The sequence below is a fragment of the Manacus candei genome, unplaced genomic scaffold, assembly GCF_025592945.1.
Source record: "Manacus candei isolate 608988 ecotype Guabito, Panama unplaced genomic scaffold, ASM2559294v1 h1tg000014l, whole genome shotgun sequence".
Classification (NCBI taxonomy): domain Eukaryota; kingdom Metazoa; phylum Chordata; class Aves; order Passeriformes; family Pipridae; genus Manacus; species Manacus candei.
This window is the reverse complement of record NW_026138062.1, coordinates 48,924,890-49,069,068: the sequence shown is the minus strand read 5'-3', so window position 1 is coordinate 49,069,068 and position 144,179 is coordinate 48,924,890. Positions and strand designations below refer to the sequence as shown.

The 144,179-nt window shown below is 36.6% G+C and overlaps 1 long non-coding RNA gene across 1 annotated transcript; it reads right to left on the bottom strand.

Moving 5' to 3' along the window:
- Positions 1 to 28,768: 28,768 nt before the first annotated feature.
- Positions 28,769 to 106,038, bottom strand: LOC127467485 (uncharacterized). Its single transcript, XR_007903149.1, has 4 exons — positions 106,002 to 106,038; positions 39,717 to 39,796; positions 38,462 to 38,513; positions 28,769 to 28,858 (listed from the first exon to the last, which is right to left on the bottom strand). It is a non-coding gene; the product is annotated as an uncharacterized LOC127467485 (long non-coding RNA).
- Positions 106,039 to 144,179: the final 38,141 nt, after the last annotated feature.

Here is a 144,179-nt window from a genome sequence, read left to right as displayed (position 1 = left end):
TCTCCTCTTGAGCTGATGGGAGAAAGACTTCACCTTCCTGCTCACTCTGCCTGTGCAAACTGCCATGTGACCTGCTGCACCTGCTGTGACTGATGTACTCCAGTACAGGAATTGCCCTCTACAGCCTGATCTAAAATTCACTCTGGATTTACTTCAGTCACTGCTGTTGCCACTGCTGCTGCTGCTGCCACCTCACTGACTAACAAACCATTCAGAGTGAATAAATGACACATTCATCAGGACCTTATCTGGAGTGCTTTGAATTCTTCCGTGAGAGAAAAGAAATTTCTGGAAAATTTGGAGTCCTGTCAGAAGAGAGGAGGAAGGACTCAAAATGTCAATGCCTGGCTGAGAGATTTGGATGAAAAAGCACCATAAAACAACAAAAAACCTCCCAAAAACCAGCCTCAAAAAACACTTTCCACAAGTGTGGAATTTCAATTACAAATCATACCATTTCTTCTCAACCTCCTGAATGTTTTCACTCCAAACAAACCTATTCGGTTCCAAATTATATAATTGAAGTGTCTTGCAGGAGCCATGGTTCAGGCAGTTCACATACCTAATTTCATTTTTGGGATTAATTCCTTGACATAATGCATCACAGTTCTCAGTTTTGGTAAGAGGAGGTAATGCATCAAATATGAGCTGAACATCTATCACATTTTAGGGGAGATGAAGTCCTGGAGATCTTCTTTGCTGTTTTTTGTGGTTTCACCCCAGATGGCAACCAAACCCCATGTACCCACTCGCTTCCTCCCTCACCAGGAAGATCAGGGAGAGAATCAGAAGGGTAAGAGCCAGAAAACTCGTGGGTTGAGACAAAGACAGTTTAATAGGGAAAGCAAAAGCTGCATATGCAAGCAAAGAAAATAAAAAATTAATTCACTGCCTTCCCAGGCAGGCGTTCAGCTATCTCCAAGAGAGTAGGGCTAACATGTAGCAGTTACTTGCCATCACTCCGAACATCCTCCCTTTCCTCCTTCTTTCCTCCACTTTATATACTGAGCATTATGTCACATGGTCTGGAATATCCCCTTGGTCAGCTTGGGTCACCTGTCCCAGCTGTGTCTCCTCCCAGTGTCCCATGCACCCTCAACTTCCTTGCCAGCGTGGTAATACAAAAAGCAGAAGAGACCTTGGCTCTCTGTAAGCACTGCTCAGCAATAACATCTCTCTATTATCAACTCTGTGTTCAGCACAAATCCAAAACACAGGTCCATATCAGCTGCTGTGAAGTTAACTAACCCAACAAAAACCAGCACACTGTTTAATAGAAAGAGACCAAAAGTCACAGCAACTAAAGTTTCTATGACAGATAGAGCTGGATTCATTTAACCTAATTTGAGAGATCTGTAGCGTAGATGGCCACATTTGAACTAGTCATCTAAACTCTATTTATAGCCAAAGGGACAGAAACAAGTACTTTTAGAGTGAGATTTATTTCATTATAGACATCTATAACCGGTCAGGTGATTTCTCTATTTTTTATTGATTGTAAGGAAAAGCAAGGGTGGACTAAGTGGCTACAATAAATTACTATATCCCTAATGGTAGGGATATAATTAGGTGAAGTAATTCTCATTCATTGGGATAACATTCACAGGGAAATACTCTTTTCCTTTTCAAAATTGTTCTCTCTGGGAGTAATTTTGTAAAGAAAAAGCAGAAACTTTCTCTGCAAATAACATTTTTTTTCAGTAAGAAGTGCATCTCATCATAGATCAACTTTTCTATCAGAAAGAGCTTTAACAAAATTTCCAGCCAGCCTTGTTTCCTTAGTTTTAGACAACTACAAGTAAAAACATGAGGAGTTTTTTTCTCTAACTGCCAAGTGTACAGACATATACTTGGGTATGAGAGTCATGTTGTGTTCTTTCCAGATTGTACCTTAATATTGCAAGATAAATGGGATTCTATTTATTTTGTAATTTTACCAGATGACCTTTAATAATATTACATAATGGGTCAAATATTCTTACTGTAGGACTGAATTATCTAGTCTGTGTCAATGGTTTGGCAGTTCTTCTTTCATCTGTTTAGCCCTAAACCATAGAAAAGGCTCTTTCATACAGGTAACCACCTCCACATGGTTATTCTTAATATTTCCCTAATTTCTGGGACAACAGGTACTTGACAGGTCATTAAGAGATTCTGTGGTTTGTCTGAAGAAGACTAAGTGTTTGAAGGCCAATTTGAGGATAAGTCTAGCAATATTTATTTTTCTAGTTCTATTCTGTATTTGAAGGATGACCCTGGTTTTTTATAAGAAAAGTGTTTCCTCTACCATAATACTAAGCAAAATTTCCCTAGATTTAGTTCAATTTTTTCTCAGAAATAATCAATTTCTAAATTCTCCTTATTGAAAGGTCTCTTAAACCTTCCTGTTATTCAAATTCAAATGAAAGGAGATCCAAAGAGATGGTCATTACCATTTAAGAGAAGAGGCCTATATCCTATACATTTTTTTTACTTCTTACATCTACATGTGTCTATACAGTTTAAGAACCCCAGCCCCTTTTCAGGGATAACGATTCTCTTTTGCACTGGGGCAAATACATTTCAGTATTGTTCCTTTCCCTAAGATTTTAGAGTTCTAGTATGTGATGAAAAGCAGTAGAAGGTAAAATGTTCTTAGGAGTTGGAGTGACAACCTGTGAGTCCGCTGAACTTTTGGTATCAGAAGTAGTCCGTGTTTAAAAGAATTACAAATTCATATAGTCACGTTTATACTGATCTGATTTACAATCCTCAAACCAGAGATCTCATGACACCCCACCCCCTCTACCTCTGTAGTGCTTTCTTCCAAACATTGATTTTGCATTAAAGCACTAAGCAAATCCTGAAAGAATCACTAAACAAATCTGACGTTAGTCTTTTCTTTATTAATATATAAATCAATAAGCATAAAGGAACACATTCAATAAGAACAGGAAAAGCCGTCATAAAGTAGATATCTTAATTACAACCTCAATTAAAATTAATCTTCAGCTCTGGATGACCTCTTGCATATAAATCACTAGATAAATTCTATCTTTCTGTAACTCAGAAAGAGCTCAAGCTCTTAAAATTACCAGTAATGAGACTGGTATTTTCAATAATCTCTCTGACATACCACCTAGAAGGGAAGGCCACAGAACTGGAAGGGACATCCCAGCCATTAAGTTCAGCATCCCGATATTGCAGTAAACAGTCTATACAAGCCTTTCATTAAACTATTAAGATGTGTCATAAGATTAGCTAGGCTTTGCCCAGATCAGAAAGGCTCTAACTTCTCTGTTTCATGTCAGACTATGTCTATGTATTTTTGTTTCAGACCAGTATTGAAACCTTGATCCTAAATAATTTTGCTTTCCTTTGCTCTTATTCCTCTGATATGTTAAAATGATTTTCCCAACCTGAAATCAGTCGATACAGCTGTTATCAAATATCTATGTCATTCTTCTATTATTTTTATCACCACAGAGACTTGTAAGAACCTCTCCACAGGGTCTGTTTTCTTTCCATGATGTTTGTTAGCATCCTTATATCATTTTTTCAGTCACACATAAGGCTAGTCTACGCAAACATTGCACTCTTATATTCTTTCTTTTACTAATCTTTACTAGGAGATTTCTTTGGACATGTTGATCTAGTTGTTGCAAGAAACATTTTTTATAGAATACTCAAAGTGAATAAATGAAGAGACTAAGGTGCCAACAGATATTGTAGCACAGTATTAACCCTGCAGGTTTAGAACACCACACAAACAGCTGTGAAGGCATCTCCCTCTTTCCAGAGCTCAAAAATACTTTGTGCACCTGCAGACTTCTGCATTAAAAGTAGTATAGTTTTGATTTGTGCCCTTAGACTTTATTTCAACTTCTGTAATGAACGGTATGCATGTGTATAGGAGATAAGTTAAGCTTCAGAATACAAATTTGTATTATTTATGCATTTATATGCAGGAGTACCTCAGAACCCCAGTGTTTTAGGAACCATATAAACTAAGAAAAATAAAAAGAAAAAAAAAAGAAAAGGCACTCAGATAGAAATGTTTCTGTATATCTAAGTATGGCAATTACAAGGAAACGGTAAGGGAAATTCAAGCAGTAGGACAGTCTATGGGCTCTCTTAATTTGTTTTTAAACTGATTTTAAGTTTGATGTAGACATTATTCTAAAAATAATATTGAAGGAGCGTAATAAAAATGATTTCATGAGCACAATGAGACACACTCCCCAGGGAAGCGGTCACAGCACCAAGCCTGCAGGAATTCGAGAAGAAATTGGACAATGATCTCAGGCACATGGTGTGGTTCCTGGGGTTGTCCTCTGCAGTAATAAGAGTTAGACTCAATGATCCTTGTTGGTCCCTTCCAACTCAGGATATTCTATGATTCTATGATACAGGGGAAAGAACACAAGCATTTTCGAGGAACCAGAGTCACTTTTCCCCAGATTTGCAGATCCAAGGACTGGAACTGCAAATGCAACTGTACACATTGTACTCCACTATCATTTATTATGATTATGTCTAAATCTTACACAGAGTGTTGCCTGTATTATTATGTGGTCTTCTGAACAGATCTACTTTTTACCTTGCTACTTGACTTTTCTCATTATTCTTGTAATTAAAATCTCTTTTGATTTCATTTAGCACTTTACCATCTGCACATAAGGAAATACCTTGGAACTGGCCTGCCTGTGACTTCACACTGTCCACTAATTAAACCTTGTTTTAATCAGAAATTCTTAATTACCCTTAATTTTCTGACTAGAAGGTGGTTTTATCTGCACTCATTTCCCCAGTGACTTCTTAAAGGATGGATGTACAAATGAAAAGTGACTGTACAAATGAGATTGCACAGTTCCATATTTATTCCTTCACAATGATTCCCAATCAGATTTACACTATGTGCAAGAACATTCATTATTTTTTAGCTGTTACTTTGGCAGATTTTTATCTGGAATCCACAATTCAAGCTGTGTCTTTTGACTGTGCATCTTCAGTACAGAAATGCAGGAAGCAAGAAAAACAAAACAAAACAAAAACAAAACCAGAACAAAAACGAAAAGAGTCTTCAAAAGAGATTGTGATGAAAAAAAAAAAAAGCTTTGTTCCAGTTTTTGTGTTAACGCGAAAGTTTTAAACAAAAATATTCTGGATTTGAACAGAAACCCACTGAGACTGAAAAATCTAAAACAAAAGGCTGAAAGTGACAGCAAAAAATGGTGTCATAAAAAATTTTTTTATGACATTTATCAGTTATCATATTTCTCACAAGTACCTCCATTTACTTACAAGATTTAGAGTCTAATCCACTGAAGAGAGAGTAACTTTATATTGTATTAAGTATGCTCTTTGACAGATGATTTGATCAGGGCAGAATATTACTGAAGCAATTACAGACAAAGGAAAATTATGAAAGGAATAGTACATTGAGTATGTTCTTGGCTGAGAGGAAACTTTGCATACTTGGGCTGTCTTCTCAACTCTGTGATGTTGAATAAATAATTTCCATTCTATTCCCATCCTTTTTCCTTCTTTCTGCTGTGCCTTCATCTTGTATTTTGGGTTGTGAGCTCTTTCATGTGAGTAGTTTCATAGAATCATCATGAAACCATGAAGTGGTTTGGGTTGGAAGAGACCTTAAAGATCACCTGGTCCCCACCCCCTGCCATAGGCAGAGACACCTTCAACCACACCAGGCTGCTCAAAGCCCAATCCAACCTGACCAAGGATGGGGCATCCACAACTTCTCTGGACAACTTGTGTCAGCGCCTCACCACCTTCACAGCAAAAAATTTTTTCTTTATATCTAATTCAAATCTACCATCTTTCAGTTTCTTTTACCTTGTGTAAACAATTCATAATGAGACACAATTCATTATTCAAGTTTTTAGTAACTGGTGAATGGTAAACATTATTTTCTGCTTTTATTTCTTTCTAAAACTGCATTTTAAAGGGCTGTAAAGAAAAATAATTGCTAAGAATGTCTAAACCACTCTGAAATTTATTATATTGTCCATCTATACTCTTCTGGCTCATTTGTCCATGTAAGAACTCTCGATATATGTAAAAGTTTCTTGCCACTTTTGCCAGCACACTACACGATCACTGTATATGCAAATGATATCCCAAATTTTTCAGTAGCCTCTGTTTTCTTAAGTGATGTGTTACAGTACTCTTGATGAGAGTATCAGACATAATGTCCTTAAAAGGCATTATTCAATCTTCCCACCTCTTCTTTGTAATGGAGCCCTGTCTGATGCCAGTGGATGAGAGAAGTGCATTCCCCTCTCCTGACCTTTATTTCATGCTGATACACTGGTTCTTATATTCCAACTAATTCTTGTTTTCATTCCAGCTACCAGTGGGAAAATACTGAAATTCACCCTCTCTACATTATATACAACATGATATAAAAGGCACAGTAAATACCAGCAATTTGATTGCTGTGGCTCAACTTCCCTCTTTCAGTCCCAAAGGTCCTGCATTTGAAACTCTAGTGGTGGTAATATAAAATCTTCAAGTAATAAATTTGAAAATCTTCAAATAATTAATTCGATCAAGTAAGACTCAAGGATAGGAAAAAGACAATGTTCTTGAGATTTCTGACTTGGATTCAGTCTCTTGCCACGTCCAAAATGTCATTTGTGAGACTCTGAGACTCACAGAGAAGGGGTCAGGACAGACTGTTTTCTGGTTAAATAAGTAATCATTTAATATCTCAGGTTGGAAGGGACCTGAAAGACCATCTGGTCCAAACTTTCATAGTAAAAGGAGTAAATATGACATCATCTATCACTCTTTCCCACCACACCTTGAAATCCTCCAGTTATGGGAACTTCATCACATCCTTGTCGATGTTATTCCAGTAAATGACTGTTTTTACTGAAAAGATGTCCTTCTTATGTGGTGGTGAACCTTTCACTCGTGCATCTTGTACTTATTGCCTGTTGTCTTCTCCATGTGGTTCTTTGTGGAAAGATTCCGTCCTCTCTGTAGCTGCACTTTTCATACTGGAATACTGTCATAAGGTCCCCCTGAACCTTCTCTTCTCCAGAGAGAAAGGACCTATCTCCTTCAGTTTTTCATCATAGGCATTCATCCTGTATCTTCTCTGTACCAGGCAGTCTGGGACTAAATATATCCCTAATTACTAAGTGCTTGAAAACTACTCTAGAAAGTATGAGACGAAAGAGTTCATTTGAACTCTGGTCCTAACTGCTCTATCTGGCAAGACACTTGTACCATGCAGCAGCCTTGTACTTCAATTATATTGATGTACATTTTATACCTTCACCTTAATCTTCCTCCATTCTGGTGTACTCTTCGGGGTTGTCAGTTATTGACTATGGGCTAGCAGTTGGAGGTCAGGAGCCTTGTTATGTGGAGCATGAGCTTTAAGAGCTGCCTCGAGTGGTATTCTGAGCAGTCAGGGAAGAGGAAAGTGTTCAAGGATTACTCATTTCATTATCACATTGCTGTAGGTGGGGCAGTAAAATATGTGCATTGATACAGCCTTGTATCTGTACATTTAATGGGTCACAGCTAGAAAAAAAAAAAAGAAAGAAAAGAAAAAAAAAAAGAAAGTAAGTTCAAAACCAGTGGGAATTATACAGATGCCAGAAAAATTCTTCCCTCATGCTGTTCATGGAGAGGAGGAGATATGAAATGCATGTAACACAGATTATAGCATATGTCAGTGGCAGAATTAACACTGAACTGTATGCCATAAATATATGGATCATTGGCAGCACACTCAAAGAACACTAGTGGCTTTACTGATGTCATTGTTCTCCTCCTCCTATTTCCCCAATGTCTAAACCCAGGAATATCTCATTAAAACAAGTCTTTTCAGGGAACACCAGGGAGTTTGGGACTACAAAAAATTGATAGTAAAACAAGAACTGCCAACTGAAACCATCAAGATCATTATCAGGAAAAGGCTTCAAATGCTGCACATATAACAGGGATGATTCGGAGTGCTAATGAGCATCCAGATAGGACAGACATTTTCTCACCCCCTGAGGAAGGGTCAAAACTAATCTGACAAACTCTGTGCCTGAACATTGGAGGAAGAATAGCATGAAAAGGTCCACAGGTGTCAGGGAAAGAAAATCTTTAAAAATATGCTTAGAATGGAGAACTCATATACAGGCAGGTTTGGGGCAAGAATACATACACACACATGCACATATATGTGTTTGTATGCATGTATATATATATATATTTACATATAAAAATGCATTATAAATTTTTGCAGACTGTTTTGTGTAATACATGTGAAAAAAGACCAAACTCAATAATCCAATATTTTAAGGGGATTGTATTAAAAGATCAAGAATAAAAAAATACTTTCCCTACTGCTGCTGACAGCCTACTCTTACTAACTTCCACTTCCATATTTTCAATACTTGCCAATTTAATTAACACACCATGAGAATCATCTGTCCAAGTATGGCTGTTCACTGTATTCATGCCATTTTAGTAGTCACAACTATTAGACCTCAATCTTGCTTGCAGGATCTTCCAATTCTCTGACTGCAGTGACTTTCCTGTGGCAGGATTTGACGTATGATAGACCTAGAACTTCTGCCAGGGACATGTACCACTACTCTAATATACTGACAGTGGACCACAACCTTCTAAGGATCAAAATCAAAAATTATTATTAACACACTTGGCATTTCCAAGGTTTTTTATATTTTGATACAGATTAGAATCATGCTTGTGACTTAAAATACATATTATGCCCAAAATTTGTGGCAGGCTAAAATTATTTGTTACAATGAGCAAGGCAAACAAAATAAAACACAGGTGAAAACAAAAAAAAAGCACCCTAAGAAAAAAAAAGAAAGAAAGAAAACCAAACAAGATTTAAGAACCAAATTCAGTGAACATGTTCTTGAATACATTTATTTATTATTCACCCAGTTCTCATACCAACAGGGAAAAATAGCTTCTTCCACTACAAAATGTAGCATATAAACTAGGAGTTCTCCTAGTACTTGAAGAACAGATTTTATTTCAGAGGATAAAGGAGTTATATTAGAATATTAGCTATAGTTGAGACAACTTTTCTCAAACACGACTATAGATCATAGAATCACAGAATGTTTTGGGCTGGAAGGGACCATAAAGACCATGTGGTTCCAACCCCATTGTTGTGAGCAGGTACAAGTTCCCCTAGACTAGGTTGCTCCAAGTCCCATCCAGCCTGACCTTGGACACTTTCAGGGATGGGGCATCCACAGCTTCTCCGGGCAACACCACTCTCACAATATAGAATTTCTTCCTAATGTATAATCTAAATCTGCCCCCTGTCAATTTAACTTCAGTTTAAATAAAATATTAACTTGTAAATAGTATATTTTTCTCTTAGCCAGTATCTTCCCAACTGATAATAGACACAAATCTGCATGTCAAAACTACCTTATCTTTGCTTTATCTAAAGAGCACTGTGTAAACCCCAGAAAAATATCCCTAAAAATGTTTGCTTTTACCCTCCCTTTCATAGTCTATTATCATCATCTATAAAGAATAAGTTCTACTCATGTAATTCATTGTAAGATAGTCATTCCATTTTCAGGAGAATATATGATATTTGTGAAAAATTTCTACTATATGTTCTTGTCTTGTTATATATAATGTATATAGAATAATCTATTATATGTATATTAAAGTAGTTTGGAAACAAGACTTTTTATACTGCTCTAATATTTTTGGCAATTATAACTCAGATGCTTTTTACACTTGCCTTACTGAGATGTAAAACCTCCTAAAACAGATATAATTACCAGTATTTCTTTGCTCTTTTGTTAAGTCAAAATTATTCTTATTGTACAATAGAAATCAATTCATGCTTTTATAACAACAAATGTCGAGTTGAAATCAGAGAATGTTTTTCCAAGGAGTGAGTTTTCTCAGAAGGGTCACTTTAATCTTTTTGAGTTTGTGTCTCAAAGTAGACAGCAAAAATGCATTTTCTTTTATAGTGAAATCACAGACTGAAATGAGTTCCCCAGGTTGTTTATGGCAGTCAACGTTTAGGTACCACAAATAACAAGGGGACTGGCTTATTTGCACAACATGGGTATGGAAAACTTAATGACAGAGTAATGTTTTCCATTTTATGACTTGAAAACTGCACTGCAACAGCTGCAGCTGCCAGCCAGAGATCTTGCGCAATCCCCTCTTAAGTGTCCATGTATTATTTGTGCATGTCATGCTCCATAAGACATTTTATCTGATGTTGTTGATGCACCAAATGTTGTGTACCACAGATCGGTTTTGTATCTTCGTGTGTCTCCTGCTCTTTTTATTAGTACATCTTAACACACACGGAACTTTATGAGTCTTTATCATGCAACTGCTTGATTTTTACTAAACTTGTCTTCCCATACTGAAGTTTTGATATATGTTTCTCTCCTGGCGTTAAGGTCACTGTTTTTTCTGCCTTAGGGTATTGCTGATAATGTTTTTTCAAGCAAGTCTGACCTCTTTATTTTGGCAGCTTCATTTTTGCATTTAAGAACATTAAAACACTGAAAAAGTACTCTTGCCAGTGAGAGGAAATCAGAATATAGTCTTCTAAATGCTACAAAAGATTGAAAGTGCTTAATAGATAGAGATGAAGCAACCCTCCATGTCATCTCCAAGAGTGCACTTCACTGGCACCAGACTTCTCTCAACCCACAGAACTAACGGTGTTCAATAAACATGTGCCATTATGCCTTGAGATCCAGAAGCTCTGAGCTACTAAGTAGTTGCACAAGAGCTCTGTCCAAGTGCTAAAAACTGAAGCTTTCCACAGTATCATCAGTGGCTTCAGACCCATAAGACTGTCTTTCTCTCCCATACAGTGGCTTATAGGGCTTTAGTCAACACTGATTTGCAAGGTGGATGCCATGTAGAACTAAAAAGACTGGTAGCAAGCTATAAAATTCCTATCCTAAAAACCCAGAACACTTCCTTACAGTTTTTAGGAGCAGAGGAAGCGAGGAATAATTGGGCATCTTAGTGGATGATGCTGACAGCACCCGCCGAAAGAGGAAAGGATGCTCTGAATTTGGATGTCACTCGGGAGTGAATCAGTCCCAGTATCAAGTGATAGGCAAACTGGAGTGGTGTGAATGTGCCACAGCAATGCGAAGTTTTTTACCTGGTGAGTGTTTCACCAGGAGACACATGGTTATGCTGTGACAAAAAGGCTAGGATTCCTTAATCTCTCCTGTTTCTCCTTCCTCCTTATCCCTCATGTCCTTTCACCTCAAAAGTCCTTTTCAGTTTTTCTTTTCTCCCTCCCTGAAGGAAAAACACATAGGAAGGCCAAGGGTGTAATTGAGAAAAAAATCTGAACGTTGACAAGTGTTCTAGATATAACGCATTTGCTTTCCAGTCAGACTTTCAATTTTTTTTTTTTTTAAAGAAAAAGGTTGGAAGCAACACCATTCACCCAGAAAGAGTGGTGAGGAATAAAAAATAAAACCAAAATATCTACTTGAGCTGACTTTCGATATGTGAAAAACAGCACATACTCCTGTCCATTGGATAACAAGTACCACACATGAAAGCAGACACCTCTTAGAACCATTCCTCACAACATACTGTTATGATGTCAAAGCAGACATCCAACTCATAGGACACACCAAACCTTCCTCAGCTCCTTCCTAAAGACAGGAGAGCCACTAGAAGCAAAAAGAAGCATTTATCCAGGACTGCATGAATACAGCTCAGAGCAAAATGTCTTCAAAGAACAAAGCAGTCCAAGCAAATTTCATAAAATGAAGAAACTACCAGCCTGCTCCAAACTGCTTGAAGTCAATACAAATTTCTGTGGTGACTTGAAAATCTGAGGACAAAGCCCTCAACATATAGTTTCTGCTGAACATATTTGAAGATTTATGAGCTCTGTAAGGAAGACAAGGATGAAAAGGATCTCTTAGGTCATCAAGAGTAGTCACACATTATTTCTGATATCTCATTTCATGCTCCTTTTCATTACTGTATCTGTCTCTACCTGTGAATGTCAGAACAAAGGTGCAATAGCCCAACATCTCTTTGATGAAGAGGCACAAGAGATAATAGAATTGATTTCTTTAAAACCTGAAGTTAAATATTTAACCTACAGTGAAATTGAAAATGAGATGCTTATGATCACTTCTGTGAGCCTCATTGTGTTTATATTATGTCCCTAGCGACATCTGAGAAACCTGGAAAAAGAAGACATTTGTACCGCATTTGCTGTTTGAAACTTAGTAAATAATTACACAACTCAGGGTGCAAAAAACAGGAGACAGAAAACATCAATCTCTCTTAGATATGTCAGATAGATATGTGCTGCACAGTTAAACTACATGAAAAGCAAGGGAACATGTTTCCAAAATGAACTGATTTGACTCTGAACTTAGAAAAGAGAATAAGACTGCTGAGTAAGAAGAAATTATTTTTACTGAGTTGAAGCTCTTGAGCAAAGGTTAGGAGCACATAACTAATATTTTCAGCTTGGTGTCTTCTCATTAAAAAAAAAAATCAAAACAGTGGCTATTTTATATTATTTGACGTATTTATTATTGAAGACATCTAATCCCCATTCTAAGAACAAATGCATCATTTAACACTCAATTCAAAAAGAATGTGTTTTGTGTGGAGTTGGGGTTTTTTCTTGAACTGTCCTTTTTCTCCAGTAGGTTTCCTTTTTCTATAACCCTCATCTGTTCTTTGGATATATATTACTGTCCTGAAAGAAGGTAAATGAAAGATTCTTGATGGGTCATTTATAGAATCACAATTTTCTTCTCTTTGTTGTCTTATGCGAAACTTCATTTTCTCTGTTTTCATTGAAAATTCTTGGAAGGATATTTTGTTTGTTTGCCAGCTTTAAGATGCAGATATCTGGTGCTTAAAATTAATACTCTGACGGTGACTTACAAGACTGTATCATGTCACTGAAGCAATGAAGTTCTGATAGATTTTCAGTGCATAACTATTAATGCAAAATTTGTTTATTACCAATATATTTATTTTATCCAGGCATTTTGGCAAATGTTCTTGTAACATTTTGGGGAGTCACCAGATGGCACTAAAACATTGCAAGGTGCCAGAAATCATTACATTTCTTGCCAACAAATGCATTATTTTGCAATAATATAATTTTCTCTGAATTTCAGCTGCGACTTGGATAACATCTCCTTTAAATTCCACTGAACTAGAGGCACTGGCAAATGCTCATTGAACCAGAGAGCACCAGGACGAACTTAAATGCATAGGTCCATCATCCAAACCCATTACATCACCAAGAATATTATTATCATCATTTTAACCTTCCAATTAACGTGTCTTTTCTGAGTCTGTCAAAGACAATTTTACTCACCCTGTTTACTACATGAGTACAGATACAACCTGTTCCAATGAAAACTCTAGTCCTTTCCTGGGTAACACCAGTTTTGAATCTCTTTCCTTCTCATTTCCACTGTGCAAAAAAAAATTGAATAGTTAGATACGGTTATCATATTTAATATTAAGTTGTATTATGCTTTAAATATATACTTCTCAGTAATTGATGAAAATTTTTCTTTCCCAGTTTCCTGTATTCAATAGTGGCCAAAATCCCATACATAAAGATGGATATAGCAAAAATTGAAACATTTTAAATTCTATCTAGATATATTGGAATATTCCAGAAATCTTTAGCAAAACATTAAATATTAAATTTATCTAATGTAACTTGGTATATCTGTCTTATCCTGTAATTTGTTTACTGTTTTGTAAACCCTTTCACTGGTATATCATTTTAAATTTTTTCCCATCTAGATTCTTATCCTCCCCTCCTTATGTTAAGAAAATCGAACATTTACATCATTTTCTTATTGTCTGAATTGTTGCAGTTGTCATAGTCTTTTTATAATCAGTGACTGCAAGCTTGACAAATGTGTTTTACAAATGTTGAAAGAATCTGTTAATTTTTCAAATGAAAATGCTCATGTTGAGGAACTATATCGTGTATATAGGCTGGTAAAGTCACTGAAAGGACAAATTACAGAATAGATTAAGTTGAAAGGGACCTTAAAGATCATCTAGTTCCTATCTCCTGCCATGGGCAGGGACATCATCTGCTAGACCAGGTTGCTCGAAATCCCATCCAGTCTGACCTTGGATATTTCCAGGGATGGGGCATCCACAATTTCTCTGGACAACCTGTTTTAGATCCTCACCACCTTCACAGTAAAGGATTTCTTCCAAATACTCAACCTAAAACTCCCTTCTTTTGGTTTAAAGTCATTCCCCCTTGTCCTATCACTACATTTCCTTGTAAAAAGACCCTTTCCAGATCTCGTCTTACTACAAATGCAGTAGTAAAATTTAGAAAAAAATCTAAAAGCCTAAAAATCTTTACTAAATTACAGATCCAACCAAATTACCATGATGTTTGGAAGAAGGTGTGTTTTATTCACCTACTCACTTTTTTAAAATACAGACACTTAAAAATGTGAAGAGCTTTCATAGAAATGTTGACAAAATAAAAGGTGTACTTCCTTGTAAGCTATAGGCAGACTAGATCAGATTTGCTGGGCATGCTGAAGTTTCTCAGCAAAGTAACACTCATTTTGATAAAATATTTGCTTTGCCTTCTTCCCTTCTGAACATGGAAAGGACAGAGCAGATAGTAGAACATGCACAGTAATTTTACTGAGGTCTCTGTTTGAGAGCCTACAGTAGGGAGAAGAGAGTTTTTTGAGTTAAATTTTTTTCACTGAAATGCCACTGATACGAGGATTTTTCAAAAGACAAGGAGAAAAGTCAGAATAACATTGCTGCAATCGCTCTTTTTGACTCTGTGTGAGTCAAGGTACTCAAAAGGTTCAAGAGACATACTTGAAATAATGGCCCAGGGATAGTAACGTTGCCCCTGAAACACCTAACTGTAGCCAGTGATGTGTAGCTACCCATAGAGAAATTTCATCTCATGATTCATGCCAGCGCGGATCCTGCCCTGGAGCTCACAGCTGCACTTGCTCAGAAACTGCCTCATAAAGCCAAAGTGTCCCAGAGCCATTCCCTGATCCCCATTCTCATCTCAGGGTGAATGCAAGGCCATGAGCTGGCCACACTGATATCCATCCATCATATTCTGAGTTTCTGCATTACCTTATGAGCAAAGTAAGGAGGCAACATATTTTTCTCTGGAGAAAATCCACTGAGTGATAGATGAAGCTTCACAAATACACGCTCCAGAAAGCATCCAATCATTTAAAGAACTCCCACGACCAACCAGAGTAACCTTGAAATATTTTAGAATATTTGATAAATCTCTTTCCCATCTTAAGCTTATTTCTTTTCATGAAAAATCATTACTAAAAACTTTGTTTAAAGTTGGGCAAGTGCTTTGCAGACCTTCCATCACATACTTCAAATTCTTTTTAGCTTGGATTTCTCCAGAGCAGAGACCACTTCTGAAGGGATGTCACCTCCAGAGATGTTTTTACAGTGTGGAAAAATACCTCCCAGACAAAACCCACTCTGGGGTCCCCTGTTTTATCTTCCCATTTCTATTTCAGGCGGAATTGCTGATTGCTGTTTCGTTCCTACAGATGCAACTTTAACAGTCTAAATATGGCATCACTGAAGCAGTTCATAAACATTAATTAATGTATCCTCATTACATTCCTCAGAGGAGAGTGATGATAGAGCAGTGAAGGTGTCTTGATATGGATCCAGAGGTGTGAGTTCATACCTCTCTCTGGATTTGTTCCAAACATCACTCCCAGTCAGCTCGGCTACAAATGAGTACCACAGCAGTGGCGCTGAGGAAATCAAAGGCATCTAGATGGGATATTAGCTACATCACTCCCCCATGGAAGGTTGGCAACAGAAGCTGTTGTCCTTGTCCAGACTTGCACGGTTAGCCCTTGTGATGGTGGTTTGTTCCCACTATGTATAGAGGTGCTGCTATCCCCCCTCTGATGGAACAACTGGGGCAGAGAGAGTGGGAATTTCAAAGGCATTTGAAGCTCTAAATCCTTGTAAACTCAGAGAGCTTTAGTCACATGAACATTTCGACTATTCGGGTCTAAGGGACTTGTATCAGTTCTGCAGCAGAACAGAAAATTGATCCTAACAGAAAATTTCCTAACAGAAAATTGATCATAAGTCCAGACAACTGGGATATTTGTTTTCTCTTATGCAAATCTTTGATGGTAAAAGTAATAATTACTCAAGAGATTCATCCCACTGTCTTGGAAATGCATATGCATGGTCACACAACCAGGAATAAAGTTTGTTTAGTCATATGAGATGAAAGATGATAAATACTGCTTTGCATTCACTACCTGTCATATTCATTATTCATACTAACAGATCCAGAATTGTTTTCATCATGGGACAAAGCAATCACTGCCTTGCAGAGCTTGTATGAAACTTTCCATTCAAAAAACTCACAAGGTTTTTATAAACAGTAATTAATTAAATAATTTGAAATTATAATATGTCTTTACAGATAGGAAACTGAGGTACAGAACTCACTGTACCTCTCAGAGCATCACTTAACTGATGTCTACATGGAAATAAAAAGCAGTATTACTAATTTCTTGTCCTGTCCCCTAATCACCAAATTCATTTCCTCCTAATTAATAATTTTGATTGTTTTTATTTTACTGAACTATAAAGAAATAAAAATTTGTTTAGATTGCCCCAAGGTGAGCAAAGATAAAAAGGCAAAGCAGGTACATGGCCTCCTGTGTTTCATCTCAGCCATTCATTGCATTGTATAAACGAAACAATGAAAATTTTGAAAATTAAATGCTCCATCATTATCTAAATAGGCAGGTGTAACTGTCAAAGAGATAAATAACAGGTTTTTGCAGCATCATTTAAAAACCAAACTACAATAAAAAGTAACATTTTTTTATCATATTTTTTTTTTTGGACTCTGTTAGGTGCACCGAAAACAGTGAAACAATAAATACATCAAAATATGGAGGTAAACAGAATCATAAAACATCCAATGCAACAACTGAAACACCCACAAATACATAAATATTTATGAACTAAGAGGTACTTCTGAAACACCCAGAAGGTTTGATTGGATTGAACAGTCCAATCAAAGCATTGTGTGTTCACATGATTGAGGAAACAGGAACTATAGGACACAGAAAAGAAACAGTGTATGTACAATGGGTTTCAACTCGCATTATTTTTTTAGTTTTTAAACTTCCCTGTGCAAAAAAATATGATTTTCAGTATGGGATGAAAGTGGCACTATAAGTTTCCAAATACAGAGTACTCTAAAATAAATCATCCAAATTTAGTTTTAACTCACAAAAAAGAGCCATCCATGGCATTCATTAGACATCCATAGCTTTGTACATCTGAATGGAGATCCTCAATCTTTTCTCTCTTCCAGATAGTTTTATAGGTACTCCAAAGATATGGAACTGAGAAATCTTGTCCTTTTGGTATATATAACAGCAACTGTAGTAGTTATATAATCAGAGTCCTATGGGATTGACATAAAAGCTGAACAGAATACCATAGGCATTTCCAACATTTTCTGAATATTTGCAATTTTTCCTAACTTAAAGATCATAAGGGTCATTAAATCAGACTATCTTTTTGGATCTTGTATGCATTATACATACAAGACATGTATTCTGTTGGCCAGCAATAGGACACAAGGAAATGGAATAAAGCTTCAACAGGAGAGATTCAGAGAGAACATTAGGGTAAAGTTCTACACTAAGAGGGTGGTCACTCACTGACACAGGCTCTCCAGGGACACGGTAACAGCACCAAGCCTGCCAGAGTTCAAGGACCACCTGGACAACATCACATGATTTAGTTTTATCTAGTCCTGTGAGGAGCGAGGAGTTAGGCTTGATGATCCTTATGGGTTCCTTACGACTGGAGATATTCCTTGATTTTATGATATATTTCTTGTAAAGACCCTAGAAAATTGTATTGTCTAAAGCACATTTTTCAGAAAGTTACCTAGCCTTATTCAAAGCTACTAAAGGTTGAAGAATTCAATAATTTCCCTTGTAGGTTAACATCATCAAACTAAAATTAGTCATCTCTTTCAATGTCTCTTCAGAAATAGGAACAATGCTGTTGAGGGCTGAATAAGGAACTGAACAAAGCAGAATAAAACAGTGAAAAATAGATATGACTCCTGTAATTCTGCACTTTTGACTTAGATTTCCTGAAGTCTACTGCTTAGTGATAAAAGTAATGCTCTTTCTTAAGAACTAAACCCTTTTTACTAAGAATATGAGCCCAGATATTTTGGTGCAAACCTGTATCTTCAGAGCTGAAGCATATTTTACATGTAATAAATATGATAATAAACCCACAAAAAGCTATCTGGGCTACACAGGTTGAGATTTACTGATATTTCATTCTCCTCAAAATCACTGTGACCTGGCATTGTGATTCCAGATTTCTAAATCCTATATCTATCTATGCAACTGAGCTGCTTTTTAGGTATCTTATTCCACACAAGAATCTCAAAGGAAGAATGCCTCCAAAAATTAACTGTAACCAATGCACATCATGGCATTGTGAAAATATCTAATGCTTTCCTGCAAATGTCGAATGTATTTAGAGTTGCACGCAGAATTTTCATTCAGAATTCATTTCCATAGTATGAATTTGAAGTACAGTAGGACATTTTCCTGTGTAAGATGGCAACTTTATTTTTATGAATGTTAATTCCGTTTCTAGATAAAACACACAACAGATAATTGATCTTATTATTTTTTGCCTGAATGGACAAATTATTTGATGCATAACAGCAAAATTTGTGGATCAGTTTTCTCTGGTATTCAACCAGTTCTTTCATGTGAGATTTCAATATAAATATAGGGACAGAGTCTGCAATACTTATTTGTGCAATATAGTCTTTGCCAAATTGGTATTGGCATTTGTCTTTCTATGATGTCTCAGTGACCTTACCTGTACACTCATTAAAATACAGGTACAATTTGGGCATCATTTCAATTAAATCAAAGGAAGGAACCCATTGTTGCTATAGCTCTCCAGTAAATAGAGAATGTCATGGATGAAAGTTTGCAGACTCTCGTACTTTTTATAGATTTCAGAATTTGGATGAAAATTATAAATCAAACTGAACTATCTCATTCAATTAACCCTTCTACGGGCCTCATTGTCTCAGCAGGTTAGTTCCTAGCCTTTATTCTCTCCATACACTGCAGGATGCTTCACCTTGGGTCATTTTGTTTTGAAGGGTTCTAGTTACTATATCACCATGGGTTTAGTTAAACACTATCTTTAGCCCCTTAGATCACTTGCAGCAGCAGGAGGCCTTCATGCTCCCCAGCGTGGCTGAATACCATATTTTTAACCTTTCAACAAGCACTTCAAGGAGACTTCCAAAGGCAAACAAACTAGTGTGGACTAGGTGAGAACACTAACACACATGTCTGTTGTAATAAACATGTGCTTCCATGGGACCAATCCTTCCCGGAACTGAGCACCTGAAAATAAATGTTAGGATATTCAGTCAGGTCATAGCATATCTCTGTACACAAGTGAAAAACCAAACTGCTGACACATGTGACTCCCATTATAATTATCCCTTTGAGTATTGTCCAAGAGACCCATCGTGTCTGTCAGCTTCTGTGAACTTCACTAAATAAAGGACTGCAGAAGTAGGCTGGATTCAGGACCTGCTGAAGGTAGGATTTAGTGTTAGATGAATTACATGGCCAAATGCTGCTGGTGTCTTTCTACGGTGTGTAACTATTAAGAACAAAATAACTTGTCTCTTTTGCTCCAAGTGTGTAGATCAGCAGAGGTTTTGTTGACCTGACCTTGGCTGACACAGTGGCAGGCACTAAATTCCATGAACAGCCTGTGAACAAAGGACAGAGGGAAGAGCTTCCATCCCACACTTCTGCATTGCACAGCATGTTGACCTGGGCTGCAGGTCTGCACACTAGGAACTGCTCGTGAGCTGTAATTCCCAAAAAAGAGTATCAGTGGAGAAAAATCTCTGGAAGTAAAATGTACAATAGAGTAGAGTATAATAGAATAAGAATAGGAATATGAATACAAGTAAGAATTAGAATCAGAATTAGAATTAGAATAGAATAGAATAGAATAGAATAGAATAGAATAGAATAGAATAGAATAGAATAGAATAGAATAGAATAGAAAGTTTTAAATATCAAGGTCCTACACTGACCTATACATATCTTCACAAAAAAGCTGGCCCACATCTTTCTGGAAGAGTATATACTTCATAGTCTTTTCTTTTTCCTAGAAAAAAAATCTGCCAGAACATCATCTTCTCTTTCAGATATAAGAAATAAATCTATCAAACCACTGAATCTGTCTGCCTTATCATAGCTTCTGTCTTACATGTTTACATCTCTGATCACCTCCTCTGAACAGTAACCCTTCTGTGTGAAGTTCAGGATACTTGGTTTGAGAGGGTGGGGTTACAGGAAAAAAAAAGGACAATATTCTTTGTATTTGTTACTGCTGCCTTTTTTTTTTTTTTAAATTGTTCAATGACAGAAATGACATCCATCCAAATATCAAATCAAAGGTCTGGGGATACAAATTGTTTGAGAGTGAAATCCTTGAGGGAGGGAGAAAAAAGGGTCCATGGAGATTTGTCTGATTTTATAAACACTGACTCTTCTAAGTCAGTATCATCTCAGCCATGGAATTTAAAATGGAAGTGCTGCTTCATGGTTGTATATACAGCTTAAATGTCACCTTTTATTCATCATGCTTATTTTATATCTAAACTAATACTACATCTTCTACACAAAGGGGAAAAAGCATTTATGAAAAGAACATTTGAGGCTACATGTTGACAGATTACATGGGGAATGCACAAAGATTCTTTGCCAGAGTACATACTTGATCTTACTAGAATCTTATAGCAATGAAACACTTTTATTATGGGAACTCCTTAAATATCCTTTATCCAGAGAAAAAGGTTAAATAATATTGTGCTGAAGCTATGATGAATGTGCAGTTACTTCAGGATTAATGCAGCTTTTAAAACAATTTACAGTTCAAGAAACTATTAGCACACACTGATTATATTAATAACTAAACAAGACAGTAATAACCTACAGAGTACAAAGCAAAACAAAACCTTTGAAGAAAAAAAACCAGGTTTTGTGTTTTAATAAAAATTTCTTTGATGTTTTAAAGCAATGATTTCTAGACTGTTGAACTTTTGCAAATCTCAATAGTTTATACAGTCATGTTTGGGACCTTCTTGGTTTCCTAAGTCATCCATATGCCAACAATATTATAATGCAGTGACGTTCTTCATACCAGCTTGTTTCTCTGCTGGACTGTAGAAGATCTCAAACAGTATGTTTTGGTCCATGTTAAACTTAGGAGTAGTTGTCTGTTGACCTCAAAAATAAATAAAAAAACCCTTGTTCTAGATGATGGCATAAAATTACAGTTTCAAAATCTTATGCACTCTTTTCTTAGTAGGTATATTCTGTTGAGCATTTGAAGATAAGGGAACTTACAGTAGGGTCTATATCACCTAAATATGAGATTGGTGCAGCGTAGCCAACTAGATGTGAATCAGTCAGCTCGTTTCCTCTGCATTCAGAGAAACAAAACATGCACAAATGAAATGTCACTTCAGTGCCAATTTTAGGACAGATAAAAAGTGTGTTAGAGATCCTGCATGGACTATATTGGTGATCTATGACAACTTACTCAGTTGTAGAGATATGTTTTCCAACCCAATCTAAAGAAATTTTTCTAAGCCTTCTACCATAAATCTAGACAACCAGTCTGCTGTCCTGTTATTTATATCTGTGTATGACACATAAATATCTTTTACAGTATAGCAAGGAAGACAGTTCAGCCAGCATCCACCTCTATCCACTATTATATTATAATTTCATTGAACACCTTACTCAAAATATTCAAATTAGTCATTTTAGATAAAAGTAAATACAGGGGGAAATTCTGTGGAACTGGTGAGATTCTATTAAAATATTGCATAATAGGAAACTTTTCTGTTCTGTTTCTGTACTTACACAAAAATAAGTAATATTTCATATTTAATTAAATAAGTCACTGATCACTTTTGTGCACGAGCTGGAATTCCTTTGTCATATTTTTCAGTTATAAACTGGTTTATACCAGTCATTCTGTAACAGTCAGCACTCAGAAGTCAGGAAAAAAATCAAACCTACGGCTGAACAAACAGCCAAAATGTGCAATGATTCAAGGCCCAGGTTGTTAATGCTGCGGTAGATTTAGGTCCTATTACATAGATGATTAATTGGCTAACGAGCAAGGAACAGAGTGGGAGTGAATAAATGGTTTTCTCCATAGTTCACAATCCTATCTGAGCAAGGCTGTTGTGGATGCACTGATTAATCTTGGACATCTCACATCAAGTGCCACACATCCGAGGGCCTCTTCTTCTGCCCACTAATTTCATTTCCCCTTACAGGAAGTTGGGTCAAGGCCAACAAAACTCTGAAGTGCTCCACAGCTCAGATGTTTTTATGATAAAGTCTTTCCTTGCCAAGGTATTTAGTTCATAATTATATTGACACATTCATGCTACACATTTATTAGGATTTTATTCCCCTCAAGAAGAGAATCTCTTCTCTAAGAAGTAATTTATTACTGTAGTAGTTTATCACAGAGATATGCTTAAGATTTCTGTTAAGAGTGCATATTTTATATGGCAGTTCCATGCAGAAACTCACTAACGAGAATCGAGGAGAAAGCAAGGAGATTTTGCTCAGCTACACATGAGAAAAATAAGTGGATTAATAGAAAAGAATTTCGACTGCTGGATTTCAATCCATTCTTTGTAGCTTAATGGAAAGGTTTAATGAGGAACCAAAGAATGGGTGAAAGCTGCATCCTATCTAATATTTCATTTTGCCTGATTTGTAGTTCCAAGTGTAGCTTCGAGTTAATGGTTAATAGTTAATGGTTATCAGAGGGTGCCAATGTTTAGCAGCTTACATAGCCACATTACAAATATGGTGTTCTTCAGCAACAAAGTTCCTCAGAGTCTGATGGCAATCACAGGCTCTACTTTCTTCTTAAGGTCCCTACCACAAGGGTTCTCTCTATATGTGGCCCACTCTCTGTACCTCTGTGGATTTTTTTTTTCAAAATTTTATGCGATAATTTTACAACCTTGCAAGCTTAACCAATATGCTGTAGTAAGGACTTCCACAGCTTGATTCCAAACTGTTCAAAGAGCTACCTGCTTTTGTGAATTTTAAACCTGCCACTCGCTACCTCCTTTGATGATCCAAGTTCTTAAAATGGAACAGAAAATAAGCAGTCATTTCTCTGATAACTCACCTTGCTTTTGTAGACCTCTGTCATACTCTTTCAAAGAACCCTTTCCCAGGCTTAAAAGCCCAAGTGTACTTGGCCATCCGTCATATAGAATTTGCTTCACTTTGCTAAAATGAGAAGGAAGATCTTTCTTAAAACCTCTTTTCAGCTTTATCATTTATTCTTTTTGAAAATGAGGTGGAGGAAAGGGGGAATAACTTTATGCGGTGTTAACATACACAAATGCATCATGGATTTACCTCTCTCCTTGACATTATCTTGACCCACAAGCCTTACATCATATATTGTCTTCCCTGTCCAGCTGAGGCGGGGAGGGGTAGAGCACCTTTGGTGGGTACCTGGAGTCCAGACAGGGTCAACTCACCACAGTACCACACAACTACTCTTGCAACTCTTAACACTTGGCCCTGGATAATTTAGTACTGTCAACAACCTTTTTCATCTCATTCTTCACATTTTTCAAATCCTTCACAAATTTCTTCAGCAGCAGGGTCCTACACAGCTTCTTTTGGTCATGCAAACACCTGATCTCTCTTTTTTGTCCTTTTAAATCTTTCTTTACTTGTTTAAGAGCCTTTTCTGTCTGCCTGGTGTCTCTGAACACCTCCAGTAAGGGACATTGCTGACAAAACTTCTAGAAATCCACATAAACATCAGACAGCTACTGCCATACATGAAGCCTATAGTAGAATTTAATAGGTGTGCAGGACTTCAAAAGATGCATATTCGAGAGGATGCTAAGCTCATGCTACTGCACATATGGGTTAAGAAATCATATCACACTGTGCTCCAAGAACACTTAGTGTTTATTAGCAACTTGCAATTTTATTTATTTTGAGGAAGACAAAACGCCTATTTCAATGAAGTCATTCCTAGTACAGGTCCTGATCCTGAACAGATACTGACAAGAAAGTCTTTGTTTACTTTCTAGAGCATTCTTAAACTAGAACATTCGTAAAATACAACAATTATATAAAATCCATTTGCAAAAGAGTTTACTAGAGCTTATCTTACATGAAATCAATCCCTGCTCTGATTATGCCCAGTAGGATTGGCAGAGTAACGTGGTTCCAAGGGTAAAAGATGAGGTTCCTAGTCCCAGGAATTGAAAGCAGGAATGAAAAAGGGAAAACTCACTTATGAGTGGAAGGAAAACATACTTATGAGATCTTCACCTCTTCACCTACCTCAGTAATGACTTTTGCAGTAAAGTGGTGACTCACATTAGCTAGGACAAGTCCTCATCACACCACCCTGGTCTGTGCATATGAACGTAGGGCTACCTGGCTCCTCATCACTGCCAGCTGGGAAGGAAGGAGGCACTGGCCTCATGGCATCTCATCAGGACATCCACGTGGCTGTCAAGTTCCTTCATTTCATTACAAGGCTGTGATTACATTACAAGGACAAGATAAAACACAGCGTGTAGTTCTGAGCATCGACCCTACTCCCTTGTGGACTGCTAAAAAATGAAATAGGTATGTTTCAGGAACATGGAAAAGTCATGGTTCCGCAATATCTTTTTCTATGACAGTCTAGAATGATAATTCTGATCAATAAATTTTGTTTCAATTCTCATACTTACAAATCCCATTGCTTCCAGAAATGCAGAAAGTACAAAACAGCAATCAGGAAACTTAACTGCAATAAACATCCAATAAATACAGTACAAGCACCCCTTCCTAGTGTATTAGTTTTACTGTAACAGAAAAAAAGATGCAGCATTATCTGAGGCTAGATTTAGAATACTGGAGCAAAAAAAACCAATTTTATCTAGTTCTGTGTTGACCATTACTGTGAACTCTTGACTACAGTCATTCTTTCTTATCCAGATGATCTACATGTGTTCTCCTCTTTCACAGAAAGAAGATCATGAGAAAAGAGAACACTCGATGTCGAGTACAAAATTAGGGGAATTCTTCTGATCTCTTTCAATGTTCTCCCACCATCCAAAGAAACAGATAGGATAACTAACATATATGTATCCTTTTGGGGTTTTGGGTTGGTTTCTTTTATATTTTGTTTGAGTTTTTTTATATATTATTCTCCTTCTGTAATGCAAGAGTGAAATATATTCTCTGGGCTTCTTTTTCTGTTTTATTGTAAAGAGAAATTGTTCATGGTTCAAACTGGGGTGCAGATAAGTTTGGATAAGGATTTCAACCTCAGAGAAGTGAACTAGAAATTAAAATGAATTAGAGGTAAGTTAACATATGTTTTTCTCATGCTTTGGTTTAAAATGGTGACAAAATTTCTTCAGATCTCTTTAGAGGTGTAACTTTGCCATTCAAGTCTGGTTTCAGCACACTGTAACTGGATTATGAAATCACTCCTGGTTGATGCAGATTTATAAAGGGGATCTATTCCAGATTGATGGGGCTTGATTGACTTTTTGAAGGCTCATGAATATGGATTAGCCCTAAGCACTCTGGAATCTTTGGAGTTAGGTGGATTTTTTGTCCACCACATTAAACAAATAGTGAAGAGTGTTCATATGAGAAGGTAGGTACTGAACAGAGATTTGATGGCAATCTCATGGGAAAAGGGCAGAATCTAAAGAGGAAGGAACAGGACAGAAGACCATTTAGAGAGTAAATGTTAACTGGGGAGAAATTTTAGAAGGAGAAGACATTATGAGATGAACAGAAGGTCTACAATACTCTTGTTACCAGAAAAACTTGGAGTTACGCCCAGGAATTCTGAATCGTTCCCACTTTTTCCTAAAAAAAAAAAAAAAGAAGCCCTATAGAAGAAGACAATATGTGATCAGGAAATTTAAACTGTATCAGAACATATACATGCACACTTATAATATATATTTATGGATTTTTTTTTACATTTCAGCTTTACTGAGAGGAAATGAGGAAAGAAAAGGAAAACATCAGAAATTAATGACTTACAGAAGTTTCTGTTCTGTGAGGTTAGTACAAGAATAAGGGGACATTTGATGACAATATCATGAAGAAATATCTCTTCAACATGGTCCTAGACTGCAGAAACTTTTTCTACATGGCATTACTGAGACCAAGGTTTTAGCACATCCCAAAGGAAACAGTATATTTCAATTAATTTTGAAAGTATACTCAAACACTTCCAGAATGCATAAGAAATAAGTAAGTATTCCTCAAGAAACCCCTCCAGATTTTCAGTCTTTTTCTGTAACGTATGTCATATGTACTTCTTGTAGTTTTTTCACCTTTCTTTCCTTCTTCTTCTTGATGCTGGCCACTACTAATGGGAAATAATTTACTTTCTTATAAATCATAGAATCATAGAATCAGCTGGGTTGGAAGGGACCTCCGAGATCATCAAGTCCAACCCTTGATCCACTACCGTTGCGGTTGCTAGACCATGGCACTAAGTGCCACATCCAGTCTCATCTTAAAAATCTCCAGGGACAGAGAATCCACTACTTCCCTGGGCAACCCATTCCAATGTCTGATTACCCTCTCTGTAAAGAAATTCTTTCTAATATCTAACCTAAACCTCCCCTGGCACAACTTGAGACCATGATAGAATAATTAATAATTAAACAAGTTCATTTTCTATATGACCAACTGGAACAACTGGAAAATTGTACTGCAATTGGTGCAGTGAGTCAAATCTCAAAACTCCCCTTTTAGAGGTACTGCTCTTCTTTATTTTTTTTTAATTGATATTTTGACTTATAAAAAACTATGAAAAATCTTAACGAGAAAATATTAAAAACCAAAATAACTTTGATTCTCATTACAAATTTTACCTTATTTTTAATCTATGAAAGACATAAAAAATTATTTTTTTTCTGTAATGTCACTGCATGTTTCTCATAATTAGATATGGCATATCACATCAACTCGGATAATAATTGTTGCTCTAAATGGTAATTAGTTTTGAAATTCATATTTTAGTGGATAAATTGGTGATCCTGCCATTTCTAATTGGTTTTAGTATTCAATGGTTCCTTATGCTGAGCATAATAAAACACATACCACAAGAAAATAACATTTTTATGTAGTAAGAATGAAACCTTTTGACTTATTTGTCACAACTAATTTATTTAAAATAAATTTTTAGCAAAATTATCTGTTAGTGCTGATAAAACAACAATTTCTATTTACAAAATTTCTCTATCGTCCAGTTCAGTTTCAGTCATCAAGTTACAGTATCAATATCCTGAAATATTTTCTGCTATCACAAAAACAGTATTGAAATAAGTTTTGATTGGGAACTTTTAATTAATTATAGAATTAATAAAAGTCCACATTCTCAATAAAATTGTATAATATATACATAAGTCTAGTATAATTTTGTTGATTTTCTTTCCAACACTTTTTCTTCTCTAAGCAATTTATTTGCTTTATGTGAACTGATAGTTACCAGAATACAAATTGCAGTATCTCAGTTAAAAAAACTAGTAGGACTATATGGATTTATTTGTGAAGATTTTATTGTAACTGTTGCTGCAATCCTCAGCTTAAAACATTTTTGTGCCAATGAGGCAAATCATGTCAAAGGACAGATAACCAAATAATCCTTTTTCATAAATCTTCCAACTGTAACTTTGAATATTGACTATTAATAGAGAAATTGGAGGAGAAAAAATGAAACCTGAAAAACATCAGAGATACGGAATTATCAGAGCAAAAGGGATAATCATGGTAGATACCATGCTCACTAATTTAAATGAACTAATTTTTGTGTCAGAGCACCTAACAAAGGAATAGATATATGGTGGAGAAAATGTGTCAGTAATGTTTTGCACAGAGTAATAATACAGACATATTTTATGAGAATAAATGTTAGTGGTTAATTATATGGGAATTTGGGAAAGGAAATCCCTGAAATTAGTACCAATTTTTGCTGTCTCAACTACTCTTATTTTCCCAAAAGAGACAATGTAAAAAGTTCAAGCTTTCTGTTATTTCTTTGCCTTTTGTCAGATCTTATTATGCATGGCTTTGAAATTAAAATAAAACTTATAAAGTTATATTATCAAGAGGTTTATTGATGTAATAGCATCTACTACAAACTATAAGAAGAAGACTGAACTTAGCAGACCACAACTTATTAATTATAGGATGTTAGCTAATTCATGTCTGTCAGATTAGACTGCACAATTTTTTTTCTTGTTTCAATGGTGTCATCGTGGCCTATAAAAAAGTATCATTCTTCCCACTTCAGTAAGGTACAATCCACTTATAAGGATATTGAAAAGACATTTGATGTCATATGCTAGCAATTAATTCTCTCATCTCCCACCACCCTAAATAAACAGAACAGAAATTCTCTCACACCAGTATTCAATAATAAAAATGCTTAGATGTATATATCATCACATCAGAGATTCATTCATTTATTACTTGTCGGGAACACATTCAATCTGTATTGTCCACTAGAATTAACATAAGTAGAGCTTCTTCTGATATATATGAAAGCCAGGCTATCCACCTCTCCACTACCTTCTTTCTTCTCAGTCCTTTATCCTTGTTAATTCACTTGTTGGTACCAACATCTTGCTGCAGTTCCAAGGTCCTGTCTCAAAGTTGCCAATAACCTGCATTGACGAGAAGACTTGTAAAACTATCTGAAATGTCCCAGGCTTGTCCAGCAGATGCTACCTTTCATTTCCTATTGTTATGTGGTCACCTTTTTATTTCTTCACCATGGGACCACAGTCTTTGGTTACAGCAGTGTCCTGGCTCCTCCTTCCTGCTTTTCTATAATATTGCCAAAGTATTGCCATTCAAGATAAGCCATGACCCATTGCAGCATAGCCCACAAGCACAATGGGGACAGATCAGGGTTCTATTTAACAGGAACAACCACTGACTTACAGGTAAGAGTCTAGGTGCCTTATTCACATAACTGAATTCTGCTTTTATAGTTTAGAGTTAATATTTCCATTACTGTATTCAGGTTTTTTTCTAGTTAATAAAAAATGAGGAGTCTGATTTTGTAGCTGAGTAACACCTAATCATCACACATCTACATACAGCTACTATGAGGTATAATGCTATGTAATACTTTGTGAAAACTGGGAGACACACACCCACGCATGCACAAAAAGTTAAATGGAGGACCAGGAGTGTTGTAGCTGGTGTGTTTGACAGATACAACTAACATAGTCTCCATGTATTCTCAGAACCAAACAGTGAGAACTCACAACCCAAACGAGAGTAGAATGGAACCTAGTAGAGCTCTTTATGTTCCTCATAACTCAGTGTAACTTTCAACTTCATCACAAAGCACAGCCTTGCTCTGTTCTGTCTTCAGCTGCAGGCTGTGTGGGATTTAATGGTTGGGAGTCAGTTGAGCTTGATGCTCAAACACAAAACCTATTTTTGGTTGATTATTTTTTCATCATATCAGTGAGTTTAAGTAATTCATTGCGTGATTGGCCTTTTGAAACTTAAAGAAGGCTTACAAGAAAGATGGGGACAAACTTTTTAGCAGAGCCTGTTGTTATAAGATAAGGGATAATGGTTTGAAACTAAAAGAAAGTAGTTTTAGACTAGATATAAGATAGATTATAAAATATAAGACATAAGATATAAGATATAAAATATAAGATAAAAGATATAAGATATAAGAGATATAAGATATAAGATATAGATATAAGGAAGAAATTTTTTTACAATGAGGGTGGTGAAACACTGGTAGAGGTTGTCCAGAAGCATTCAAAATCAGGTTGGATGGGGATCTGAGCAACCAGATTGGATGATGTCCCTGTTCATTAAATGGGGTTTGGACTAGATGACCTTCCAACCCAATCCATTCCATGATTGCTAAATATTGTGCCAGAAGAGTGGCTAATACATGAATATAAGGGAGAGGGATTTGAAGAGGCTAGAAGAAGCCTGACTTTGAAGTGCAGCAGATTTAGTACAAATTTACCCTCTGAGTGGTGTTCACCAGTTGCTAACCTGTGCAGTGCAGAGCCAAAGCCCTGTAGTACTATCTGGCTTGTTCCTTTACGCTTCCTATATTGCCCATGATTTCTCTGGACAACCATCTTTTCTTTCCATTTTAGTTATTCCCATTTTCTCAAGAAGAATTCAACCACCAGCTCTGATCATCCACTGGCATTCAAAATCTGCATTCATAGGCAACTTATGGTATGTCATGTTGCATTAGTCACCCATAAGCTCACTCATGAGTCACTGCTGTAGAGCCTGGTGTGTTTGCTGTTAAGCAATTTTCCTTTTGTGCTAGGAAAGACACCCCAGTGATAAGAAGCAAAATTAATCCTTTGCATAGTTCTGGCTGTCAATGACCTGAAAAAAAGTTTGCACTTTTTTTGCAGTCATTACATTTTCTTACTCTTTGTAGTTGTTTTACTGTCTTGCACTGGGTTTTTTTTTTTTTTGATATTTAACTCCCAAGTGGGATATATCTTCATTCTATGCTAAAAGGGGTGGTCTTAAAAAAAGAAGGAGGAAGTATGAACAGCTAAGACAAAAAGAGATTTCTTATACCAGGCTGTATAAGGCATATAAGGCATTTTCCTTTTTTTATTTTATGCCTTTGCTATTTAACTTATCAACTAGTTAACCTTAATGAAAAAGGGATACTTTGCTAAAGAAGCACACACCTTACTATTGCAAATAATAAAAGCAATTCGCTGCAGTGCTTTAATATCTACAAAATACACTACCCAAGCAATAAGGTCCACATTTTTAGAGGCATTTAAGCATCTAGACATGCAAAATTGTCATTCAACAGGATAATTTACAAGTGCTGAGGCAGTTAACTTTCTCCAATTTAAGTGGCAGTTAAACATTGTTCTATCTGAATCCTATATTTCCAGTTTAGCAGTCAAATGAAAAATTTAAAGGGAAAACAGGTTCAAATCAAACTGAATTTTAGGACAAAAAAATTAAAATTTGATAAATATTTTTAAAACACCCTTGTATTTTTGGAACCTGGCTGGAAGAGAGGAAGAGAGAACCAGAGACACCTATTTCTACACAAAAACCCAGTGGTCTGAGCATTATTCAAAGTGTGAAAGGTTTAATCATAGTTCCCACATCTGGCTGAGGTGTTTTGTGTGCACACCTCCACAGCTGCTCAAATTTCTTATCACTCTAAACCGTTCCATACTAGTTTCCCTCAATCTCTTCTTTTGGATCATTTATAATTTATATGTTAAATTATCAGCAACAATGATTAAGATAATTCACTAGCTCAGACACCAAGGCTCTCAGCTAGTGAGAGAAATGCCTGGATTCTCACCTCTTCTTGATGATAATTTCTGTAAAGAGCTGCATTAACCAAGAGTTAAAATTTGTCACCCTCCTCATTATTCAAATACTAGCCTGTTCCTCTAGATCCATCTTTTGGGATTCTGCGGATACAGATCTCTACATACAAAGCTAGAACAGATTTGAGGTTTTACAGAACCCCAGCCAGTATTTTAATCATGACATGTCTGTCAAAATTGACTATAAGTACCTCATCTACTGCATTTTTGAAATCTAGCTCTCCATTAAAAAAAAAAAAAATTAATCCAATTAAGAAGAGTACCAAAGCAGCCCTAAGCAGTGGGTCTGGCTGATAGGAACAATTTCTCTCTGGAGGTAATGTAAAGGTCTTATTTCTCTGTCTCTAAACATAGAAGGATCACAATGCTGACACATCTTAAATGTCACTGCAAAGCAAAAATCAAGTTGGTACCAAATTTGAAAGCACGGCATTTCATTTCAGCTACATTGCCTGTGGCTCAACATGTCTCCTACATCAGGACTGAGGAGCAAAGCAAACCCAGAGGAGACCTGCCACCTTGCAAAATCTGTCCTTTGATTGTTTGGCTTCAAGATCTAGTTTTCGGTTTCAAAAATCATTAGAAAAATTTACTTCTTAACTACTTCCTACGAGATAACTACTGATTTTTTTCCCAATTCACATAAAGAATTAAGACAAAAGAAAGATCATTTTTACCTGGGAATCATTTTGAGAATTCCCTTTCTTGAACTTTGTGAATTGTCTGAATAATCTGTATCTCACTGGCTTCTCATGGGCCCTAGTGATTGTGCTGGAGTACGGAGCAATCAAATGATCCTTATACATGATCTTTGTGCCATTCATGATATTGTAGAGCTCAGCAGAGCTTCCAGAATCATGTCTGTCTCATGATAAAGAGTGTCAAGTATCTCAGTCATTGCTTGTAATACTATGAAACCTTTCATCATCTTTGCTTACCTTCTCTGAACCTTTTCCAGCTCTAATGTATAATTTTTCAATGCGAAGAAACCAGAACAGCTAGACAGTGTTCCATGTGGAGCAAATCATGGCTTTGTGTAAGTACCTTCTGTTTTGTTCTCTGTTTCTTTTTCTGTGAGTCTTTTTTTGTTTATTTTTACTGGTGTTGAATGGCTGTATTCAAGGAATTATTTATCTCAGCCCCAAGGTCTCATTCTCCTGTGGCTAGGTGAGTTCAGAGTATCATTTTGTATGTAAAGCTAAAATTGTTATATGCATACATTCTTTTACATGTACCTACATTTACTCTCATCTTCCATTTTCTTACCCAGTCACCTAATCTTGTAAGGACAGCCTGCAATTTGCTGCAATAGATTTCATCCTTTCTACCTTGAAGAACCCTATCATCAGCAAACTGTCAGAACACGTGCCCTTTTTCATGTCTCCGTTAAGCAGCAGGTCTGAGAACAGCATCCTGTATGACTTCACTGCTGACCTTCCTCCATGGAGAGGGATGATCTCTTACTTAGCCTTCCAGAGCTTACAATACTTTCTATTTTCTATTTTCTTCATTTCAATGCAACCTTCACATTTTTTTATTAGTACACGATTGATTCTAAATAGATGGTTTTTAACTTTGCTGCTTAGTCATTCCTGTTTTTTCTCAATTTCATCACCATACGCAATGTGCATGGGTACTGCACTTTCCATATTGTCTCTCAATAGTCTCTGTGTCACATGCTAAATTTTGTCTTAAATTTTAATTATTTTTTTAACTTCTTTTCAAAAAAACTTCCTCATTTTCATTTAGATCCTTTTATTAAAATTTAACAACACTGCAGTGACTTTTTGTTTTGTTTTGTTTTGACCTGTGTTTTTTATTGGGGGAATGTTAACTGTCCTGAAATATATTTTCAGCATTTTTTTCAAAAATATTTGGATCGTTATGGGAAAAAAAGAAGTTTTAATGATCCAGTTTCAAGATCTCAGGGAGAAGTGGCAATGATAGACCTCAGAAGTCTAACTAGGGAAGGGGAGAAATGAAGGAGGGTTCAAAAGTGCACAATTACATGTAGCAGGCAAAGGCAAGAGCAGATGGATACCTGCAATGCTCTGTGGACTAGAGGATGACTGAAACAGGAGTTCCTACCCTTCAAATATCAAGCTTGGATATAAAATGTTGTGTGATTATTGCTTATAAAAAAAAGAGATGAAAGAGTCCTGTTGAGTTCCTGAGTGATCTGTTGCCCCAAAGAAACCACCCCTATTTGCATTTGATTGTATCTTTGCCACAAAGAGACAACCTATTTTTCTGTGTGCCAAGTCCATGTTTGATGTTGATCAATATCCATCTGTTGTCTGTCTTATCCATAGATTACCAATCCTTTTATCAGGTATTGGGATTTTAAATTTTTTTAAAATATTTTTGAATGTATGTTTCTACTGTGAGGATCCAGTTCACGACTCATGTTATCAGGTACTACTCTAATAACATAAATACTCCTAAGGTGAGCCAGAGATGTGGGCAAGTGCAGGGCCCAAATGTTCTCTGGGAGAACTACCTTCTCTGGAATACACATTTTTACTTTCATCCTTTCTTCAAAGAAAAAGATCCATTCATTATGTAAGTCAGTTTTTACTATAGAGAAAATCTTGACTCCCATATCACCTGTATGTGCCCACAAAGTCCTGGGTAAGAGATTCCACTTGAACAACAGGGAACAAATGTTGTTAAATGTGACATTAAATATTATTCCTTCCACTTCTGATAAGCCAAAATCATTTATGTTCCAGATGCATTCCCTTTCAAAAATTCCATCTGTTCCTGATACTCTGCATGTAAAAACTACTTTAGTGGTGAAAACATAGCCCAAAATAAAAAACAAAATACAGAATACAAAAAAAAAATAAATTGTTTGGCCTTAAAGAAACTGTCTCTTTTTTGAAAACCTCATACTGAGCTAACAAAAGCAAAAGTATCTGTTGATGTAATATTTATCACCCAAATCAGTAATGTTGCAATGATCAAAGAAAATATATTTACCAGTAGGGTGCTGGGTATAGATGTTGTTAGAGTTTGAAAACAGGAACTGTAAAATATTGAATCCTGAATACAATTTTAATACATTAGACTCCTGACAAAAACACTGTCCCTTAATAGTTGTAGTAAAAAAGAAAATATTATCATAAGGACTAAAATAATTATTTCTGAAATAATATATTTTTCTTAAAAATAAAAAATAAAAAAAAATTAAAAAAGGAGATAAGGCTTTACAATATTATGCTTTCATGAAAATTCAGTAATGTGCTTTGACAAAACAACAAAAAAGAAATGTCTTTTCTTTGAACTTTTGCTTTCTTTTTAAGCAATCACAATGTATTAAACAACAGGGAACTCTTTCTGAAGTACATCTTCAGTTTCTACCTCACCATGGTGTATAAATCCTAGCCAACTCTTGGTTTAGTTTTCTCTCTCATTCAAACACCTTTTTCAGAGAGGGTAAATGAACACTCATTTACAGAAGCATTTACATTGTTGGATATGAGGCCTTGACAGTAAAGAGAACTTGAAGAGTCAAGGGGAAATTGCAGGTTTACCTCTATTTATCTTCTAGCGTTTATCACAAAGATTTTTTAAAAGATGGCTTTACGGTGAGGAGGCAGATTTAGATCGGATATTAGGAAGAAATTCTTTACTGTGAAGGTGGTGAGCACTGGAACAGGTTTCCCAGAGAAGCTGTTGATGTCGCATGCCTGAAAGTGTTCAAGGTCAGGTTGGATAGGGCTCTGACTGGTCTGATCCAGTGTAAGGTGTCCCTACCCATGGCAGGAGTGTTGGAGCTAGATGGAGCAAGATTCTTTAAGGTGCTTTCCAACCGAAATCATTCCATAATTCTATGAATCTGCAATGAGTTTTCCAAACCTACAGTTCTGGTTATTTTTTTCAGCTAAATTGTTTATAAACTGAAAGCTAGTACTAAGTGAAAGTAAGAGGCAGAAATTGTAGAGGAAAATGTGAACTTGCTCTGAATAATATTTATTGATTTGTTTTTTCCCCCACTAATAAGTAGATTTGTACAGAATTTTACTATTTTGACTACCTTCACCTCTACTTAAACCCAAATAATAATTTGTGAATAACTATTTTCCAGCTGACACTGCCTGCCTTTCCAGCCTCATGTGATGCAGTCATTGTCCCTTTATCTTGACAGAGTTTTTAACTTCCTAAACATAGTGGGAGTTTCTTGTTTCAGCCTGCAGTTTTCCATTGTTCTGTTTCTCAGCATTTGGTCACTCTGTTGAATGAGTATTGAATTAATTTAATAGATATCAAGTAAATTTTTTTCACAGTACATTGTTATGCTAAAATCACAACCTCACATAGAAAATTTGAGAGAAAACTTGATCTCTGAGGTCTAGACCACAAACTGAAAACACTGAGGCAGTTGCAGGTCCCAATTGTGAACAGATTGTACTTTCTGCAGTTCCAACAGGAATTACAAGTGTTTACTGATTGCAAGACTGAAAGGCACAATGTCTCCTCTTCACACTTTCATTTACACAGGTTTCAGTCAGGTTAGGTGCTAATTCAGTGCTGCAAAGACCTCAGCATAGATCTCTGGAGTTTTTGAATCAGAGAACAACCTATAATAATGACACATGTCATTGTTTGTTTCTAGTTCCACTAGGTCAATAATTTACTCTTGAAATTCATTAGCAGCAAACTATGATCTAGTTTTACTAATACTGCCATTTATGCCAGAATAGCTAGAGTCAGGAATTTGGTCATACTTTGTCTTATTCTCATTTCAGGTAAAAGGTAAGTAAGGAAGGATACTGGTATCCTTGTCAAACAAGGACACCAAGATATGTTGTGGATTTTTACAAAGACTTCTTGTTCCCTCTAAACCTAAAGTATACAAGTTTCAGCGAAACTTTCCAATAGGTCATTGATTCCATCATTACTGAGAAAATCGTATGACTTCCATTCAAAATGCCATCACTTTCCACAGATTTGAGACAATTTCGTCTCCCTCTAGAAGAGAAATTCAATTAATTTATCCTGGTTTTACAGATTTTATATATCTTTCTGTTTTACCCTAATAACTGTGTCTACATGGTGCCACCTCTCTTTGGACAAATCAGAGCCTTGTTTTCAAGTTTTCGAAAGTACTACTGTGTCTTGGAATTTTTCTTAAGTCTCAATCCTTCTACTCTTTTACTTTGTCTTCTAGAAAACTCCAGAAATTAATGTATTCCAAGTGCTGGTTGTACAAAAACTCATTTTCTTACACAGTAAGAGTAAAATATATTTATTCTAATTTCAGTTGATTTCACAGCCATTGTTTTTTGGACAGAAAATCTGTCATCAACTTCATTCACTGTAATTACATGAAAATAACACTTATAGCCATAGTACCATAGACAAGTTGTCTTTTTATATGTCTTTACAATACTCCCGAGGAGCAGAATTGAAGACACCACTCCTGAAAAGTAAAACACTCCCTCAACATTACACAGGAAGCCTGTGGTGCAGCACATATTTTACCCCTTAAATCCTATCTCACACTGTCTACTTATCACAGCAATCACCGTGTTTTTTCCACAATGCACAGTAGATGCTGGCTTGCCCAGCACCTACATGCTGTGATTGCTGTTTCATATGGCAGCATACTGTGGACCACTCCCACCACTGGCTTGACTAAAGGACAAAGGATACATTTTACCAAAGCTGAAGAAAGTGGCCATGTCAGCCTCACAGACAGAGCTCTGCTATGTTCAATCTCTATCACAGCAGTTAACCTAACCATTATATTTCTTTTTTTATCCAAGGAAAAAAATAAATATTCAGAGTGTCATGCTGTAGACTGAACACAGAAGTTCAATGAATTGTTCAAAGGCAGAGTAAACAATTTGCTCTTCTAGCTCTTGTTGTTTTAAAAATAAAATGTGTTTTTAGGTTTAACTTATATTTAATGTTATATTAAACCTGACACTGGTTCTAAGTGTTAGCTTGGCAAAAGCTTACAAACTTTTAAAATAAACTAAAAGTGGAATTGAAACTTAACATATTTATTTGTAAATATATCCTTTTTTGTATGATTTTCCATGGCTAGGCAGTAACCATTTCAATCATCAAGACAGAATAACACTTGTCATTCTGTTATGCTCTCATCTCCTGTTATTCTGCAATGCTGCAAGTCTAATGAAGAGTCCTGATCATCCTTGAGTTGTTTGGTTTCCATGTTCTCACATCATAACTCACAGAAGGTCTTCAAAAGCTTATGGTTGGTGCTGGCTTCCTATGGCTCCTGCTGTTGTTATTGTTCACTGGTACCACAGTTTTAGGGAGAAGCTACAGGAAAACAAACCAAATGCAGACTTTGAATGGAGATATCCTGAAGTGTGATGCCTGATGTGTTACTGCTTCACATTGTCTGCAGGGACACCAGAAAAGAGCGCTCTGCATTTATTCAGGATGCAGGAACACAGTAATGGGTAGGTGTAATACTAAGGGCAGGCATATGGTTATGCAGCTTTTCCAAAAACACAGCCATAGTCATGAGGTTTGCTTTTTAACTACTTGCTTTTTCTTTTTATTACTTCTTTCTCTTACCATGACTAAAAGTTGGTTAGTCATCTGTAAATTTTGTTTTTATTTATGACATGAATTTTCAGTGCTTTAAGATAACTACCACAAGAGCATCCAGGCAAGTTCTGAGGCAATGTCTACTTACAGAGATTCTTGCTTTTTCATATAGTTATTGACAGTTTCAATCTATTTATTTCTTCACTTATATCATGTTGAATAAGTAAAATGCCACTTTTCAAATGCTTTTAGATGAAAGAACTGGCAGTCTAAGAAGGCTAAGAATCTGAAAATACAAGCACAGTCAGTAGCATTTAGCCAATGTCTTCAAAAGAGAAGCACAAACCAATGAAGAAAGAATCTACTTACTGGACCGTTCCTTGAAAGGGATCTCAGTAACCTCTTTCTCAGCCAGCAAGGTCTGCCAATGCATGGAAAAGAGGTTTAAGAATGTATCATAATGTATATATACAAAGGGATAAGGACTCTTTCAATGACCTATGGTAGTGACAAATTATTTTATCCTCCTGCCCACGCACAAACTCAGCTTTAGTAGTCACCACATTGAGGACCGTCATAAAAGCTTCAAGGTGTTTCATGGTGCACACTTCGCTGCTGAGGAAGCAGTGGCCTTTTAAAAACTATATTCCCCTTTGAAATCTGATATCCAAAAAGGAAGCATTTTATAAATCCCTGAGCAGGGACTAGAATGAGGCATGGAGTAAAAGAAAAAAATCTTCTAGGTTTTCATCTTCTAAAAATGCAATATAAGATTGAATATAACTTGCCACAAATCACTAATTTTAGTGATGCAATGTAAAATTTTGCAAATGAAACACTTAAATTTCTTTTCTTTTTTTAGGGGAAATTTTATATTTAGACGATACATTCACCGTAAAAAATGCAAAAAGCATAAAAAAATAACACAAGATTCTTTGTGTTTTGACAAGTCAAACTGGAAGCAAAATCATTTGGGATCAACTAAAAATAAATTTGAGTATTTTGCTGCATTTTCGATCTCTATCTCTAATAAACGCAAAGGACAGTCTTCAGCAATTTTTATGGTGTATAGGTATACCCTCAAGTCCTTCTCTCACCTTTTTTAAATTTCTTTCTATTTTAATACATGTCTTTCAGATTTATCCTTTTGCTGCTTTTTCTGTCTCCTCACATGCACTCTTTTTTGATTTTTTTTTTCTGTGCAAGTAGAAATTAAGCAATGCCTCAGTCCATCTTTTTTAAACTTCCTGTTGAATCAACTGGATATCAGGAAAAATAAGCCTACTATCCCATCCTTCTTCAAACACTGCATCTCTGCTGTGATACAATTAGATTATGTAACTGAGGTTGGTAGAAAGCAGTTAACACTGAAAAAGAAATTTCTGAATAATAACAGACATAATAACATAGTGCTGACAAATCCTGATTGACAGAAAGAGACAGGCCTTCCCATTAAGATAAAACATGAAAGCTAATGAAGATGACAGTGGTAATAATACTGTAAAGCTCAGCTTCTGGCCCTTTGCATTTTAAAGGATGATAAAATTCTGTGACTTTTTATATATATGTATATATTTATATATATAGGTCAGAGCTAAAACACTTAATCTAATTAGCTGCTTACCCTCAAAGGAACTCACTTAGCATTTGTGTCAAGGCTTTTTCACTCCATTTTCTCCTACTTTTTCGGAGTATCAGAAGATTCTGGGAAAAGGCAAGGGACAAGAAAGACAGTTAATCCCCTAATGGTCTTTCAGTATCAAATCAGAATTTCCCACGTGGCCTGAAAAGAAACCTAACAGAACAAATATTGAGAAACTCAAACCTAGACCAGTGCAAAATGCTTTAAGTAGACATATATACATGTAGGTACACATATAGATAAATGAGCATCATGGCTCTGATCTGTTGTATGCTGACATTTCTTTGTCAACTGTTGTCTTCTTGTACTCATATCTGCTGATGATTGGTAGAAATTGTTAGCTACTGGAAAAATGCTGTGTTTCCACATCTTAAATGAAACATTTTGATTTGGGTTTTTGTGTTGAAGCAACAATTGGAGCTAATTTTAACAACCAAGTGACAAACTGGATGCCTTTTGCACTCAGTTGACAAATTGCATTCTTATATGCCCACATTTTATACACAGAATTATTTTTATCAAGGCATGGAAACATTGTATTGTAATAAATAGTGTCTTCATGCTGATTGTAGGCACACTGAGATCCAGTCCTGGTTCTATCCAAAGCAGAGACAAAACCTCATTCCTTTCTGCCTCAGTTTCCTCCTTCCCAATAAAGAATGTGTTCCTGAGAGCACAGATTAACTCTCAGTATGTATTTGAATAACACCTATCACCAATATAGTTCCTTTTGGCTGACCTCCTATTTCCCAATATCCTCAGAATGTTCTGAATATTCTTGAATGTTCTGAATATCCTTGCATTTTTGGGATCTCCAAAATACAACTGTTGACAACTGGGGTCCAAATACTTATCCCATAAACCTCAACATAAGCAAAGGGCTTGCCATAAAAACACTTGTCTCTGCTTCTCTCCTTCCTCAACAAAAGATGAGTGGAGAAAAGGTTATCTTTCTAGAATGCTTCGAGTTCCAATAAATCGGGGTTGTGCAGTTCAAGCTGGGGTCTGAATTACAAACCTAAAAATGATCTTCCAACCACTGCAGTATGTTAGTACTGATGAAGCAACAGCATTTCCTTAACCTTAGCTGACCCCTCATGCAATAGCAGCAGAACATCTCTCCTGCTGTGATGCTTTGAATTGCACTTGCAGAACTCAAACGAGGTAAAGTCTTCCATTTTCTCTATAGAGGATCTAAAGAATCAGAGAGATTAGTTTGAAACCTGTCTTGCAGAGTGGGATCTGACATGCTGTGTTAGTGCTTGGTAAATTGCACCACCCAAGTTTTGCCCTCAGATTGTTTCTGAACATATTTTAAGCTTCGCCCTTCCTCTGACAGATTTAACAGCATCTCTGAAGGTGTCCAGGAAACAGTCTAAATGCCAAATTCATGAGCTCCTCTCTCCAGTGATACCGTAGGTCAACTAGGTGCATCCATTAGAAGTTTATATGGCAGTGCAACCATTCCACCCCTGGTACAGGAGGTGTGTTCTGGCCCTGATCCATTCAATATTGTGTGAAAAGGTCTAAGGAGGGAACACATGTGTCAATACAGACTTTCAAAGAACTTTGCACACTTTTCATAAGCAAATATTTACACATTTTTTTATTCATAAGATTAAGTCTGAAGAAAACCAAGCCAGGAGCAGAACAACATTTTGGTTTCTGCATAAGGAAACATCCAGATGACAAGAGTGGAGAGTTTTATCTCTTGTCCTTCTGCATCCCAGAGTTTCTCACTGCTAGCTGCAATTCTTCTGTTGAAAATGTTATAAAGAATGTCTTAAAGAAACCCCATGATTAGGAAACTCTCTTGGTATATGGACTGCTGGATCCAAATCCCTCTCAATGTGAAGGACCTACATCTTCTTCTTCCTAGTAAAGTGTCCAGGGACACTGATACATGTGAGAGGCAAATGGCCCACTAGATGTATGGATAATTTCAGCATACCCTGGTGAGATATAAGCAGAAAGACCACAGGACACTTTAAAGACTTTTTCAAGTGCTGGATGAAATTCAAGTGCACTTTAGGCCTGAGGAGTTTGGATGCTTTATTTAGGGCTGAAGAGACTGAATTCCAAGCAGATAATTTACTTGTCACTAAAGAATAAATTATATTTGAAGTGTTTTCTGAGATATAAATGTCACAGACTTTTCTCCAGAAGTAAAACAGGGCTCACATTTGCTTTAAAAGTGTGTCTAGAGTCTTCAGAGCTATAAGATCTTCATAACTGGTACCAACTCGGAGATAAAACAGGGTTCTCCAGACACTGAGAGGAGCTTGGACCTCTCATTGTATGACTGCGTGAAGACCTCCCAGATAGAGAGATACAGGATAGAGGCAAAGCAAGAGCAGAGAGCTTATAAAATACTCATGGCACAGCAATATATGTCTGCATTACGATATCTGAGGTACTCGCTTTGAGACAATGGACATGCTGTTAAATAATTCATTTATTTTCCCTAAATGTTATCAGAGTTTATCACTCAGATCTTCTTTTCAGTGTGGAAAGAAGTACTTGCCACTCACAAGGGCCTTCCAAGTCTGACCTACTCTCTCTTTCCATTTGACCAATATCAACTTAAATTAGAAAAAAACAAACCAACAAAAATCCAAAATAAAATGAAAATAAAAATAAAACCAGAAACAAAAAAGAAACAAACAAACAAAAAAAAACAAACCAAAAAAACCCCACTTTAATTATCACCTCATTCTTATTGAAACATGAGTAACAAAACCTAAAGAACACATTTTGTCTCCCTCCCTTGCGGATATTTCAGGGTTGAATTGTCAGCAAATAATTGATAGCTACTGGCATGAGTAGAGCTACTGCTTCTAATCAGGAACTTGAAGTTCCTCCAGGACCTTGTGCTGGATTCCTGGCAATGAATTTGTTATTAAGTGACAAATCTGGACTAAAGGGAAAATAAGCATACAAAATGTTTTTGGAATTCACCTCATTCTACTCTCTATTGTCATCAAAATGTTACTTCATCTGTTCAGGATCATATACTTCTCATTTTGGGGAGTTGAACAATTGCAGTGCTAGCTCCCAAATTCAAAGGATTAAATGTATCAGAATCTTTCAGGGAGGGTTAACATCTTGACTACGTAACATAGTTCAACATGTTTCACAAGATTAATATGAATTTAATTGAACCAGTAGAAGATATGGCAGAAGAATAATGCACAGAATAGCACAGCTGTTAATTCTGCCTCTTCTATCCAATCATCTGATCCAATTCTCACTCAAAAGGAGTCTTTCCAATTAGTTTAACAGAAGATGGATTGGACCCACAGGGTTGATCCAAATTGCAGTGAAGCGCCCAGGAAACCTTTGCTAATTTCTGTAAGCAGTAAATGAGCTCCTTATTTAGTATAAACAAAATTGATACTGAAATGGATTGAAGCGGTGGATGGGTTTTTGTTGGTCTTTGCAGAAAAGTGAATTTTATTCTAGATTTCTTTTTCCAGATTGATCAGAGTTACATGAAAACAAACATCATTATTCAGAGGTCAGTGCATTTTGTAGCAAAGCCTAGCAAAGATTCCATCTTTGTCAGAGAGAAAATCTATTTTCCAAGTTTGATAGAGTAAAATGTTCAAATAATTACACAGACTGGTGGAAATATAAATGAAAAATTCTCAATTAAATTTCCTTTACATACCCATCAGTCTAAAATTATTAGTTATGCTTTTTTTTTTGCCTCTCTATTTTTTACCTGGGATAACCTAGAATAATAATCCTTAACAGAAATATAAAAGAGGATGATGTCAGCTGGAAGGATGAGTGGATGAAAAGTTGGACTCTGATCTCATCTGTGACTTTGATTCATAAAACCTTGAGCAAGAATCAGTATGTAACAGGTATCTACAGATGTCTTCATAGGTTTATTTCCCTAGATTCTTTTCATAGGCAGTGGAAAGACAGAGGAATTTGTGGAGCATTGTTCATTTGAGATATTTTTTTACATTTACCTTAGAAAGAGCTGAGTCATATCTCCAAAGTCCCTAATTCTCTCTAATGACATATAAAGACTTTCTAGACAAGCAGCTTGGGTTTACATATCCATACCCGCATGCAGAAATCCTAGTCAGAATGGAGTCTTCAACCTTTTTTTTCTGTCTTATTCTTTCCTTTCCTCAAAAGTTCTGCTGTTCCAGACAAGAATATGTTTAGCTGCAGAGAAACTTTGTCTTGAACATTACAGAGGCAATATTCATATACTCCATGCTTTGAAATGGCTGTGGAGGGAATTGCTGAGAGTGTTACATCTTTATGCAAAGGACATTTCACAGATTTTCCAGAGATAGAGATATTGGTATATTTTAGGCTTTCTTCTAACCTTACTATGATCAGAAAATTATGTTGTTTTTCCTCAGGATTCAGTTATAATGGGGTTGTTCCTCTTCGCTCTATTGCCCTCTTGGAATTGTACCTCTGAGCTGTGCCTCTAAATTATTACAAGCTCTTGAGAAGTGAGTAACCTCACAGGGTGAGTGCATTTGCCCTTTTGCTCCCTTTTCTGGGGTGCTTACATCACCTCAGCTTCTCTGTTGGTGGAAGGATACTGTGCTATTCAACTTCTCAGCTATCTCTGCTTCCATTGGCCTATACTTGCCTTTGCTCTAACAAGCCTTTATCAAAGTAGTTCCAGCAATCTCCCCAAACCACAAAAGTGCTAATATATATGAAGAATACCTCATTAAAGATTAGGGTGTGCACCATACAAAGCCACAAATAGGAGCACGTAGCTCCTAAAGTATTCCTATTTTCTAGCTCTGGATGGTTGCAGCACACTAAGTATCCTATACTCTGTCATCAAATGGTATAGTTCATCCCTGTATCATTAAGATTTGCTTGTTTCCTTTCAGCAAAAGCAGCTAAATCCCTGGTCCCTCTCACTTTTTACCATACTCATATTTACATTTTACAGCAAAAGTTTTCTTCATTGATCATTAAGGCTGAACCAGTGATACTGCCTACAAGTTAGAGGTGTCAACAATGTATTTTGCGCAAGTGTCTGCTTGTGTTGTATATGTGATTAACTTTTATGGTGAGGAAGGAGTTGTTCTTACATCTCCTTGCCTATCAAACCTTTTTATAAGAACAGAGTCTATTTCTTCAGCCTCTTTCACACAACATCAACTTAAGCCATCTCTGAACATGCAATAGATCTTTTCTACCTCTAATTTCTGAGATTTATTTACTGATGCCTGTGGCAAGGGAGGAACAAAGCAATAAGAACAATATATGACTCTTAATAGCTGCATTTCAATGCTAGTCATGTTTGAGCCTTTTATTGCTGGGTAATAATAAGTTTTTTATGAATGTTTGGAGATAACATATGTCTCATCACCTTGCTCCTCATGAGGGGGAACTGTAAACAAAATATTTTATATATGTACTTTCTATAAAATTTAAAATAAATCAAGTTCCTCTCTTAGCCTGATTAAAAATACTCTTGCCACATGTTGGTTTCAGTGCTCCAGGGTGAAGATCCCAGAACAACTGCCAGTTGCATATTTGTCACACTCAGTATGACCCCTTGTATTGTAAAAATTGTTCAGACCTAAAGCTGCTGAGAGCCCTCTGGAGAAGTAAGGCTTAATAATGCAGGCACAGAAATGTACTAACATATAGCTATTGCATTGTACAACATGGGCAAAGGAGTTCTTACCTGTTAGCACTGCCTCTGCAGCCATCTTGATTTTCTTGCCTAACCATCATGGGGTGAAGCAAAGCAAATTCCATGTCAAGTCAATTACAAGATGCCAGTGTAGCCAAAAGATCCTGATTTAAAGCTCTCTGAAGTTCAAATTCAGCCTCTCTTGCCTTTGATGGCATCTTAATCAAAGATCTATTTCACTGCTTTTACTTATCCCAAGTTCACTTGGACTCATAATTTAACTCTGAAAATGCAGGTATAGACAAAAACATGATTAATCTCTACAGTGCAAGCTCTGTTTGGTTCCTACTTAGAAACACATCCAAATAATTTTGACTGACCGTTTTCAGCTGGAAAAGTAAGAGCTGACTTTGAGGGCTGGCATGTTGGCTCCAAGTCCAAGGGAGACACATATATATTGATCTAATTTGTGCAAAGTCAGTACCTAAAAGTTCTTAAAACTTTTGCTGACTCAGATTCAACCTATTTAACTTTAAGTCTTGTATCTAAGGAGCTTAATTGCTATAGGTCCCACATATAAGCATTTGATAAATACAAATTTCTCTAGAGGGCAATTATCTGTTAAGATAATTGCCTAATGAAGGTGCCTATCCTTATACTTTAACTATATTAAGTTAATAGAGTGATGGCAGTTCTTAATGTTAGCATCTCAAGCTGATGCCCAAGTTTTTACAGAACAATCCTAGAGGTAATTTAGACTTAGTATTAACAGACACTAGAATCACAGAATAAAATTATAAAGGTTGGAAAAGACCTTGAAGATGATTTTTGCCTGACTTGCTCCTGAACTTGGAGGAGGTGATCCTTGAATATTAACCAGATGTCTTGGGATCCTCTTCCCTCTAGGGCTTTATCCCATGGTATGCTACCAAGCTAATTCATGAAGAGGTCAAATTCTGCTCTTCGGTAGTCCAGGGTAGTGAGTTGAGTGTGTGCCTCCCTCACTGCCCTGAGGATCTCGAACTCCACTATTTCCTGATCACTGCAGCCAAGGCTGCATTTGACTTTCACATTCCCCACCAGCCCCTCCTTGTTGGTGAGAACAAGGACATACAGTATAGCACCTCTCCTCATTGGATTATCTGTCATTTGGAGAAGAGTGTTATCATCAATGCATTCCAGGAGCCCTTTGGTTTGCTTTGTGCCCTGTATTGCCCCTCCAGCAGATGTTACGGTGGTTAAAGTTCCACATGAGGATCAAGGCTTGTCAATGTGAGGTTGGTCCACTGTCTGTAGAGAGATTCATCTGATCATTCTTCCTGGTCTGGTAACCCATAGCAGACCCTCAGCATAATGTCACCTGTCCCTTCCCTCCCTTCAATCCTGACCCCTATGCCCTCAGCTGGCTCCTAATCCAAGAGGTCTGTGGCAGAACTCCATGCACTACAGTTGGTCATTGACATAGGATGACAATTCCTTGTCTTGTCTTCCCTTCTTGTCCTTCCTAAAGAGTACATATTCTTCCATTCCAGTGCTCCAGTCACAGGAGTCATCCTACTACACTTCTCTGATGCCAATAAGAGTACACCCCTGCAGGCATATGCACAGTTCCAGCTCCTCTTGTTTATTCCCTGTACTATTTGCATTTGCATAGAGACATTTCAGTTGAGTCCCTGATGAAGCCAACTCACTGGCTGGAGTGGTTGGAATTCCATTGCATTGCTCTTCATGTGGTCTCCTTTATATTTTCCTTTATATCCTGAAACAACCTCCTAGGAAGTTCCACAGCCAGGGACTCACTCCCAACACAGAATGTTGAACTGCCAGTAGTGGAAGAGAAGGCAGAGTATCATTGCCTACATATCATCTGAGAATAAGGCCTTCAGAGACTAGTGCGAGACACCCTAGGTGTAACTCATAGGAAGCTCAGGAGGACAATTTAACATTGGTTTTTTCCCCCAGTTCTTATATCTTAGATTTCTCTATTTCTGTAACCTGTGAAATATCCTGTCACTTTTTCACTTTATTTTCATTCTTGCTGTGAGCTGTATGTCTATGCTAAGAGAACACTTGCTGTGATTTTGTCAAAAGGATTTCTGGAGCAAAAGAAACATTTCTGTTGTTTCTTACTCCCACTCAGAGCATTAACAAGAGTAGGATAATGGATTCCTATGTACGTGCCATGACATACTTCCTATACAAATGCATATACTGTACAGTGCTTCTAGCTTGCTAACAGCTACAAACCGTTTTTGTATTGATACCATAATATATCCTCAGCATTTATCATCAATTCTCAACAACAAGTTGTGTCCTACACTGAGGTTGTTATGCTTTAATCTCCACTGGGACCAGAGTAATGTGATGTGCAAAGAAGATGCAAGGCTTCTGTTATGTCCATTTTTACATTAAAATCCCATTGCAATGCTACCAAAATCTAAGAAAATCATGAGAAGCTATATATTGCAAGACTGAACATTCGAGGGCAAGAGAGTCAGAGGGAGATAAACTATATTTTTTCTGAGTTTTATTTTTAGCTTTTTTCCTTAATCATACCTACAATTATGATGAAACATATCAGGATAAGAACATGTGGAGATGCTCTTTATTTAAGCCTCAGCTGTGCAATTTGAAATCAGTAAAACATTCAAGAATAACCACCAAAGTTAATATCAGTGAGTGTTCACTGATGCGAAACAAAGATGGCAAAACCCACATTTAGATTTTTTTGCTCACAAATCCAAGGAACTTAGAGTGAGGGAACACCAGATTGGTTTTCCTAGTCATTTCATATGGTATCCCACACAGTTTTCTAAAGGTTTCTGAAGTTATTATGTTCTATAAATCTGAAAAAAATAAACTTAAAGCCCTGTAGATAGACCAATCTGCTGGAAAACAAAACCTCTCCCTGTGGTTCACATCTGAGTTACTAGGAGAAGCTTTGTGGTTTCTCCACTAAATTCTTCCCCAAAACTTCCCTGTTTTTATCCCCATCTAGTTATTATTGTGAGACTACATGAAGAGGAAGGAAGAAACACCACCGTAATGTATTTACCTAAGAAATTTGCTCTATTTTTTCTCCAAAGATTTGAAAGTTTTCTCATAGAGGGCATCAGCATCTTTTCATCATGTTGGTAAGAATATACATTAACGTACATTAAATACATGAAAAAATGTTAAACCACACACATTTAGGAAACTTGAGTGTAGTGTAATGATAAAAAATATTTCAAGAAGGGTAAGTCAGTCTTGTTTCACAAACATGTGTGCAACTTCACTGATTTATATCAGCTAAGGGACTGGACCAATAACTCGAAACATGACACTAACATACATGTGATCTTTGTACCACCACAGTACTTGTACTTCAGTGTATAAATATGTAGTTTTGATTTTATTGCAGAGTCATATTAGCTCACAATATTTCAGCAGGCTCTATTATTTGATGACTAGCATGAATTTGAAATTATATGCAGTATGTTTGAGTTAGAAGTTGCTGATGATTCAACTCAGGTTTTCTAATTCTATTGCCATTACAAGAGAAATGAGAAAAAAATCAACAGAGTCTATTTCAGAAGAAAACAGAAATATCTTTACTGCTCACTAAACTGTGCTTATATGAACTGTCTGATATAGCTACGAAGCTTTTAACCAAGCATAAGACACTTTTGTTGCTAGAATTCCACATCAAAGTCAAAGCATAGGATTCATGAAGCTAACAGTTTCCAGATCACTCCATCCACACTTCAATGAATGTTTTAAATGACCATTCAGGGTGATTGTCATGGAGTAATTTGTGACTCCACTCCGTGACAGTCATGCCAGCCAGAGAACATTTCTCCGGTGTTTGGGTTGAGCAATATCAGGTTACTCCCTAATCCTGACCTATCATTAATCACCACAGAGCCAGACACACACAAAGAAATATTAGCATCAGATAGAAGAGTCTGGAAGGAAAGAGACTCCATTGCCTGACAGAAGCAGAAGTAAGTGCTCTGGCAGGTTGTTCAGATTGGAAAGCCCTCTTTGTCTAGTCATGCTCTCAAAGCAAAGAGGATCAATAGAAAAAAAATCAAATACATTATCTTTGTTTACATCCTTGGCACAACAGTGTAAAAATCCTCACCAGACTAAGGAGCCTGACAGTGTGTGATGGATGCCTTGTTCAAATGATGCCTTTGAAAGCTTTCACAATGCACTGGCAGAGGATTCACTGCAGAATAAATGACTTTACTTTAAATTAAAAGAACCTGGGATGAGAAGACAGACAGTGTGAATGTTGCACTATAAATTCAATATATTCAAATGCTTCTGGTGCTAAAGGGCAACTGTTAGTGGTGAAAACACATCCAAGATTGCCTTTGACCCAAGGATGTTTTGGTTATCAATAATGAGAAAACTGTGACAATTTATTTTGAATTATTTTTTCTACTTACAAAATATGCTTGCAATAAACAATAGAAATGTGCTTCAGGCTTGAATTAGCTACACTGACAATCCATATAAAAATAATACATAAAAATCCAATGGAACCACTCAAGTGTGCATTGTGTGTTATTCTTAAGTGCGTACTGAGAGTGTACCAGTATACCTATTTGGTATATTAAGTGTGTTATGAAGCTTTGGAATAATAGGAGAAATAAATGGATGTGGAAATATTACCAAAGAAATAGACTTTCTCTAGATAAAGTACCTATATTTCATGCAAAGTATGTGGGGCTATTGATAAAGGAAAGTTTAATCTTTTTGCAAAATGTGCGCACTCATGCTCTTCCCCATATATTGCCAAGCTAAAAGTAAAGAAAGCCTATTTGGAATAAAGTCGACCAACTGTCAGAAACACTTTTGCATGTCTCTGGTCAATAAGTAAACCCTTGCTAGGCAAGCATAGCTCTATGACCTCCAGGCTGGATGTAGATACACCAGGTACCACACCTGAAAAGCAAACTTCAAGATATTTCAGCCACCACATGCATATCAAAATAAAAAACATATTTAGGAGTTGTGCCCTAAATGTAAAACTTTTGACAGCATATTTATATTCCCTACTGAGGTGGCTACATACTTCTCAAAGACACTATCCTAAACAATCACAGTGGAAAACTGCCTCATGCTATAGTGCCTTTCCAAAGACCAGACTCAGTAAAGGACTGTGAAGGACCTCATTATATAAGACAGTAAGTCAGGTGGAAATTTCTTACTTTCAGGACACCCTAAACTCTCTAGGAGGTCTTTTTTTTTTTCTGATGTTGTAAGGTCCATCTGCTTTTTCTTACTTTCCTAATTTTATAAGCTATATAAGTAGTTAGGTAGTAAAAGTAGGTTTTAGAAGCAACAGTCCTTATTCCTCAAACCTCTTACCCCATTCTATGTTCCCCATATCAATCCTAACCCTGAATTCCAGTAGAAAATGTTTAGTCTTTTGTCAAGGCAAGGCCTATGCTGTTTAGAGAGCACTGATATCTTGGCCTGAACCACAGAACACGGCCAGAAACTGGGTGACCGTATACCCTTTGTGCTCTGAAGAAGATGAAGATGATGAAGAAAAGCCCCCAGACCCAATTCCCAGGGGGTGGGCCAGGGGTTGGACCAGAGCAAAAGCCATGGGATGGACAAAACTTGGATTTGTCGGGCAGTATTATAAATTGTAACATGTCAGGCACGGAAGGGTTTCACGTGTCATGTAATCTCTATGCCTCAGAGGCACAAATTAAAACCCTTTCCTTATCTCACCTCCAAAACTAACTTGTCTCGGAGTTTTTTTCTCCCTGCATTTTCTTTAGGCATCATTTCATTAAAACGATCCATGTTTTCAAATTCTTGCTTAACTGAAAGATTTAGGAGTTCTAGAACACCATAATATGTGCAACAAATATTCACATGCCATATCCATCATGCACCACACTGATGGCCATTTTGTATAAAGGAAATAGAGATTAAAAAGAGACTGAAAACTTGTGGGAGCTACACAAAATAAGAAAATACTAGTTCAAAATATAAAGCAAAAATCAATTTAGCCCTGGGATTACATCATGAACCATTCAGCACTAAAGAGTATCACTACTGGGAAAAGGAACAAACTACATTAATTTGAAGTTTCTTTAGTACCAAATTACAATCTGAAACCCCAGATTTCTGTGTTTATTTCTTGCTGGAGTTTCATCCATTGTCCACGTGGATATCTCGAAGTCACCACAGGAAGATGTTGTAATAGGAATCCCCAAAAATTGGGGGAGTGTCTTTTGGGGTTTTTGTGTCTTTTTTTGGTTGTGTCTTTTTTAGGGGAGTTGGGGGGTTTTGGTTTGGTTTGGTTTGGTTTTTGTTTTTTTTGTTGATTGGTTGGTTTTTTTGGTTGGTTGTCTTTTTAGTTTTTTTCCCCACTTAATGTAACGGAGTTTGAGAGAAATATGTTTGTTTCAAAATTTGGCTAAAGAATGCCAATGTGCTCTGTGGAAAAGGAATATTAGGTACCTAAGAAAACCTTTAGTTTGATCTGTCCTTTACTTCTCTCCTCTTACACTTTGGCAGACTTCCAGGTGTCTAATCTCTGTGCAGTCTCATTCTCTGCATGGAGAAGAGGTGCTCTAAGTGGACTGAGTGAGATTCATGGAGCTCCTATTGATGTATGGTTTTTCATAATCTGTAATTTTTGAATAATGACTGCATAAACAAACTGAATTTAATTCTGTTTGACTGCTCTTTGGCTAATAATCAATTTTGCCCTTAGAAAAAGTCTTAATAAATGAGATCTTTTTTTTCTTTCCCTAATCACTTCGCACCTTGCCTGAAAACACTCAAGCAAGAATAAAAATTTTTAGTGGATTTTCAAATGCTATGAATGTACTCAGGAATCAATCCTCAGTTCATCAGAAAGCTCACAAGCAATGGTCATTCATTAAATTTTTATAATAATTATAACAACAACAACAACGACAATAATATTATTTTCACTTAGATCACAGGATAGACCAGAACTTCAATCCCAAATTTTTAATTCTCTATTGAATGTCATAGCTCACTTTAGAGTTGACATCAGCATCCTCTGCCTGCATATGAGTAAACCTAACTACATGATGTGCTGACTCTGGCAACCCTTTATACCTTGCTGTTCCAACAGAGTTATTGAAAATGGAATTGAGTTGTCTGTACTTTAATCAAGGGTGAAAGCAAGACAAGTTGCAAAGGAGTGGGAATGAGCTGTGCAATTTGTTGACTGCTTCAAATCCTGCTCCATAATTATATTTTGTTCTACAGTAGTTATTTGAATTCACTTAGTAGTCAGAGTACATAATTTCTAAAAAGAAAAATAATTTACAATTGAAGGTAATGGTGTGTTAATAAAATATAAATCTGCTGGCTGTTGAGGCTCATGGATAGTAAAACAGACAATTATTGCTGAGAATGTTACAGTGAAAAAAAACTGTTGTCTTTTGAAGGATTTGCTTAAACTGTATTATTTGGTTTCCTCAAAATTGGCAGAGATATGTTATTGGAAATTTTTTTCAGCACAGAACTGAAAAGATTTGAGTTCTGAATTATGGGAGAGGGAGAAAAAAGACCACCATCAAGCAATACATTTTAATGATCTCAGGTGATGGTCTGCCTAGCAATTACGTCTTTTCTATCCCTCAGTGTTGTGTTTGACAGTAGATGCCTTTGCAAACTGGTTTATAAAGAAATGAAGTGTGGGATTAGACAGAAAGTGAGGGAGGTGTGTTTTGTATCTGTATCTGTATCTGTATCTATTTCTCATCAAATAGCTAGAAAAATGTCAGCAAGGCATGTGGTGCTTAGGGTTAAGAAAGTGAGTGATGTTTAGATCTGAGGATGATATTTTCTCCTAGCCATCAGGGAGCTCTTTTATGATCTTAAATAATTCTTCAGTCCCTCACCCTATTTGTACCACATTGGTAACTTGAATTTTCAGTCCTTTTCAGTCATGCGTTTCTTCATATGCAATTGGTAGCTCTAGTTTGCTAAAAATAATGTAAATTTTTTTCAAACTCAGTATTTGAGAATGGAAAGCCATGCCAAGGGTATTTCCACCTGAAGAATTCTTGTGTACTGATGTTTCTGTGTATAGTAATGAGCATAACAGAAAGGATTTATCATAAGAGTGTGTAAAAGTGCTACACTGTCAAATGTTTTATGGAGTATGAAACTGTAAGTGTCAACACAGTAACAGTAAGATAGAGGTTGTAGTATAGTTACGAGTGATCAAAATAAATAAATTCAGACAACTGTCTGAATGCATCATAAAAACAGAGAGTTCATAATGATTGTCCCTCCATGCCAAAATGAACATAAACCAGAAAACAGAAAATGAGCAATTGTGGTATTTTAGGGTCTAGCATACAACATGCAGTACTGGGGAGTTGTAAGTAGCAAAGCCCAGACCGAAAGCTCTTTGAAGGCAATGGGATTCCTTCTTTTAGCCTACATGATTAAAAAGAGAAACAAAATGTGAGGCAGTCTATAGCAATTTCACTCTCAAGTCAGCCTTAAAATTCAGTCTCATTATAATGATGCTTCTACCTGCCCACAGAAACAGTGGAGCCCAAACAAGTCTTTGTTTCCCCCCTAATAAAATCTGTGGCACCCAGTTCATTGCCATGACACAGAGCATTAACACTGCACAATGTAGAGGAACTATTCAAAATCTTTTTTTTTTATTAACCTTTATTAATTGGATTACGAGGGTCTTTAAGGAAAGTGATTTAGAATCACATAAAAGTAAATTTGCAGAATTTTGAGTCTTGATGTCTGCAATTGGGAAATAACTGTTAAAAAACCCTCACAAGCACGTGTATATATTTTGTTTAATATATGTAATTTTTTGCATATACAATATATGTTTTATATTTATAATACATGTAATACATAATATTATTTGGAAAAAAAAGTTACATCCTATGCTTCCATTTTTACATACCCAGTTTCAGATGGTCAAAACACAGGTCTTCAGGTGTAATGATGTCTTCTGAAACACTGCTTGTTTCCCCTACCAGGAACACTTTTTAGCACAAATTTAATTCAAATGCAAGAACAATGCCAGTATTTGCTGACTCAAAGCTGGATATAAACACAAATATTTTCTGAATATGTGCCACATTTTTTAGTTCTCCACCAGGGAACTAACACACATTCAAAAGACAGCATATCCTAAGGTGCAGTGATCCAAACCAATTTTCATTTTGCCAGGGCATATTCATGCTCTTAATTTAAACAAATATCACCCCATGCATGAGGTCTTGTAGAAAAATTACTTCGGTGGGTTAATTTTGGAATAATAGGAGCTAAAGATATCCTCAGTGTAAAGGGGCTCATTTCTTATTGTGGGATGGTTATAATTGAACTTCCATAGGCAATTGTTTCATTCCATTTGCTTCATGTCACTTCTGCCCTTAGATAAATTGGAGCTCTCTTTGTATATGAATTTAAAACTCAAATATGGTATAAGTTGAAAAATCCTCTTTCCCCTCTGGTGCATAAAAATGGGAGGATGATATTCATCCACTGCCTTCAACAGAATTATTTTTTGGATATACTTAGAACACAGAAACTCAAAAGTATTTTTCCATATATGACACATTCTTGACTTTGGTTTCCTAAAACTTGAGCAGAATTCTTCTTCTTATACAGAACTGCTGAAAAAAAAAATCACATTCACAGATATTTCACTTATAGTGGCAGAACAAATAACAAATATTTTCCTTCACTAAAGAATTCAGAACAGAAATGAAAATATCCTGTACAGAATTATACAAATGAAACTGCTCCATTCAGACTCCACCACTGGTGATTTCTGTGTCTGCATCTCGGCAGGAGTTGTTAAGGTTTGTTTAATTATTACTTGCACCATAATATAGTCCATGGAGAAAAATTAATTGCAAAATGTATCCATCTTACAGGGAAAGTAATATCAGCTAGGATAAAAGCTGAAGCTTTTCCAATTAAAGTTGCTGTCAGTAAAGTACAGAATGTGATTGCAAATGCAAAAAAGCACTTTAACTTTAGCTCTACTGCAAATACACCATGGACTGGGGATGTGAACACCATCTGTCCAAATACTGGCCAAACTGATCTTTTAAATAATTATATGGATTCAAACACAATCACCATGACATGCAGTGTAATCTTGCTTCAAGGTTTTTTAAGACAAGCAAAAGCTCTGTTTATCCATGAAGGACTAAATAATGAGTCACTTTCTGTGTATTTATTCAACCCATTTCCATTGCATTCATTGGTTGCATGTCCGAATATGGGCTCAATAGAGCTGAAGGCAGAAGAGGAGCAGAGTTATATCCACAATCCTCTTACACAGTAATCCCATTTTAGCCCCAAGAGAGAACAGGCTCAGTGTCCAACTGGAATTGATTGTCCTAGCTCCCATATTGCCATTTTGACATTATAAATGTTATTATTAGTTAGTAGTTTTATTACTTTTTAATCTATTTTCTCCTTAAGAAATTAGTCTAATGCATCAAATAGAAAGCTATTGGCTACTTTAAGCCAAAAATTATTGAAAAGGATGAAGTAAAGTAGTACTTGGATTTTTTTTGAAAAGTGACAAGTTGAATGCTCCTCTTACTTTTCAAAATCTTCAGATGTTGATTAGGACAAGAGTTTATAAGATCTTCTGGATCACGACATAGACATGTCTTGAATTCCTTCTCTAAATATGGACCTTTTCTAAATATGGACGCTAAATGAGGCTAAATGTGAAAAGAAAGTATAGGTTTATTTACAAAAAGGTATTGTTTCAACAATAGCCAGAACAAGCAACAGTTGTTATGGAGAGGGTGCAATAAAAAAAAAAAAAAAAAGAAAATTTTTCCCCAGAACACACTCTCAATTCCAACAAACTGTGTCTTGGGGAAGTCCTGAGATGGGAGTAATATCTCTCTATTCAATACCCTGCCCTGTGACGAATTTTCTTCCATGAGTGTTTTCAGTAAATTTTTTAATTCATATAAACTTAATACTAATAAAGACATGAATTTCACAGCCTATTTATATGTGGTATAAATATTATTTTATGAACTTGCCAGCTATTCTTGATAACAGATGCTGAAAACTCAATACTATAACCTCCCTTATAAAGGAAGCCTATAGGTTTCTTTCAGAAGTCAGTACTTAAGAGATGTAGATGCAGCTGAGACCTCTTCCTGAGGCTCCTTTAGTATTCAACAACTGTATGTGGGTTCCACATTCCAGTAAAAAGACACCTGCACAACACTCCAAACTTCTTTACAAACTCCGTGGTGTGAATCTCAAAACAAATTTATTTTAAGGAAAGGGAGACATTTCATTAATTTTGATTTGTGTACAATTGTAAATGGGTAACTAGGAAAAAAATTATCAGTATCACACTCAGGAACAGCAGGGGGAACAGCAACTTTGTATTAAGAAGTCCCAATCCTAAAGCCCATTCTTAAATAGAAAAATGAGGAAAAAAAGAAGAATGAAAATGTGAAGTTGTTACTAACCAGCCTGTTGACTTCATATGTCTTTTAATGAGAAAGCTATAAAGCTGTTGCAATAAGAAACCTTCTTTTGCTAATGCTGTATATCCAGGAAATGTATCTGTCAAAATGGTATTCCTTTGTACAAAATCAAGGAAATGCAATAAGCCAGCATCCTCATTTGCCTGGTCAGGCCATTACCCACTGGTAAGAAGCAACTGTGTTATCCCTTGATCATACAGTTAAATAAAGACAGAAAAGCGCTCTGAAAGACATTACACTATTTACTACTTGCTGTTCACCTATCTTGATTGTATTATTAAAATGATTGTGACATAATATTTACTTCTTTTTTTGTTCACCAACAGTCTAAGACTTATAATGTATACATTGCTTTTATGTGTTATCGTGGCATTTTGGTAATATTGTGCATTTTCCTTCCCAATATCACTATGCTATTCTGTGGAAATAAATTAACAAAAATGACCAGGGCATAACCTCCCTTCTTATGCATAATTTATATCACTCCATAATTAATAGATGTGTCTGAGACACAAATTAATCATTCTAAGTAATGAAACTTTTGCTAAGAAAAATGTGTTCCACATTACACCAATGCATGGGTTATTTGAAGGTATTTATTCCTTTTAAATTACCAGTATGTAAAAATATTTAATAAGCATCATCAATTTTTTATCCTTTAGAGATTATTTCTATATACTTGTTTTCATGTGTTCCATTTTTCTTTTTTTGGTTACTCTCTCTTTCATTGAAAATAAAAATATGTTTGGATAAATTACACATAAAGTTGTTTATTCCTGCTTAAATCTACTGGAGGTTTTAAAAATCATACCCTGCAGCAATTCTCATTCCATTAGGGTAAAGATCCCACCTCTTGTTAAATTCTGTGTTTTATTTCCTCTACACTGGCATCTTGTAATAAGACAGTAAACAGAATGACCCTGGAACTGAGGAGAGGTTTTACTGTGTTGTAGTTGGTGTTCATTGGCATAGATCCGGCAAGCATGAAGCTGAATTTGTTTACAGGTCATGACGGCTGAAGACACTGCTGAATTCTTTATTTCAGCTCCTTTTTTTAATTACACTTCTTGATATGAACACGGTCCTCAGAATGGTGCATGCCCAATTCACAGGGGCAGTACACAGACTAGTGAATAAAGTGAGCTCTGGACAGTCCTTTGACCTGAGCCACTCGGTTGTGGTACAGCTTATATATATTTATCTAAAAAGAGGAAGCTCTCTTTCTTGTTTACAGGAAAAGTTATTGCTCCTGTATTATGCTTAAACAAGTAGTGAGAGACTACCAACCATCATCAGCTAAAACCATGCCAGGGAGCATGCTAATAATTAAACAGTATGTACAATCGCAGGTCAGAGTTTATCCCCCACTAGGGTTTTATTAATTAGTACAGCAGTCAGTTAAAGGTTTTTGGATAGGAACCTGACTGACAAGCTAGGGTAGCAAGAAAGCAATTCCTGACCCAAAAAGAGCACAAGGCTTAGAGTGAATGCAGTTGGCTTCCCAGTGCAGGAGTTGCAGATCCTTCTTTACTTCCAGGAGTGAGAAAAAGCAGGAATGCATATGCTCCTTGCTAGGGAAGTTTAAACCCCATGCCTTCAGGGGACCGAAATTACATATAATCTTGAACAGAACAGTTTAATTAGCACAAATTTTGGTTTTTGAGAAGTGGAGTATACACATGCTCTATATTTTGCCATCTTCAAAGGCACATCTGAGAAAAATTTCATACTTGAAAACATATATAACTACAGTTATGGTGGATGAATTTCTGGTCTCTGTCATGGCCTACAAAATACTGTTTCAGTTTATATAAAATGAAAAATTTTCTGACTAGTGATTTGGGTTAGTTTCTGGGTGAACAACACAAACACATAAATATTTAAGTACTTTCTGAAAAGTAACTTGTGCCCATGGGAAGTGGTTGAGTTGGGTCCTGAAATCACCAATCTCTTTGGAAAATGTTAGACAATTAGAGCTAACACTAAATAGTGGTACACAACCATTTGGTGACCCACCACCTTCTAAACACCTCACTCTGCAACTGCTGGCTGGTAAAAAAGCAGTAATGTCAAAGAAACAATAATTTCTTTCAAGAGGTTTTTCCATTGTACCTGATTTTTTGTCCAATGAAGTCAATGGCAAAATTATCTTGGATTTAAAGGGCACAGGATTAGGTCATTAGTGTTTCCTAATCCATTTGTCCTAAACCTCCTGGAGAGAGACAAGCACTGTAAGTGTAGAAGAGATTTGTTTTAATTTTGCTTATTTGAGGTAACAAAATCTGGCACCAAATGCATTTGTGTGTCTGGGTGTAATTATTCTCCTTTCAAAGAACTGCTATTTCTCTCTCGCCTCAGGACCATTAAGGTGTTAAGTACAAAGACGCTGCTTGATGGAAATAGGCTCCAGATAGTCTGAGATGTGAAGAATCAGCCTGGTGAGAGTTACCACATCAGACTGTTGATTAAACAAAGGTAACTCAGTACCATATCACCAACAGGGAGTGCGAGGAGGGCTGGGAGGCAGAGGACAAAAGATGATAACAGTGGAAAGAGAGAGAAAATCCTTCCCCTCCTATGCTTCACAAAATTATTTCCTATTTATTTTCCTCTCCCTTAACCTCTCTCAAGTTTGAAGTTTAATATTTCTGTTGAATGTAGTCACATCTTTGTTGGCTGCAGTAATTTATAAGGTAGAGGTACACAAAACCAGAAACTGGCTGTAAAGGTTTTCTTATCAATAGCTGCTCTCTAAGTGTGATCATAGGTTTGCAGAGATGCCTCCTACTCCCTCTACCCATGCTTCCCTTAGTCAACAAGGGCAATCAGTCATCTCATCACAGAAACAGACTCCAGAAGGATGCCTTTATCTTCAAAATAAATTGACCTGCAAATTTGTCATCATAAACCTCTGGAAATTCACTTGGATAATAACAACAAATGTGAAGTTAGCTTAAGGTTTTGAATAATGAAATTGAAAATAATTAATTTCACGCACTAAAAGTTTTTCTGTATTCTCCTACGATATCTGCAGACTAAACTGTGGCAAGTGGGAGGAAAGAAAAGAAACAGTCACGCTCTGAAGCTGCAGTTGACCAGATGGTTGCAATTAGAGCATTCCAACTTGATCTTGTCCAGTCATACTAGACATTTCCACTGTCACCTCCAGTGGTCTCTTACCTGGGGCATTTTTCTATCTTGAACACAGTAGTATTCACAACTGGACATGTATTATGCTTGATGCTGCCCAGCTATAAACTCTGAAAGGTCTGTGCAGAAGGTCTAAAAAAGTGTTTAAAATATACTGAACTAAAAGGAAAATTTAAAATTTCCTCAGGGACTTTAGAAAGAAAATTAATTTTTTTCATAATTTGAAAAGACAAGCTCATTATACATCAGAGATTATATGGGTTTTGAACATTTTGTTAAGACTAATAAACCTTTTTCTCAGAAGCATGAGGGGATTCATTCATCTTTTGTGCTGGAGCTCATTAGATGTTTTGTGTTTGTATGGTCATAAAAGGTGACTTTTGGCTTAAATATGGCTGTGTTTATGAGAGGTTGGTATTAAGCAGCTGTATCTTTTATTTTACAGGAAAGAGAAAGCACATATCAGTGGAGGTCACAATGCTATTGCCCAGGTCATGTTAGATCTTCTGTTAAAGAGTTTATACCCTAGACAAAATCTATTTTTATCATGGTATAACCCACCTAGAGAGACCTCATACCTAGAGCTCCTTTCTGATAACTGTTGGAAAGAGCTTTCCAGCTAGAATAATTTTAACAAGCATGGAATTCTACAACAAACTATACGCATGGAATGGATTTCAGGATCTCTCTATAAAGAAATCAAGTTCTTTTGATTCTCTCTCTCTGTTACTAGAAAATGTATTACAGGACACAATGCAATAAGTTCTGAAGTGGCAGAGATAAGTAACCTCTTTTTGGTTGTTTTTCATATCAACATTGCATATCTGCAATTTCTCATCAATTATGGTACATAGAAGCACCTTCAGTAATGGTACAAGATATGATGCAAACAAAACCTCTGCATTGTCACAATCAAAGAATATGATAGAATCATAGAATGGTTTGGCTTGGAAAGGACCTTAAAGATCATCTAGTTCCAACCCCCCATGCCATAGGCAGGGACAACTTCCACTAGACCAGCTTGCTCAAAACCCCATCCAACCTGGCCTTGAACACTTCTAGCAATGGGGCATCCACAACTTCTCTGGATGACCTGTTTCAGTACCTCACCACACACACAGTGAAGAATTTCTTCCTAACATCTAATCTAATATTGTTCACTGTAGCAACTCCCACCTTTACTTCATAAGATTATAATTTCTCTCAATTCAGGGACACTGTTAGAATTAAGCAAATAAGAGAATGGCACAGATATAGCAAAGAGCATGTATGAAACACCTGCTGTTAGAATGGAAGCACGAAGCATCCTCCAATATCGACATCTTTCCAATTTACCCCCTGAGACTCCAAAAATACCTAAGGTCTTCCTTACACTTACAAAGTTTGTATGCCAACAGAAGTGAAATGGGGATTTATGGGAAAAATAAGGACCTGAAGAAACATGAGATCAGGATACCATGGAGATAGGAAGCAAAGGATAAGACAAGGAGCAAGCTCTGGCGTACAAATATTATTTCAGAAATTTGGGCCTCAACTATAATTGACAGCATTGAATATTTTCATTCTCCAGCAGCTCCCAGTCCTATTTAACAGCAAGTTTCAAATAAGGAAAACAATAGATACTTTACTTACAAAATAGAAAAGCAAATCTACAAATAATTTGCATGGTTTCCTGATGAAAATGGATTTCTGTAGGTTTTTATCAACTAAAAGTCATCTTTTTCCCTTAGGTCGCTACATCAGACCATCATTAAATCATCAGACCGTCATGACAAGGGCAATATGAACTGCTGGAATGATGGAATGCAGGCTCGGATCCCACAAACAAGAAGTGTATTCTCAATGTGTCACTGACTGAGCCAGCAGAGCAAAGACTGGCAGCATACCTGTCCTGCTGAAAGTTGATTGATAACAGGGGTAGATTATTTATAGCAAGCTTTATGATATGACTTTTTATAGAACTTCTTGCAGGACAGTATGAACCCAGCTTGTTATTTTTGTTCATCCTGAACCAAGGCTTCAAGTCTAAAATGCTACTGTAGTGTGGATGAAGACCCTATTCTGAAGCAGCATCCTCTAGCAAAGCTGTTTCTTACTCTACAGGTGAGATCTTATTTCATTTGACTTGGGAAGAGGTATTAGTGCCCAATCTCAAAGGAAAAAGTGTCAGGCAACTCAGGAAGGCTACAAGGATGTTGGTAGGGAGAAAATCAGAAGGGTCAACTAGAACTTAATCTGGCTACTGTCATAAAAGTCTGTAAAAAATATTTCTATAAATACATTAGCAACAAGAGAAGGGCAAAGGAGAATCTCCATTCTCTATTGAATGCAGAGGGAAACATAGTGACAAAGGATGAAGAGAAGGCTGAAGTATTAAATGCCTTGTTTTCTTCCGTCTTTAAAGGTAAGACCAGTTGTTCTCCAGGCACCCATCACATTTCCTCTGAACTAGAAGACAGGAACACGGTGCAGAATGAACCTGTGTAATCCAAGGGGAAATGGTCAGTGACCTGCTATGCCAATTAGACAGACACAAGTCTATGTGGCTGGATGGGATCCACTCAATGAGTGAAGGTGAAGGGTGAGGGGGCTGGCAGAAGTGCTCACCAAGCAACTTTCCATCATTTACCAGCAGTCCTGGCAAACTCTGGAGGTTTCAGGTGACTCAAAGTTGGCAAATATATCTACGAGAAGATTTGGAAGGAGAATGAGGGGAACTATAGCCCTGTCAGGTGACCTCAGTACTGGAGAAGGTCACAGAGCAGATCATCGTGAGTGCCATCGTGCAACATTTGCGGAGTAACCAGGGGATCAGACACAGTCAGCACAGGTTCATGAAAGATAGGTCCTGCTATGTGTAACTCTTTATTAATTACAGTCATTCTGCTCCCAAAAAAAGACTGTCAGACAGTGTACTGTGTCATGATGGATTCACCTAAAGATACGTAGATAACAGAAAGCTTTGGAGAAATAAATATTTCTTAGCAGCATATATAGGAGTCGGGGACAAAACCATGAGAAGAGTAAGTGACTTAGCCAAGTTTATCCAGGGAATGTAGGGTAGAGCCGGGAGCTGAATCCCAGAGTTTAGACTTGTATCAAGATCCTGAGTCCAAGAAATGCTTTCATCCTAATGATCTTGGAGGTCTTTTTACAACATAAATGATTCTGTCCATCTCTAGTTCTGTCATCTCCGGTTAAGCTTCTGTAATATTGGTTAGTCTATGTGAAAATAGCTAACTAAGTTTTCAAAGGTATCTTGGCCTACTGATCTGGCACCACACCATTAACTAGGCTTGTTCTAGAGGCTTGTAGTTTGACTTTCAGAATGTTGTGATGTTAGGGATGTAACTATTGTTAAATAAGGGACAATTAGCCATTATATAAAACTAACAAACAAATAAAACTAAATAACCAAAAAGAAAATAAACCCAAAAAAACCCCTGAATCTAAAAAAAAAAAAAACTTACAAAAAAATCCAAAAAAGCCCAAAATCCAAGCACATAACTGGCAGAGCTAGGAGAACAAAATCAGTACAAGAATACTTGTCAATTGACTTCTTACATACATCAATGAGTGCCTCTTCAGAGCCATTTGTCAAACAGTAAAAGTCAAACTACGTGGAAGATGCTCTCCAATTCATACGCTCCATCCACCTTTGCCCAAGGCAGTGGTGGCATGACCCTACCTTTTGGGACACTTGACTATGGAGTACCCCTAGGGACACTTGGGGACTAAGCTTACATGGCCAGAGCCAACAAATTCAACATTCTTCTCCTCCTTAACTCTGACAACAACCACTCCAGAAAATTAGGAAAAAGCAGAAAGGGGTAACCATGTTTCTGCAACTGTGCATTGTTCTACACATTAATAACTACTCTGCCACAAAGACAATAAATACTCAAAAATCCTTCATATGAATCTTGTTATTGCATAGTAATTAATGCATGTGCTTAAGTCTGTCCTGACCTAAGCCACAGCAAACAAATGCAAGCGATGAAAATTTTGACTGGTTTACTCAGCAATTCTCAACAAAGACATGCACAAATGTTTAATTAAATATTGAAATTAAATTAATGAATGAGACAATATCACCCAAGTAAAACAGTCATAAATGGAGATTTGATACTTAAACAGAGATATGTCTGATTAATGAAAACCGTAGGAAAGAGAGGAAAAAATTTCATTTGGGGAAAAAAAAAAAACTATTGTCCCAAAAAATCTTTGAGGCATTAATACTGCTTTTGGACAAACAAAATTAGTTGATGTGCTTTGTCAGATACTTCAGATTATACGCATTTTTCTTGAACTGAAATAATTATACTTAGCCAGTCATCCATGTGTAGCAATTAAATCTATAATGGTTCTGTGTTTTATAGAACTTCCTCTCTAGCACTCACACATCTAAAGTATTTTCACCAATACTTTGTCCAATATTGCCCAATATTTTATGTAACATCCTTTAGCAATGTAGAGAAAGCTTGATTTTTTACTTTTTTTTATTTGTAAATCTAGTCTTGCTGTCACGGATGAAACACTGCCTAAGAGAGAATAGCAAGAGGCTATCTGTGTAGTGAGGCCTCAGTTTGAATAAGCCTGGATAAGGAATCAACCTTTTTCTCTTCAAGGAATTCTTCTCTGCAAGTTGCGTGTTCAAAACCAGTGCCTTCTGATTCATTAGGAAGACTTTTTTATATTCACTTGAAGGGCTCAGAATCATCCAAGACTGAAATTTCACCTAACTTTAGTTATTTAAGAGTTCAGCATTAAGTCTAAGATAATGAACCAAGCTCTTTCAAAAGTCAGTAGCAAGGTCAAGGCCCCTCTAAAGAACACTTCACCCCTTGCTAAAATAGGTATACAGATCTGCAAGTAATTTCATTGACTAAAGACTAGTCTGTGGACATATATAGCTAGCAAACATATGGCTGAAGTCACTGCTAGCAAAATTCTGTGCGCACACCTTTAGAGATGAGGATGATTCGTGGTATAAAACCACAATTTTTAGGATCTCTAGTGATGTCTGCAGAACTGCCATATGGAAACTTAACAAGTATTTTTTACCAGAAAACACAATGTGTTTGGTATGCAAATTATTGACAAGAATTTCTCATTGCCATTTTCACAGTGCAATATTTTCAAAGCAGACCGTATTTTAGCAGTACTTTTTCCCAGTAAATGGATTACAGACTGAAATTAAAGATGCTGCAGATAAATTTGTACACAAAAATGCCTGATAAGACCAGAGATACAGGGATTTGGGACTGCAGGTATTCTGATAAGCACATCTTTGCCTTCACAAAATAGTATCAACTTACTTTTCTAGTTAATTCCTTCAAATATTGCCTGTCTCATTTAGAAATAATTCTCTGTCAGTACCAGCAGCCTTATTAAAAGAACTGCAAATGAAAGAATTCTCATTATGAGGAAATCAGCCCAAATGATGCTGAGTGCTGAATAATAAGCCAACTGCTTCAGCATTCTGCACAAACTAAGGTACTTCCTAGTGGTTTTACAGGTAAAAACTTAACTGATCTTATGAATACAACTACTTCTATGTGAATATCTGCCATTTGCCCAATGTTTCTGAAGACCAGCATTAGTTTAAGGTAGAGGCAGGTAAAGCCACTTTTGCTTCCCTAAGAATGAGGGGTAAAGCTGACTGTGTTGACAGAAATGGGGTTAGAAAGAGTGGAAAATACAGTCTAAGAAAATCTGGGTGGAATACCTCTCCACTGTCAAGGTGATCAAGAACATAGTGGATGGAAAGGTGAAGAACACAATGGCTGTGAGCATATTTAATCAGATTTTCTTGTTTATAGGGTTTGGACATCTTCTAACTAGCCTCTGATACCAAATCTTCTTAAAAGTAAGATACAATGGATATCTTCTGGAAGTTCTCTCTCTGGACATGGAGAATGTGTCCTCAGACTCTGGAATCCTCTCTCTCCTGGTTCATCCACAACTTTTAATGCTAAATTTTAACATGGATTGAGAGCACATTAAAAAAAATGTAGATAGCAAAAACTAATATCGTCCAAAAGCTAATCCCATGAAAATACCTATATTTGAGTGAATCAGTAAATATATCAGTCTTCAGGTCTTCTGTGATAAGCAAATTAAGATCCCTTTTAAACATATGGCCCTTTAAATACATAGCTAGAAGATACAGCTGATGTTCAGCAGTTTTTTTAGAAAAATGGTTGTTTGGGATTTATAACAAAATTTAGTTCGGTTATTGGTATTTGTAGCCACGGTTAAAACTTTAGCATTATAAACAATTTTATAAATTTAATAGAATTCACTCCCAACCTTAACACAATTGCAAGTCTTAACCCCAAATCACCTACTGAAATTCCTGACACAGGTTAATAAAAAATCAGCATAACTAAAAGTAACTAAATAGAATTTTAGCATAAAGTCTGCACAAGCACTAAAACTGATGCTAGAACTTCAATATTAATTGTGTTGGTAGAAATAAAAATCTATAGGTCACAAACGATGGAAATAACTGAAGGAGTTTATATCATTTTGATTATTGCCTATATATTTTAAAAGTTTATGTATATTAAGCTGAATGGTACATGGCACTAAGTATAACAGCACCATTTCCTTTTTTCCTTTTTCATAAACAACTTGGAGTTAATGTGCTAATCAACATGTACACATGCAAATCAGAGTTCTTATAAATGAAAAAAATACACAATAATCTTTACTTAAGTAAGATTAAATAACCCCACTTCATGCTGTTTTCCTACACGTAGCATTTTGCTGCAAGTATAATTAGATAAACAAGATGCTTCTAGTACCACTGCATTTTACAGATAATTCATTTTTCAAGTATTAGTGCCAGGCTTCAGCAAGATCTTTTATCTGATATATGTTATACATTGCCACTTCTATTCAGGTTCTTTTCCTCTTACTGCAAGTATCTTAATAATGAAGAATATTGCTGTGGTTTGGTTTTTTTCCACCTAAGTTATCATTGAATTTGTAGACAAATGTTTCGAAGTATTTAGTCAACCATGTATGAGCTGCCATTTTAACAAGTTTGCAATGGTTACATGTCTGTATTGATATCTCATAATATTAACAATGAATTTTAATCCCTTATTTCCTCAGTAGCCACGGTAGTTATTCATTATCAAATTTATCATCCTGGAATATCAGAATCAAGACACATGTCAAATGATGATCAAAGATGACAAAAAATAAAAATACTAGACAGTGTCATTGTGGTGATGGAATAAAGATTTCTCTTCAATTTTCAATTAAACAATCTAAAAAAAAGAAAATACCCATTTTCTGAACCTGAAACACTCAATTTCATTTGACACATCTAGGTTTTGACAGACTTTAACTGATTTCAAAACAGGGAGTGGAGGGGTTCTTTCTGCCCTCCTGGTGTTCCACCATTTGAAGACCTTATAACTTTTTAGTATTAATATTCCTATAAATTGCTAAAACTGAGAAATTTATGATGAAAAGAATCAATTTTCTTGGAGAGGTGTAGGATCCAGGAGGTTTCTAAATCACCAGAAATTTAAAAGATATTTCAATTCAGACTGAAACTGAACCAAGACCAAGTAAATATAATTTTTTACAAACCAGAAGAAAGAAAAAAGAGAATAATAGGAACTGTTGAATAATGTTCAGCTGATGATATAAAACTGATACACCTGAAGTCTGTGCTGCTATTCAGTAGGACTTTGATACGCTGGACAGTCAGGCAGAGAAAAACCTAATGAGGTCAACAGAGGCAAGTGTAGGGTCCTGAACCTGGGGAGGAATAACCCCAAATACCTGTACAGGCTGGGAACTGATCTACTAGAGAGCGGCTCTGTAGAGAATGATCTGAGGGTTTTGGTGGGTGACAGGTTGACCATGAATTGGCAGTGTGCCCTTGTGGCCAGGAGGACCGATAGTATCCTGGGGTGCATCGGGAAGAGTGTGGCCAGCAGATCAAGGGGGATGATCTTGACCCCCTACTCTACCCTACTGAGGTCACATCTGAAGTATTGCGTTCAATTCTGGTCTCCACTGTTCAAGAAAGACAAGGAGCCACTGGAGTGGGTCCAGCGGAGGGTCACAAAGATGATTAAAGATCTGGACCATCTCTTTTATGAGGAGAGACTGCAGGACCTGGGCCAGTTTAGTGTAGAGAAGAGAAGACTGGGAGGGGGTCTCGTCAATACATACAAATATTTCAAAGTTGGATGTCAAGAGTATGTTTTTTCAATGATGCCCAGAGATAGGATGAAGAGAAATGGCCATAAACTAAAACACAAGAAGTTCCACTTCAATATGAGAAAGAACCTCTTTATATTGAGGGTGACAGAGCACTGAAAATAGCTGCCCAGAGAGGTCATGGAGTCTCTCTCTGTGGAGACATTCAAAAATCACCTGGACGCATTCCTGCTCTAGGTAACCCTGCCTTGGCAGGGGGGCTGGACAAGATGGTCTCCAGAGGTCCATTCCAACCTGAACTATTCTGTGATTTCATGAAAAAACTTTGGAAATCATATTGTAGCTTTTGGAACCATAGTATTTGACAGGCTGCAGACAATTCAGTAGGAAGAAAGGCTTATCTGAAAGACAAAGAGATGGCTTCATTGATTTTAACTAGAAGTTCTTTCCTATACCTCATTAAATAGATGGAAAAGCAGAGGTACTATAAGGACATACAGTCTATTAGATTATAGGAAAAAAAACTGTAGATGCAAAATTTGGGTATGATATAAAAAAAGTAATAGGTGAGGATGATGTAAATGATTAAAGTCTTTAAAAGGAAAGACAAAAGACATAGTAGAGTATGGTGATGATGACAAGTACACTGTACTGATAAATCGAAGGAACAAATGTTGAAGGAGACAAATTGAAGATCCACTCATACAAAAGTAGATCACTCTGCACTAACAGTCAGATAAAAAGGTTTACAGAAAAAAAGGTGAAAAGAAGACATAAAGAGATTTCTTTCCATTTTCAAAACCTAGTGACTCTATGAAGAATGCTAACACAACATTGCAGAAACATGGCTCTGAAATACACTTCAAGGTGTGAAAGAACAGTCTCAAAACCAGAATGCTTTTACATATGATCAAAGTGAAGCTGTGTATGAGCTAATAGCATCCTTGCAAATATGAGCCAGAGTATCAGAGTTCAGTCAGTCAAGATACTGGTCCAAAAATATGCATTCACATAGGCTGGTCTAGGCAAGGAGGATGCAAATTGCTCACCCTCTCCAGGTTCGTTACACGTTATTGTAAATGGTTATAGAAGTGAATATTAGTGAAATGCCTTAAAAAATTCAAGATACTACTTCATATCTTTCATACATGTTCCAGTTATATTATCCAGTTTAAATATTAATATTGGCTGTAACCATGACATATAAAATGCAAGAATATCATCTTAATTATAAGACTTTGGAAATATTTTATGAGATAGTCTCATGGACCAATGATGAAACATTAGCTTCTCTGTATTTAATGAGGTTAGGTGATTTTTCTGGTGTGAGATAAGAAGTGTTGTCTAAGGAAAGCAGGAAAAATCTCCTGCATATTTTAAATTAAAGACATAAAGGTACGGAGAAAATCATTGAAAAATGGTATTTTATTAAGATTAGACTTGACATATGAGCTTCTGTTACTCACTGCACATGCTCCCATAGACTGCTCCGTTGCTGAGGTAAAGTTAATTCTAATATATTTTACCTTTCAACTGAATTTCATTAAGTATAAAGAAAATTACAATAACCTGTCCATGGGGGATTTTCTAGTACACCAACGTGGCTGTATTCATGCAGAGTTCTATATTATTTAATAAGCACTCCTGCAATTAAAGCAAAAATAAACAAGTAAAAGACCTGTTACTCCATTTATCATAGGTTCTAGTTCTAGGGAAGGAATTACAGTTTGATGCCTTGTGTAGTAACCCCTAGCATCTCTACTAATGAGCCTCTGAAGTGGCAGAACCATTTACTTCTGTGTGCAGTTTACCTTTTCTTAACCTTTTTTGGCTCTTTATATAAGTTATGTGCATCTTTTGTAAAGTTAGTTCTTTAATTTTAAATTCTTCTAGTTAATTTCTCCTTCCTTCTTAATGCTTCCTTCACATTGTAAAGAAATATGAGCATAAAACTGGAGTAGAGAATTAAAAACAGCTGAAGATCAACTGAAGACAAATTATACACTTTTTACTAAACTGAAACTTGTGTGATCCAAACATGCAAAATCAGTCCACTTCCTTGGAAGACCCCTATTATACATAGTAGATAAGCAGGTTCTGAATATTATGTTTGGATAGAATTTTCACACACACGTTCCATTTATTGCTACTCAGACCTTTATCTAACCAAGACACATAATTTTATTCAACAGGCATCTGGAAAATGTACATAGGAGTTCAAGTCTGTCTTCATGAAAAATTGATTATTCTTCCAGAAAAAGTGTCATTTTTTTCCCTTTTTTTTCTCTGATTCTTTTCAGTAAAATCTCTCAGGACAACTGATAAAAAGAACTTGAAGTGTCTAGTCTATAGACCTATAAAGAACTGCAAATAACCTGCACAAGAAGTTGTAACTCACAGAGAACAAAGAAAATTGTCTACATTTTAAGTAATGAATCAGGTTGGTTTTTTTTTTATTTTAATTTTTATTTAAGTTTGGCAATTATACAGAGTTTTGAAACATTGTATAGTAGACTTGGTCTTTTTATTTAATTTTCTTCTATTTTTTGGAAACTGTGATTTAGGCTAATATATTGTCATCATTCCCAGAAGAATGATAGATATATGTCCATTACTGCTTCCCTATAATGTCCAATATTAAGGGATCATTTATTTTCAGAAGATGACAAGCAGAAAGGAATAAACTCTCCTCCATGCCAAACTGATTTTATTCAGCGTTTCTTTAGGTTTCTCCTCTTCTATTCAAGATATTGGCATAGACAACAATTGTGCTTTCAGTCACCAGCAACATTTATTTTCAAGAAACTGTAAGATTAATGTTCATAACTCACAGTGTCATAGTTTAGATCCAGATTTTCCAAGAGACTCAGGTACAATGACACTTCGCATTGCCACACTCAGATCTGGAAATGGAATTCATATTCTCAAGTGGGGACCTAAGTTATAAAGGAGTTAGGTAGAGTTCAGTGCTTAGCTTCACAGCCCCCTACACACTGAACTGACAGCACTCAACAGTGAGTGCTGAAAGGAAAGTTTTGCCTAGCAGTCAACACTGCTGCCAGACTGGTGACTCAGGCAAAGATGATTGTTCCACTGCCCCACAAAAACACATGGCATTTCTTTTTGCACAGATGACTGATTCAGGTCCTAATCATCATAATCTCAGTCCACCCTGGAGCTGGCAATATAGAGTCAGTTCCCTCTGTAGTCGAGTTTGGTTTGAACCATACATCCTTTGTTCAGGTTCATTTAGAACATACTGGGATAGTGAAGTTTCTATCCTTCTTGTCATTGTAAAGCCATAATAATCACCTGGAGCAAGCAAGAAATTTGACAAGACTGACCCAAATTAGAAATAGATAAAAAACCTGATCATCCTAACTTCCAGTAAAACATCAGATACTGAGATGTAGCTCCACCATTCCTTATTTCTTTTGACCTATGCTAGGACAAAAAGCAATGTAGCCTAAAAAGGATCTCTGTATTCATATATCTTGTATACAAACATTTTTGAGCTTGAATATTTATATTCTACTGATCATAATTTCTCTTTGCTTTTCTTTTTTATGCTTGCAATATGATTTTTCTGGCATCCTGCAAGCTTATCTTAAATAGTTAACTCCTAGTCAAATAATATTCTGCTCTGAAAGCCCTTGATATGCTAATACAGCAATGTAATTTCAAACTTGAATTCAGATTAATATAGAGTAATTACTCACAAACACAGGTGAGGCTCTTTCAGTTTTGCTGCCCCTATTTACAGATCAAAGACCTGGCTTAGCCCTCACATCAAAGATGTGATTTCACCTTTTGAATTTTATCACAGAGAAAAGATCTGAGTTACAATTAAAATAATTCTAAATTGTCAATGAAAAAAAGCATGGTTAAGTAGTCAAAGGCAGCAACTCTGCAGATTAGAAGTAGCAACAAGCATAAAACCTGACCTAAAAGTATGAAAACGCAGGCTAGATTCTTAGTAGACCTACTTACAAGCTACAGTATGGGTGGTAGACTAAATTCTCCCACTTCAATCATAAAGAGTACTCCAGTAAATCCTATCATAAAGAATGTCCACTTCAGAGGAAAGAATTTTCTATTATGATGTTGGAAGAGCCCCATCTAGCATGTGTTATTTCAGGGTATGTCCTTAAACAGTTTTATGGATATACATTATTGTGCTAAAGAGCATTTTCATAGGAATTAATGGATATTACTCTTATGAATAATACTGTACAATGTATAAAAGCAAGATCAGAGATTAATTCCTCATTCAAATTAATAAGAAGTTCAAGATCAGGTATTGTGTTCTGTATATATGTTAACCAGTCTTCAGTAATGTGTAAATTTTGTCACGAAATAACTCTCTTTTCTTCTCCATCAATCCTTCATTTAAAAGTGCTTAGTGCTTAAATTCATGTTGCACACAGTTGTACAGATAAACCATATTGTTTCTATTGTTCAGTCAGGTCTCAAAGGCTTTAAGGAAAAAACCCAATAAATTATCTGTAAAATTATTAATTTGCATCAGGCTTCAAATACATTTGAATAAATATCATTCTAGATAAAAACCTATTACCACAATCATGAACAACAACTGTTGCTGCAATGGATTTAATCCTCTCTTATAAGACTCTAGCTTACAAATTGGGGCATTTTATTCTACCATTTATGCCTTGTTCCTTATATCTGCATATGTGGATATATGAGAGTGATATGTGAGTTTTGCAGATTCTTTCCCCATAGCAAAGAAAGAATGCAAAAATGTGCACAAAGCGTCTTTTGCCTCCTGCCCCATCAGTCAGCAGTATAAGCAATATAAGCAATACAGCAACATCAGAAATATGTCAGCAAAACTGTGAGGGTATAACTGTTCAGGGATTTCTTTGTTTGTGGACCTCATTTTGAGACACCTAGCTCAAGCTACCAGATATCAGAATTGACCTGTGCCAATAAACCTATCTAATGGAGAGGGGAGCCTACTGTCAAAAATTTCTTTAGCAGTAATGTTATCTTCCTTCACAGACTGGCTGATGATGCCAGCCACTTTCATCTGCTTTGCATGTCTTTACCCTTTCCCCCATACATTCATTCCTATCTTTCCAACAATTTAATCCTGAAGCCTTCAAACTTCTTTCAGTTGATGATCTTTAACACTATTAGGAGTTCAAGACCAGGTGGGATGAGGCCTTGAGAAATTGGTCTACTGGAAGGCATCCCTCCCCATGGCATGGGGATTGGAACTAGATGATCTTTAAGGTCCTTTCCAACCCAAACCATTCTATAATTCTCTGACAATGAACGGTTGCACTGCTTTGCATATCTCTGTACACCCATCTATGTACACCCATCTGTTTTCTCCTGCCCTACACTGTGAGCCAGTTGTGGTGAAGTTGTTTGACCTTTTTTTTAACTGATTTAACATACTGAGGTTCTGATCAGTGACTAAGACCCTGGCACACTAACATACTACCTCATTCCAATAACAGTCATAACATTTGGAGCTATTGGAGACCCACGCTTTATTTTCAAAGCTACAGGACAGAATTCTACTTCTCACACAGTTAGTACCTTTATCTGAGTCAGTTTCTTTTCTTGCTTTGGGAATATTTTACACATAATATGAGCATTTCTTCACAGTCTCATTGCTTTGCAAAAGATATCATTAGCTGGCAAGGAAACAGCCTGCAAATCTTTCTGTTCCAGGACAAATATTTTTTATTTATTATTATTTTGTCCTAGAAACATATAGTAAATAACATATCCAAGTCATCCAGGAAAGGCATCATTTTTGCCTTTGTCATTCATCAAGGAACTAGAAAGCCAGTGCATATTTCCATTCAGCTTGTGTCAAAGAAAATGGCATTGCTACAGAAGATGCCAGCCACTATTTGCTGCTTTGACATTCGGAGTAATAACACTGGTTGTGATGAACTCAGTTTGTATGGCCATATTATCCTCTGTATGCACTCTACTTGAAAGCTTTGTGCAGTAATAATATTTGTCATATTTTCCATTTCTGGCTGCAGTTAATATTGATGAACAAGAAAAACACTGCAAGCGAAACTTAGTGAGCCAGAAGAGACACCCACATTGCTTAGCTTTATCTTTCCAAGTAGAAGAATACCTTTTACTACTTCAAAACCTGCTAGATGAAATTCCATCTTCTATTCAAAAGAAATGTCTCAGTCCTTTGATGGGATTCAATGGGATTTTCAGGTATCGAGACAGAGATCTGGTGTCCAGAATCTCAAGCTTCAAAACAACACTTTCCTGTCACCTATATGCATAGGTGCATATAGACAACTTGTAAAGCCTAGATTCAAGTTTATCTCTGCATTCTAGAGCAAGCTTTTTAATACAAAGCTTTTTAATACAAAGCCCTTTTCTAACATCCAGGTGTTGACCTTGCAGTGTTGAAGCATTTTCCAAACCATTGAAGTCTCGTGTAGAACTGAAAACAAAGAGGTAAGTTCAGATAACACAACGAAGAAGATCTCTAGTAGGGCAAAACTCTACCAGAATGTCAGTGGCAAATCATCACTGACAAAATTTGGAGCTGGATCAATGCTTTTTGTGCAAGGACCAACTGAACTCCTGGTCACCTGAATCTGCACTGTAACAAGCCCTCTCGGGTAGCTCTATATTGCTTTGTGTGCTTTCCAGAAGAGGGGGATGATTAATGCTGGTATTTCTAGTGTTCCCCTATGTCAGAATATGCTGGCATGACTTAAAAAGCATTGATCCCTTATTTAATTTTGAATTCTCAGAGCAGATCAGCAATTTGCTACAGGCTGAAATGAAACCCTGAGAGATTCTTACCAGCTCTACATGTTACACAGCTCCCATGCAAGCCCTAGCAAATGCCATCCAAAAAAAATAACTAAAAAAAAAATTAGTGAAGGTTGGATTTCATTTCTAGCCCTCCTCCTTCCAAACAGGAGCACAATCACATAGGCTTGAAATAATTCTTTGGCTGCACTGGCTTTGTAGGCAAGGAAAAAAATAATTACTTGTCGATAGGCATAAAATATAGGCAAAACCTCTTTCCATAAACCTGAGAGTTTCATAAAAGAAGTGCCAAATGCTACTTGAGGACAGACTGTAGTACAATTTCTTACCAGTAAGGGGATAAGAAAGATGACAAAATGGATTAATCTGCATAATCACTGTGCTAAAGGAAACAACAAAAGTGAGTATGAACGTGACTCATTTTGCCATACTTCTCCTGTGGTCCAGTTTTCTTTAATGCCATATGTGTATGTTATGAAGGCTTACTTTCTTGTCAAGTTGAACCAAAATGGGGACTCTACAAGGAACATGTTCATAAAACTGTCTTCTAGTTAGTACACACTTATAAAAGGCAATTTAATTTGACAGTTTTAGCAATTTAGCAGACTCATAAAAATAACCAGATTTTCTTCATAAGCCTCTTAAGCACCAAAGTTTCATGCCCTGATGAGACTTCAGAAGAAGAATATTTCTGGTCATTTGAGAATAACACTTCTAATAAAATTTACATCCAAAATTTTTATTATGTATTTATTTATTTATTGAAATATTCTACCAGACAAGATAATAATATCCAGTTAAAACAAAACAAAAAAACCCAAACAAACAGAAAAACAACAAAACAAAAAAAACCAACCCTTTCAAGTCCCTACTAGACTGGTAAGAAAAATCTTATTAGAGATACAGGAATTCAGGGGATGTGTGAAGTCTGTTTTTCTATTTTAGGTCACAGTACCTGTGATTTCAATTTATTACATGGAGTTTGCATGAAATGTAAAACTCATCAACATAAAGAACCATTCAGATTCACAATGGAAAAAATTATTGTCATCCCACCAAAATTCGGATCAAAACCAAGATCTCAAAAACCCAAAATCAATCTCTCATTATAATTATTCTCAGTGTCTCAGACCACATCGCTATCACCGTGTGCTAAAATTGCACAGAAAGAAGATAAATCACAGAATTGCAAGCCTGTAAAACTGACTAGATTTACAGACTAAATATTGATTGTTCCCTTTCTACAGTGCTTAGCCTGCATGGGAGTGTCATGAATATATTAGGGATGATACTTGGGTCAGAGTGTTATATGAAGACATTTGGACTGCTCCGTGTTACTAGCTTGAGAAAACTCCACAGCAGTGACACTCTGCTGCACACATATCCTAAATAACAACACTCAGATGTCCTTGAAATTAAGAGTGACAGAATAATTTAGCAGCAATGTGGGATGCCATTGACTGTAATGAGATGACACTGACCAAAATGAAATTCTGAATTGAATGATTTCCTAATAACAGCAAGACTATTGCAGGACTATCTCTCTGTGTGAAATGCTTCACTTTATCATTCATTTATCTCAATGCAATCATCTGAATGAAAGTTGGGGTGGGACCAGAGATTGCAAAAGGAGAGGTTTTTGGTATGCGCATCGTTTTTGTGCACAGTGGAGAGAGTGAATGTCTTAATTATTTGTTTAATAAATAACCAGCATATGTTTAAAAATATGGTGCTTTATTATTATCCAGCCATAGAATTCATAAAGAGCAGTGACATCAGTCACTTTAGGGAAACTCGTAGGAGGTCAGTGAGAAGAAATGAACAAAAGCAGCGCAAAACATTTTTTAAGATGCATCTTCAATAGCAATGAACATGAGGTAAAGGGAGTGAATGGGGTGGTACCATTTGCAAAAATGGCAGAATTCCTAGAACAGTGATGAGGGGTGTCCAGTGCCTCTTACAGATGACAGTATGAGATTTCAAAGAGATATATTGTGGGTCTTTTTTATTCCAGAACTAAATGCAAATGAAGGAAATTTAAACTCCAGTATCTGCATGCAAATTTGGAAACATTAGAGATTCTCTATTAATTGACAGGATGGGCTGTAGGATGTCTGACCCTACATGACTGGAGAGTGCTGAGAGGAACATTTCACCCTGGAGAAATGCATCTTAATAGTAAGGACAGCAATATTGTCTGGGGAAAAAAGCTCTCAACAATGACAATCAGTGGTTCAGAACAAATATGGTCAAACAAAAGGTCAAAGGCAAAGTAATCATGGCTAGGCTTCGCCAACGAAGATTTGGGGAAAGGCAAAGTAATAAACAGAAGCAGACTGACCAAGAGGACCAGTGTCCAGTTTATGTATAAAAGAAAGAAATACAAAGGTAGAAAGAAAGTATCCAGGGAGATGGCAGCCATGAAATGGACTGGACCATGGCAGCCTGGACAAAGCAGGCAGAATATGTTGCAGTTCAGAATGAAAAGCTTCTTGGGGAAGAGAAGAAAGGTGTCAGTGTGTGATGGAGAGTTTGCTACTGTGTGCTAAGATGGATGACTAGTCAGACTTTCAGAAGATATTAGAACTGAGAGTAGCATCACAGATGGAAATGCAGAAATATTTGTTAAGAGAAATCTGACTCGATGTTAATGATATACTGAAAAGCTTCTTGAGAAAACAGAAAGAGCTAGTAAAACTACCTTTCCCCCCCTTTTTCTTTTAAAGAATGATGGAGAAATGAAAGCTGATTCACAGTGCCTGTTAGACAACAATTGAAATATCCTTATTCATCTTCCTTTGACATGAAGAGACTGATCTGCTCTACTTTGTAATCTTAATGATCACTAAGGGTTGTAGAATTTGGATTAAAAATGGTAGGCCAAAAGCTTTTCTCTGCAAAACTAGGAAACAAATGCAAAAGTAAGTTTGAAAAGGCAGGATAATCTAGAAGGAAGTACTTCTGTTTTACAAAGACAATTGGAAAATTAGTTAAAAGTAAAATATTTGATCCCAGAATATGATGTGCTTTCCTTAAATAGAAAAATATTTAGAGGGGCATCTGAAGCATCACCTTCTGTATTTTCTGTTTGTTAAATTGGAATAGCAAACCATTTTACTGTCAAGTAATAAGTGCGAAAAGGGAGAAAGAAGAAAGAATGATGAAAGTATTTATTGATGAAAGAGGTTCAACTTAAACTGAAAATGTCAGTGCTCTGTGTTAATTAAATCCTTAAAGTGTTTTGGTTTTAAAGAACCCTTAATTAGAGAACCCTTATGAGAGAAGACACTGAGAGTTGTATATAAAGTGACGGAATTTTTTACTGTATAGCTGGTTCTCAGATCTCACTGACACAATGAATCCAAGAAAAAATATTCTCAAAAATAGGCTTACACCCTGAATCATATTAAAATAAGTGACACAATTTCTCAAATTACATGTACAATATTGGAGGAGTGGGGAGACAGGAAAGGTGGAGAAAGAAAATGCCATGTAATTTCACCAAACCCTCTACCTGGCTTTCCAGGACTCTACCATTGCAGACTTACATCAAGAATCATTCAGCTGCTGCAAAAAATCTGCTGCTGTAGGTTCCTGCTGTCTATGTGAGCTCTAGTTACAAGCCCTTCTCCTGTTTTCCTTTTGTTTTTTCCTGTTTTACCTAATCTTGTGTAAGCAGTCGAAATCTGTAGATTTTGTAAACGTAATGTCATTTCCACTAAAGGGCAATGATATCTGCTGCCTCACATTTTTTCCTAAACAGACATTTTTTGGCTCCCAGTGATGATAGCTTTGGTTTTTCACATGAGCAGACATAAACATGCAAATATGAGCTTTATGTATTTGCTTATACATGTTTATAGAATCATAGAAAGGTTTGGGTTGGAAGGGACCTTAAAAATCATCCAGTTCCACCACCTCTGCCGTGGGCAGGGATACCTTCCACTAGATCAGGTTGCTCACAGTCTCATCCAACCTGGCCTTAAACACTTCCAGGGATAGGCCATAAAGATATATATCTGACATCTTGAGCTGGGTAGGTGATGCAGGTGAAATTTTGTGCTGTCTGTCCTTCATGAGTACTTCACAAACCTCCTGGGTATTTTGGTTTGTCTTCTACTGAGAATAGGGAAATTGTGGAAATTGTTTTTGGATCAAAAAATCATATTTATCTTGAAAATTCCATGTACACACAACACAACAATTATTGTTTACTTATGCTTTTCTCTTTCATAGGTGTTTGTGGTGGGTTTTTTTTCCCCTACCTAATTTTTGCATTCTTTCTCTTTTTTAAAAAAAAAATTTCCTGGACATAGGAAAGAGCGTCCTGTGACACTTGCCACTGTGATGCTTGCCATCAGCAGAGTCTATCTTGTCACCCTCAATGTATTTCTTGTCCTTGTGGTGACACATTTACCTTTTGTAACTCTTGTACAACTGACATTTAGTACATAGCAGAAAGCACCATCCACCCTTAGCTTGGTGCCTCCAACGAAAATTGATTAAAATGAGATCACTCATATTCAACTCAGACACAAAGGCTTCTGGTGCCCAAGTATACTTTAATTTATTTATATTTAGACAGTAATTTTTTTCACCTCAATGATTCAACATGTGTTAACAATACCTAGTTGGGTGAAATCACTTTTGATCCTTCTTTATGTCTCTAGAAAGGCATTAATTTAAATAATTTTTGAATTAGCAAGAGAAGATAACTTAATGTGACGAAAATTTTATACTCTCACTCCTCCTGAAAACACATAGCTAGATCTTTAGACCTAGATCTTCCAAGATATTCAGACTTATTCCTACTAAGGTTAATCTGAATTTTTAGCTTAACCAACTTTTAAAACCTCCAATGTTCCTTTCAGAGGAATGAAGGTGACTAAATAGGATACAAGTACCTAGGAGTCTTTGAGAACTTGGAGTTTAAACTCTGTTTCTCACTTACCTATCTATAAAATGGGCATAGTACTACAGCATTATAGTATTCTAAGCTACCAAAAGTTTATGAGATGCCCAGGTATAGTGCTCAATAAATAAATGGCAGTGAAACTCATACAGTATTTAAATAGGCTTCAGCTGACTTAAACAGGAATTATACCTGTAAACAGCTTTCATTTCCTATGAATGGGCTTTGAGTTTGTACCCCTACAAAAGCTCTAAATTTGTTCCCACTAACCCAGAATTTGCTAATCAAGTGATGTGTGTTATTTACTACCTCATTTGTACACAGTGTTTGTCTTTTTAGGCTACTTTTTTAATATGAAAAGATGCCTTTGCCTGGAACCAGAAAAGATACTAGCAATTTTCAAGGACACTTTTTACTCTCAGATTTCAGGAAAATTTACCTTAACAAAAACCCAGGCAATGAAATCTCACTGGTGAGAGGAGAATAATAAAAAAAATGATATAGGACCTGAACTGGAGATGAATCAGATCTGAGGTCTTTTTATGAGATCTTATGTTAAAGCATTTTTCCACAAATCTCAGAAATTATGCAGTGTTGATTTTGATATCAGATTTAATCAAGACATAATTAAACCTTCAAAAGGAGGGTCTATAATGATTTGACTTGCAGACTTTTAACATGATAAAGAAGATGGGTGTCACTCTAATATGTTTTGCTTAGGTGGAAAGTAAACCAGTCACAATTGTTTTCCAGTATCCCCTTTAATTTGCATATCTTTCTACTACATTCTATTTTTCATAGTGTTTCATAGGTCTAATTTCACACTTGCCTCCATCAGCTTTTTGCTTTGCTTGTAATTTGAAATTCTAGTAAACTGGTTTTTCTACTTCCTTCCTTGGGTACCAATAAAACCTCCATGTTAAAAAATTAATATTGATGTGCAGATTGAGTATAAAAATGTACCTAGACCAGCTTCAAACAAGTTCTGATGATTTCATTAAATCTTTTTAATAACCACTGTCAGTGGGAACTCTGCGTTCTAAGAGAAAATTACTTACTCTATTCCTTCAAAATCAGTATTTGATTTTTAAAGCAAAACAGCCCCAATCTAAAATAATAGACAATTAGTTTGCCCACAGTCAAATTAAGATTTGTCAACTAAGATCCTTTATTGGACATGCAATGGATGTAGTGTGTTTTTCTTGGAAACAAGAAATTACACTTTGTAGTTTAGTTTTACTGATTGCCCTTATTACAAAAGGCTTATCTATTAACTAGTTTAGTTATTGTTTTAATGGTTTTGTTTCAGAGTGGGAAAAGGTTTATACTGGTCCAAGGACTTTTACAGCTCTTCTTTCTTTAGATTATCAGGAATACTAAATGAACTGTGATTACAGAAATCAAACGCTACAGTAGATGGGCCAGCATAAAATGTAATCTTGGAAAACACTCTTGATTTATTCAGGGTGCTTCCCAAGATCTGTGCATTTGATCAGGACATAAATTCACATTGCTTCCTCTTCATTTCAAATTGGGAAATATATGTAATAGATTCCAGTATAGGAGTAAGTAATACGTCAGTCTGCAGGACAGGTAGCAAATTCATATTCTTCAAAAGTTTTCAGGATAACACAATCCATTGTTTTCCTCACTGGGAAGGAGGAAATGGGGAAGCTCTCTCTCAGCTTTGACTGTTATCATAAGTTACCATAAATTATCATGAGATGAAGTAGGGTTTGGATTTATAAGCACATCAGCTGCTCTGTGAATAGCAGTTCCCTGCAAGAACAATTTTTATCCTGCAATAAGCTGTCATCGCTTGTCCTGCAGAGAAAGTGAGAGCCTGCTCAGGGTCACTGTCATGGAGTAAATTCCCCTGGCTTACTTCATGGCAGCTTGTTTGGATTGCTATATACCAATTTTAAAATTATAATCAATAAGCATTTTTCTTTAAATTCTTTCTACTGACTTTATTTCAGACAACTCCTTTCACTGCTTTAAGCCACTTTTGCGAATCTCTCTCTCTTCATTTTAACAGACTGATCACATGTTTAACACCAAGCATATGTGTAAGGTCTTGCTAAGTGTTAGGATGCTAAAAGTAAGGTTCATCACAACTAATTTTATTTATTTTTGTTAAGCATTCTTTTTAAACAAGTCACCAAGGATGCTTGTATCATCAGCAGACAGGTGAGATCCCATAACAAGTCTTAACAAAACTCCATATTCCTTAGCATCTTAGTTTTACCAGTGCTTACAGCAGAGTAATATGAACAGAGGGAGCTTGTAGCAACATTTCCCAAAAATATTCTCCCACTTCCAACCCTTTCTAGCTCAGTGACTTATGTCTTTGTTTTTACACCCTTCATGTTTTGTTGGTTTTTTTCCCCCAGGAATACATCTACTAAGTCCCTGACCCCATGTCAGCTTTTAGCATCCTACATGTGACATGGGGCAGCTTCTGTGCACAACCACCTCTCATGAAGAATCAAAATCTCAATATCATACACGTCAGAGATTTAATAAAACATCTCTTTTCCACATATCTTTTTTTCTGATATGTTTAGCATTACTATCAGTGGAAGACACTCTGAATGTCCATCTGTGTTTAGCTCTTCTATTAGTGGAAGACATACCTCCATCCAACATCTGCTTTGTCCTTTTCCAATTTTCCCTAGTTCTGTCATATATATTTTGAGATGGAAACAAAGCTATGAACGCGATAGAGATGAACAGTGGATTAATACAGTAAATAGCTGAACCATCTGTCTGTCAAGACATTATCTCAGTTATTGTGTTTCTAAAGCACGTGATACAATCAGGCTCTGATCTACCTTTTGACAACACATGCTATTGTAATATAAGTAATAATAATAAAATGTAACAGGGTTTTGATGATACACACCTCAAAAAGGCTTCTCTGATACTGAAATTAGATTTGTACACATCTCTGAAAATATTAGATAGCCATATAGTGAAAGGCATATGCATTTTAATTAAAGTATATTACAAGTGTTTGGGCCATGTTTATGAACACAGCTTTTATGAGTTCCAAAGAACTATTTTAAAGAATTTCTACTAGAGAAAGGATTATTTTTGCTTTCTATTCCTAGGCATACAAATGGCAAAGTGTCTCAGGACTGCAAAGGAGTTTTGCAGTCATCTCTCCAGTGCAGGACCTGGTTGTTCCTGAGGTCCCTCTATGTCAGTATAATACAAACCACAACTATCAATATATTATTGATAATGCAAAGATTCCAAGGGTAATCCTGAAGGGTTTGTACATTAAACACAATAAATTTGCATTGTGTATGTGCATGAGTGCACCTGCCTTCTCTTAGACACATCTCTGTAAGGTTTGCTTGCGAATTGAGGTGGTAATAAGAAGCACAGAGCTGACACTCAAGACCAACTAGTTCATTCATGAGTATTCAGTATCCTATCGAATTAAAGAAAAATGCTCAATCTGATCAGAAATGTTGGCATTATTAAGATGTGACAATTTGAAACATAAGTACATTAAGAAATATGGCAGCTATACTAAAACTCTAAATGACGTATCAGAAGGGAGAAAGATGGAAGCATTGAAATCTTGATATGTTGCTGGCCAAGAATATCTGCATCACTTCTGATGGCTGCTCAAGAAAAAGTTTTAAACTCTATTTTCTGTATTTTACCAAAGAAAAATACATTGCTTTTGAAACACTGAGGAGTACATTGCTGAAACAGCAAAAATCTCACTTAGACATAACATACAATCCTAGAAAATTTGAAAATAGTCCCTCTTTCAGTTCCAACCAACAGTCACAACTGTGGTAACTCCCAGAGAACACGGTACAGACATATAAACTATACACATATATCTCTCCATAGCAGACTGCTTTACTTTTACCTCAATTGATTGACGAAGTAACTTATGTTGTATTCAATTTGTGTGCAGTTCTTCAGCAGCAGTGGGGTTGTTGAAAAGTTGCAAGGGTTAATTCCAGTAAAACAAATACTTGGAGAGGATATTTACTGTGCAGTTGCCAGTGTTTTATTGTCTAGTGATATTGGAAAAAACTTATCGCTTAGGTAGCTAAGGGAGCTCCTTCATTGCCTTGGGGTAAAAAAAGCATCTCATATTTCATAACAAATACCATAATAAATGTTACACATTTTATCACTGCATTATACACCAGGGAACATTCTGCTCCCAGCTATCACATCTGTCTCCCATGTTGGCTGTAGTTACACAGCAGAATGAATTCACCTGCAAGAGCATGTTATTTCCACACTGAGCTTTTCATGTCTTAGGAACCTGATGCAACCCATGTAACTCACTGTGATCTTTTTTTCACATGATATGTTTGAGAAAGGAAGAAGAGTTAAAATGTTCCTCTGGATGGAAGTAAACCATGAAGGTTTCATGTCCAAACAACATCAACTCACAATAAAATCTTTTCATGGATTTCAAAGATCTAATGTGAAAGATCAATTTGTAAAAAGGCTTTTGGTCAACTGAATTATGCTAATTCTACAGTTACAGAAGAACATGACCACATTTTATGAGGTTCATGAATTCTTGGGAAGTTAAGGATTTCTTAGTAAGCAGAAGAGAATGTCATATGTTTTCCCAATGTGGCTCCGCTCTCTTTCCAAGAGAATCATATGACATTTTCTAAGATTTCTCTAAGAATCAGAATTCAAATATCCAGACTTATTTTATCTATTTAATGGACTTAAGTTAATTTCAGAAATTGGTAATAATCATTTTCCAGTTAAAGTGGGAAGTTAGTGTTGATATTTCAGTGTTAATAATGGATGACTGAAAACATATCATAAAAAATACAAATAACTGATTTACAAAAAAGTGTAGAACCACTAGGTAGAGATGTCTTTTTTGAAAGAGCTGAATAAAGAGGAAACTGGACTCCTTAGCCAATATATAATTTGGGAACTTCATGAACTCATTAAACAACATGCTTTCCTTATCTTCTTGCTAAAGTATAATTTTTCATGTTTAGAAATCTCTAAATTTGGAAAAAAACCCCAACCCTCACTATAAGCACTCAAAGTTGTGCTTAAAATGGAAGAAATTATCAAAATAAAAATAATTCTATATTGGAGAAAAAAGTCAGTTTAGGAGTATAAGATAACTAAGTTTAATGAACACAAAGGTAAAAACTTCTTTCAGTCATTACTCATATAGTTTGTAATACATCAGAAAAATAATTTACAGTCCATTTCCAGTTACTGGAGCCTCCTTCCCAGACAGATATTATACTAGGTACCTAATTTAGCATACAGTGAACCTGAGTAACTCACAGAGTTCAGGTGGGGCCTAAATGTTGAACTGGAATCTAGGACAATTCACCGCAATAGTGAAAATAATATTAAATTAAACATGTCCATGAATTCATGATTTGGCTGTTCGTACTTTTGATTAATTTATCACATTATAATCTCATTCCTTTATTTGCACGAGGAAAGCAAGAAATTAAAAAATTTATTGACAAGTGCTCTCTTTTGATGGCTCCATAGAGAATGACCATAGTTAGATGTCTTACATGAACTTGCTCCACTAGAAGTAAATTAAAATTAAGACCAATTGTTATTCCTTTATTAGAAGCAATTATCTTCTCACAATAGCTTAGTACCAACTACAAATTCAGGGCTGCACCCTCTTTCAGGTACTTGACTCGATATGATTTAGTGAAATCAGTCAATCAGGTAATAAACATTGTTTCATAGAAAAGAGGTGGAAATTTATTACAGCTTTTTAGTTCACAGATTGTTAAATCCACTTGTCACAGTCAGAATGGAAACCACATGCTGTAAGTCCAAGTAGACATCTGGTAGATAAGTTCTTTCTTAGTATATGGATATTTTCTTATTCATTGATCTCCCTACATCACCCCTGCCCCCACTCCCCTCCACCTCAATCTTCTTTAAGAATTTTTGAGGAAAAGGGATTGCAACATTATGGTGTTTGACCTTGGCTGGATACCAGGTGCCCACACAAGCCATTCCATCACTCCCCTCCTCAGTAGGACAAGGAAGAGAACATATAACAAAAGACTCGTGATTCGGAATAAGGACAGGGAGAGATCACTCACTAACTAAATACTGCCATGGGAAAACCAGGATCGATTTGGGGAAATTAATTGAGTTTTTTACCAATCAAAATCAGAGCAGGATAATAAGAAGTAAACAAAATCTTTAAAATACCTTCCCACCACTCCTCCCTCCTTCCCAGGCTTAACATTATTCACTATTCTCTACCTCCTCCCTCCCAGCAGTGCAAGGAGACAGGGAATGGGGATTACGGTAAAAGGGGATTACGGTAAGATCATCACAGGTTGTTTCTGCTGCTGCTTCCTCCTCAGGGAGAGGAGTCCTTCCCCTGCTCCACAGTGGGGTCTCTACCATGAGAGACAGTCCTCTGTGAACTACTCCAACTTGAGTCCTTCCCATGGGCTGCAATTCTTCACAAACTCCTCCACCTTTCATGGGGTGCAGTCTTTCAGGAACAGGCTCCTCCAAGTGTAGGTCCCTGGGGGAGTCACAAGTCCTTCCAGTAAACCTGCTCCAGCATGGACTTCTCTCTCCATGGGGCCACAGGTCCTGCCAGGAGCCTGCTCCAGCATGGTCTTCCCATGGAAACAGAGCCACCTTTCAGGCATCCACCTGCTCCTGCAGGGGGATCCTCCAGAGTCTGCCAGTGGATCTCTGCTCCCCTGTGGACCTCCACAGGCTATAGAGGGACAGCTGCCTCACCATGGTCTGCATCATGGGCTGCAGGGGAATCTGCCCTGGTGCCTGGAGTGCTTCCTCCCATTCCTTCTCCAGTGATCCTGGTGCCTGCAGAGGTGTTTCTCTCACATAGTCTCACTCCCCTCTTCTCTGGCTTCTCTTCTGAAATATGTTGTCCCAGAGGTGTTGCTACCATTGCTCAAGGGCTCAGCCTTGGCCAGCAGCACGTCCATCTTGGAGCCTGCAGCATCGAACACAGGGAAAGCTTCCAGCAGCTGCTCACAGAAGCCACCCCTATAGCCCCCAGTTACCAACACCTTGCCACACAAACCCAATACAAACATTTTCTGTCTTTTTTTTTTCCCCAAGCATTTTGGACATTCATTCTTGCTAACAATCATTTCTGGGGGACCTTTGTAGACGCTCCTATGAAGTGAGCTGTGTAGTCAAGGAAATTACTTCCTTACAAAGGCTTCCACTATGGTACACTCAGAGGAAAACAGTCAACAACAGGCTTTAAATCTTGCAATTGTGAAGAAATCCATATGCAATGAAAGTCGAGGGAGATTACTCATCACCCCTAAACCTAAAGAAGGATGAACATGAAGGTTGACCAGTCAAGGTAAAATTGTAATTTTAAGAGGCCATATTAAACAGTAAGAAGATAACTATATCTGTCAGCCTTTGTCTAATAAAAGGTCTAATAAAATGCACTTATCATCTCTATCTATATATATAGATATATATATATAAAATGTGTGAATTATATGTATAATAATATATTTTATTCTATGATATATATCTAGAAGTAAATTTAAAAGTTCAGACTCCAGATAATTTTCCCAGAGAAGTCCCATTCTGAAGGACATTGTACAACTACCAACAAGAGCTGATCAGTTCACAAGGAGCTTAGATTTTAAATGAACAAGACAGTGTTAGAAACAGAGTGACTTCCCTCTTATCTTTCAACATAGAATCCAGGACATTAGGAAGAACATATTTCAGTTGCTACTATTTAATAGCTCTAAATACATCTACCTCAGTACTCAAGGTCTTTCTTTCCCCATTTTGTTTCTATGGCACACATTGTTTAATACAGCAGAGAAGATTAAGAGCTTTCCTACTGTTACTAGGGTGTCTTTTTGTCTGGATTGGTTTAGTTTCTTTAAATTAAGCTTATAGTATAAGAAAGAAACCATTTAGCCTGAAAACAAGAATCTTAGATGATATTTGTACAGGAGGTTTAAGGTGACAGACTGAAACAACAGGTTTGCTATCTATTATCCCTTTATTTATCTAGTATTTCATAGAACATACGAAGGTATTATTGCAACTCAAATGAAAACTCTTGGAGTCACCATGAGCCCTCAGTAATGGATTATTGCTTTGTTGAGGCTCCCAGGTAGGGCCAAAATTTAATATGAAAAGTAGAAGTAAAAATCAGTCCTTCCCCCTCTCTCTATAAGCAACAGACTGGAGGAAAACCGTGCTAGACAGCCATCTCAGAACTTTTTGCTCTCCATTCAGCCAAGTCTTTGGTCACCTTAGGAACTCTGACCAAACTTGAAATTCAAAGCAGCATTAAAGTAAAAATTTTCTATATTTAAAGAAGGCAATAGATAAGTGTGTCAGCAGACAGAAGTACATTTAAAAGCTGTTTCATAAATACAAAATTCTCTACCTGGCATAAGGGTCTCATTTATACTCTTGCTTAAAACTTCTTCTGTAGACTTTTGCTTTTACTAGAAAGCATAAAAAATAGGACAGGCAATATGATACTTAAAGCTAAGTATCAAGATCTCTTCAATTTCTTTTTTCTTTCATGGAACTTGGCCAAAATTGTATTTTTTTCTTGGTTTTAATTTTAAAAAGCAAGTAATTCTGCCTGCCTTTCATAATTGGATTATTTTAGCTATGCTATCTGAGAAATTTTCCGGAGTGTTTATTTTACCTGCAGCACAATTCAATTTCTTATAAATCATTGAAGATGTAGTGCTTTTATGAAACTTATCTAAATAAGATACATCAATCAGTATGGCATCACTAACTAGACTATAATATTAAAAAAAAAAAATTATTAGTGATCACGGAAATCAAATGCTCTCTATCTTTTTGAGGGCATCCCCTCTTCTATTAAGAGTATCATTAGGTTTATTAAATGGCTTCTCCAAACTTTTGACGTGAAGAATGTCCTCCATTAAGAAAGGGTTAGAGTGTCCTTTATTGAAGGAAGCACAGTCTTGCATATTATATGATAAAAATTACATCTGATCTGACTGTGTTGAATGATCAAAATTTTCCTTGGTTTAAAGACATGACTTTTTTATAATTACGACATATTCTGTGGATAGGTAAATATCAGGGGTTTGTGTCAGTTTTGCCACACTGGGTGATGTTAGTATAAAATGCAAACAGAAAAGGTGTCTCTACTCCCACAAAGTGCAACAAATTATACAGTTCCCTTTAAGAGAATTTGCATGAAATTTCAGCAAAACTGAGATTTGAATGACAAAGTTTCATATTGAAGAAACAACTCAACTTCTAATAAGGTTTATACAAAAGCGCCTTTTCAAACACAGGAACAAAATCTGTTCAAAGAGCTCCTGGTTAGCCTGTGAAAATACTTTGTAGTCTCTCACTCAAAATTATTTGCTCTGCTTCATACAGGAAGGTCCCACTGAGGCAGCAGGGAAATAAACTGTGTTTTCAAACTCGAGATGAACATTGTGTTATGGAACTAGCAACCTGACCCTCAAAACCAGGTTTCTTCAGGGACATTTATCTCAGTAACTTTAGCATCTGGTAATGCAGATGCCTACATTTGAGATAGTTACCTTGGGCTCCTCCAGAAGTGGAGTAGAACAAAAATGCTTTAAAAACATGATTCATTTGAACCATTTTACACATTTCTATTTGGGTAAGTGGAAACATATTCTGCAAATGCTCATTTTTTTCTCCATTGACTAGAAAGTAGTTCTACCAACTCCACTACTTGCAAGCTGAATAAACATCTAACAACAGATGTCTATATTTTCCCATAGGATTTACAGGAGGAGCATCAACCTTTTTTCATTCTCATACAGAGTTTGTTTGGTAGCAGGGCAAGTTTGCAATACCATTTGCATAAATTCATATCTCACATTCTCACTTGCAGACTTGTAATTTGCAGAAATGTGTTAGGAAATTCTCGGCAGAAAAATCCAAGCAAAAGCTTGATGGACATCACTGTTCAAATTCAAAAACCAATATTGCTACATCAGACATATAACACAATATGAACACTTAAAGTAATTTCACAGGAAGGAGAAAAGGGAGAGCAGAAAGCCAAATCCAAATTCCCTGCATATCTTAATGTAGTTATCTAATTAACCTGGATATTTAAGTCATTTTCCGTGTAAATATGGATATTAATTAGGTAGGTACAACAGAAATATGTCAGGAAGCAGGTGTAGATCTAAGCTTTAATTGTTTGGCTCTGTCAAAAATATGGAATATTTTTTAAGATGCCATGGAATTAAAAGGTTAATATTAGGTGGGGTCTTGGATTTCTCACAGACCATAAAGAAAGATGCTTTTTCCCTGAATTAAGTAGTTTTTTCATTTAACCCAGAATATCCCCCATCAAAACATACTATTTAGATTAATTAATTGTTACTGACTTTGATTTCTGAATGCCAAAGCTTTTTTTTTTTTTAATTTGACATCTCTCTGGAATACCAAATACTTATTCTTCCACTAGTTATCAAGAATTAGCCTTGAAACAATTGTACAAAATAGTCAGGCTATTGAAAAGAAGCATATTAAATGCAGAAGTTCTGCAAAGAAAGATCTCTGATAATGGAAACAAGCATTGCAGATGATTAAAAGCTGAAAGCATACGGGAAAAAGCAAGTTAACTGAGCTTCTGGAGTGAACAGATGTGATCTTTAGAGTTTAGAAATATTATTTTCCCCTTCTTATTCCCTAGTGAACACAGAGGCCGGACACTGTAACTTACTTCATTTTCCACATATTTTGTTCTGAGGTTCAGTTACTTTTTTCTGGGGTTTATATTGAAGATATCCAAAGCCTTATTCAGGAAAAAAATAGGCTGTTCTGAATACCCTTGACACAGTTAGGAGTAAAGCTCAAGAGGAAATAGCTATTTTTGTCCAATCATAATGATCAATTCAAAATAAAATACAATGGTTAGAGAGAGAGCATTCAAAAGTGGACAATGACATTAACTCAGTGAACATATTTTCACTGTCTGCTCAGCTGTAATATTGTCATCAAAAAATTTCATCAGCAGAAGGGGTTTAGCCAGCTCATCTTCTCTAAGCCTTAGTGCAAATGCTGGTCTGAAACCAAGGAGAAAAAGAGATGGAACATCTTAGCCTGGAGGTAGAGATTGCTTATATTATTGCCTTCACTATTGTTTTCAGATAAGCTTGAACAATTCACTATGTAATACAAGCTCAGACCAAAATGCCACATTAGCCCCTAGATCTTACTAGCCTGTATTTGCAAAGAGAGAAAAGTGAGCATTCAAGAAGTTGAAAGTTCTAAAAACTAAGTTAGGTCAAGGTTATGAGTCACTAAAATATACTTTTTTAATAAGTTTATATTTTATTATTCTCAGCCTACTAAGCAGTACTTCTGGAAAGAACCTGAAAGTCCTGGAAGGACAGAAAGGTAATCATGAGATAGTCCACTGTCCTGGAAGTGGTGATGGCTAAGAGCATCCTGGGCTGACGCAGCAGGAACAGAGACAATAGTTTTACTCAGCACTTATTAGACCACAGCAAGATATTGCATCCAGTTTTGGCACTGAAGTACAGAAAGGATGGTGATACACAATAAGAAGACTGTAGGGGACTGAAGCACTTGCAAGTGTAAGGATGGAGACCAAGTTTTATTGAGCCAGGAAGCACCTAACAGCAGCCCCCCAATATTTGTGCAGAGGCTATTGAGGAGACAGACCCAGGCTCTTCACCACAGTGTATAGTGGGAGGATGGGAGACAACATGCCTAACTTGAAACAAGAAAGGTCCAGGCTGAATAGAAGGGAAAACCTTTGCATTCTGAGGATAGTCATGCTGTCCAGAGCAGTTGTGCCATCTCCATCACTGCAGATTTTCAAGACTAGTCTGCATAAGGTCCTGAGCTACCTGGTCTGATCCTGTCTCTGATGCTCCTTGGAAAAGAGATTGGACTACAGGCCTCCTGCGACCCATTCCCATATGAGTTTTCCTGTGATCTTATGACTCTAGAAGAAAAAAAGACCCACAAGATTTGGAATTAAGTTCTGAATTTGAAGTGTAAGCAAAGACTATTTCTCCCTCAATTTGTTCTTTATTATGCTTTGGAAATAGGCTGTAGCTTGCCTTCACTCTGAGTAACAACACAGCATCAAAGAAATGCTTTTGTGACATTCGATCCTTAGCAGAAACAACTTTTAAGATGTTGAAGAGTAACTGCTCACCAATAACAAGAATAAGAATGAAAATATTTAAATATTAAGTTCTAAAATAATCTTTCTAACTGGAATAATCTTATATGAGTGCTTTAACCCTTGCTTGTAAGCAGGGTAAATTATAATCTGTGATTTTCTCTGTCATCTGCCCCTAATACAATACACAATGTTTGTCTTCTAAGTTAGGATCGGGTTGTCAAATGTAAATGTCTATCAGTGAGATAATCATCCTGGGCTGTTTTTGCAGTCATTAAAGAGAAACTGGTATTTTTACCTTAAAAGTCTTTACATTTTTTTTACATTTTATTTCAGATATTCTATGAAATAAATCATCACTTTCACATTCTAAAGCAGCTAATTATTTCACCTATATTGATTACAAAATTAATTTATCTGAACTTAGCTCAGAGAAGTCATCTTTGGAGTCCCCTCTCCAACTGCTGGCACTTAGACCTCCATCTAGTCATATGCCCAAGACATAGGTAATTCCTTACATAGAAAAAGAGTCAGAAAAGGATTTTAATGAGAATACAGAACAGAATACACTCACAGGCACAAGACATGGCCACACACACACACACACACACACACACAGACCAGCCCTGTATATGTACAACCCTCCCCTTTTATCCCCTTATCTGTTTCCCATGTTTTTTACTCCCCCAACCACCTTGATCCCTCCACTGGGAACCTTTAGCTCATTCCCCAAGCAGCCCCTAGTAAGTAATCCTGAAATGTTCTTCCCAGCACCACATAATGTGTCACACTCCCATACACAGTGACACCCCCACCCCCAGTCTTTTATCTTGTAGTAAAACGATACATATATGCAAGGGTGAGTGCTGGAAGTACACGATTTATCATCAAAATTTTGCAGACTTTTCCAAAAGAACACTGAAATCTAGGGACTGAATCACAGGCTAATACAAAGCAGAGTAGCTCTCATCTGACCTTTAATGATTTCAGTGTATCATATATTTAAGTGTGCCTTTTCTTTGGCTTTACCACATTGTGAAACTTTCATTTCATATTCCGTTTTTCAGGCATTAGACATGGCTACACGGCAATATTGTCAATATATATAACTCTATGAAAGTTATTTCTCTTCAACTCACTTGTTAATAACTTTCTGGAATAATGTATGGCAGAACAGCTACATGAATATCAGGTTAGATATATAGGCATGTGGCATCCATAAAGTCCTCACAAGTTTTTAACTATTTTTCAGGGTGTATCACAATGAAGAATACTGTTTTGTTTCAGATTCCCATGAGGTTTTAAGAGAAAAAAAAATTAAAAAAAAGGAAAAATATATGCTCTTTAAGAAAAGACAATAAAATGTGTTTGGGAAGCTTTAAATGTTTCTATTTGTTGGCAGCTTTTCTTTTCTTTTTTTTCCTTCCACTTACAGTTCAATACAGCACTTCTGAAGGTGGCATTTCTTTTTTTCTACACCAAACGAAACCAGAAAGCTTCAAGCACCCAGACCATAAACTTATTTTTCTTTTTATCTTCAACTCCACTTGAAACTTTGTTGTCTGACAGTTGCATCTCACTCATTACCAATGATTTCGTGGTATCACTTTACAGCTGACTTTGTTCTGACACATAAGATCAGAAAAGCCTGAGACTAAATGCCTAAGTCATAAATTTTAACTGTCGTTCAATTTAAATGCTTCCTGAAGACTGTTCTCCATTTAGTCATTCGTAGACGTCGGGTTTTTTCCCCCGCTGTTATTACATTGCCCTCTAGAAATGCTGACAAAGACTGGCTCCACGAGTTCACCCTGTGTCAGCCTTTCATACTCTTCCAAGTTGAAATGTTTCTGTTGTCATTACCAAGAAAGGTTCAACATATGTAGATGCATATTCTACACACTATTATGCTTCAGGCAGCCAAATAATTTCTTTTATCATGGTGTCAGCTTTTTAAAAGCCACCAGGAAGTGCCAGTCTTTGCATGTAAGGTCCAATGCACCCTGTGTGACATAGAGGTGGAGGAAATGCAGTTTCTGAGGTGTTTGTAGGCAACTTTTGACCTGTGGACACTGCACAGAGCAGGGAGAAACTTTAGAGTGTTCACAGTTTCTGAGGATCTATCAGGCATGGTTTATAAAATGTGAGTGTTGATGGGTATACTGTGTAAATTGCCCATTTTTTCAGTTGTTAAGATGCTTGCATGCTATCTGCAAGGCATGACTGGAGAAAAAAACATCCCAGTGAAACAGGATTTCAAAGTTTATAGTCACACGAATAGGACAGGATTTCAAAGTTTATAATCACATCAATAATGTCTTCTTCTCACATTTTAGAGCATTTGTCTATGCTCTAAAACACATGCTAACATATGTATGGAGAGCAAGAGGATAGGCAAAATGTCAGTCTGAGCCTTCCCTGCCCAAACCAAGCACACTGTATGCATGAACAGAAGTAGGGTTGCTATGTGGACCTACGCAGAAGATGGATCTAGGGCAAAATCCAGCTGCTTCTGAGTAGTCTCATGGTAAAAACCTAATGGATTAATGCTTGTTATTGTTATTATTATTATCCCAGGAGGAAACCAGGATTAGTTCAGGGTTAGACCTCTGCAGAGCTTGCTTAATTCATTGATATATAGCACTTATGGTGGGAAGTGCAGTCCATTATGTTCCTGATTCTACTGTTGGACTGACTTAGACCAAGATAATACAGGAAAAAATAAATGCAACAATAACAAATTGTGCTTTAGGATGATGAGATAGGGACAGGAGTAGAGAGCTAGAGACATAACTTGAATACTATGTTCAGTTTTGGGCCCCTCAGTACAAGACACTGAGGTGCTAGAGCATGGCCAGAGAAGGCAACCAAGCACATCTGGAGCAAGTCATATGAGGAGCAGCTGAGGGAGCTAGAGTTGTTTAGCTTGGAGAAAAGGAGGCTCAGGGGTGATCTTAGCACTCCCCACAACTACTTGAAAGGAGGTTGTAGTGAGATGGAGGTCGGTCTCTGTTCCCAAGTAACAAGAAATAAGATGAGATGAAAAGGTCTCAAGTTGCACCAGGGGAGGCCTTGGAATAGGCTGCTTGGGGAAAGAGTGGAGTTATCATTTGTAGGGGTATTTAAATGATGTGTAGATGTGGTACGTAGGGACATGGTTTAGTGGTAGGCTTGGCAGTGCTGGGTTAACAGCTGGACCCAATGATCCTAGAGGTCTTTTCCAACCTAAACGATCCTATGTACAGCAATGATGGGGGTCATGGGGATATTTGAGACAGGGCTGTTAAGACAATTAAAATATCCAGGAAAAAACTAGGAGTAAGAATAGCAAACAGCATTACAGAGGGCAAGGATTAAGGTACATATGAGAGAATCAGAGATGGGGCACAAGGAGATCGACGGGAGTCCTCAACTTGGTTAAAAAAAAATAATAGAAAGTGGGACAAGGAGAAGACAGTGAAATGATGACTGAAGCCATAGCTCCTGTAGAGTAACACTTTTCTTCCTATGTGAAATATTTTTTTGCAGACTATAGGCTGCTGTGGAATGCAGAAATGGTCTTCCATCTGACTAGTAGAAGTAGCGTTGATAAGAATATTATAACTATTTGTGACATAGGCAAGAGCACCACTGAGATTCAGTGACTATCTGATCCTATGAATAATGCAGATAAAGTAACAAAACAGGCACTAATGCCTTAGATAGCTCCTGGCTGGCCCAGATACAGAAGACACCAAGAAAACATAACAAATAAATTGTTATGTTGATCAGGAGAGCAGCAGCCACAACTACTTACAGTCCAGTGACTCAGAAGAAAATTCTGCTCATTCTACAAAACTTTCAGAAGGTGGTGTATAAATAGACATTGTGTTTCTTTATTACTTCACAAAAAGTATTATCCTACTGGGTTAGCTTGACATCTCCTACTTTTGTCAGACCTACTCACCACCTGCAAATTATTGGCAATGTTTCTATCTATTAATAATTTCTGCCCCATAACTGAAAATAGCAATAACTTTTAACAACACATCTGACTTCCCAATCAGGCTTTACCCTGCCATTTCTAATGTAGATTTCTCTACTCATTCAAGTTCTTATGATGATACAAGCTACATGAAATTAATTTCTTACAATAGGAAATGTAGGGAAAATATGTTCCTTATATTTCTGCAGGAATAGAAATGAATGATATGTTGGGTACTTTCAGCCTCATACAAAAAACTCCAAGGTTTGAAAATATTTATTTGTATAAAACCAGTTCATGCAGAAATAGTGTAAAATATTGACAAGTTTCATAACATATCAGTTTTAATTTAAGAAATTTTAGTTTTTTCACTTTTTTCTCCCTCCTCCATGCAATAATTCAAATCATGGACCAGAATAAATTATCCCCTGTGGATACCACAAACAAAACCTCTCTATTCCACCACATGTTATTAGCCACTAAAAACAATAAACTAGAATCAGAACAGTACTTTACCAGACGAAGATACTACTTCTGTCACCTAATGTACCATTTAAATCAACTAATTCTTACCACAGCTTATCATATTGCCTCTGAACAAATGATTCCCATGCCTGAATTTACAACCAGTCACATTAACCTTAGACCTCACCTTACCTCGAAGAACCTTATTCAATTCCTCTAATAAGCACAGAAACCTTTCAAGGACAGTAAGGTTTATAATGCCATTTTCCATTTCAAATTAAGCTGAAGGAAAACTGTTTTTGCTAGGGAAAATTAGATGCCTTTTTGACTTTTTGCCACGATTTGGTATCATGCAAGTCTTGTGAAGAACAATGGTTTTCCTTTAGAGAAATGAATTAAGGCAGATTCTCAGTTGATGTAAAGTGACAGTTTGAATGTCAAGGTTTACCACTTGTGGAGCTGGTCAAGTAGCCCTCATTTCTATAGAATACACTATTTAATGAAAAAAAGGCTGTAGACCCTAACTATCTCATTTTTTACAGAGTGTTTATTACCAGGAATCTGGAGGAACTACCTGTTTTATATATTCAGAAACACAAGTGTGCAATTTCTGGAGACCTGAAGCACTGCCTTCCGGCAAGCTTCTTTGGTGTGATACAGTTGCTGGCTTTATACAAAATTTACAGTGGTCTAATTTCCTTATTTGTTAATTAAAGTAATCTGGTAAATTTGCAGGATATGTTGTGATATAAATGGACATCCCAATTAGAGATGCAACCAAGTGACAAAAAGAGTTCTGTGATGAATGAAAAGGCATATATTTCATGTGGCTTAATGTGACACTCTTGCAAAGTGACAGATTAGAATCTTGTACAGAAAGTTTATTTTCCTTAGTGGAAAAGTTATAAAAGAAAAGCTAGTGTAAGACAAGAGGTGGGTAGTTCTTTGAAGGAAACTGTAGATATAAACAGGTTTATAACAAAAAAAAAAAAAAAAAAAAAAAAAAGAAAAAGAAAAAGAAAAAGAAAATGAGCTTTCATCCGTACCCTAATATTCAGACCTGAGATTAAGTGCCTAATTTAGAGTCATGCATGTCCCAAGCTCCTTCTAGAGACAAGCATCTCCAATCTGATTCAATCCACTGCCCTTCACAGCTTTGTATGAGCGAGTTTTTAGGCCTCATCCGGGATCACAGCAACAATGTTTTCACTGTTGAAGAATCTTCCAGCAGTGTTGCTGAAGGATGAGAAAAACAAGATGGTGATAAAAGAACACATTCCCTCACCTGAGTAGAGTGTACTCCTGGCAGCTTGGATTATTACTCCAGAAATTTGGCATTTCACCCCCTCATCCAACATCTCTTTTAAATTGATGTCTAGGACTGGGAAATTCCTCTTGTTTCCCTACTCCTGTATCACCTTATCAGGATTTAGGTGGCTCAGTTATATGTCTAGTACAGCAAATGTTATCCAAGAAGCAGAGAGCATGAGATGTGTTCTTCATTAAACCAAGTACAAAGCTGCTTGTTTCCAAAGGCAGAAATTCAATCCTATTAAAAAAACATTGTGTTAGGGTTTTCAAGTGCAGAGATACTTAATACTCACTTTTTTGAAGTTACATCTACATAATACAGTGTTACCTAATTACCTCCCTAACCTCAAGAAGTAGGTGCAATGATACAACCTGAGACACACTGTCAACACCACAGGGGTCAAGCGGTGCATCACAGTAAAATGTAGGCAGTGGTATTTTTTCCTATACAGTCACTCCTCCTAATTTAACCTCAGCTGTAGGGTATGTTGGGACCTTTCAGAAATTCAGGTAATCAGGGCTTGCCCAACATTTCTGTGTATGTTTTGTTAATATGCAAAGAAATACTAAGATGCCCCACACAAAAGAAATAATCATCTGATTCATTCAATGAAACAGTTCCCTATTTAGAAGATAGTTGTAAGGTCAAGTACTGATGTCTTTCATCAAAGAAAATTCCCTTGGAAATTAAGGGAAATTCTGCCAGATGAAGGACTCAATAAAAAACTTATGTTCTCTCCCCAACTGTTCATAACTTAAGATTTATGCACCAAATTATGCACTTCATGGATTCTTTGACTCAATAGTGCATACAATCTTATTCCAGTTATTTTAAGAAGTGATATGTGTAATGTTAGCATGAGGAACCTAAACTGCAAAAAAAAAAAAAAATGGCCTTCTGCCAAGAATTTCAAGAGGGAGACACACTCATTTTCTGAAGCATTTGACAGCAACTAGACTCCTTTTAAGTATCCCTGAAAGGCCATGTGTACCCTGGCTTAAAGACTGGTAAGGGGTGAAGTAGGGCTAAAAAGTGAAAGGTTGACTTTCATCAGATTATGGTCTACATGAGAAAAAATTCAAAGGTCTCAAGGTGACTTAGGGCATGTCTGAGAATTGTCTCCTTATATATTAGATGTCTGCTGTTTTAATCAAATCTTTGGGCTTCTCAGAGAGGTTCATATCATCAGAAATAAAAATAATTGACAAAGAAATGTATCCAGTTACTTGAAAACAGTTTCTAACTATTTCTCAGTTTCCATCAGCCCACATTTATAGTCATCAAAAGTCACATATTGTACATATTCATTTTTGTAGGATACAGAGCGCACTGACTGACAGGGATTTCAGTATGCAGGGGTTCCCTGGAAATCCTATAACTTGCTGGGGAGTAGAGCATCTCACTGTTTTTCATCAGTTTGGAAGAATTTTTCTCACTAGGAACACTACTCAGTGTCTTCCTACTTCTAAGTATCCCCTTCATTTCTTTGAAGGATCTAGTTCTGCATGTACTTTTGGCTAGTGTTGGAGAAAGGTTGCTGGAGTTCACCATGAGTCTGATCAATGTGGCAGTTTCTCTGATCCTACTAAAGAGTATATTTGAAAATCTGGGTTCATGTTACAGGGGTCGGGACCAGTTTTTCACTATTTGGGTATAACCAAAACTGTGTATTATTCTACACTCTCTATGACATTTCTGATGGACTGTTAATAATGGATCATTTGCAGCAGCTGCCCAGGGCACACCTGACACCTCAGGTTACAAAATGGGTGTTAAAGAACTCTGCAAGGCAGAGTAGCATTTCTACCAATGAGTCACCAACAAGTCACCAACGACTCTTCTGTGATAACTCCCCTCCAGGGAGGCATTAGCAACTTCACACCCAGCCTGAGGGGTCAACTCTGCTAATGGGCAACACTGGACTGGTATAATAGGCAGCTGCAATGACCTAGACCATCAAAGATTCCAAAATATTCCATGACTCACAGAATTAAATCACCCATTGTGAAACTCTCCACCTTGGGGCAGGTACTGGGCATTCCCACCTGAACCTGAGCACATATAATCTTGGGGTTTTGGGACTTCTTGTACCACTTGTCAGATCCAGAGGAGGACTTCAACAGGACTTGGACTGCCACTCTCAACAAGACTGCAATCATCACTTCAACAGAGCTGCAACCATCATCCGGACCAACAGGTTTCCTTTCCTCTTACTTTGCGCCCAGAGGGACCATGAACACCATTCTGTTCTTGTCACAGTGTGCTGGGTTATACATCTGTCTTTGTGGGTTAAAACCAGTTTTCTCTTTATCATTGTATTTATTGTAGTCTTTTTAGTAAATAGTAACTCTGACTTGTAATCTCTCTTGAGTTCATTTCTCCCACTGGTTTACTTTTAAACCAGCACAATGTCATATCAGACTGTAGCCATTTTAGCTGAAGATGAATACTACAAGAGCACTTCACTCAATAGTGGTCATCAAAGAGATTTCAGACTGTGACATATAGCTTCACTTTTTTGTTGATCTGCTGGGTTTGAGGTATTTTTGGTGTGGTGGCTTTGGTGGGTTTTTTGGGGGGGAGAGGAGATTTTTTTGATTGCTTGCTTTGTTGGGTTTTTTGAGGGGGATTGGTTTGGGCTTTTTTAAGTTAAAATTGAGGAAAGTTTAGCATTCATAGGATCTGATATTTACAAAGAAAGAGAAAAAAATGAAATGTGTTAGGCCCTCATTTTCCTCATTTGAACAGTTAAAAGTGCTGGAAAAAATTACTCTTTTGAATATCTTGCAATTTACTGTCTGTATATATAAAAAATATTATATAATACATGCAAGCATATATTTCCTTTGATTCTTTTTAGAACTAGAAAGAGAACATCTTATATAACATATATATCTTCAGAAGTAGATTATCCTCTTTTTTTTTCATAGGCTGGAGGAGAGCTTCCTTTTCATCATAATTAGTTACTGAAAAGTGGAACACTGGATGATTAAAAGCATTTCTTTCTTTTTTTATGAAATTATTTCTCCCCAAAGGCTAAATAGAACATGATCTACTTATACATATTTTTCTGCAGATGGTGTTTAGCTATGTTCGTATAGATTCCATATGATTGATCTAGCCAGGAAGAACATTCTGATCAGATGTATCTGGTAAAGGACAATCTTGGAATTAAATGTGTGTCAAGCCTGAATCTCCTTATTATTTTTTTAAATTACATTAGTGAAGAATGTCCTGCTATTCTATAGTTTAGAATATTTTAAAATTTAAATCTCCTCACTACCTCCTCTGGATTATTAAGAGTAGATGACAACTGAGACAGTGTAATTTCTTAATAAAAATTCAAGTGCATGCAGCAATAGCTTGTCTTCTTTTTTAAAATAGGACAAAACAGTTAGTGGAAACTACATAAACTATTTAATTCTTTAAAATAAAATTCTTGTAAGGATTCGTGGACAACTAATGACACTGATCTTTAGTCTTATTTTGATAAAGGAAATCTCTTACCTCATAGCAAATTAAATAACTTATCAGGGTTTCATTATTTTCTGCTGCATTATTAAAGGTTTATTCTGAGTCAGCACTTAAAAGACTCAGTCAAAGACTTATATTTGTTTTCCTAGCTATGTCACAAAAAAAGAGAATGGAAGATAGACTGTATCCATAACAGCATGTGCTATATATAGGAACAAGCATTTCTGTGCCATGTTTCCATGTTTTTACTGTTCCATGCACAAATTATTTCTCATGTAAGTGGATCCTTTTGTTCATCAATTTATTGAAGGGAAATTGATTACTAATCAGAAGAACTGGGAAAACAAATATATTGAATTAGTTTCCAGTGAGTGCAATTTTAGACAGACATAAATTCCATATTTTTTTTAACTTCAAGTACAGATAAATATGTTACCAAAAAGAATGAATGTAACAAACAATATAGTATTAATATTTACTATCACTACAAAATGTTAACAGTTTTTGAGGCAATATTTTGATAGCATTTTTATTTCTTTCAAAATATCATTAAATTACAACCCCTAAAAAAATTGTAAACAAAAAAAAAACCACACGAAACCTGTATAGAATATTATAACAAAATTTTTGTCACCAGAAATATGAAAAGGTATCATCCAGTTCAAATAGACAAGATTATTATGACTTAATGAATTGGAAGAGACAGTGATGTGAAACATAAGGCAGTCAATAGGATTTGGATTTACAGCTGGATTTTGTATTTACATCTGGGTTTTTGGTTAACTTCCAGTAAGACAGTTCTCTACTTTTTTCCATCTGCAAAGAAGGGATGATGATACTGATCTTGATTTTAAAGTGCCTTTCAATTTACAGACCAAGCACACTGTATGAAGACTAAAGTTTGAGGGTGTCCCTTTTTAGGTCAATATCAATGACAATGGAAACATAGGACTTCTCTGATGTCATTAATGTTAACTTGTAAAGTTATTTGTGGAATATGTACAAGAGCTATCAGAATCTGCCTCATGTTAACACTAAGCAATAAATTCCATAATCACATACAGCTTTCCTATGATTGCTGCAAATGTTATTTTAGCAGCAATATATATAATGCTCCTTTAGAGCCTTGAAAGAAGAACACATTGAAATTCTTCTCCAGATACCACTGAGAATTTTATCCAGTCTTATCTGTTATAACTTCATGAGAATATTTAAATAAAATGGCTGACTAGAATAACAAATTTCTTTGCATACATTGACATTTCATAAATGTGACCTATGCTAAAATCAAGAGACTGGCCAGAGAACTGAGATGACATTAGAAACTGTCTATTCTAATTGTCTCTTTTCTAGAAATAAAGAGAACTGAAGACAGGGAAAAACCTATTTCTAATTAGCATCAGTTAAATATCAACTTTTTTAAAGCTTGTTGACATTAAACAAAAAATTATGTTTGGTCTTCTTCTGTAGCAAATGAAAAATAAAATCATTTGCTGCTGTGATCCAGTAAGGGAGATGAAGTGTAAGAAAAATCTACCAGACCTGCAGGAGATCTTTGAACAAGCAACTACAAAAAATGCACTAAACTTCTGATAGTTCTGTAAAGAGAATACATATTTAGAGTAGTAGATGACTAACCAGCTACCCTTTTCTTAGAAAACCATTCCAATGGCTTTCAAAATCATGGCCAATAAAAAAGAAAACAGAAGAATGATACTAAGGAAATCCTAGGAGCTTAATCAAATTAAGTCATGAAGAATGGGAAAAAACTGCTCTTTTCAAAAAAAAAAAAAACTATGCCAGGTTTTGAGAGTGGATGATTAGAAAGTCTGAGATGCTAATGTTACTATTACAAGCAGCTAATCAGTTACTGCCATCTACAGAGCTGCTCTCACAGCTCCACATTGATGAAGAAGTTTCACGCATTTAGTGTCACAGGAGCACTCTACAGGTCAGATCTTCTTCCCTATAATACCGGAGAGAATCTTACCATTGACTTTAACAAATGCAGAAACATTGTGCCAAATTTATGACCCATTAGTTTGGCACCGCACAAGAGAGTTAACTTACCATATTATTATTATTCCTGTGCCAGGCACCATTGAAGAAAGATAAAAAGTACTTTTCAAATTCATATAAATATATATTTTAATTTGATAAAGGACCAGCTGAAAGACCTTTTTTGCTTTCTTTCCCACAGTTCTTCTTCAGTCTTAATTTTCTTATTAAAATAGAATTACTCTACAAATCACATTTGCAGACAACATCTTGCAAAAATATTCGCACATCCACAGTGAAGTCTGTCTGAATTCCCACAGAACCTGAGACAATAACTCTGTTGATTAGGTGTTTGTGTCAGTAGTAGGGACAATAAGATCAATATAATTATTACAGCTTACTACAGCATACAAGAAAGGACTAAAAAAATCCAAATTTACATTTTTAGTATTTTAGGCAAAATTGTTTGGGGAGGGGGAAGAAAGAGTATCTTTCTCACAGATGATGTAGAATTAAAATTGGATAATAAGACTGAAGGATCAAAGACAGAGACAGCATAATCGTTTTCATTTTCACAAAGAGGTATATTCCAGGGTTTTTTTAAGTGATTCCAATAAATATTAAATGCCTACAATATATTTCCCCAGATGCTCATAGTATAATGAAATATATGGCACAGAAATGTAAAAATATTTGGAGTGAATCTGCCGAGTTACAGTTACACCCTATAATGGACTTTTCTTCTCTGAAATGGATGTGAAGAATTTCTTTTCTGTTAGCTACAATCTCTTATTACAGCAATGTTGGTAAATACGCCATAAAACTTACAAAGCAGATACTTTGTTAGGATACTGGACCTGATATTTCTGGAAAGTACTTAATGAATTTATGTTGCAGAGCAAAGCACTCTTGTATTTCTCCCTCTAGCCAAGAAAATGTACGTCAGAACAACACAGAGGCAGAAGCAGTTGCCAGTTCTGTCAGAGGGTGCTGGGCTTCTCAGCGCACCTGACAACTGAGCTGTGGAAAAGGCAGAGGGATGAAAGGTTTCATTTCCCTTAATGTCCAGCTATGACTTTCACAGAAACATAGAATAGCTTGGGTTGGAAGTGACCTTAAAGATCACTTGTTCCTACTCTCCTGCCACAGGCAAGGACACCTTCCACTTGATTAAGCTGCTCAGAGCCCCATCCAGCCTAGCTTTGAACACTTCCATGGATAACCACTTCCAAGGATATTTGCTTACCAAACCCAACAGCAATAGCATTTCTTTCCAAGAGTGAGCAATTATTTGCACACTGAAGAAAAACAGTATGAAAGATACATATACCAGCAGTACCTAGTGATGTCTACCAAATCACTGGTTCCTTTTTATTCAGAACTCAGAAGAAAGCTCCCCAACTGTACGCACAGCTGCACCAGCATGCCCAGGAACACCAATCTATACTCTCTATCTTTGAATTTTGTGTCTAAATTTCATTTTTGTACCGTACAGGCCTGCATGTTTTCAACTAAGATCTTTCCTCAAAATACAGGCAAAAATACCTGAACTGATATGTGATTGACGAGTACAACTTAAAGTAGTCTAGCATTGTACTATCTCACTATTTTAAAGGTGTTGGCTGTGTATCTCAGAGGACTTTGCCTGGAAGCCAGTTGTGGAAACATTTATTACAAGTTATTAACTAATAAAAGCCTGCTGATGACATTGAAAGATGCTTCAAGTTTATGAAGACCTTGAACATTCACACTTACCAACAATGAGCTTTTGAACTATTATTTTGATTCACTTAAACTTTTTGTTGCAAGAGCAGTTGTGGTATTATTTTGAGCAATCTTAATCTATTTTTATCCAACAGTGATATTGTATGAAAAGAATAGAAGGGAGGACACAAATATATGAAGTATTTAAAAGCCTTTTCTCATAATAAACAAAAGCACTCTATCCCATACTTCAGAGGGTCCAACAGGCATGGTGCCAACAGAAGAAATAACACACATAGGTCAGAGTTAATATATCAAAGCAAACACTGCAAGCAGAATTCTTCTGAGTACTTAGGAATGCTGGTCTGGTAGAGACAAACATTCAAATTAAAGCAGTTTTCCTCACTTATGAAATAGTGTTGCAAGTGGAAGAACACTGCCATAGCAGATGAAATGGAAAGCATGGTGAAGAAGAAGCAAATAACATGGTGCCAAATTCTAATTTACTTTAGGCTGCAAAAGTAAAGAGATCAAAGAGGTGTTTCTTGCACTGGAACAAGAGTAAACCAAGCTCACACACAACCTCAGGGTAGGTCACACTAGTGTGTAAAGGCGACCACAATTTCCCTTATTACATGACTACAGATGAGAACATGGAGACTGGAGTTATTCACTTCTTTTGCAGACAACTCTAACATTAATTTACACTCTTTACATTCACTCAGGGCTGTTGATTTCACAAAAGATGCTTCTATCCTCTGATGTGCTTCATGTGTGGAAATTTCAACTCCAATTTTCTGCTGTATTTGAACATGTTTATGCATATTGGTATGAACTACTTTATAGATTACAGGTGCTGCTACACATACGTTAAAATTATAATTTTTCAACTTTGGTCCTTAAAAGTCTAACAAATATGTCATAACCTAAGCTCATAATATCATAACATCATAATATCTACTGAAATCATGAAGAAAAGGAAGGCTATGTAATTCATAGCAATTCACCTTGTTTCTGTGCCCGTGTCTCCTCAGTCTCAGACTGCCTAGAGTTCCTGTGAAATATGAATGTTTTACTGAAATCCACTGGTTGTTTTTTTGGTCTGTTGATTAGGCACCCAGCATGTAAAATATTAGCAGATTTCAGTCATACATCACAAGCATCTTTTCAGATGCTGCAAGATATCAAACACATGATTTCTATTGAAGAAAAAACTGACAGGAAGTGACAGCAGCCACCTCCTTCTGTCCACAAACATCCATTAAAAATTTCTTCTTTTTATCCCACACTTAAAATTCTACTTAATAGAGGTCTACTTGGCATCAGTTGCATAAGCCATGGGCTCTCGTGCCACAGACACAGATACATCAAATGAAGTATGTAGCACACGTGGAATGTCAAATTTGCTATGTATTGGTCCAGGGGTACCTAAAATGTGAGATGAGAGTAGTGACCCCAAACAGCACTACATTTGTTGGCTCTTCTCTTAAAGAAAAACACAAGGAGGCAAAATAACATAAGGAGCCATAACTATCAGGATATTTTTGCACATTCCAATCTGAAATCCCCACTACACCTTCAGTAACTCAGTAGCTGTGCTACCCCCTAGCATTCTCTTCAGTGAAGGTGATTTGCCACCACAGCATTTGCTTTGCCCTGCATTGGTCTAGAGCAGTCCACATGGTCAGTTGAGGATGTGAAAATCTCTGTTTACCATCAAGGTATTCAAGCCTGTGAAGGACCAGGAAAACACCAGTTATCCTGCTGAGCTCTGTAGCGACCTCTGTAACCAATGGTGAGACATACATTCCTCTGGAAGGTGATTCAGAGCATGTAAACTAACTAGCTATGATATCAGCCTAAATATAGGTGGAGAGGATGTTTTATTTCTCTATTAAACAGCTTGAAAATCCTGAACCCATCTGAAGGATGTCTTACTCTCTAAATAAAATTACTATAAGGCAAAAACTTGAGTCTAATTTTTGAAGCATAAGGGCAGTGTTATGAAAAGCTGAAGATTCCACCTTTTCTTTACATGCATATTCATATAAATTGTTATAAATCCATGTCATAGGTTTTCTTTTAAAACTCCTGCTTGAATTTTTCCCATTTATCACTGTGAAAGAAGGATGCCGACCAGCTGGGGGGGTTTAGCTCACTAGTTTTCCCTGCTCTGAAGGGACAGCCAGTGACCGAGCCACACAAAAGGCATAGGGAATACCCCAAATACCAACCTTATCGCTTGGATAGGCTTGGGGGCGGTAAGCTGCTGGGGTTTTTTTTTGTTTCGCTTCACCTTGTCCCCTGACTCGGGGAGGGGTGTGGGGAGAGAGTCCCCGTTCATTTTGGCCGGGTCTACCCGTTTCTGGTCCCATCGGGTTTGGTGTTCAGCTGCTGCCTTGCTGGGGTTAGCTTGCCCCCTCCGACCCCGCACGTCCTGTGCTGTCCACTGCCTGGACTTGCCTCGGACTCATCGTAAAGCCGGCACCATCTACAGAAGAGCTTCTGAACCCCCCACTCTGGGAAACTGTGAGAGTCCCTGTGGTGTCCCGCTCTGGGGTCCCAGACCGTCTGCAGCTGCCGAAATCCGTCATTGCCACGTGAGGTTTGTCTGGAAGTTGGCACCGCTCTCTTGGCCAGCCCATGCACCTTCCGGAGCCCAACAGCGGCCCCTGCTCTTTGTAGTTAGAACTGCACCAAAAGGCAATGATACTTAGCTGTTTAAAAGTTTTTAGTTATGGTGGTGTTGCTTGTTCTGTTTTTGATATATATATATATATATATATTTATATATATATTCCTTATTCCTTATTTCCTTTTCCACGCCTTTTTTTTTTTTGCCTAAAGCCTGTTAATTTTCAAAGTTATGATAACTTGGAGGGAGAAGGTTTTTTCTTTTTCTCTTCCTACCCCAGGAAGGTTCCCACTCTCCTTGGCCAACTTTTTGTCTTGTTAAACTGAGACAATCCATGAATCCCTCAACTGGCCTGAGGAATGATGAAGAACAAGGCTGTATCCCACTCTTCACCCTACCCAGATTTGTGTCTGCCGAGGAACACAGGTTCTGTTCTTCCACAGAAGCGAGCAGGAAAGGGAGGCAAATACTGGAGTTATCCTAACTTCTTCTCTCCTATGTAATAAGTATTACTATTATTATTACTGTTGTTTTTGTTATTAAGATGGGAAGAAGGGAATTTCACCTTTACACTTTTGTCAACATGGCATTTCTCCCCAGATACCTGCAAAACATGGGAAGCAAATGGTTTTCTAAGGGGGAAGGATCACTACATGTCTAATTATTTGCTGTGATCTAACCTCTTTTGAAGACATGAGAGTGGGATAGGTGGACAAGGCCAGGTTGGATGGGGCTCTGACCAACCTGGTCTAGTGGGAGGTGTTCTTGCTCATGGCATGAGGGGATTGGGACTAGATGACCTTTGAGGTCCCTTCCAACCCAAAGCATTCTAGGATTCTAGGATTCTGTGATGTGTGGTCAGATCCTGTAGAGCTGTTAGCCTTTTCATCTGAGTCTCTTTTCTGCAAGAGGGAGAAGAGAGTCAGCAAAGAAGTGCACTTTACCTATATACATATGTACAGGGTTTTTCAACAACAAAGAGGAGAGCCTTTGGGATGTTTAAATTTTTTACCCATTTTTTCTGTTAAAGTAACTTGAAACCAGATGGGATCATAAAGATAAAAGAATCTCCATTAAGTACCAGCAGAGATGCTATTAGTATGCTAATGGACAGATGTTTTCTTAAAGAAGAGATAAAAGCTGTAAAAGGTGTCAGGAGAATAAATAGATCCTCTTTTTTCAGTGTAGCATCTAACACAGAAATGACCAATAGGATAAAGCAATTCAGCAAGGAAAGAAGTTTAAAAAGTCATTTTAGGAGTCTTGGCAACAGTGACTTGGGAATTTTAAAAAGTTCCTATTAAAAGTTTCTTTAATAGCCTTAGATATATACTGGTGTCCTTGAATGAAGAGATGTTAGCTAGGTAATAGCTTTTCACAATATAACTATGATCAAAAATACCCCCCACTAAAACAGTTTAAACAAATAAAGTGCCCCAATATTTCATGTATGTTCAGTCAGTAGAAAACAAATCTGGTCACACATATCTTAAACCAGCTACTCAAGTTCTGCATAACATTTACAAATAGGTCCTTTTAAAAATAAGTTCCTTAAGACACAATTGCATTTATTTTAACCTAGATATACACCAGAAAGCCCTTATTACATCCACACCTCAAGTCCTGAAATACTACCTGATCTTTCCTCTTTGTCTGTTTTTAATTTTTTTTATTCAAGTCTTATTACCATACAAAGGCGCCTCCTATCTATGAGGTGAAGATGAAAATACTCAGAGGATGTATAGGTTAAAACCCTTAACATTACATTACGTGAAAAACAAAAGTGAGTAGTTTTTTAGTTCTTGAGTAGGCAAGAAACTCTTTGTAACCAAGTGTGTTTTGTCATGTAGCTGCTTGGCTTTGGTTCTAACTGTCTATATGCAGAATCTACCATTCCCATTTGTGAATGTCACTAAACAGGCACAGTGATTCTGTTGATCTCTCCAGATCCTTCCAGATATATTTTGTTAAATGGTATGCCTGCCTGCAGTAAGACATAGATGTAACATGCATTGCTTGTCCCTTCTCTGTCCTGTCCATAAGAATTAGGTCTCCTTCAATCCCAAATATTAAGTTCTAGCCCATCAAGTTTTGGTGCTTTTTGTGTTGTAATTACTGTTCCAGTGCCAGACATGAACTGAATTGTACCAACTTAAGACTGTTATCTCTGACTCTGATATAGGTAAATGCATGCAAGAGACAAATTCTATGGCACCTTTATGAAATATTGAAACAACCACCACAGCATAGTGGCAACTGGACCAGCTCTTACTTGTTAAAAAAGGTAGAAATGACAAATTTTGATGCCAGATTTACGCTAGTAAACCAATCGGAAACAGAAAACATTCCTGGATCATAAACTTAGAATGATCTCTTCATGTTTTTGATCATGGTTCATCAGTAAAAAAAATGAGGCTCTATTAATTGGAGTAGTAATAGTGTAGTTGAGCCTATATTCTCAGCAGCCAGTATCTTGTCTTGGAAGACTAACAAAAATCATCTTTGAGTCAAATTCCGTTTCTGCTCCAACATAGAGTTATTAATTTAACAATCATTATTCTAAACATTCCTGTGGATCATATAAATGTGTAACCTCTTAAAAGTCTTAACTGGATCTAAAAATTAATATGGTTCTTTCTCCAGAAAAGCACTTGATTTTCTCATTACTTAAAAGAATGCAGCAAAATTTCAAAACATGACAGACTTCTGAGAAATGGAACTTGTCTTTTGTAAGATATTATTTCTGTCTTATCCTCAGGTATTTTTTAAAAAATTAGGGTTTTTTTAATCTACAACCTGTCATTTGTTGTTAGCATCCTGGAAAAACATCTTTTTGCATAATTTTATTCTATAGGAATCTGGATAAAAATATATTAGGTAGTGTAAAACCACAAAATTATGCTCAGTCCTTGTGTCAGAGAACCAATCAGAGTCAGTCTAAAGCCAAAGCTAGATACTGATACATAGGCATCTTGAGTTAGCAGTATTACCAAGGTTATGGGTTTGTGGGTAGACAGGATAGTGATGGTGTCAATAGATCACTAATATCCACAGCTCAAAATAATCTAATGTATCTTTTAATCTAAGGTTTGTAACTACTTATAATGCATAGTTAGCAAGTCTGCTTGCAATAGTTATCAATAATTTATGAATCCTTCATAATTGTCATATAGAGGAAATCATAAATAAAAAGTTACCTGTTGCTCTAGTAAAGAACATCAAGAGACTCTGCAGTGAGATCACTTTCACAGTGTGTTTTTAAATTAGCATGTGGGGGCAGTTTCTGTATCAGAAGTTTGTTGTATACTTGTTAACAATCACATATTTTTCTAATCTTGGTTTCTCAGAGAGAGAACTGAAGGGCAGAGACATGCAGATTGCCTCTTCTGTGTAACTGTTTGGATATTCCATGAGGTCTTTTCAAAGAGCCATTTAAATCTCCTGCGTATTTGATGGGAGCAAGCCTTTCTTAAAGAAGAAGGAGTAAAGTGTTTGATTTCTATTCCTAATACTGACATCATACCCAACCTCAATTAAATACAAAGTGCACAAATAATCAGCACAGAGCAAAATCCAGGATTTCCCTCATTTTCTGTTTCACCTCATTGATCTTGGCTTATGACCTTTCCTTTCCTCACTTGACAGCTTCCCAACTTACACTGAAAACATCTAGAGCTCCCTTTCACCTGACTCTTCCATCACAAGCCTGCTAGTCAAGTGACCAGGGCATTCACACAAAGAAATGAAGCTTTAATCCCATTCTGCCTCATGAGGCACTTGAGCCATGTCTCTCATTTCTTTGATAGGATTTGCAACCCTGAGCAGTGATGATCTGGGCAGCAGACTATCAGACTTACTGACAAGTGCCTGCTGAACTCAGAACAGGGGGAACCTGACCATCCTGACAGGTTCACTCTAAAAAGTATATGTTATGCAAATCAAGGTCAGTGGTAACACCACTTTCCCTCACTGTGCACTTTTGAATTAAAATAACCATGACTGATGTGTTTGTGTTGAACTCAATGCTTCTCCATTGGATTAGACATGATCTGAACATACATTTGATGAATTGGGACTCCCTGGGGACCTCCTCTCCATGACTCAGGATAAAATTTGGCATTCATTGTGCCCTCACTGCCAATACTTCTGAGGATGCCTGGATTCCTACTCTTAGGCACAGAATTACCACCGAATGACGTGGTCCTGTGTGGAACCACTGCTCGCTCTTAGGTGCTGGTCCTATCACACTAAACCAGAACTGCCTTTTTCAGTCTTTTTCTTAAGTTTTCTTTCTTCCTTTCCTAATATACCATGCCAAAATACATTTAAATGGCTTAATGACAGCTGCAATGGTGTCAGACCACATCACTACATCCACAGCGCTGACCCTCAACTGTGAAGCCATTCTTTAAGCATCATATCACTATCCATCATATTACTTCACTGCTAAAATATCACACACTACCAAACAGATAAAAGGCTGTGGGAGCATTTGAATGCATTCATCTATGACATAACTTTTGATAAAATGAATCAATCATTAGGTTCTTTCTAATAAAACTGTATTGTAAGTTTGATACCATAAAGTTGGTAATTTATATTCAGGAAAAAGTGATATGTTTATATATAGTGAAAAAAAAGTGAGGAAAATCTTCTGTTCAGAGTAGGTGAGTAGAGAAGTAGATAAACTTTTAAATACCTGAGTTCAAGTGAGAAAGAAGACTGCATTTACCTTTGTTTACTTTTGGCTATATCTCTGGGGCAGAACTACTCCAGTTATAAATTAGCTTAGCCATTCTGAAATCAGTGAAGCTAAGCAGATTTATTCAAGGTGAGGTTCCTATCTTTTATATCCTTCATTCCAAGCACTAACTCCACAGGGCTGTTTAGAAGTCCCATATGCTACTGACAGTTAATTTGTCTTGGTATTTTGGAGCAAAAGGATAGAGATAAACAAAAGTAACCTTTAAATCACTGGATTCAATGTTGTGTTTATTCTGTTCATCCCTGCTCTTAAATTTTAGAAACAATTTTTATTTGCCAGACTGACCAAAACAAACTTCTTCAAATGGCCATATCTTAAAATCAGAAAAGAGAACATTTAGGGCTTTGTGAACACTTGGTTAGGGTAGAATTGCTGCTGGACTACCTACTAAAATATAGATAAATAACTTTGCATTAGGTAATTGTTCTGTTTCATTACAAATGAAATATGGAGACATATTTTAGGTGGTTTCATCATGATTTAGATAACTGAAATTAAAAAAAAAAAAAAAAAAAAAAAAACCACCAAAAAATTACATTTCTTACAATGTCCAGATGAAATGATACAACCTTTCTATAAAATGCTGGTTGTCAGGTGGAGCTTACAGCCGCTCTTTATAGATTTTTCCATGTTTTTAAAGGTAGGCTAAAACTTGAATAAAATCGTGCTTATGATGAAGTTGTGGGATGACGCATTTTTGTCTGCATTGCACAAAAATCAGACTCATTTTATGCTATCAAAATCTTCTGGAACTGTGTAAGTTCTGTGTCATCCTAGCTTCAACATTCATCCATTGATGAGTCTTGGTGGTCATGCTGCACATCACAGAGAAGGTACTTGTAACCTTCACTACAACTGACAGTGCAGTCTTCACTAAAAGCAAAGAAGTGCCAGGAAAGTGTAAATAGTGCAGTGTCCTTTCTTTTTTTAGTAGCAGCAAAACCAGAAGGTTTCAACCTTTTTTTCCTAATGCACTGTGGATAGTAAAATTTATTAACTTCTTAAAAAGAAAAAAATCCACCTGGAGAAAGTCATAAAATTTGTTTTGTTTAAAAAAACTCCCAACATTGGTATACTGTATCTATGTTATTAAATATGATTTAGATACATTTATGTTTCAGTTTAAACTATTCATATTTCAGTACCAAAGATAAAAGACATTGACATCACAATCAATGGTCCAGTTTACCAGTAAGTACAGAGCAGTCTGTCTGCAAGAAGAATTTTGAAAATGTGTAATACTGAACAGAAAGCAGTAGGATATCACAATGCACCTGGACTAGGCAAGAGTCTGAGAATCAGTGGGAATCACAAGATTCTCTTTCCAAGAGAACTTCCAAGGTATTGAAAATAGATGCAGGAAAACAGAACACATTAGGAGATCTTTCTAAGTTTAGATTTGTTTTATATTGCAGTTTAGGGAACTAATTCTCTATGTAGCAGTTGTGTTCATACTAATCTATAAGTTTCTCCCTTCATCAAAGTTCCAGTTTGACAGGACATTTCAACTTTCTGTATTGAAACCACTTAAGGTTCTGTTTAAGTTCAAACGTATGCCTAGTCATGTTAAAACCAAGGGAGACTTAGATGTGTGAATAATTCTTGTTACACAAGTACAGACTTAATGGACCACTAGACATATCTCAAGTGGATTAAGTCAACAGAAATACTTCTGTTGATTAAAATGCTTTGTAAGTCAGGGTCTATTTTCCCTCACTTTGTAAAGACACTGCAGTATTTCTTAGCTAAATCCATTTTACACGCTTCCTTGTTGAGTGGGTATTTTAATTCAAAATAACTAACTAGGTGCTCTTTTCTCCGTGGAAGTACCACAAGTCTCAAAGTAACACAGCACAGGATTGAAAATGTTAAGTTCTCATTAAAAATAAAAAATAAATTTAAAAAAATATCAGTTTGGGCTGAAGTTCTTTTCTAGCAGCCTCCAGAAATTATTGCTTCAAGTACTGACTAAAGTGTTTTCAACCTATAGAGTTGTGGTGGGGGGAAACAAAAAGTTTTTCCCTTGGAGTTAAAAAAATGGTAACACCCGAGGGGATGTTGTCTGTTGGTGTTGAGCCAATCAGCGCTCCTGCAAGATATAAACATATCACAACCAGACTGGAAAAGAAGGATGATGTAGTTGTTGTTGGAAGAGAAGTGGCCGTGTTGTAGAGCCACGAGGAGAAGGGGTAGGAGCCCCTCTGGGGGGCCATGGCCCACCAGCCCCCAGCAGGAGTCATAGAAACTCAGAAACAATGTTAAACTGGACTGAGGTCTGTGACTGAGAAGCTGAGAGTCTTTCTCCATTGTGAGTGGGCAGTAGGAGATTCTAAAAGCGGCAGTAGAGCAGCAGTAGATGGAGAACCGTGGCAGAGAGCCAGAAGGAGATAAGATGCAGCAGAGACAGCCTGCAGCTAAGCAGGAAGACACAGAGATCTCTAATGGAGAGAGACAGAGCAGGACTAAGCTCTGCAGAGAGAGACAGTTTGGGGTAAGAACTGAAACAAACTCCTCAAACCCCTCTGAGACCTCCTAGAGAGGAGGAGGAGATGGACTCCTATTTGAGAGGAGTCTTGGAGTGCAGCATGCAACGGAGAGAGGAGCTAAGAAGCTCAAGACATCCCGGAGCTGGACCAGGACGGCCAGATGGAATGCGGAGGGGGTGACCTTGGCTTCCCCGCTGCTGCTGCCAAGCTGACAGCAGTTGAAACAGAGCACAGGAGCTCTGGTAGAACTCTTGAGGCAAAGACTTTCAACTGAAAGCTACCCGAGAAGTTCTGACTCAGGGGTGAATTCCCTGAGGAAAGGGACCGTCGCGAAGATGCCCCTGCACTTCGTGATATGACGTGATGACGTGAGCTTGTCCCTGATATCACAGTCCATGGAAGAGAGGGGAGGAGAGGAGACCCCCTTGTGTGTAATGTAAAGAGATCCAGCTACAACAGTCCAACTACTTCTGCTACATGGAAGAGAGGCTGCTGCTCTGAGAGTGGAAAGGATCTTTCCTTCTCCCTTCTGGACTTTTATTGGAGGGAGAAGAGATTGATCCATTGTAAATACTGATTTATCATAGGAGAGATAGTTAAGATGATGTATATGATGTATTGTAATATTTATTTGTACAGTGATTATAATATATTTCCCTTTCCCCCCATATTGAGTCTTGTGTAGTGTCTGGAAAATCCATCTCACACTGGGCTGAGATGTGGGAGGGGGCCTTGGACTCAGGAATTGGATTTTAGGGGTCTGAAACTATGACAATATTTTATTCCATCTCTCTGTTTAGACCAATCTAACATTATTAAAAAGGCATAGAAGTAATTAACTTTATAAAAAAGGCACTTGTTGAACTCTTACCTATGTACTTACCTATGCACTAACTTTTGATTTGTCTCTGTGGTAAGAGGTGGTTTTTATAAAGGTTGCAAACAATACAAAGTAGTTTATATTTTAAAAATAAAGTAAAATTAAGATTACATTATATTTTTATTTAGAAATAGCTTTCACCCATTTCCACATAAAAAATTGAAACCAACAGTAATTTCATAGAAAAAGGAAAGGTCTGAACTAAAAGGTCTTGGAATTTCTGGACTATTTTCCCTGCTGAATGGGGTTTGGGTGAAGTTCTCAGTGCTGAATGTGCAATAGAATTCTGCACTGCAGAGGAGAGATTTACATCTGCAGACAGACTGAAAAAGAGTGGTTTGGCATGAGTTTCTAATTAGTCCTCCTTGGTCCAAATTTGTTCTCACTTGCACTGGTCATCAATTTTGCCATTCTCAATTTATGTTGAGGAAAGTGAAAAAGGAAATCTGCTTTCCTAATTCTGTCCTCATTTTCACACTTTATTGTCAAGTAACCTTCAACAATCTAGCTGTTATTGAGCTTCCCCTGCCTGTGATTTCCTAAGTTTTATTAATAGTATTTTTTTTGAGGAGTAGATTTGATTTCTTTCAGCATAAGCCTATCTCAAATTCAAGAGGGAAGGAAATCCATACTGAAAAACTTGTCAGCTGGTCCTCTGTGATGCTGAGTTCCCAGGATGAATTGAGAACATATTTTCATTTTAACCTTGCAACTCTTATTCTCCTTGGGGTTCAAAAAATATAGCAGACTTCCACTAGACCTCTGCAACACTGAACCTTGCAGCATGATGTATGAAAAATTCTCCTTTTAGGTTGGTAGACCTAAGACTCCCAGGAACTGGAAAATATGACAGGTTTAGCTGTATAACTGCAGCTCCAATTCCTAGGGTTATTTCTGATTTGTTTGCATGTTTGTTTTAGAGAAACTTATAATTTCTAAGTTTTCTTACAGTTAAGATATCAAAAAAAAATCAAACACACAAACCTCCAGTAAATGTTTGCATAATCATAATTCCCACAGTGATGGAATCAGAGTTTTTCATCTAATTCTAGTGACTGGAGATTTGTGGGGCATCAAAAGAGAAAAGCAAAACACATTTTTTGACAAATAATGTACTAAGTGCATCATGATGCCCACTGGCAAACAAAGTAAAGTCAAGAAAATATCACAAGTGACAAACTTTACGTGGTTGCAAGTGGAAAAGAAAATGGAAGTCTGAGTTAAACAGAAGAGTTAAAGAATCAGTTGAGTTAATCAGAGTGGTTCTTGGGATTCTATTTTGATGGGATCTGATGTACTCAGTAGTGAACAGCATTGCTGATGGCAGTGAGCAAAATATTCGGAGCTTGAGTTCATTTCAAACAGAAACTCAAGAATATGGTTGGGCCTATCTACAAATCACAGAATCATAGAATGCTTAAGGTTGGAAGGGATCACAGTGGGATTATCTGGTCCAACTTCCCTGATCCAGTAGGGTTGACCTAGAATACATTGCACAGGATGGCGTCCAGACGGTTCCAGATGACTGCATCCATAGAACACAGAATCTAAACACTTGCACTCAACTGAGGAGGAATGCCCAGACTAGAAAATAAAATGTCCCTTCAGCTATCTCGTCTCTGGTCTGAATGAATCTAATTCCCTTAGCCTCCCCTCACACATCATGTGCTCTTGTCCCTAACCATCTTTTTTGATACTCCTCTGGATTCTCTCCAGTATGTCAGTGACTTTCTGACACTGCTGAGTCTAAACCCAGACATACCACTTCCCATGTGTTTCTACAAGGGCCAAGGAGAGGAAATAACCATTTCCCTCAGTGTATTAGCTATGATGCTACTAAAGCAGTGTGTGGTTGGCCCTCGTTGCTGCAGAGACACACTGCCAACTCATGTTCAACTTGTTCAGCACGAGGACCTCCAGCTCATGTTCTGCAAAGCTGCTTTCCAGTCAGTCGGTCCCCAGACTGTGCTTTTGCATGGGCTTATTCTGCATCACATGTGGAGCTTCATTTATTTTTGGCCAAATTTAATACACTTTGTGGCAGTCTATTTCTCCAGCATGTTGAGATCCCTCTAAAAAGCAGCCATGCTCTCCACCCAGCAAGTTGATTATTCCCTCTGATTTGAATTTGGTTCTGGCACACTCAGCTCAAACTTCAAGTCATTACTTACAGAAAAATATATCAAAGCAGTATTGATCCCAGGGAAATGTCATTCATAACTGACTACCAGTGGGATTTCACTGAGCCTGGCAGTACCGTGGTTTGGCTACACACTTCGTAGTCAACACATTTAGTATTTTGACTAGATTTGGACTTCTGAATGCAATAACAATATGGAAAATCTGATGATAGCCTTGCTACAATCAAGGTAAATGATATCTACTCCTCTCTTATCACCTGCAAAGTCAGTTGTCTCACTGTAGAAGGTACAACTTGCCTTTGGTCAGTCCATGCTGACTGTTCACAGTCACTTTACTGTTCTTCAAACGTTCGGATGCAGCTTTCATAAGGTTTTGCTCCACAACCTTCCCAGAGACTGAAGTGAGACTTACAGTTTCCTGGATCCTCCTTTTTGTTCTTTTTGTGATTACATTGGTCAGTTCCTTCAACATTCTTGGATGCACCTCATGTGGTCCAATTATCTGGTTAATTTGAAGTCTTTGAAAGTGATGCAGAAACTAATATAAGATTGACATTTTCCTAGTAGACCCACATTTATAAATTTACCGTATGACCTCAATCTTCATGACGTAGCTTTTTCTAAGCTGTATCTCCTCCACCTTTTCAACAAGTTTCACCTTCTGTTCTAGTTTCTACAAAACTGCTGTTACCTGACCTCTTTTGAAGAGGTAGGATTAATTTCCAGGCTTCAGAAATGTGCAACTCATCTGAAAATTTGACTGGAAAATTCTGTATTTCCTCTTCTACATAAAAGAGAAGTTGCACACTACAAATCAGATAAACCACAGCTAAACCTCTTTCTCCTGCCAAGTCATATGGCTATGTCCTTTCTTGTCCTCTGAGGCCTACAAACATCATCTCATCTAAAGTTCTCTAAGTCATTAAACTCCACAATTAGTGAGACTCTGATCCTTTTCTTCCTCTCAATTTTTTTCAACTGTTAATGTCACACCACAAGTACACTCACATTAGAGCTGTTTATTCACTGAACTGAAAAATCGATGTCTTCACATCTAATTGACAAGCTTAATTTGAGCAATTGCATATATCTAGTATGACCACTTTTCATACAGTGCTTTCCACATGTGAATCTCAGATTACTCCTAGAAGAAATTGGTATCATTATGTTTAGCTTCCAGATAGCTGATTTGAACCACAGATTCTTACTGAAGCATACCTGCAAAGTGAGGATGGTAATGTAGTTTGACTAAATACTCAACCACTGTTTCTCTTCGATATCTTAAAGGAACCCTCCTTAAAATTCTCCAAGGAACATAAAATATTTTAGTTTTGAATTTTCAGCCTGGACACCATGAAACACATGGATTTCTGTCTCTCTATTTCAATTACCAAAACCACTATTTGAATGTTATTTGGGGTAAAGAAACTCTCTTCCTGCTGTTTCTGAAACATCTAAATTATCACTGGGCATTATACAGTAACCAACATGTGACAGAAATAATACATTCACTTCCTTGACAGAATTTCTTCCATTACAAAGAAACATATCATGTTGAATATTCTGATTCAGTGCCGACCAGAATCAGAAGAAAATAAACAGGGAACAAAGCATTCACCAACAAATATGTGTCCTTATTTTCTTATTAATGAAAAAGTCAATTTTTTCTATCACTGAAGGAATGTTTCCTTTTCTGCCAGTATAGGGAACATGTAAAACAAATTAACTTTAATTTACCATGCATTGCGCACTAGACTGTTCTATGATTTATGTTGAGCTGACTCTGCACTCAACTGCCAGCTATGGAGGTAGTTGAAAAAAAACCAAGAAAATTCCTTGACTCTTACTATGAACAGGGACTCCACACCTTTCCTGTGAGCAGCTGATCACATACTAGCAGCTGTAATACACAGATGATCAGTATAAAAGTTATACAGAGCATCGTCTACATATAATTTTAGGACCAAATAAGAATGATGGAGAGTTCAGAGGTAACCAGTGTGGCAGGTCTTCTCCTGGGCAAAGCCTGGGAGAAAAATTGATTGAAATCACTGATCAAAAAAAGTTATATAAAAAAAATAAAAATGCACTGAAAATGGAAATTTTTTGTTACATTCTTGGTACTATTACAGCAGAATCCATAATTATGAAACTGCAACAGTAAAAGACAAAGTTCCTCCCGTGTTGCCTTTCCATGAATGTGCATGACAATATAAATTGTCATTTGGCATGTTTTGTTTATGGTTTAGCTACCTCCTGTGGTACTAACCTGCTCAAGGTCACTGATTCTTTTTGTACATCTTTTTGTCACGTAGCACTTAATACTATGGTTTAGTTGACATGATGATGTATGGTCAAAGGCTGGACTTGATGATTTTGGAGGTCTTTTCCCACTTTAATGATTCTATGATTCTATTTTGTTATGTTACACATGGATCATGTCTTTTCTTATTAGCATAATTTCTCAGAAATATAACCAAAACGTTTTCCAACTAAATAGGATGCAAAGCAAAAAGCACTTTTATGTACAAAATCTGAAGACCTTTTCCATGCAGTCAAATCTGTTTGTCCTTACTTACTGCAAAGTATGAGTATCTTGAAGATATGAAGAACTCATGAGATAGGGTTTGTTGAGGTTTTTTTCCCTTTTTTCCATTTATTTATTTTCCATAAGTAGGAATTGGATAGCTATGAAAACATACTCTATAAAGTAGAGATGTTAAAGGTCACTTACTGACTAACCAACCTGTCTCTTTATTTGAATGTTCACTCCCACTCATCTTACAATCACAGACCATGTGAATTACTATTGGAAAAGTTTATTATTGTGGAAGATAATGAGATTATAAACCTGCAAGCTGTTTGCTAATATTCTTGAACAAAAAAAAAAGACTCAAGTGTCTGTCACTCTGACTGTGCCAAAAAAAAAGGTCAAATCTTTGTCTTTTGGATTGCATATCTGATTACGCATAGGTATGTACAAGCCTGAACCTCCTGATTATAAAGTTGTAAAGTTTATTTAAATTTTTAATGAGAAACCTTAACGACAAACTATGTCTCACTTTTGCTTAATTTATATGCACTTTACAAATTCTTTCTGCCTGCTGAATATCAGTAAAACTTATTTCAAATAAAAATGCCCTTGACCAGAACATTAAATTTTTACTTGCACTGAGTTCGAATTTTTCTGTTCCTTATGCCAAAATCATGATTTACAAAGAAAAGGAAGCAGTGTACTTTTCACCCTTCTATCTTCTATTATGTTTCTAAGAGTTTTATTTACTTCACTGAAAGTGCAGCTGGTTCAGGAAGAGATGCTCTTGCAGAAGAGATCAGAACCCTTTGTTTGGATGTGTCAAACTTTTCTTCCAGAACACTTGGGCTCTGTAGCCATTTATTGGAGATCTTGCACATAATGAAAGTGTACCTGTTAACAGAAAGAAAAACACAGAAAGGAGATGTTTATTATCAAATTGTGTAATAGAATACAGACCTTTACTGTTGATACAGACCTTAGTGTTGCAAGAACACATAACATGACTTCTGAGCTGGAAAGTCAACTGTTTCTTGCCAAACTATTTACTTCTATTTTCAAGGTTTATGTAAGCATTAGTGGATCAGTATCTTTATAACCTTTCTCTATTCATTCCTGCATTTGGCTCCAGCAATGGCAGTCCGGACAAGGAGAAGAGTCTCAAAACAATCCTGTAGTCTTTCAGCTTAGGCTTTTTCTAGTTGGGATGACTTTTTCACACTTCACAAAGATATCCCAGAAGTCAGGAGCCCTCAGGGACCCAATCCATTTAGGAAACTGAATAAGGTTTCAATCTAAGATGCTGTCACACACATGAAGGATCTTCTTAATTTCACCTTCAAAAACACTTCAACTCAAGTTCAAGCTGGGTCAGAGGGGAAGAAAGAATCTTATTTTTTTTGTTCTGACTTCATTTGCCCTCTCTGTCTCTGGTCTGACAATACAATCAGGCTTTCAGCAAGGTCTTGGTTCCATTTCACTGGAGAAGTCAAGGACTGAAAGCAAAGACAAGATGAACTTCCCCCTTTGGTTGCCCCTTCCAGATCTGTGCTATAACACAACAATCAGGAAGAAGAAGAACTTCTACCATCTTTGTTTACATCTCTTTATGAAAAAAGAAATAATCTTATTTTCTTGTTATAGAGTAACAAATTAACTTCAAATTAGTCTAAGACAAACTTTTAGATACTGCTTTCCTAATAACACTTCTATTATCACAATGGATGTGCACTTATAGTGTTATAAAATAGTATATTTGATATTAAAGTACAACATAAATATATAACATGGAACAGGTAGATAATGACCAGCTACATATCCTTCATAGAACATAGCATTACAGTCAGTGATAAAAGTAAGTTGGGAAGACAGGAAAGGAAGAATCTTCCAGCTTTGGTAGTCTACAAGCAAAGACAAATTGTCTATGAATCTTTCAAATCTGTAAAAATATTCATCTACTATTCCAGTCATTAATCAGATATAACATTATCACTGAAGCTATTGCCCTTGGTCCCCCCTGATCTTGTCATTAAACCATTTAGGCATAGTAAATACATATTTATTTGGAAATTTTGTTTTCCCTCCAATTGTCTATATTCCATCATTATCTTGGTTTGCTTCCCATTTTTCTCAGTGTTGCTTTTCTTCTGCTGAGCAGACTCATACAGGGGTTTGGGATCTGTTAGTTTTGACCATTCACTTTGATGTATTGCTGGAATTGCAACCATGCATTCTCTCAGAGGTTGTCAGGCTGCAGCCTTTGCAGTTGCATCAACAAATTCGTTCCCTTTACTAATTTCTATACTGCCCTTGGTATGGGCTGGCATGACAGTGATTTCTTTAGGTATTTGAATTGGTTCTAGTGAGTTATATATTTCTTTTCCATTTAATACTTTCTTGATGTGTGAAAAATCCTCATTCTTTCCATAACATTCCAATTGCATGACATACCCCAAAGCCCAAAAATTATTGTCTGTTAAAAATCTAAAATGGGGTGTGTTCAAAAGTTACACTTGCAACAGCTGGGAGAGAAGAATTAAATTCTAGTGGAAAACTCCTCTAAATTTAACTTAGCAGAACAGTTTTAGTATATTTTTTCCTACAATTTTCATATATTATTTTGCACTTGGCTCCCTACTGTTGAATATGTATCCAGGATATCAACATACTTACTACACTTACTAAAAATAAGTCATAACATCCCTTTGAAGAAAGAAAGAGCTTGTATTCATAATTACAGTCAGGTTGAACAGAGAAAGATGCAGATCAATATTCAGTTTACTTTGTAAGAGATCCAAACATAGCTGCTGGAATGTGTAAGACATCCCTAAATTTCCATTATTGTCAATGGAGATATCAGAACAGTCCAGGAATCTAGAAAGCTGAACAGCTAACAATTATATGACTCTTTTTCTTATCCATAGGCACGTAAGATAATGTAGATCACCTTAGTCAGTCTAGATACCTTGTAGTATCAAGATGTTTTAACAGGTTGGCAAATACGATGTAGGACTTCTGGAAGACCCATACTCCCTCTGATGTGTCAACTGGATAGCAGGTAAGAAGTCCCAGAGTACCTATAGTGTAACTAGACACCTGTGTTTAGGCAGCTGAATCCTGCTCTGGGTTTCCACATTGGGAGCTGGATTGCTCTTAAATTTCTGCTGATTGCATTTACAGGTAGGAGTCTGATTATTGAGCTGAATGACACATCTGAGGTGTTTGCTGGATTGGAATCAGAAGCCCTCAAAGTCAAACCACAGACTGATGAAAAAAACTCCCTTAATTTTTTTTTTTCCTGACGTTTCTTTCCACCTTCAGCTGGACAAGGGTGTCCATTTAACAAATTCAAATTTCCAGTGCTACAAGTGAAGCTATAGAATCAGTTCAGGAGAAACATTTCATCACAATTACATGCTGTGCAGCCACTTGTGAAAGTGTAAAGTCAGCTTAAAGGAGGGAAATTGATATGTCACCATCTATTGATAGTGGTTCTAATAGAAAGTAAAGGACAAAAATCAGATTTATGTAAATGCTACTCTTATACTACCAGCTAAATAGTGAAGCTGTCAGAGCTCTATTTCTTCATACTGGGAAAATACTTGCATTTCATATGGAATAGAAATCCAGTTTAGGGATGACAAAAACAAGATGACAACTTCAGAAAGAATATCTGTGGGTTATTCAAGTAATGCAATTTATAAACTGACGGAACAATACATAAAACTGATAATTTCTAACTATCAATGAATCAAAGCACTTAAATTTCAGGTTACCCTTTCTGTTAATTTCTTCATTTATGCAATGATTTACTTGTGCCTCCCAACTGATTTGAAGTTTATCTCTCTGGGGTACTTTGACTTCTTTTCTCACCTTGAAGAGCATATTACTTTGTAAGTAGTCCAGTGAAACAAAAAGGAATATATGGCAATGTTTATAGTATACACAGCATAATTTTTTCTAAATGTGTATGGCATTCTGCAATTCCTTTCAGTAATCAGCACCCTGAAAACATTTTTCTCCAGAGATGAAACCCACTCCAGTATGAAATAGCAGAACAAGATGTGAAAGTCACTTCAGTTTCTATTTCATGATACTCTCTTTCTCTTGCACACTGAGCAAATATTCTTTCCTATCTGAATGATAAGAAAGGCAAAAACAACCACTAAAACTTCAGCACATTTGTCTGTAAATTTAATATAAAGTTGCCTTGAGGAAAATGTGTAATCTAGTTCTCCTTCATCCAATCTCATCACAAGAAAAACTATAATTTTATTCTAAGCAGATGTTTGCCTAAATCATTCTTTAAATGATGCAAATTTTGCTTCTTTTATTGACATTCCTTAGCTAATCTACCAGAAATATTTTCCTAATGCCCAGTCGAAATCTCTCTTGCTGAATATTAAGCCTGTTCTTGTCTTGGATGACAGAATAGGGAGTACAGTTGTTAAACATGAAAATGTCAATACAAAGCTTGAAGAAACAGTAAATATTTTGGAATCCGGAGAACAATTTACTAATTTGTATTTTGCAGCTTATCTAAAAACAGTTGTCATGTCTGCCTGCAGTCTTTATTTTCCTGAATTAAATTCTACATCTTTCCATTTTCACAATGTCTGATCATGTTCTGTACTCTTGCTAGATGGCATACGTCTTTTATGCAGCTGGAGTACCTCAAGCTCCCAAGTCAAGGGCTTAATATTATCAAGCAGAGCAGAAGAAACAATTTATGTGTATATTTCAAGATACACTCTTAACACAATGCATGTCTTTACACTTTTTTAAAATTGAGATATGCTGTAGAAGATATTTTTCTTTAAAATTGCTGTTTATTATGTTTTTTATTCTGTTCCACTATTAATTTCTGCCTAAAAATTTGAAATTCTTATTAAGTTATAAATTTAATAGCTGTATTCTCTTTTATGTTATTCAAGTTGTAACAAAAATGCTGAAGAGAAAATATCCCTCAGCAACCATATGATGTTCTATCTCTGTATTTTTAACCACTTTTACCTGTTCAACTTAGTAGTTAAATCTCTGCCATGTTACTCTACCTTGCTGTTCAGAATAGTTCAGATTCCTTCTATGTATAGATCTTGATTTCTCAGTGCTGCTTGATCTGAGACAGCCATTATCTACTAGCAGTCCATCAGCAGCTGACACAGAGAATGAAGAAACTCTAAAACTCTCCATAAAGTCCAAAAAGTAATTCTTCCATGTGCAGGCAATAAATATTCCTAACAGCTATTAGATTTATTTGGATTTGGATCAAGAAATAAAATATAAAGTCGGTTTTAAATATTTTTAACTACTTTAATTAACATTTATCCTTCACATAAATCTGATATAGACATACTGGTCATAAGCTGGAATTTATACAGGCAGAAGCAATAAAACTCATCATCACTAAAAGTGAGATTTTTATAAGTTTTACACAATTGCTACTGTATGTGGCATTCATTTTTTCAAAAACATTTCAAATGTCCTTTTAAAAGCCAACCAAAGGTTGTCTTGATATGTCCATTTAATTAGAAGCTGAAAAATGTGCTCCTTATGCTGTTGTCAGGAGCATATTGCATGCAGGGATTGAAATACATTTGATTGGCTCCTCAATGTGTAGCTGCACTTCAAGCAACAATTCTGGAGCACAGATAATTGGTGCCCTGCAGCTTTCCCCACTGAAAATCAATTGAATTTCCATTATGTTTCAATTGTCTTGCAGTGGGAAACCTACAGGGTTTCGTTAGCTGGTGGGTTTTTTTATTATTACCTTCCGCACTAGAGAATAAAAGTTTTTAATGCTTTTTCCTAGGTAAACTACTAGCAATACAAGAAAGTAATCAATTCAAACAATCTGCTCTGCATGAAACTTCCTTCCCAAAAGGGCAAGTAATCTTCTCCTGTATTGTACTGATTTTCTCATACTTCCAAGCGTTGCCTCAGTCTCAATGGTCTGCAATGTGTTCTTCATGTGGAAATGGTTTTCTATATGATTATTCACAGCAGCAAGCACCATATCCACTATCAACATATGCATACAGTAATGCAGTCTGTACAAGTCTGTACATCTTGAAAGAAAAAGAAAAAAAAAAAGCACATTTATTTTGGTGTTCAGTAATTTACAAACCTGCAAATGTTTGAGGAATACATGTGATCGGGATAGCTCAGCTTGCAAGCTGCAGATTGAGATGCAGATTGAGCTCTGGGTGGGAGCCCAAAGCAAGAGGTCATGAACTGCCAACCTTTGGGATAACAAAGGGCATGAGAATGGGTGCCAGCCAGATGAATGGACACTGAGAAATACAGCAGGAGCCGGGAACTGCTGACCTTTCAAATAGCAAAGGAAACGAAGTTGAGTGATGCCGGCATGGGCATGGAGAAGGAGAACAGGAGCAGAGAACTGAGGAAGAAGAGTGAGACTGGGTAGAGAGTTCCTTTGTTCAGTGTTCCTCCTCGGAGGTACCAGCTCAAGCTGTTTCTGTGTTAATGCATCGTGAATAAATTACTTTATGGAATGAGACATCAGAGACTCTGCTATTGGAAATCTGGGGTCGAAACAAGGAAACCTGCTCGGCCTGCATGTGAGTGTGGGGTGTGCAGGGAGTCAAGTGGGGGCACCTGTCAGAGCTGGAGCTGCCTGCTGTGAAGGGGCTCCGGTTCCAGCAGTGAAAGTCTCTGGTGTTAGGAGTGTGACTGCCAGAGAGTCTCGTGAATGGTCAGACTGGGAAGCTTCCTTAACAAAATAATAGAACTAGCTTTCCAGTTACTCTTTTGTCCTGCCATATCATGTGACTGTATAAAACCGAATGCAGGACAAACTGAAGCAAGGGCATGTATGATCACTTATTTACAGCTACTGCTTTCACCTTATTAAACTGCACAACACACGAAATCCGTGTTGACTCCTTACTCTTCTTCAACACAAAATGGCCAGTACTAAAGACAATCCTTATAGTTATCAGGGGAATGTTGGAAGAATGTAGCCCTGTGCAATCAAACACAGTTTTACCAGGCAAAGGTATCCATCCATGGTCTTTCTTATTTTAGTGAAAGCCTTTGGAAACAAATCACAGTGATATTTAACTGTCTGGTCAGAATAAACACAGGTGGCATTTGGGAAATAAAGGGGTAAAGGAAAAACTAATGCTTTATTAGACCAGATCTATTGAAAGGGACTGTTCTCAAAATGCAGGACTGTGTTATTAACAGCAGTCTCCCATGTCTGATTCTGATATTGTGATGTGACTTTAGAAATGTGAGAGGAAAGGAAAGAATTATTTTAAACCTTAATCAGGTATCAGAATAAAAGATTTCTGGAGAGAGAAAAAATAGTGAATAATCTTGAAATCAAAGTTCCAACAATGTAGTTCTGAAACTTTTCTTTCAACTTTATCTTTGATGTTTACTTAAACTACACAGAGTTTATCCATATATTCCTTCAACTTATAGTAGGAATTTCTTTAAGGTTTTTTATAAAAAGTATTTTTATAAACATTTTCATTGATCAAATTTACCAACTTAAATGCCACAGAATGTTGGTTCTCTAGAAAAACACAGCTACATTATTCTTGATTTCTGATCTCTTAATCACCACACTTCAAAAGTAGGTCTTCTCAGCACCACTATGAAATGCTGCTCAGAAGTATTCTTGTACCAGCAGCCATAAAATGTCTACCACCACTGTCCAACATCACCTGTGATTCTAAAAACTTGGCTTAATATTTTCAAGTTGTATTTTAAATGTATTCTCCCTCTAATGCTGAGGAGTTAGATCAAACACTTGCTTCCACAAACTACTTATATGTGCCAAATTCCTAATTTAATTCACAAAGTATAACCAATGACATACTAATGGATGTTACATTAATATAGCTATAGAAACAACATTACATTAATTAGAACTTTGTAAATGCTGTAATTAAGATATTCAGTGACAGCTGCATTTCTTGTCCCTTAGCTTCACCCAGAAGTCTCTCAGCACTACTTATTTTGAAATTGTCAGCTGCACAGATGCAGGAAGAGCCATCTGTTGGCATTTTTAAATGTTAAGTGAGAGAGGTTCCAAACAATTGCTCCCAATACTTAAAAAAAAAAAAAAAGAAAAAAAAAAGAAAAAAAATATTGTGTCTGGCAGAATTTTTGTCATTAGCACTTAAAAACGAATGCATCTTTGGCTTCAGGTCTGATTGATGTGCTCTACCATCATAGCATCAGAACAATACCATTGCCTTACACGCATAGGTAAAGTACTTCAATGTTTTATCCCTGGTCATATTTGTAAATATGGATTATCCAGAAGAGTCATCTATAAGAAGTCTACAAAATTATTTTGTGGATACTTATTCTTCTGCATTATCAAGTCAAGGTTTTTCTTCTCTCACTTTTGGAATTTCCATGGATTCAAAACAGTTAATTTTGATACCAGTCCACACGATCCTTCTTTCTCTTCCTTAGTATGTTCTAAGCCAGGTTGTCCTTCACATATAGGAACTTCAGAAATCTACCAAAACTCTTCTATGCTAAACTGTTTGCTTTCATATTCTAATTTCTTATCTCAATGGACTTTGGATCTTGCATGTCAGCATAGCCCACCCATCCCCCCCAATCTAGCATTCCTACTCTGTTCATTTAATCCTACCATATGAAACCATTTCCTTGTGAATAACATTTCTCCCTCTTTGATGTTTACATCCTCCAAACAATCTGTTGCTGTTATCAGACCTGAAGAAATAATGAATTCAGTGAATTACACATTTTTTCCCTGTATCAGCAAGCAGATGGTATAATTCTCAAACTCATTCATCATTGAAATTATATTGGAAAGAGCTTTCAGTTTTGCTGCGTGGGAGCTACATGAATGACAGACATGCTGCACATTCACATTACCAGCTGACTCCATGGTTAACTCCTGTGTTCCAGTTCCCCAGTCCTCAACATTACAAAAATGTTCATTTTCTCCTGAAGTCTTTGGTAGTGCAACCTAGCTCTACCCTGAGAAGAAACTTTAAGGTAACTCTCGGATAGTTTATTTCAAGGACAATTTGCAATAGTCAGTAAGTATAAGACAGCATCAAGTCTGACTTCCTACACCCTGCTCCAATAACAGGTTTTGGCTGCAAACTTTTTGAAGTATCTTCAAGTCCCATCCCAGCCTTTCAACACATCTACTCAGTACTATGTAAAAAACCCAATGTTCTGGTGGTCTGCAACTCAGCTGTCTTAAAGTTTCAGACAATGCAATGAAAAAAAAAAAAGCCAAAAATAATATTTATATTCTAAGGCCACAGGGAACTCAAAAAGAACTCTTCTAAGAAGGTTCAAAGTTGAGTTGTACAAGGTATATATTGGATGCATTACTGCTAAGTTTAAACAGTTCTGAAAAGAGAGATACAATATCTCTACATCACCTCATGTGAAATAATTTAATATTGTAGATGTAGCCATTAAGCCTTGAACACAAGAATTTTACACTCATCAAAGGAGAGTTTCTGTTTAATTTGACAGTGTAGCATCTCATGTGAAACAAGAGAAACCTCCCTGCTTTTCCACTGACAGAAATAGGTTGGGGCAGAGCTGGGAGAACATAGAGAGGTGTATGTGATGTTTTGGAGTTTTACTTTTCCAGAAGCAGAAGAAGTAGTGCAAGCCTCTACTTTCTAAGGTGACTTCTGACTCATTGTAACTGGTTAGTACTGTGACCAAATATAGAAAGGTACTTTAGTGTTTATAGCAATCTCTGATTTCTACCACTCTAAGGAGAGATTTTTTTTTTCCATACATGAATGGATAGAATAAAAAAGAGACTGATAATCTCAGACTCTAAATTTTCAGTGCTGACTCCTGTAGTAGAATGTAGAATTGTGGGGCAGAGGTTTTCCCTAATAAGCATGGAGAGATTAGTTCATCGTAGAACAAGACATGCAGAAGTCAGTCACAGACTACAAAAACAAACTTTTGTAATAAAAGAATATAACCCGAATTCAAAGCCAATATGGGAGATGCATTATCTAGGACTAACCATCCTGAAACCCCTCCCTATACACAGTATCTAGCTCTTTTCCTTGGCCAAGCAGAGAAAGATTTCATTCATTTATTTTAAACTGCCCTTTCTGCTCTATTTCATTATTTAGAACAAGTCCATATGAAGTGCAAGACCCAATTCTTTTTTTTCACTGAAGAGTTTGATCCTGATTCTCAAGCAGCTAACTACCTAGCTCCATATCATATAGGAGGTCAACATTTCATCAGTATTTCCTTAGCCAGTAACTTTTCAGCACTAAATATAGAAACCTTACTTAAAGAAAGAACTAGACTGAGGTTTGAACACTAACTATAGGGTTGCAGAATTGTGTTAATTCTCTTAGGCTTGGTGAATACTATAAATCATGGAGGCTGATACTGCTTCTCTCATACATGTATTTGTGCACCTCTAATGAGATTAATCTAACTCCTACACTTGAGTTGGCTTTACATAACTAAGGGTAATTTTTAAGTACACTTTTCAGATCTTGTAATTAAAGTTGAATAGAGGACCTATGAAGACTCAGGCTTGCTCATAAGCAAATTGATTGGATTCTTCTGTCTTCCATTAACCTGGAATGTATCAATAGCATTGTGATTCAATTACACAGCAATGCAAAAATATTTTCATTATTTTAGTAATTTCTTTTAAGATTACAGATTTCAAAACTCTTTGAAAAGTCCTAGTAAGAAATCCTGTCATCTATGGTATGTGCTTTTTGTTAGCAGAGTTGCAAATATTCACGAACAGTGGGACTTCATCAAATTACATACCTTTGGAATAAAACTACAAAATCAATAAACCACTGCATTAAAAAATAGAAAAATCTTCAGTAAAATTTATGTCAAATAGTCAGCATTGTTTTCATCTAAACAAGCTATCAAATGAACATAACAAACACACCACAATCTTTATGACCTTCCATTTACAATTGATTTATTCATGTTTAAAAATGGAGTTTTGGAATGTAATTCCATTATGCCCTGAAAGGCTTTGGTAAATCAACAATTCACGGTAGTAATAAGAGTAAAATTTTTATCCATTTTTGAAACTTTTCCTATGAGTTCAAAAATAATTTTTAAAATTTCATTTTTGAGACTTTCTGCCCTTTTAGGTTCTCAGTATCAGAAAAAGGAAAACAATGTCAATAAAAACTGGGTTTTTTTCTGGTCAATAGTATAAAAAGGAGTGAAGATTATACTTTAAAGGCAAAATTCAGCTCCTAATAAATTAAGGACTTCAGAAAAGCCTGGGCATAAGTGTTAACTCGCTAATATTTCTACTAGCACAATCAGAACATTAGAAGACGTCCACCTGCTTCAGTATTTAGTTGCAGTGGTTTGGGACTTAGGTTTGAAAACATTTATCAACAGCAGAAAAATGCAGAAAATGTTTTTGTACTAAGAACATCTTGCCTACATGAATAGGGAATGCTTGCATGAGGAGGTCTTTCATGGTTTATACTTTCACGCCTATTAATGATACTTTCAGAGGACTAAAAATTCCTACCTCATTTCATGGCAGAAACTGAATATGTGGAAATAAACCGGAAGATAATTTTCTCTTCTAATTCTTCCCTTCTCTCTTCCTCAAAGGAAACTTGAGGACACCAGAACTGATGAAAGAGATTAAATGGGTTTAGTCTGACTTTGCAGAGCAACTGTTAGGGATTCCAGATTGTACTGTTGATATTAAATATATTCCAGTGAAACAAGAAGGTGACAGAACCCTGTCCTTGAGGGATTAATGGATAATTTAAGAATAATTATCCTTCCAAATCACAAGGTTGAAGGAAAAACACCTTGTAATCGAATAAGGAGAACTTGATTAGTTATTTGACAGTGTTATCTGTTGGTTTAGGCTAGATAGTGCCATAAAGAATTTGTAATAATATAGAATTGCAAAATAAAACACACCCAAAATGAGTATAATGCAGAATTTTGATTTTTACTCTAGTCAGAGGCAGATGCTAAGAAAAAGGTTCAAGAACTTAAAAAAAGAGAGATGAGGAAAATAAAAAAAGCAGCCTCTGCACTCAGCTGCATCCTGGTTTCCAGCAAATAACCCTGGTCCTGCAGCACAGCAGGTTCCACACTTTGTGATTCCATCTGGCATTAGAGTACCCACAGAAAGTTTGAAGAGGCATCTTGCACCACTGCAAGATAGGTGGTGCAGTTGGTAACGTTAGAGGGAGGGGATGTCATCCAGAGGGATCTTGACAGGCTTGAGGAGTGGGTCTGTGCTGCGGGTGCACTCAATCCCACTGTCTATGTTATTGATGAAGATATTGAACAGTATTTGTCTCAGTATAGACCCTTGAGGAACTCCACTCGTTACTGGTTTCTACTTGGGCATTGAGCCATTGATTGTAACTATTGGAGTGCAGCCTTCTAGCAAATTCCTTAACCTTTTAACAATCCATCCATCAAACACATGTGTTTCCAGTTTAGTGGACAGAATGTTGTGGGGAACCATACCAAGAGCCTTACATTAATCCAGGTAGATGACATCTGTAACTCTTCCCTTGTCCACTGACACTGTTGCTACACTATAGAAGGCCACTAAATGAGTCAGGCATGATTTGCCTTTGGTGAAGCTACGCTGGCTCTCTCTGATCACCTCCTTGTCTTCCATATGCCTTGACATATTTTCCATGAGAATCTGTTCCCTGATCTTATTGGGCATGGAGGTGAAGCTGACTGGTCAGTAGCTCCCAAGGTCCTTCTCTTTATCTTTTTAGAAAATGGGCATAATGTTTGCCTTTTTTCACTCTATTGACTGTCATGGCTTTTAAAATATGACAGAGAGTGACTTGACAACAATATCCACCACTTCCCTCAGAAACCTGGGGTACATCTCATATTTGTTCGAGTTTCTCAAGTGGTCTTAAACCAAATCTTCTCCTGAAATGTGAAGGACTTTATTCCCCCAGTCCCTGTCTTGAATTTCAGAGACTTGACAGATGTGGAAGGACAAATTAACTTTAAAGATTAAGGGAAAAGATTTATTAAATACTTCAGCCTTCTTCATGCTGGTTGTCCTCAGTTAGCCTGTCTGAATTATCAGTAGGAGTACACTTTCTTTAATCTTCCTTCTCTGTCCAATGTATTTGTAGAAGTTCTTATATTATTCTTCTCATCACTCCACAAAGACAACTCCGACTGTGCTTTAGCTTTCCTGATCTTATCCCTACACATCGAGGTAGCATTCCTATAGTCTTCCCAGGATACCTGTCCCTGACTTTACTGCCCGTGCATTTCTTTCTTACACTTCAGCCTGATGAGGAGGTCCGTACAGAACCAACTGGCCTACTACCTTCCTTGCCTGGTTTCTTATACATGGAAATCAAGAGTTCTTGTGCTCTAAGAAATGTAACCTTGGAGAATTACTAACTCTGTTCAGCATATTTATCCCAGAGGTTCCTGTCCACCAATTCTTTAAACAACCAAAAATTCCCTGTCCTAAAATTCAGGGTCCTACTCTGTTCTTCACCTGTCCTACATCCCTCAAGACTGTGAGTTCCATCAGGACATGATCACTGCAAGCCAGGATACCACCAATTGTTACATTTCTAATTAGTTCAACCACGTTGGTAAGCAATTGGTCTACTAATCTCCTCTAGTCAGGCATTCTATCACCTGGATTAAGAAATTATTCTCCATGCACTCCAAGAGTCCCCTGGACTGCATACAGCATACTGTGCTGCTTTTCCAGAAGATATCAGGGTGGCTGAAGTCTCACATGAGGATCAGAGATTGCAAACATGATGCTTTCTATAGTTGAAGTAAGAATGCTTGTCAACAAGCTCACATTGATGAGCTGGCCAGCAGTAAACATCAACCACGAGATTTCTTTTGCTGGCTTGGCACCTAATTTTTACCTATAGTTCCTAATGTGTTCATCACTGTTTTTCAAAGACAGTTCTGTGCAGTCAATTAATTTTTTTTTAAATAGAGGGCAACCCATCTGCCCCCCTCACCTTTCTTGCTTGTCCCTTCTAAATAGTTTATAGCTACCAATTGCACCACTTCAGTAGTGTGATCCATCACATCTCAGTGATAATGATTAGATCACAGATTTCTAGCTGCACAGTGGCTTCTGATTCCTCCTGTTTATTCCCCATGCTGCATACATTGGCAGAGAGGCACTTCATCCAGGCAATCAGCCATGTCACCTTTTCAGAGGAACACACTCTAATTATTTTTAGGTTTTCCACAGGTATGTCCCTGTTGATTCCTAACACATCAACATCCCTTGGTTTTTCTCTTCATTCTCTTCCCCTGATAAATCTTGTTGAAAGCTCTCCTTAAAAGTCTGATCAGCTTTTTGTGTAAGACCCTCTCACTCCACTCCGCAGGTGAATTCCACTAGCTCTCAACAGACCTGGCTTCTCAAAGGTAGATCCTTGATGGTAGAAATCAAAACTTTGAGCATGGGACCAGCTATGCAGCTAGATATTCACTTGTTTAATTCACCTCCTCCTTCCCAAACCCTCTGCTCTGACTGGGAGGATAGAGAGCCACCTGTGTTCCACATCCTTTTAAGATTTCTCTGGGGGACATATATAATCTCTTTTGATTGTTCTAAGTTCCTTCATCACAGTGTCACTAGATCCTATGTTAAACAGTAGGAGCAGGTGATAATCTGTAGGCTCCACCACTTGGTAGCCTCTTGGGGCAATTGAGAATGCAAGGTCCTAAAAGGCAGCAAACTTCCCTAGAGAATGTCAAATAGGTGCTTTGTTGCCTCTCAGTAAGGAATCCAATTACTAATAATAATCTATGTCCCTTTCTGGTAGCATTGGTTCTAATGCAGGTGGGTGTTTGGATCAAATTGCATGGTTGACTGTGTCTTATCTCTTACTTACATGCTCTTCATTCTGATGCCTTAAAGAAAATTAGAAAATTAGAAAAATCAAAAAACTAGATGGACCTTAAGGTGTCAATTCTTTATCCCCAGATCGCTCTATCTGTTATGTAGGGTTATTCTGGGGGAAGGATGAAGATTGTTCAGTCCTGAGCAAAGACCCAGCTAACTTCATCTCATGAGTTAACTTACATCAGTCAACTCAAGGCTGAATTCAAACTTCCCTATTTCTTTAGATGTTCTTTATTAATATTTCACCAAATTTTTTATGAAATTAATGCTCTGAGAAAATGTTTAGCTTTTGTTGCATCAGCTTTTACAGTAGAAACTGTTGCACTTGAAAATTTCATCGGCCCTACTTAATCTAGTTTAAATAATTGATATAGAAATATTTTGTACAGTTCTGTTAGATTGAATTAGATCTTAACTTTTTTTTTTACTCTTTAAGTATAATTGGAGATATTTATAAAGAAAATCAGCAGGCTTATTTGAAACTGCTTGATACATTCACTGGTTTCAAATTCATTGACTTCTTCAGTGTATTTCCATCTTTCTGAAATTCAGTTATAAATCATAGAATCAGAAAATCATGGAGTCAATCCAGTTGGAAAAGACCTACCAGATCAAGTACAACCCTTGATCCAACACTGCTGTGGTTACTAGACTATGGTACTGTCACATCCAGTCTCATCTTAAAAACCTCCACAGACAGTGAATCCACCACCTTCCTGGGCAGTCCATTCCAATGTCTGATTACTCTCTCTCTAAAAAATTTCTTCCTAATATCCAACCAAAACCTACCCTGCCAGAGTTTAAGACCATGCCCTCCTGTCCTACCACTTGTTGCCTGGGAAAAGAGACCGATGCCCACCTGGCTACAACCTCCTTTCAGATTGATCAAAAGCACCAAGAAAAAGACAATGTACTTTTTGATAATTTCCTAAATTTTTGCTAAGAAATCATTATCTGCTTCTGAAAGTGTTTTGTTCAAATTCTTTGGGGAGATTTCAGCTGGATTTGTCTCAGGGTGAAGAAAATCAAACTGATTGAGTTCTCCACTGTAAATGAAACACCATACTCAAAATGGTGGCTAATGTTACAACTAACATTCTATGTAATACAATGTTTAACAACATCCAAAGGACTTGAGATTCCTAACTATCATTGCTCCAGGCAACTCTAAATTCTGTGAATATGCAAATTGTACTGTAAGCTAAAGGCTTCTTTTAAATGCAGGAAATTAATAGTATATAGAAAGTTACATAATATGTAGGATGCACTAGAGGAAGAGAGGGAGGTGCACTTGATTGCTCCTAATTCAAGCTAGCACTGCCTTGGTTCAAAATCACTATCAACTCCTTAAAGGAGAAGAAAAATTATATGCAACTACTTTTGCTTCCTCATTTGACTGCTACTGAGATTAGATAGGGTTCAAAAGAGAAAGTGTTTGTCCAAACAATTGGGTTACCAACCACAGGTAGAAGAGAGAACTCCATCTGTCATCTTGCTTCAGCTCATTGCTCACCTTCAGACACTGGCATCTAGGAATGTTTAAATCTCTTGATCTTTGTTTCTTTAGAGCTCAATTACCATCCCTTAAGATGTGTTAAGTCTGATCTTAAATATACATTGGAATAAATGCATAATGATTGTGAGGTCTTTGGACACTACGATAATGAGATCCATAAAAATATGAAGTCTACAGAAGTACCTCTGCTATTCTCCCTCCTTACATTCTCCAGAACTTCATTAATAAATATTCATGCTATTTTAATACTTAAACATGTTCCACTGTGTATTCCTTATACTTTCTAAGCTTCCCTTAAGAAACTACAATAAATTTCTGAAGGCTTCCTCAGTGCATAATCTCAGAGGAAGCAAAATATCCATATATCCCATTTATCCCATTTTTCCTCTGTTTTAGTAATATCCACAATACACCAGGCAGAGTACAGGTAATTGATAGGTGGATCATTCAATTAAAGCTGTGCAGTTTGGTGAATGTTGTCTTGTAACTGTTGTACAACTGAACAGGAAGAAGTAGAAAAACAGAATTATTTCTTTTGTGCATTCACAATAAAATAGTAACACATTCTTTATTACTAGTAATGATTTCTAGCACTATTCTGCCACTAAGCATCTCCTAGGACCTTCACTTTATAGAATGACCTGAAAAACTATTTATTTTCCTATCAATTAATTAGTTTTCAGTAATTTAAAAATTAATTGCCTCTCTTTCATAGACATCATTAAAAATGCTGGGCCCTGTTTTTCCAGCTTGATGTGAGTCAGAACATAAAAACTTTTTAAGCTGTGTGGTTGAAAAATATTTTACTTGTGTCCAAATTATTGCAAACACTTCTAGCAAATGTTTATTTCTTCAAAATTAAGTAATTATGATAGCCCAGCTGTTCAAGAATGTAGCCAAGATTTGCATGGAGCATTAATTTTACAATACAAAAAGCCCCTATTGTAATTACCATTTGTTATTGAACATTTCTGAATCTCTTTACTCATTATAATACCTGAAAATATAGCAAGACTAGTATAAATCAAAACAGGAGCCAAATATATTGTATATTTGAAATTTTTTATATCTATATATAATAGCACATTTATATATATTTTATATTATATTTCATAGATTACAATATAGCCTACTCTGTGAACTGTGGAAGACTCTTGCATCATTTCCAGCCACCAGCTGGACAACTTCCTGCATGTCTACAGCTACATCTGTACAGATAAATACCACAAGAACAACTTGGGCTGCGTCTTTGTAGTTAAATGTTTTAACTTTTCAAGTCAACTACCAGAACAGGATGCTTGGGAGACTGTCTACAGATTTCTAAACCTGTCTCGGTCATGTTGCAAACACAGATGGTTTGGTCCAGATTATGCTAAACTATGTGTTTACCAATAAAGAGTCTCAATCATTTTGCTAAAATGAATTTAAACCTGATTATTTTATTAATGTAGACACACTGGAGAATATTTGTATTGTCCTCATAGCTATTCTGTGAAATTGAAAAATCCAGGAAGCTGAAAAATAATTGAAATTATGAATGAAATTTTATAATTAACTGAGAACCAACCTACAAACAAGTACATTTAATCTCTGAATTGTTTAAACTCCACTTGGCTGGCTTAGAAAGCATCCATAAACTTAATTCTAGCCAGGAAACATAGCCGTTGTGCAACGTGGATACTGACTACCTGAAGTGCCTAGCAAAGGATAGATACCTTCTTCCATAACTCACTGACAGACACTGCACAGATCCACTTGTTTAGGGCAAGTCAGGAGTCTTAATACAACACATAAAGATGTGAAAAATTATTGGAATAGAAAAATATGTATGCAGGGATCTTGGTAGTGCAATAAAAGACAGTAAAAGCATGGCATCAGATCCAAGATAAGGAGGTATGATCACAGGAAATATGGCCAGGATTTTCAAGAAGCACAATGGTACACAATCTCAGACAATTAGCAGCAATTAACAGAAAATTAATCTTGAACACAAAAGAAACGATTCCCCTGCTGATAGTTGGTCATTACATACTGGTTTTGAAGGTCTTGGGACCTAGAAAGGAATCACAGCAAAATTATGCTGATCTGCACCTGATTAGTTTCTGCAATGAATTTATTACAGGGAATGGAACACAAACAGATCGTCATGCTTTGCAGAAGATTGTTGTCTCCCACACACATGGTTGTATTATCTGGTATCCAGTAGAGCTGCTGAACAAAATCTGTTTAGCTGAACAGATAATAAGATTAGTTAACAGAAATTTTATTGGATCTGCTAAACTACCTAAACATTCTAATAAAATTAGGAATTTCAGCAAAATATGCCGAAGTAAAAATAAGTCTAATTAGAAACTGTTGTTTTTAAATTCCCAGATGAAGTAAAAACATAGCAGAGTCTGAAAAGCGAGGACTGACGTTTTCCTTCCTGTGATAAAAATGTCAGAACACTAGAATTTATTGCAAAAACATTGCAGTGCCATCAGCAGTGATACCTTAATGAAGTTACAGAATCAGATGAACTTCAGGCTACCAAGATGTGGAAGGGTCAGGAGCGGAAGTCCTATGAAGAACAGCTGAGGACACTGGTCTTGTTCAGCCTGGAGAAGAGACTGAGGGGAAAGTGTTCATAGCACCAAGTCTGCCGGAGTTCAAGAAGCATTTGGACAATGGTGTCAGGCATGTGGTGTGATTTTTGGGGTAGTTTTGTGCAGGACCAGGAGCTGGATGTCAGTGATCCTTCTTGGTCCATTCCAACTCCAGATATTCTACGATTCTCTAAATGTCTGATTCTGTATGTGATATATGTCATACTGCTCATGACAGAGACACATAGGACACGTGATTCATGTTATCTAGACATTTCCTCTGTTCTACTGGGGAAAAATGCATTATACTCATATACACTTAAATAATGCACTGTCATAAGAGTGGCATAGGATTTGACATAGTCGCTTCAGTCTGGTTGGCTTGTCTTGTATCACACAGTTCACCTGCAAATGATCTGAAGGAAACCAATACAAGCAGGAAGACCAATACTGAATGAAGCACGACAAATCATTCTCAAAATCTTTCAAGCGCAGCTGAAAGCCAAGTTCATTGGATATCTCATGTGGAAACACAGCCCACTGGAGCTTTCCAAATGAAAGTCTGGTTGTACTTCTAAAGAACCTTCAGGACTGAGGATGTTTTTTTCTTTTATTACTACTTATACAAAATGTCATAAAGTATATGCAAACAGAGAAATCAAGTTGATAAAGTATATACAAGTGAATAAGAGCTTGAATGAAATACACATAACCCTAGAGCAGAGCTGAGTGCATCCAGGGAATTCTGTGACTACTGAGCCTTGCTCAAAGACAGAATTATACATATCTCTTTGCCTAGATATATCAGTGATAGATGCTTGAATGAACAAAGAACAGAGGCTGGGAATCTAGTAGGAGCTAATTTGCACTCTAGAACTAAAGTAGCCTGGCCTGTTGCAGTGGTGCACAGCATAGAATGAAAAAATAGGAATTTTCTACCTTGCGGAAGGGTTGGGAGAAGAAATCAGAAAGCAGGTGGACCAAAAACATAAAATAACTTGAAGATTGTGACTGTCCTCAGAACACGTAACTAGATACTAGAATTTAGCTTCCAGGGTAGATTTATCATGAAGGATGGTATCTAGTGGTCCATAGCACCTCTGATATTACAAATTCACATGTAGTATAGTGTGCAACTTCTAGCAGGGCACTCACCATGCAACATTCCTGTCCTCATTACAGAGGCATCCTTCCCATGCATCCCAGAATGGTGAAATGACATCCACTGTTAAGTGTCATTCTGAGAACTGTAATTAGTTTTTTTTCTAAGACACCAATAAGGTATAAGGAAATAATTCTTTCTTCAGATATGTGAATATAACCAGATAGAGCCACTTTTTGTAGATTTCATTTTGTTTACTGTTCATTTTGTGACTATTGTGGTCAAAATAGTCTCAACTCAGGGTGTTTTCACTTAATTTTTTTAGCAAAAATATTTAATTATTGATTTAGTATGGAGAAAAAGAAAACATAAGTAATTAAACTTTTTTCCTTCCTCAAGCTCAGCTTAAGCCAGAGCCTTATCCTTTCTCTTTGAAGTCAGCTTCCCTTACTGTTAACATACATATTAAATTAGTAACAAGAAAGAAATTACATGAGCATCACACTCACTTCAAACAAGAGGTTATTCACACTTTAGCAGGTTGAACTGGCCTGACTTCAAACTGTTGATGTAGTTCTGTAGAAGTGGAAGAAAAGTTGTTGGATATAGGCTGAAAGTGCTATACCTCAGAAAAGAAAAAAAATACTCATTATAATACCTCATTGAAACAGTCTGAGCAATAATTGTACTTTTAAAAGCCTAAATATTAACTTCTCTACAATGTATAATGAATATATTAATAGATTAGAGCGGAATACGACTGGTAGAGTTCATCAGAATGGATCATCTGGAGAAAAATATTTATTACCCATGTCCACCAGTTAATCTATTCAAGGTGTTATTGAATGGACGTGTCAAAGAACAAAGAGTGAATAAATGCTCTATCACTAAAAGCAGTCACTGGTGGACAACAGTGTAAATGGGCAAAACTCAATAAAACATCTTCTACTCACACCACCAGTGCCAGTATAAAGGCAGTTCTGTTCTCCACATATGTACAGTGGTAGACCCACAAATTATGTTTAAAGACAACTATTTAGAGTTCCATATATTCCGTAAGAACATTTTAAACACTTGAACTTTAGAAGATAAACTGTATTTTCTACACTTCCAGAGAAAAAACTTTATTTTTTAAATCTTATCTTAACTCTATCTGAAAACAATAAGCAAGAGAGAAAAGCAATTCAAGGAATAACTGTAAGATACTAAAATAAAAACGGGTTAATAGCCCAAACCAATTTGTCAGTAGAAAACATAATTAGGAGCAGAGCAAAAAAAAAAGAAGAGACAGAACCTTGCAACACCAAATGGAATCTTTGAAAGTTTGTTATAAACAGGTGACATATTTCACAGAACTAAAATCAAAAGTCATAATTCCTGATTTTTTATTTCTCATTGTTCTTCGAGGATAATATTTTTTTTCATTTTTACAATCTTCTGTGAAGCATGAGTCCATTTGGGACTAGATATGGACTTAATTTTATATCCTCCTTCTTCCCTCTATACCAACACTGCCAAAATAATGCAGCAAACTTTCCACGTTTTTCAGGTGAAAAAGGTACAACTAAGAATCCATTCTTATCTGGATGTTTATTCAACAGACAATCCATATCCATGGCTACATTCTCTAGCATCCATACCTACTTCCTCTAGCGAAGACACCTAATTTTCCAGCTATGCACTGTTCATGTCTTATTCAGAGTTGTACTTACATTAGAACCAAGGATACACTTCCTTGAGCTTAAAAGCCCCGCACTCCAGTATTCCAAAATGGAGTGTCTCAGTGAATTGTGCCTACTTTTGTCTCAAGGGTATGCATTATACATCAAAGATATAGATGTGCTAAATTAATGCACTACCATGATTTCCAGCATTAGCTTTGTCCATTAATTAGGTTTGTTGACAAATTAAATACCCTGGCTAAGAAACATAGTACAAAGCCCTTTTTAAAATTAATCTTGTTCTTCACTCAGTGATGCATTGCTTTATTGACTAAAATGTGTTACGCTCTAAAGCCTAAATGTTTTCTGCAGGACACAAAGTTCTAGCAAACAGACAAAGCAAATTAATTCCATGTTCTGAATTTTTCTCACACTTAGTGGCTTGTTTGCTCTTCGGAATGTCCTTCTTAGTAAACATTTTCTTTCCCCCTCCAAATAACCCTCAAAAAGTGAAAATAAATTCAATGAGTTAATGAATTGAGCCTCACAAAATTCCATATTTTTTTAAGGTTTTCCTTCTGAGAGGATCAGGTTTTTTTCTTTATTTATAAATAGATATCACTATTCTCAGCAGTGGAATAACTTCATGTTTTCATTTTCTGACTGTAATAAGAAATTTAAAGACCTAGGAAAGACTTTGGTTTCTTAGAGTGAAACATAAAGTCCTGAATTCAGAATAAGGTCAAAATTCTAAGGCTGAAAATCTCTTCTAAGCACTGTGTAAGTGCAGATGAATCCAAACTGCATTTAACATTTTATCAACACACATACTCAGAAGTCCTTCACTCTTGCTCATATTGGCTTGAACCACTTGTCTCTTCATACATAAATTAAGGATTAGAAAGCAAAAATTATTGTATTGTAGCTTTTTTGAAAGGATCCATCTAAACGTTATGATCCCTAAAGTTATGAATCCCATACTCCTAGGAACAGGCTCTTCATAAAAGCCAGCAGTAGGTCTGTTTTGTTTAAAAAAACCCAAGCAAACTAACAACATGGCATGCTAATTTTCTCATTAAATAACGTTTTATTTTTGCAAATAGCCATAGTGGAAGAGCAAAATATGTTTTTAAATTTATCTGCTCTATTTATAGACATACTTTTAAATATTTTTATAGATGGAAATGTGAAATAGTTCAATAGCTCAATAGTTGTCCTATTCTTAGCCGTGTTTATGTATATTGGACTAAGCATAAATGCCTCAAAGATCTTTAAGAAATAAGCATTTCAAAGCAAGCACCTTCTTTGCACATCTAATGAGTCAGACTTCTCATGATGAAGTGCATTGTGGATGGTGTTCCCTCTTTATTCCTTAGCTGCTGATAGTTGCCTTCTGTTTAGCAATGTAATAATCCATACTCTTAATTTTACCACAATCTCCCACACAAGTCTAAAAAAATTACCTTCCCATTTAGAACAATAAACTTCAAATGTTACCTGTTTCAGTACAAATTCATAATGCTGATGACATTCTTTTTTGTACTTAAAAACAAGGAAGTGGTTCAATTGTGAGGTTGGTGTACCTATGGGAGAAACCGCCATAGGCCATAGGTTACTTAAAGTACCTTAGGAATTCTTAATAAGGACAAATAGCTCAAAGATGAAACTGTTTAAATGCAAAGATGTGTGGTTCATTTCTAATGTAAGTGTAGAAGTAATCAGTCATTAGAATGAACTGCCAGGGGCTATGGTGTCATCTCCATCACTTCGTCTTTCAGATCAAGACTATGGATGATTTTATAAACTTAATAAGATAAAAATATTTGGTCTCCATAGAGAATTAAACAAAAATAAATACCACAGCTGGAGTTATAGGGGACAGCAGATTGAGTGCTCTATTTCTGTCCCCACAGTCCACAAAACCATACATAGAGTGTTGATCTGTTCTGACTCTGAATGGAAGATTTGCTGTGAGTTTTAAT